At 49.8% G+C, this 121,896-nt stretch overlaps 4 protein-coding genes across 8 annotated transcripts; 1 reads left to right on the top strand and 3 right to left on the bottom strand.

The window, feature by feature from the left end:
* Nucleotides 1–4,367: 4,367 nt before the first annotated feature.
* Nucleotides 4,368–7,062, bottom strand: Myog (myogenin). The gene is made up of 3 exons (XM_075988023.1): nucleotides 6,532–7,062; nucleotides 5,890–5,971; nucleotides 4,368–5,159 (listed from the first exon to the last, which is right to left on the bottom strand). Exons 1-3 carry the CDS (start codon nucleotides 7,000–7,002, stop codon nucleotides 5,038–5,040), a joined length of 675 nt encoding a protein of 224 aa, XP_075844138.1. The 5' UTR covers nucleotides 7,003–7,062; the 3' UTR covers nucleotides 4,368–5,037.
* Nucleotides 5,677–92,528, top strand: Adora1 (adenosine A1 receptor). 5 transcript variants are annotated; one of them, XM_075988020.1, is made up of 3 exons: nucleotides 56,541–56,837; nucleotides 57,656–58,053; nucleotides 90,639–92,528. In XM_075988020.1, exons 2-3 carry the CDS (start codon nucleotides 57,713–57,715, stop codon nucleotides 91,276–91,278), a joined length of 981 nt encoding a protein of 326 aa, XP_075844135.1. In that variant the 5' UTR covers nucleotides 56,541–56,837; nucleotides 57,656–57,712; the 3' UTR covers nucleotides 91,279–92,528. The 5 variants fall into 5 exon arrangements, with proteins under 5 accessions (XP_075844137.1, XP_075844135.1, XP_075844133.1 ...); XM_075988018.1 differs by having other exon boundaries at nucleotides 56,543–56,837; nucleotides 57,596–58,053; XM_075988021.1 differs by lacking the exon at nucleotides 56,541–56,837 and adding an exon at nucleotides 56,892–57,338.
* Nucleotides 92,529–92,867: 339 nt separating this feature from the next.
* Nucleotides 92,868–100,649, bottom strand: Mybph (myosin binding protein H). The gene is made up of 11 exons (XM_075988017.1): nucleotides 100,323–100,649; nucleotides 100,101–100,235; nucleotides 99,272–99,439; nucleotides 96,918–97,006; nucleotides 96,432–96,627; nucleotides 96,116–96,255; nucleotides 95,466–95,625; nucleotides 94,286–94,422; nucleotides 93,983–94,169; nucleotides 93,678–93,727; nucleotides 92,868–93,170 (listed from the first exon to the last, which is right to left on the bottom strand). Exons 1-10 carry the CDS (start codon nucleotides 100,588–100,590, stop codon nucleotides 93,711–93,713), a joined length of 1,497 nt encoding a protein of 498 aa, XP_075844132.1. The 5' UTR covers nucleotides 100,591–100,649; the 3' UTR covers nucleotides 92,868–93,170; nucleotides 93,678–93,710.
* Nucleotides 100,650–103,934: 3,285 nt separating this feature from the next.
* Nucleotides 103,935–111,260, bottom strand: Chi3l1 (chitinase 3 like 1). Its single transcript, XM_075988016.1, has 10 exons — nucleotides 111,212–111,260; nucleotides 110,921–110,950; nucleotides 109,653–109,854; nucleotides 109,122–109,178; nucleotides 108,199–108,349; nucleotides 106,985–107,106; nucleotides 105,905–106,028; nucleotides 105,241–105,423; nucleotides 104,612–104,728; nucleotides 103,935–104,461 (listed from the first exon to the last, which is right to left on the bottom strand). The coding sequence occupies exons 1-10, from the start codon at nucleotides 111,258–111,260 to the stop codon at nucleotides 104,321–104,323; spliced, it is 1,176 nt and encodes a 391-aa protein (XP_075844131.1). The 3' UTR covers nucleotides 103,935–104,320.
* Nucleotides 111,261–121,896: the final 10,636 nt, after the last annotated feature.

The following is a 121,896-nucleotide window of genomic DNA, read 5'->3' as shown; positions in this document are numbered from 1 at the left end:
GTAACAAGGGCCAAACAGGTGCCTCTTATAAGGGCACTAAACCCCATTCATGAAGACATAGCCCTCATATCCTAACCACCTTCAGAAGGCCTATCTCATAATGCCATTGCATTAGGGATTAGGTATTTTAAAGATTAAATTTTTCTCAATCTCAGTGTGAATGTGCACGTGTGTGTGGGTGCCAGTGGAGGCCAGAAGACACGTGGGTCCCTTAGAGCTGGAGGTACAGCGTTTTTGAGCTATATGATGCAGGTGCTGGTATGCAAGCTTATGCAAAGCGGCAAGCCCTCTTAACTGCTGAGCCATTTAGCTAGCTCTGAACATGGGTTGAATGTGAATTTTGAAGAAGTTCAAACATCTAAATTGGCTGGGCGGTGGTGGCGCATGCTTTTAATCCCAGCACTTGGGAGGCAGAGGTAGGCAGATCTCTGTAAATTTGAGGCCAGCCTGGTCTACAAGAGCTAGCTCTAGGACAGGCTCCAAAGCTACAGAGAAACCCTGTCTCAATAAACCAAAAAATAAAATAAAAAACATCCAAATTATAACTTGTAGTAAACAGATTAACTTGTAGTAATCAAATTAGTTAATTAATTAATCCAGTCCTCAGAAGCCAGCAGTATGGCGTCATTGCGATTTTATAGAACAGGAAACTGTCAGGTTAAGATCACACACCTTGTGAAAGACATGGGTCTCAAGCCTAGGTCTGAGTCCAGTGCCTTGTCCTTCACTGTAATCGTGTGGTGAATTCCTGATCTAGTGCCCGGAGTGCTTGATACCTTAACTGCTTCTTCTGAGAGAGCGTCGTGATTTCTCCAGCTAGCCTGATTCTCTTTCCCTCATACGTCTGTCTGTAACTACTCAAGTGGCCCTTGGTACCTGTGAATCATCCTGGGGCCACAGTCCACTCACTTGCGTGGTTAACCATGTGGCCTGATGCACACTACGTTCTTGTGTCCCTTCCACAGCCATCGGGGCCCCAAACACTGAGGCAAGAGTGAACCTGGGCACAGATGACAGGAAGAGAGCCAGATCTAACCTAGGCAGAACCCAGGCAAGCCTCTCAGTGCCCCGCCCGCCATGGTCAAAGGTGGAACTGAGGAGCTGAGCTACAGTAGCTGACTACAGGAAAGAGGTCTGAAGGTTCCAGAAAGCCATGACTTCTCAGGGTTGTCAGCCGCTGGATTGGGGATACAGGAAGAACAGTCCGGTATGGAAATGGTTCAGGGATGCTGGGCTCCAGATAAGACCCTAGCTAGTGTCAAAATGTTTTGTCCTTCCTTCCTTCCTATCTTCCTTCCTTCCTATCTTCCTTCCTATCTTCCTTCCTTCCTTCCTTCCTTCCTTCCTTCCTTCCTTCCTTCCTTCCTTCCTTCCTTCCTTCCTATATTCCTTCCTTCCCTCCCTCCCTCCCTTCCTTCCTTCCTATATTCCTTCCTTCCTTCCCTCCCTCCCTCCCTCCCTCCCTCCCTCCCTCCCTCCCTCCCTCCCTCCTTCCTTCCTTCCTTCCTTCCTTCCTTCCCTCCTTCCTTTCTTCTGTATAGCCTTGGCTGTCCTGGAACTTTCTCTATGGAGCAGCTGGCCTCAAACTCACAGAGATCTGCCTGGGATTAAAGGCGTGCACCACCGCCCAGCTTTTTTTTCATCATGTTTCTTTAACATTTGGAGAAAACAGGGAAGAATCTTTTTAGGGAAGGGTCCTCAGAAGGTTTTCCTTTGCTGTCGCTGGAAATGTTCTAAACAGAGTGAGAGACCAGAAGTCTGGGTCTGGGTGTTCACCCATAGCTAAGGGAGTGCAGAGAGGAGGTCAACAAAGGATGGTGATATATGTTCCTCTCAGGCCTGAACTGGGCTCCTTGGCCAATCTCATGTGGCGCTCTGGCTTCCCTAGGCATCTGTGCCCCAGCTTGAACCTTCAAAACCAGGAAACTAAAGAGCATGGGGCATGACATGCTAGGGGATAGTAGGGTGGCTTTTCATCCGTGGAACAGACACCTGAGTTGAGGGGACCCTCTCTCCTACCATTGTTCTTCCACGCCAGTTGCCCCCAACCACCTAGTATACCTACAGCCACCAGTGGAAAGGTTTTCCGGGAAGTTAGACACCTGAGAATGTTTGCTGGAGGGCACAGATGGCGCTGCAAGCATCCTATAATTTATAATAATTAGCCAAACACCAGGAAGCGCCTGCATCCACACTGGCATGCCAGTTTCAAGTAATTCTTGCCTCTTCATTCTGTGTATTCCTTAAAGTCCATTATTAGGCAACATTTGATTAACCCAGTTTGATTTATCGTAGTTACTTCCCCTGATTGAGGGAATTTAAGTTAATTTCCCTAAAGAACTCTAGCTCATTATTCATTAACATGAGCGTTATCTGTAATTCTATTGTGAAGGTTGAGAATTTGTTAATTTAAGGAAACCCTTACGCTTAATAACATCTATTTTGTGAAAATATTCTGGGCTCCTGTATGGCAGGGTTAGTCATTCACATCTGGCTGTGCTGGCATGTGGTGAGTTGAGGCCTTGCAAGCCATGGTTACACCTGCCTGTGCAGGGCTCTGTTGATTCTAATGACCTGGTTATTCTTTCAAGTGTGAATATACATCTCAGTTTCCAGTTGGCGTAACTGAAAAGAATGGGCTTTAACACCATATCCAGCAACCGCAGGAGCTGAGAACTCCATGGTATTCATTGATGCCTTTGCTCTTGGCTAGCACTAGACCCTTGTAGGGGCCTGGGAGGACTAGAGATAGATGCATTACAGCTGAAGACAGTGGGGCAGTGCCCACCTAAGAACACCGGGAGGCACTGGGGCAAAGGACATAAATCTCAGGAGAGCCCTTTTTGGTTGCGCAGTCGAGTGTTGTGGTTATAAGAGAGCACACTAGACTAGAGGTAGGGGTGGCAATATGGGCACATATTTCATCCCAAGGACAGTAGATCAAGGCTAGACTTAGACATTCCTCTTCAGGCTCTCTGTGAAACTGTAATTTAGTGACACAAACTCAAAAAGAAGAAAATTCCATAAACCAGGATGGATGATTGCTTATTCGAGGCAGACAGACTTTGATGGGACCCACCTTCTCTACCTTCTCACCCTCTCCAGTTCCCCAAAGCTCTGCTGAGTCTCCCTCTACTGTCCAGGCAAGGTTGGGAAGGCAGTTGGGGAGGGGTCCATCTGAGCTCGAGCAAGTGTAGAATGACCGTCAGCGCCTGCTTTCTTAAACTGGCTGATGTCAGTTGCCAAAGGGTCCCAGAGAACTGTAGAGGGCCCGGGATGTACCATGTACCGAATCCTCTGTCCAAAATGGTTAGGAAACAATCTGCAGTCAGCCAATCAAATGGCACGACACAACTGGAATTAGTAAATTTGAAGTCAGTGTTCTTGGTCCTTTTCTTTTCTAGTTCCTTTGACCTCCTCTGTCCCCCCACCCCACCCCTCGAGACAGGGTTTCTCTGTAGCTTTGAAGCCTGTCCTGGAACCAGGTTGGCCTCGAACTCACAGAGATTCGCCTGCCTCTACCTTCCCAGTGCTGAGATTAAAGGCGTGGGCCACCACCGCCCGGCCTGACCTCTGTTAATCCGTACACTGTCTCCAGCTATGATCTTCGCCCTCACTTTTCCACCCAACCGTCTTCCCTTGGGAAGGCAGTCTTTGAAAAAGTAGCCTCCTGAACGATTAGAATCATAGCTTCGCCTGTTTGTTCTTTGTCTCTCAGCTCTCAGCACAATCACCTGTCTTTGAGCTGTAGGTGGGGACAGGAGTATCCCTGTGCTTGGAGGGAAGGGCAGAGGGCAGTAAGGGGACATGCTCTTTGTCCTATGAAGACATGACGGTGTCTGGCTCCATTTGCTCTGTGTAGCCAATCTCCTGTTTCTCTGTAGAGCTCAAGGTTATGTGGATCCAGGGGAGAGACAGGGCTGAAGGAGGAAAGTCCCACAAACCCAGCTCTGCACCCCTAACCCTACTTGTGGGCTGAGCACAAGGTGTGAGCATGCTCAGTGGACCTCTTGGGCTATAAGTTGGAACACAGCAGACTGTGAATGATGTCTGTCGTAAAGTACAATAGAGTGCTTTGTACTTCTGCCTTGGTGTGCCCAGGATTTCTGAGGAATCTGGTCTCTTCCCCAGCGGTGCAGCGCCTGGCTCTTGTGTCTGGTGACCAGTTCAGGACCACAGCTCCATTCACAGAAACCCATCCCGAGTGGTCCCCCCTCCATGCCTTGTGCATATGAACCCCTCAGTATTGTCAGTGTCTCCCCTCCTGATACATCATTGCAGACGCTTTTCTAGCAATCAGTCTTTATTCATTTTTTAAAAAAGAAATCCAAATAAGTTAGCAAAAGGATTACAAAAAAAAATTGGCAAAACCACACACAATGCTTAGTTTAACAAAAGAAGTCGCCCCAAGAGCCCCCACCCCCTTCCCTGCCTGTCCCTGGCAATATTAGCACAGGAGACCTTGGTCAGATGGCAGCTTTACAAACAACACACAAAACAAACAAAACAATACACAAACCACTGGAAGGTTCCCAATATCCACTGCAAAAGCTTGGCCCCCAGGGACTTTGGAACAGGGTAGTTCCTCTCCCTTCTCTCTCAACTCAGGGCAGGCCCAGCCTAGCCCCTGGCATCAGGGAGAGATTGGAACAGGTGTGCATGCTTGTCCAGATTGGGGCGCTGTCTCAGGCTCTCATTTGGGGGGTGGAATTTAGAAGCATATTATGATTTTTTTTAAAAAGCTCCTGAGTTTGCCCCATTGGGGAACATCCACAAGGGGGTTCTCTGGACTCCATCTTTCTTTCCTTGGAAGGGGATACTCTGTGCTCTAAGGAGTCAGCTAAAAGGGCATCCATTCCCTTGCTGGGCTGGGGGTTAGCCTTTTACGAATGGGGAGTGGGTAGTCTGGCCTGGGCAACCTGGGGCTGTTTTCTTGGCACCAGGACAGCCTCGCTTGAAAGGCCCCTGCAGCAGAAGTGGTGGCCGTTGACACCATCCTGGGGGCTCAAACGTGGACACCCAGCCTGGCAGACAAACTCAGTTGGGCATGGTTTCATCTGGGAAGGCAACAGACATATCCTCCACTGTGATGCTGTCCACGATGGAGGTGAGGGAGTGCAGGTTGTGGGCATCTGCAGGGTCGGCTGCAAGCAGATGATCTGAAAGGAGAAGACGGGAGTGTCTCCTGGGCAAGGGGCATGGGACCCTTGGGATGGCACAGGCTTTCCCAGACAGACAGGAGAGCGAGAGTCAGGAGTTCCCCCAGCCACTAGCATTCCAGCACACCCCATGCTGTGTGTGTGTGTGTGTGTGTGTGTGTGTGTGTGTGTGTGTATGTGTGTGTGTGTATGTGTGTGTGTGTATGTGTGTGTGTGTGTGTATGTGTGTGTGTGTGTGTGTGTGTGTATGTGTGTGTGTGTATGTGTGTGTGTGTATGTGTGTGTGTGTGTATGTGTGTGTGTGTGTGTGTGTGTGTGTGTGTGTGTGTGTGTGTGCTTCCTCTCTGAAATCCCCTGATGCAGTTAGGTTTTGGAAGTGGCTATCCCAAGGTGAAGAAGCCAGGATAGCGTATCCTAGGAACCGGGCCCAGTTTTGCAGCACTGACTCAGCAGTTCCCAGGGACCCCTGGGGCAGGGACAGGCTCTTCTCCCTGAGGTCAACCACCAGACACCGGCCTGAATGCTGTTGGAGGCTGTGAGTACTCCTTACTGGTCAAGGCTACAGGGAGGTACAGGGCTTCCAGCCCACCGTTTGGGGCCCTCAGGTCAGCAGTTTCCCGAGGAAGCTACAGGAAGGTGACTGGAACATGGAATAAGGTAAGGGACTAGCCCAGTCTAGTTAGGGTCTAAGCGATTTGAGCCGTGGTTACCAGGGTCAGGATTCACTTACCTCCTGGGTTGGGACCGAACTCCAGTGCACTGCCCCACTCTGGACTGCAGGAGGCGCTGTGGGAGTTGCATTCACTGTGTACCTGCGAGACAAGGCCACGATCCAAGGTCAATTCTACAATCGTCCTCAGGTACAGTTCCTGGGTAGGTTACCACCCTAGAATGTTCTCTACAGATAGCCTACTTTCTAGGTCTTTCCTGGTTTCTAGGATGGGAATTTTGCCTTCACTTTGGGGAAAAGGGCCATAAGCCACAATGCTTCATTATGATGACCTCTGAGTAGGACAAAGCAGGTTTCTTTAGCCACTTGGTCTGGCCTTTTAGATGCTGCCTCGAGCATGGGAATCAGCCCTCACCTTCACCTGGGCTCTCCTAAGCCCTTAGGGCAGACTTGTTTCTGGCCCCCTTCTGTTCTCTTGTGCTGGTCCACCCCCCGCTCCCCACTCCCCCATCTGTATTTACTATCCACTGCCTTTGTCTGGTCTGGAAGCAGTATGAGCACAGAAGGTCTCGGGAAAGCCTAGCCGACAACGAAAGGGGTCCTGGGATTCCCTAGGGCCCTGGCTTTGCACCTGTTCCAGCCCAAGCTGACCAGGCACCTCCCTCTGGCCCTATCCCTGGGACTGGTGCGCCAGCCACTTACCACGGGCTGGGGCCCGCCCCCGCCTCGGTAGCGGAGATCTCGCTCCTCCTGGTTGAGGGAACTGAGCAAGGCCTGTAGGCGCTCAATGTACTGAATGGCACTGCGCAGGATCTCCACCTTAGGCAGCCGCTGGTTGGGGTTGAGCAGGGTGCTCCTCTTCAGGGCCTCGAAGGCCTCATTCACTTTCTTGAGCCTGCGCTTCTCTCTCAGTGTGGCTGCCCTCCGCCGGTCCACAGACACCGATTTTCTCTTACACACCTTACACGCCCACGGTAGGCACTGGCCTGGACAGTGCTCAGGGGTCCCCAGTCCCTTTTCTTCCAGGGGCCCTCGGGCTTCCGGGCTCAAGCTGAGCTCAGTCCGCTCATAGCCTGGGGGCTCGAAACCCTGGAGGTGGACAGGCAGGTAGTTTTCCCCATCATAGAAGTGGGGATCCTGGTAGAAATAGGGGGATGTCTCATACAGCTCCATCGGGTCGGAAAAGACTTGTTCCTGCCACTGGCCCCCAAGCTCCTGTAGCCCCTCACGCCAACTGCTGGGTGCCATTTAAACCCTCCCTGCTGGCATGGACCCAGAGATAAATATAGCCAACGCCACCGAAACCTGAGCCCCCCTCTAAGCTGTTGCTGCACATCAAGACGTTTACAGTGGATTACAAGTGATTCCCCTTCCCTCTCCTTTCGCCCCCACCCCACCCTGCCTGCCTGCCCCTGGCCCAGGCGGCTCCTGTGCTCACACGGGTCGGGAGGCCGTCGGCTGTAATTTGATTAGTTTTCCCTTCTCCACAGCCCCTGTGGGGTAGGGAAGGTGGGGGTGGATGCATTCCCCCCTCTCATCTGCTCCTTTCAATTACTCCTCTCCGGGCTGCCTGCCTGCTCTCCTCCATGGTCCAAGGCAGCTGGTGGACAGGGCAGGAGGACACAAAAAAGAGTTTGCTTTGGGCTAGAAGTGGCCCTCAGACTCCATCTAGCCTACTCTCTGCTGCTTGGGAGCACCACAAAGCATTTTGCACCAGTCTCGTGGACCCATAAAGGCTTACCACCCACCACAGCAGGACCACTCCAAATTTGGGGCGTGTGTGTGTGTGTGTGTGTGTGTGTGAATACTTAGGGTCTATGGAGGCAGAATACAGAAACTCAGAAGGGCAAGTTGGTTCAATTGTTGGGTTTCCATAGAAATTTGGACCTTATATGTTCTCTTAGGTCTCACATAGCTGTGCATAGATTGAGGCAAGCGAACTCGAGGACTTCTTAAATAATGGGGGGGTTGGTTGTTAAGTAGTAGGGGCCAGGGGAAGTCAGTGTCTAGTGAGGATGAGCCCTCACAGCCTCTGCATTGTCATCTTTCCCCCCAGTTAATAGCGATTTGGTCTTCTGTCTCCCCCCCCCCCCCCCAGGTCACTCTTAATCATCTCTTGGTGCTTTCCCCCTTAATGATGTTCCTGCCCTGTTCTGACTCTAGGACCATCTTGACTCCTCTCTGGAGATGGGGTGGTAAGGAGAATAGTCCTTTGTATTGTTTGCGTCTCTGCTGGGCTGCCAGGCTGGCTTCTTCTATCCCTCCTGCCCGAGTCACCATCTCTGAATGCATCATACAACTCTAGAATGTCAGGCGTGGTGGGGGAGCTTGGCTTCCCATTCCATCTCCGGCTGCATCTGTGGTTACCTCAGCGGAGGGAGGCATTGGTGATCAGGGAGGACAGTTCTAAGAAGGGCTGCGGGCTGCTGGCCATCTTTCCACCCCACCTCTTGATTCCTGAGTCCTCTTCCTGAGGATGTCACACAGCAGCCTGTTCTACTGACCCGTAGCTTTAGGAATTCAAAAACTCTTAGCCATGGGTCAGGATTTTCCCCAGGATCCTGCACACTAAGTGTGAGCCATCCTGTGACTAGCAGTCAGGACAGTAAGGGGAAATCGAGGTATGTGTGGTGGGGGCTCAGGGAGGACTCACTTCCTAGTGGAGGTGAGAGCTGCGTGGGTTTTGGTTTAAAGGACTAGCTTTCTCTCCTCCCTTAAGCCACAGGGAAGAGCCAAGAAAACGCCGCTGTCCTTTGAAGGTGGGGACAAGTTGGAAGGGCACAGGCTAGACAATAAAAGAGCCCCCAGCAAATTGGGACACGGAGAGAGGCGTTAATTCCATTAATTCAGTTTGCGACTTTACTCATGGATACAAAGTGCAGCACAGTATGTGTGTTCTAAACTTGGCCAGACCATACTTTCCACCCCCTCAAAAAAAAAAAAAAAAGAAACAAAAATTTACCTTGCTTCAGTTTGCACTCCAGTCCTGTGAGTCCTGAAGAAGGAGGTGGAGGGGAGGTGCCACGGTTGCCATTGAAACCTAAAAATGCTATCTTTTGTCCTTGTGGGACCCAATCTGACCCAACCCGAAACAATGTCTTCTTCCTCAGAAGTGGGAGCAGAAGGGACTTGTTCTTAGATGGCTTGCAGGACCCTGGTGAACCTGCAGAACCTGGACCCTTAGAGAACGCTCCATTACAAAGCTGGTAATGCTGAAGCCAATGAGACGGGTGGCCGTGGTGGCATACATCTTTAACTCCATACTTGGAGAGGCCAAGGCAGGAGGACTGCCAGTTCTGGGCTAGTCTGGGCTAGTTGGGGGACTCTGTCCCAGACAAAATAAAAACAAAACCATACAAGGACAACGTGGATCACTTGCAAACAAATGGCAAAGTCACTGAAGGCTAAACCTTGTGGAGGGCTCAGGAGGGGAAAAGTGCTGGATCAGGTCTTGGGGAGCTAGCAGAATATAGACACGAAGAGGTGAGAAGATGGATTGGTTTGTGTGGATCTCGGGGTTCTGGTGAGGGGGCGTGGCTGACAACAAGTCTGTAAATATAGGAGGCCCAGCTGGGCATGGAGGGACTTGGAAACTGAGACAAGGAAATCACATTACTCCCAAACCCCATAGCAGTAATTCAGGAGTGAGACAATGAAGGACTGAACCACTGGCTTGGGCAGGAGGGTGGATTTTACTGGGAAAAAACATACATGTTTCAAGCTGTCAGTAGGTGTGTGTGTGTGATGAGTGTGTGTCCAGCACTTGAAAACACCCGGTGAATATAAGACCTACTTGGTCCTTACCATATCTCTGCTTCTGTGCCCGCTCTTGCTCTTAGTCTCGTGCTTCCCAATCAGGTATCCACTTTAGTCATATGGAGCACAGCATCAGGACTGGGGGAGGGTTCAGTGAGGAGACTGTGTTGAGCACTGGGTGCCGGGTGACATGACTAAGATGTCATCTACCTGCCACCCTGCGTCACAGTTGAGTGATATTGGTGTACCCACATTCACCTTTCCAAGACAGAAAGTGCTGGGCGACAGAAGAGAAGTCTAGAAAAGGGACAAGCAAACCCAGAGGAGAAATCTATTCTCTTTCTCTTTTCTCTGTTCAACCTACTCTGTTTTGCTCCTTGAGTGGGGATGAAGATTGTGAATGGACATAACTCCAGTCTGCAGGAAACACCACTGGATGCAAGGGCATGCTGGGAGTTGTGTCTAGGTCCCTGGGAATCCTTGTCTGTAGACATCTTTATGTATGTCTGAATAAGGTGACCCAAGCGTGCCCAGCCCCACTGTGGGACAAAGATGCTCTTGGGACTGATGTGGTAGGGTCACTTAGGTTTCTCTGATCTTTCAAAGTCCCAGTGGCTCCTTAGACACCTAGTTCTCTCACCAACCTGTGAGCCATGCCTAGTCCTTGGTGTCCCTCTCCTCCACACCCCAGCACCCCTCGAGCTGCCCTCTGATGGACGGGAACACATTGGTGCCAGGCACAGAGCAGCCTTTGTGTTCCACCATCCGTGGTGATCCATCAGCGCTGACCTGACAGCAGGGCATCCGACCTTAATCCCCGCCCCTGCTGTGTGGGCATATAGGGGGCCCCTGCCCCTGATGTAGCCTCCCCAGGCAGTCCTGCTTTCTCCAAAGGAAGCCCCATCTTCTGCTGGGGCTTCAGATCCAGCCTGTTGGCCTCTCACCCTGACCATCTCAACTTGACTTTGTCCATTTGCATGCGAGGCTGACCTCATTTGCATGGTAGCATCGGATTTCAGAAATCCCCTTCACCTGCTCGCTGTTGCTTCCCCTTCTGCTGCACACCGCCATGGCCATGGCTGTCTGGCCTCCAACTCTTTCTGGTCCCTACAGATGAGCTGACATGGGCTGCCACGTCGCTTGATTAAAATCAAGGCAAGGGTCTCATTTCGGAGTTTCACGTGCTTGGGAACAGAGCCGTGAGATGGTATAGAGAGGGCAGCCTCTGACCTCTCCAAACAGGCCCCACCTTTTGCTTTCCTAGACAAGGTCTCTGAGAATTATTTACTGGGACTATGTGGGGATTGAGTCTTGATAACATGTATATGTTTCAGTCAGCATTCATAAATACAGTGTGCACAAATCAACACTATTTGATGAGACGGTAGGTTTTTTAGTGGGGTATGAACAGATCACAGGATCATAGGCTATCGAAACTTCAAGGCGTTTGAGGATTGGCTAGTCCATTTTCCTTCTACCCAGAAGGAAACAGAGGTCTAGAAAAGGGACTTGTTCAAGAATGCTGCATACTTGAGTTGGGGGACCAATGGAGTCTCTTCTTGGAAGGCCTGATCTCAGGCTTTGGGAGCTGGTTGCAAGTGAGGAAGGGTGCTGCAGGTGGGTACCTAGCTCTTGGGGAGTACGGGACCAATGTCTGTGACTCTTGGGATAGTTCAGGGAGATCCTAGGAGAAGCCGTTGTGGAGGCAGGATGAGTATGAGAAGAGAGATTTGAGCCTCACAACAAGACATTTAGAGGCACACGAGATCAGAGTTTAGATCTGGGATGGGGAGAGGCCCTAGTCTTTGGACCACATTGTTTCCATAAGGACGAAGTGTCAGGTGACCACGGGGAAATGCCATCCCTGCCTGGAATCTGGAGCTAGAGCCAGGATCATCCTCTAAGAATCTTTGGCTTTGGGGTGGGGAAAGGGGCAAACCTGGAGGCGGAAGAGGTTGGGTCCCAGGAGAGTTGGGGTCAAGGAGAGGTGGTTGTTGGAGACAAAGCAGAGAGTTGGTGACCAAAATAACTGGAGCAGAGCTCAGCAGAGCACATGGCCATGTGAACCCAGGGCCTGGCTCCTGTGGGACCTTTGGAGATGAGGGTGAGGATTGTGAGTGTGCCACACCCTGTCACAATGGATCCTTTAGCTCCTGGTTGTGGCCGAAGCTGACAGGAACTTCAAGGAAATGGATGGATAAGGAGGATAGGAGGCAGGGCAGGATGCTGTGTTGTCCCCCCTGGTTCTCCTTAGCCCGCCTGTAAACCAAGATGCTGGACCTGGTGATCCAAACAGATGGCCTTCCCCTCCACTCAACGTGTAGGCCTGGAGGAAGTGCTGATGGATGGAAGGTAGATTACATTGACAAATTGTCTTGTGCTGTTTGTACTTGTTGAGAGCAGACTCTGGGAGGGAGGAGCACCCCACGCCATCTCGAATTCCTTGTTGATTTCATGTGTCCTTCCAGATTCCCTGTCTTAGGGCAGGCTGGCCTCCGGGATCTGAAACAAGGTGTACAGCAGACGGCTAAGGGTGTTATAAACATGGTGCCCTCGAGAACGACTGAAGGTGAACTAGTCCCAGAGGAGGAGGCTGTCCTTCATCCCACAGCAGAAACTGCCCGCCTTGGGGGTGGAGGCCGGACACATCCATGGAGAGAATGTCTGGCTTTGCCTAGAAATCTCACCTGGGAGCTTCATCGTGATTCTTTCTCCAGGGTTTCCCCAGCCACTTCTGCTGGGTCCTGTAGGTGCCCAGGCTTGTGGAGTTCTCCATGGGCTGCTTACCATCTGTTCTTTCCCTTTTGTTTGCTGCATAGCCAATAAACTCTTTCCTTCGAAAGAGGAAGTGTACTCGCACAGATCTTTCTCTGTATGGAATGTGGGGTAGAAAGGCATTACTTTGGTGGTTGTTGTTGATGTCGATGGGTTGGTCTGCTGATACTGGGCACAGAGGGCAAGGCTTTGGCATACACACTAAGCCTAAGCAAGTGCTCTACCCCTGAGAACACTCCCAGCTGAAGGAGTGAGTGCTCTGTAGGTTGGTTGAAGCAGGTCTTGCCCCAAAGGACAAACCCTGGGTTCAGATAGGCAGGTTTTTGTAGTGCATTTTGTCTTAAATTCATTTTTGTTCCTATGCTCAACCTCACTAGAACCGTGGAACATGTGTTCTTCACACTCACCTTCGGCTCAGCCTCCTTGTTTGTCCCCTTCTCTCCTGGCCACCCCTTCATGGCTTCAGAAGTCATAGCATGCCACCCCACCCCCTTCCACTCCCCAAACTGCTTCTATTTCTGCCTCTTTGACAAGTTGTGACATATTTGGGAGCAGCTGCTGCCTGGGTGGAGATGTCTTTGCTTTCTCTTGGCTCTGTCCTCTGCCCCATCCCTCTGCCGACAGCAACCCCTTCCCAGAATGCTTCTTCCATTATCTTCTTGGCAACCCAGACACTGGCTTTGTCTAGATTTCTGCAGGACTGCCTGGGGCTCCAGGGTGATCCAACGGAGCCTTCTGGTACAGGAAGTCAGTGGTGGTAGAATCTCTGTCAACTCCAGAGTTCCGTGATTTGCCGTAAATTTCCTCCACATTGGGCTTCACCCTCCTGTCTTTAAGATGGAGTGGATGACTGATGTCTTCCCTGCTGATTTGCCACTGTAGAGACTAAGAGAGGTCTTCCATTACTTGAGTCTGCTCTGAGGATGTCTTTCTCTGCTGGCCTTGCTTCTGACCTAATAAACGTGTCGGGGTCCCCTCCCTCGTAAAGATCTCTCAGCTGTGACACTGTCTCTAGTCTCCCTCATCAGCTCATTGGCTTCCACCTCCTGTGGGTCACCAAGGCTGTTCTTCCCGAGCTGAGCAGAGACCCCCAGCAGATGGCAGCTGGTCATCATCTGGTGGTATGGACCATGTCATCCCTGAACCCCTCCCTTTCTGCCACTATAACCCCCCATCTTTGGTTTTCCTTGTCTTATCTCCTGCTCTCTTCCTTCCTGCCTCTTCTGTCTTCCTCTGGCTCTTCCTTGAGCCACTCTCTAGGAGGATGCTCTAGTCCCGTTCTTCTCTACTGTGTTTCTTGGCAACCTTATCCTTTTACGAAGGTTCCAATGACCATGTAAACACTTGTGACTGCGAGTTGCTCCTAACGGTGATGAACCAGTGACTCCCACTTCTCCACTCTGCTGCCAACACTCACTTCTTAGGTCGCAGATCACAGATACATAGCTTTGGTAGGTGGCTCCACTCAGCTGTCTTACAGGCTCCTAAAGTTAATTATTTCCTCCATTCCGGTATTAATTTTGTTGATGACAGACGCCACCATCACCAATAATTTCTTGTCCTTTCTTTATCTAGTCACATTCAGTAAGTTCCATCTTAATAATTTCTTGATTCACATAGGATCAGAGTCAATTTCCACTAACCAGAATGAGGAATCTCACTGGAACCCTGAACATTTGGCAGAGATCACAGCAGGGGTGTGCTTTAGTATAAAGTAAAGACGACTCCATATCTGCCTTCTAAAAAGGTTAGAAGCAAACATGGGTGTAGCTCGTGATTGAGCCCTCACATGAATCTGACCCTGTGTTGACGCCTAACACAGAGAGGAGTTACAAAATAAGCCTCAAAGGCACCAACTTGATGTAACTGCCTGAAGAACAATGCCCAGTATTCTGTAAAGGATTGCAATAAACTCTAACCATCGGATGTGTGAAGTTCTCAATGATAGACTTTCTGTCCACACGAGTAGACAATGGGCTGGAGAGATGGCGCCATCATTAAGAGCACTTTCTGATCTAGCAAGGGACTCAGGATTGGTTCCCAGCACCCACAATCACAACTGTCTGTAACTCCAGTTCCAGGGTGTCCAACACCTGCTTCTGGTCTCTGTGGGTATTGCACGTGTGTGTGTGTGTGTGTGTGTGTGTGTGTGTGTGTGTGGTGCACCTATAGGTAAGCCAGCAACACACGCACACACGTAAAACTAGAAAATCAAAAATAGTAGACAACAAAGAAGCAAAGGAAAAATGTGACCCCTAGAAGAAAATTCAGTTCATGTAAATACATTCAGAAATGACGGGCATGGTAGATTAGTACCTAAGCCCCTTAAGAAGCCCCTGTAAATATGCTCGATATACTCAAGGATTTAAAGACAGGAATACAATGAACAGTTCTGGAGGTTGAGTTTGGAAGCAAGGTACCAGTATGATTTTTTTCCCTTGTTCTTATCAAATGGCAGCCTTCATGCTGCTGTGGTCTGTTTTGGTGTGTTCATGGAGTTTTCTCTTTCTCTTTCTCTTCTCCATCCTCACTGTCTCTAGTCCAGACTGACCTTGAATTCTTGATTCTTTTGCCTCAGGTTCTTCCAAGTGGTGGGATTATACACCACAAGTGGTGGAAAGACACCCCTGGCTGGTGTCTTTCCCTCTGAGAGTACTGGTTCCCTTAGACCAGGTGCCACCCTCATTACCTAACTATGTCTCAAAGGCCTCATCTACAAATATTATAGGGAAGTTAGGTATTCAACTTGAATTTAGGGGGGCATATAAATTATCAATTCATAATAGAGTAATATATAATTAGACACTGCACTGCAAAAAAAGTTTTATTGAATAGAAACACAAAGTAATGGAAGTTACATAAAATGAAACAGAAAAAAAGAACTAAAGAACCAAACACAAAAGAGCTTCAGTGTTCTATAGGAAACAGCGTACCAAGTAGATTTACATATATGTAACTGAGTCCCAGAAAGGGGAAGAGAAATATTAGAAGAAAATAAACTGGAATTTTCAAAGTTGATGAAAATACCCAATTTATATATCTAAAGCATTCGATTAATCCCTTAAAGAATAAACACAAAGAAAACCACACTGAGGCATAGCACAACCAAATTGCTAAAAACCAGTGACCGAGAGAAAAATGTAAACACCGGGAGAGACAAAGGTGCGTTTTATGCAGAGGAATGAAGATGAACAATGGCTGCCAGTTTCTCACTAACTGCTAGGAAGGCCAGAAGAAGCAGACCATCTTTAACAGCTGGAGAACAGAAAATGAGTCAACCAACTTCTCCACACAGTGAAGATAGCTTTCAAGAGTGATGATGGATACAGACTTTTTCAGCCAAGAGAAACTGGCAGGATTTGTCACCAACAGATCTTTACTATAAGAAATGTGACAGGGAATTTCCTGAGAAGAAGAAATTGATTAAAAAAAGAAAAGTAGAGACTTAAATGTACCTAAAGGGATAAAGAGCGCCCAAAATGGTAAATACAAGTAAATAAATATGTAAAAGGCTACTACCTTGACTTTAAAATTCACTTAAAATATAGTTACATATTTAAAGCAAAATAATAATGACACATTAAAGGTTATAACATATATATGGAGAGAAACAAACTATCTAATAACGGTAGTAAGAAGATGGAAGGTGGGAAGTCAAGGTGCACTGTGCTCGCACTCCTCCTTTATGAAGGTAACAGGTGAGGGTGACAGGTGAGGCGAGCTAAACACACACATTGCCAACACTGAAGCAGCTCTACTCAAGTGAAGCACAGAGGCTTATTGCTAATGAGCCCATACTGAAGATACGTGGGGATATTTAAAAATAGCTCACCTAGAAGAAGGGAATAGAGAGAGGAGGAGAGATGGTTCGTGAGATGTGTGAGCGCACAGATAGGAATAGAGCAAGCGCCAGCTTTGGGCTGTCCTGAAGGAACTATGGTAAGTATGTAGTCAGGTAGACAGTAAAGGGATGGGAAAACATACAATACAAACACTGTTCATAAGCATGACTACGTCAGTATCAGATAAAAGGAGCTTGGAGAAAGAGGAGTTCTGCCGGGTGTTATGGCTGACTGTGAAATGTCCTCCGTGGCTCCTGGGTTTCAATACCTGGTCCCCCATGGTGATGCTGTGAGGGAAATTATGGAGCCCTTGATGCTGTTTGTTACAGACCACTGGGGTGGGCCTTGAGGGTATAGCCTGGCTCTGTTCTGGTTCCCTGTATGCCCCCTAGTCCTTGAAGGTATGTAGAGCGCTGGGTTCGTGCTTCACTTCCACGCACTCACTGTCCCCTCCCCAGCACGGTGGACTGATGGCTCCTGACACACGAGCCAAGGTGCAGCCTTCCTCCTTTAAGCTACTTCTGTGAGCCCTTTGGCCACCGTGACAGCAAACACTATCTCTGGTACACTAGGGATAAAGAGGCACATTACATGATAAAGGGACCAGTTTATCGATGGGATGTCCTGTCTCTGATATGCCTTCAATATATCTACAAAACAAAAACTTGAAAGGAGAAATAGACAAATACAGAGGCTTACAGATTTCAGTACTCCTCTTAGTAATTGGTAGAGCAAGTAGCTGAAGCCAGTGTGGAAATAGGGGCCTTACAAAGCCCTGTTGGCTTTATCAATTGATATTTGTAGTATAAATATCACCCACCAACCAATAACAGAATACTTTTTCCCCCAAACGCACATGGAACGCAATTCAAGATCCTTTGCTGGGGAGAAAAATGGGTCTCAGTAAATTTTAAATATTTATAATGATGACCACAGTAAGATGAAACAGGAATTGTGCTAAGCTAGGTCTCATTTGATCCTTCCCGATGGCCCCCGGCAAGTGACAGACGTGGTCTACATAGGAGCAGAAGCTCAGATTCGTGTAGAGCCAAAGCCCAGCTTGGGATCACTGCAATTCCTCTGACTACTGCACTAGAGAGGATGCCCTTGGCAGCTGCAGTGAGTCTGGGATCCCGATGACTGATGCATTGGCTACCTGCTCCCCAGCAGGCCTGTACTCCAGCGGCTCCCCAAGGAGAGAAAGGCTCTTAGTGGCTGTGCCTTGTGTCCTCGCCACGGTGAGTACCTGTGCCTGCTCAACCAGCATCCTCCCGATGTCTCATTGATGTTCCCTAGGGGCTCGTCCAACTTCCTCCCTGTCATCTGGGGCTTCCTCCTCAGGGGTTTCACTTGCTGCCTTTGTTCCTGGCTGGCCATTTTTAGCTCCTCAGGTTTGCTCTTCCGGACAGGGTCCAAGGACCTTCTTGAGCTCTAAGGAAGAGCAGCTCAGGTGTCTTCCTAGCTCAGACTGCTCTGGTTACTTGGAGTCCACCAGGAGTCAGTGTCTGCCTCCTGGCTGGCACTGTCCAGTGCCTCCCTTTCTCTTTCTGTCACTTGAGAGACTCTTCAGCCAGTCTGCTTGAGCTAGAACCATAGGCATGTCTCCCTCTTCCTGGCTAGTTTCCTTCTTAGTGAATCTGAATTCTTCTGCCCTGGTCTCCATCGGAAGAGCACAAGTAGTAGCTTTCTGTCAGCCTGGGAACTTTCCGGTGAGAGGGGCTATGTTTCCCCGAAAGGATGGGTGTTCCTGATGGCTCTCTATGTCATTCCTGATGTCTCCTCAGACAGGGGCCATCTCTCATTGGACCCTAAATTGCCTGCCTTGCTTGCTGCTTGCTGGGGACCCTGCAGGAAGATAATGGGGAAGCTGTGGGAGGCACTCTGAGACTCTGCCCTGGGAGAGGAGCCATGGGATCCTAGACAGCGGTTTCTATCCAGGGCAGGCAAGTAGACCATGCCTAGCAGCTCTCAGCACCAGACATGAAGCAGTGCCGGGGGCCGTTCTCCCCCCAGGAAGGGGTGAGCTGGAGCGCTCTCCCATGACCCCTTGGATCACTCACATCCAGCTTACTCCTCTCCAGAAGACAGGGTATGCCTAGTGGCATGGGCACAGCAAACCCAGATGCCATGGAGCCCTGGCTCTGCCACTTGCTAGCTGAACCACCTTTTTTAATTTAATATCTTGGAACCTCGTTTCCTCACAGGCCAAATGCTAACCAGAGAACCTGATTCTCTGGGGTATCATGTGCTCTGTGGACGCAGCCTGAATGGAAGAATCCATATTTGTTTCCTTTCTTTGGGGGGAATTTGGGAGCGGTCTAACTAGCCTTTGATAAATCCTAGTGTCTGTGGGTGGACCAGGTCATTGACATGACATTTAGTTCATTCTCAGCCTTTAATCCATCCCAGGCACACACTTAAATAAGTTCCCAAAATGGAACCCTTGGTAATGCATTCCTGAGCTCTGGTCATGAGAAAATCCCGACCAGCGTCACCGCCACCCCCATGGTAAGTGGCAGGCGTGTCTTTCCTTTGACTCTTCTGGAGCTGGAATGGGGAATGTGGCATAACTCACTGGGTCTGGTTTCTAGATCTAGCTCTGCCGTTAACCCCCTACATGACCTTGGGAATTGGAAGCTAATATTTATTGAGTCTTCCTTCTTGCTGGCCATCGCATTCTTCATACATTACCTCACTCATGCCTTACAATGTGTGGGGCAGACACAGGCGCCCCCTTTTATGAAGGAGAAGCTTGAGGATCGGAGAGGCTTAGACACTTGCACCTAGTCATGCAGCCGGAAGGACTGTATGGAGAGCTCTCTGACACCACAGCCTCTTCCCACAGCACAGTGGAATTCTCCAGGACCCAGAGTTGCTTGGTCTGTAAAATAAAAAAAAATTGTATTGAGTTCTAGAAGGTTCTCGCACCCGCCTTATGGAAAGATCACTGTAAAGTTCTGCTCAGCTTCTTGGCTCAGCCTCCTTACACTTGCCCAATCTTCTTTTTGTCTCTCCTAGGCCCTCTCTGCCACCTTCTCCAGTGAGTTGGTGTGAGACCAAATGCTTCTCTGGAGTCTGGGCAGTCCATCTGCTGCGTTCCCTGCATAGCTGGCTGTGGGAACGCTGCGTTCCACCACCCTCCTGACCCTGAGGTCTGGAGTGTTTCCCCCAAGCCTCCTTTCTTGTCTGCATTCTCTTCCTACAGGGCTTAGGCCCCCAGTGGCGAGGCCTGCTGGTCTTTCTGCCCCTGAAAGCAGATGGTCTCCCGGTATTTGGGTGGAGTGGGGGTGGTGAGGGTGGCGGCTGTAGTTGCTTCCTAGGCTTGCAGAGGGAGTTCACACAGCCCGACATTCACTGATGCCATGTTCACACTCTCTCCCTATCTCCCCACAGCCCTGGCTTCGTCTTCTTGGCCCCGCTTTGGCACCCTTAGCCTTGTGAATCGCCGATCTTCCAACACCAGGTGTCTGGCTTTCCAATTCCTATCTGTTCGTCATGCTCCTGCACAGTAAGCAGACTGCTGGAAGGAGCCGCCTCTCTCTTGGCAAGGGAAGCACTCACACTTCCCGGTCCATGGCTGAAGAACAATGTTTTCTGCAAGTCTTAAACCCAGAATTGATTGCATTCTCCATGTAGTGTCATGTGATAGGAGCTGGGTAGCCAGGGAAAGTACCCTGGGCTCAGCATAGGAGGTGTGGAGGCAGGGGACAGTGACACTGTAAAGATGTCTTCAGCAGCAGTTATGCCCTCATTTAGGCCAGGAGTCCGGTCGCCAGGATAAATGCTTTGGACACATTGTCTAGTCCCCATAGTGAGTCAATGAGTTCAGACTGAGAGTCGTGGCTTCGATATTTGCTAATGGTGCTCACGGGATGCAGAGCCTATGCTTCAGACAAGCCTCACTTCCTCTAGGCAAGGACAGTTCTCCTTGCTAAGATATCCTTTAGGCCTTAGGCAACCTTAGTGACCATCTTCAGAGTGTATCTGCAGTAGGCACTGTGTAAGTGTGTGTCATGGCTATCCAGTACACATGGAGCTCAGCGATGGAGCCATGGTATCAGGAGAAGTCCTTTCAGTCACTCAGAGGAGCTTCAGGGCTGCTTCACAGCAGCCTCCTGCTCTGACCTTGGTGAATTCCCATTCTTTGGACCTTGGTGGTACTCACCAAGTGGAAAAATTGAAGGTGTCACTCAGAGGGGCACAGAACGGTAGACTAAGAGGGCCAGGGGCCAGTGCCTTGATCGTTAAGGCTAAATGTTGCCTCAAAGGTAGGTGAACTGATAAAGTTGCTGGGGCTTTCTTTGTTCCAGGTAGATAGCCTTATCGATTCATGAGATTCTGAACATTCCATCCTCCTATGAGAGGAGGAGCTTGGCACCAGAGCCTGCAGTTCCAGGGGTGGGTGTAGAACTGGCCGAACCTCACCCCTGCCCCGTGCTGTTGTGGAACTGGTTGAACCTCACCCCTGCCCCGTGCTGTTGTGGAACTGGCTGAACCTCACCCCTGCCCCGTGCTGTTGTGGAACTGGCCGAACCTCACCCCTGCCCCACGCTGTTGTGGAACTGGTCGAACCTCACCCCTGCCCCGTGCTGTTGTGGAACTGGCCGAACCTCACCCCTGCCCCACGCTGTTGCGAGCCTGGCCTGCAGCAGGTGGCACTCTGGCCTTCTTGTTCTTGTTTGGCTTTGCTCTTGCTGGCTGTCTCACCAAGGCTTGGCTCCTGGCCTTGGAGGTTGAGAGCCAACCTCTGGCCTTTGACACCTTGAGGCTCCCCCTCACCGCCGTTAACCATAGTGAAATCATAGATCCATAAATCACCAGAGCTGGGGAACATCATAAACCAGCGGTCTCATTTTAACAAGGAGAAAGTGAGAACTGGATAGGGAGTGTCTTGCCTAAGGCAACAGATGGCAGAGTAGAGTGAGCCATATTGGACTTCAGCAGTTGGCCGGCCTTGTCCGTAAGAGCCAGGAAATGTCTCATGCCTTCCACAATTAATTAATTACGTTACCTTTACCTGAACGATGACCACAAGTGAACTCCCCCCTTTTCTTTCTTTTCTAAGAGCCAGCGATTTGTCTCCATCCACTTCAGTTAAAGCTTATCCAATTAAAGCCCACAGGATCTTGCCTCTGTTAGGCGGCAAGAGGTGAATGGGACATGCTGAAGGATGTCTGGACCCTTGGCTGCTCCTTCTTCCTTTCCAGAGCTGGCAGAGAGCCTCTACTTACAGAGATTGGGCCCCACACTGGTTCCTCACTCCCATCAAGCCTTAGTTGTTTTTTTTCTTTCCATTTTGGAATTAAGGATAATAAGGCACTTGGCTTGGTGCCTGGTACACCATTGCTAATAGAATGTTAACTGTTATTTATTATTGGTGGAACTGTAATTATTCCTGAAAGTAGTGGGTCTCTGCAGGACTTTCCATTTAGCCTGGATGGTTGACCTCGGGCTCCATGATATTTCTGTGTGGCATCCGCCCCACACCCCTGCCACCACCCCTGCAGTCTACATAAGCAAACCCTTGCATCGTAGGGGTTTGTGGTGGTCTCAGTCCTACCCTGGCCCATACCATTGTTAGTCAAGTCTCTTGCACTTTGCAGATCTCTTCCTGTGGTGACCCATAGGTAGCCCCAGGTCATCTGTCTATGAAACCCCACTAGGCAGACCCAAGCTAACGTATCCTAGGTCCCTGCCACCATCCATCCTCGTCTTAGTCTGTTTCTGGCAGGCTTTTCTTTTCCTCTGCTGTAAAGATGGAAAGCTCTTGTTTGCGCCGCTTTCTGTGCGCAGACACTTTATCACAGCAGATGTGGAGGAAATCTCCCGGGAACGCTTCTCCGGGAAGGAAGTGCCCATTTAAAGAAATTGCACAGAAGTGATGTGCTCCCTCCTCAGCCTGTAGCTGGTAGGATGGCAGCTGCAAGGTAGGTGGGATGTACCCAGGAAGCCTGAGGGGCTGCAGGGCAAGGACCACTCGCTGCAAAGGGCTCAGAAGCTGGTTTTGTGTCTCCAAAGCCAAGTGACTCCTCTACCTGGTTGGGAGAGGAGATAAGAGTCCTAGGGCTCTTTCTTCCTCATTCCTTCTGCTAAGCAAGCATATCCCTCACCAGTGCTGTGTACCTTGGGTCCTCTCAACCTACCAAAGAGACAATTAATAGGAATGGCCGTAGGCCATGCACTGAGTGTTCAAGCTCATATGTTGAATCATCACCCCAGTGTGATGGTATCTGAGGGAAAAGCTTAAAGCAATTAGGGTTACATAAGATTATGAGGGTGAGAATTTTATGATGAGATTAGCACCCTAGTAAGTAGAGACACTAGGGAGCTTGCTCTCTCTGCATGTGCACATGGACAGAAGGCTGTGGTGAGAACAGCAAGCAGTTTCCAAACCCGGAAGTGAAATCTTGCCATGACCTCAGCACACAGGCACGACGATGTCCAATTCCAGTCTATAGCACTAGGATTTGTGTTGCCTCAGCATCCCAGGCACTGGTATTTTGTTATGGCGATCTGAGATGACCAACTATAGAAGTCAAACAGGCAGGTCACTGTGTTCTCACAGTGCTTACAGGGGCTTCCTGTACCCGATCCAGTGACAGTAGCTGTTCCATTAGTGAAGTCTAGGGCAGAGGCAGCCCTGCCTTCATTCTAGTTTGAGCCACACACACAAATCACATGTGAGTGAAAATTTAACAACAAAAAAGATATTTATAAATTGCAACAGACATAATAACAAGTCAATAATAATCATGGGTTAACTAGACCTTTTCCCGGTGATTACCAAATATCTGAGAGAAACAGCTTCGGGGAGGAAGGAGTGGTGCAGGTTCTGGTTTCCGGCTGTCATGGCAGAGAAGGTGTGGCAGGTGCCTCTCAAATGGTGGTGGCTGAGAAGCAGAAGAGAGCAGCAGGATAGAGCCAGGCAACACGTAGCCCCAAGGGTGCACCCCGTGATGAACACCCCCCAGGAGGTCCCGCTTCCCACTTCCAGCAGCATCTTCAGAATCTGAACCCATCAGTGGCCTGAACCACCTGCTAGGCCAGAGTTTTCATGATCTGATTATCTGTAGACATGTCCTCACGGACAAAGCCAGAGCTCTGGTTTACTGACCACTTAGGTGTTTCTCAGTCCAGTCGGCCAGTCGGCACTCGAGACTTCTGTCGTGCCTCCTGTTCCCTACCACTCGGTTTGAGAAAGGGTCCCTCGTCCTTGCTTTGGGATGATTCTCTCCCATTCCCGCTGTGAATGGAGGTGACTCTGTTAATTTTGCGCTTATGGTTCTTTTATAAGATTGCCTCATTTTTATTTCCAGATGGCGTATTTTTCAGTTGATGTGTCTTTAAATAATTTATTATGGAATCAGAAGAGTGTTTTCTTTCCTGACTCGCGCCCTTCATTGGTGCTACGCGTTACAATCCTTCTCTATATGATGTGATGAACTCTGTGAAGGGAATGACAGCACGGTTAATGAATTCTGTACATTTTTTCCAGTTTTAGAATATTGGACACTGCTTCAGTGAGTGCTGGGTTTCAAGCTGCCCGATTTTCTGTGCAGAAGAGTTATTTAGAATCTTTATGTAGAAGTAGAGCTGCTGAGGCCCAGAATCCATGTATTCTTAATGTGGCTAGATTGTGTAGAAATTGTTTTCCAAAGTGATGGTACCGATCCATAATGCACACTTTTTGTGTGTGCATGTGTGTGGTATAACCCAGTATGTGAGTATGCATGTACCTATACCCATGCCTGGAAGCTGGAGAGGATATAAGGTGTTTTCCTATTGGTGGAGACTGTTCGTTCTCGGCTGCTCAGACCCGAAATAATTAGACAAAACTGTATTAATTAAAACACTGCTTGGCCAATCACTTAAGCATATTGCTAGCTAGCTCTTATATCTTAATCCATTTCTATTATTTTATATCTTATCATGAGGGTCATGGCCTACGGGCAAGCTGGCAGCTTGTGTCTTTCCCCTCTGGCAGATACATGGCATCTTGCTGACTCTGCCTTCTTTCTTCCAGCATTCAGTTTAGTTTTCCCACCTAGCTCAACTCTGCCCTGTCACAGGCCAAAGCAGTTTCTTTATTCTTTAACCAATAAAAGCAACACATACAGAAGGACTTCCCACACCATTTCCCTTTACCCCTCTCTGCCTTGTTTTGGACTGACGGTTTCTCACTGCACCTGGAGGTCACCACTTTTGATCTAGGCTGGTACAGTAAGCCTCAGCTATCCTCTTCTTTCCACCCCTACCAGCTTTGGGGTTATAAGTGTGTGTGGCCATGTCTGGCTTTTTGTGGGTGTTGGGGATCCAAACTCAAATCTTTACCTTTGCACAGCAAGTGCCCTTATCTGCTGAACCATCTTCCAGCCCCAATAAATAACCCTATTGATAGTGACATCGTCAGACTTAGATTTTTGATTTGGTCTTGTTTTTTTGAGACAAGATCTCTCTATTAGCCCTGGCTACCTTTGAACTTGATGTGTAGACAATAAGGCCTCAAACTCACAGAGATATCCACTGACCTCTGCCTTAAAGGCATGCGCCATCATTCCTAGCCTCAAACTTAGATTCTTGCTATCATTATTTATCCACGGGAATAAGGTAACTGGTTAAGGAATAAGGTTAATGTCTGCATGTTCTTCTAGCAAGTTTTTGTCTCGATGCTTATTGGTCATGGATGTTTTTCTGTGAAATCCGTTTTTGTTTATTTTTATTGGGTTGAACTTTCCATCACTGTAGAAGTACCCGAGAAAATGAAACTTAGAAGGAGGGAAACTTTATTTTGGTTCCTGGTCCTAGTTTGCTTTCTATAGCTGTGACAAAACACCATGACCAAAGGCAACCCTTGGGAGGAAAGGATTTATTGGCTTAACTAACCCAATTATAGGCCATCGCTGAGGGAAGCAGGCCAAGAACAGAGAGGAAACACCACAGAGGAAGGCTGCCTTCTGCCTTGCTCCTCATAGCTTGCTCAGCTGCTCTCTCTCTCTCTCTCTCTCTCTCTCTCTCTCTCTCTCTCTCTCTCTCCTTTCTTCCTTTTTTTTTCAGAGACACGGTTTCTCTGTGTAGCCCTGACTGTCCTGGAACTCTCTCTGCAGACCAGGCTGGCCTCGAACTCATAGAGATCCACCTGCCTCCACCTCCCATGCTAGAATCAAAGGCTGGAGCCACCACCGCCTGGCTCAGTCTGCTTTCTTTTTTTTTTTTTTTAAAGATTTATTTATTTATTATGTACACAGTGTTCAGCCTCCATGTATGCCCTCAGGCCAGAAGAGGGCACCAGATCTCATTACAGATGGTTGTGAGCCACCATGTGGTTGCTGGGAATCGAACTCAGGACCTCCGGAAAAGCAGTCAGTGCTCTCAACCTCTGAGCCATTTCTCCAGCCCTCAGTCTGCTTTCTTACATCACCTAGGACCACCTGCCCAGGGGTGGCACCACACCTTATAGTCTGGGCCCTCTCACATCAGTCACTAATCAAGAAAATGCCCGACTGACTTGCCTCCAGTCAATCTGATGGAGGCAGTCCTTCAGTTAAGGTTTCCCTTTAGAAGGTGACTCTATGTGTCAGGTTGACCAAAACAACTCACCAATACATGGTGTGAGTCCATGTTTTTTTGGTTCCATTGCTTGGGTGCCTGCAGCAAGGCAGAACATCATAACCTGGTTTATTAGCTGCTTTTCTGTAGCTATGACAAAATTCGTATCAAAGAAAACTGTAGGCAGGAAGGGTTACTTTGGCTCACAGTTTGAAGGTGTGGTCTGTCATGGCAGAGGGTGAGGCAGCCAGTCACATTGCATCCGCTGTCCGGAAGCAGAGAGAGGTGAATGCCTATGCTTGGATCCTTTTCCATCTATTTGGGACCCAGGTCCACAGGGTAATGCAGCTCACATTCATGGTGGGTTTATTGCATATGCATTGAGATAAAATAGGTTTTTAATAATAATTTAATGTAAGTGCTAAATGAGCCTACAAGTTTTAATAGTTACTATATAAATTGTTTAGAAAAACTCTGCTAACAGTCGGTCCTGTTATTAGTTAATAACAGGGTTTTCCTTTGACATTTTACTCCACTTTTCTTTTTCTTTCATTTGAAAATCTTTTTCTAATTAATTAATTTGTGTGTGTGTGTGTGTGTGTGTGTGTGTGTATACACAGGGCATGGAGACACCTACATGCCCCTGCATGCTCAGAGTGCATTAGGTGTCCTCTATCACTCTGCCTATCCAGATCAGGGTCAGGGTCTCTCCCTGAATCCGAGGCTCCCATTTTCTCCTCCAGGCTGAATGTCAGCAAGTCCCAGCCCCCTCCCCCATCTCTGCCCACTTGAAGTTTTTCCTACAGGCTTGTTACAGGGCACTGCTATCTGAACTCTAGTCCTCATGATTGTACAGCAAGTGCTCTTAACTGCTGAGCCACCAAACTAGCCCTGTCTTTTACCACTCTCTCGAGACAAGGACACATTATGTAGGTCAGGCTGGCTTTGAGCTCCACAAACGTCTACCCACCCCCGGCCCCCAAAGTGTTGGGATTAAAGGCATATGCCACATTTCATTACATCTTATCCATTTTAATTTTGTGTTGCTTTATTGCAGCGCCTCTGGCTCTGGTGTAACGTTGAAGCCTCGGTAGCAGGCATTTTTATTTATACCTGATCTCAAAGGAGAAATCTTTGTATATTTTATTACTAAGCAGGATATTTGGTGTTGCTTTTATAGAGAGACTTTAAACATCAGATTAATGGAATTCTTTGCTAGCCCCACTTTGCAGTGGTTTCACTTTCTAAGTGAGATTTGGGGGAGGAATGCTGGAGAGATGGCTTTTCAGTTAAGAACACACTCAGCTCTTATAAAAGACCTGAGTTTGGGTCCTGGCACCCACATCAGGTGGCTCACATCACCCTGTAACTCCAGCTCCAGGGGACCCAAGGTCCCTGACTCTGGGCACTGCAGTAATGTGCACAAAGGCACACATGTACACATAATTAAAAATAATAAAATAGATATTTTAAAAAGATTTGGATATTATCAAAAAAGTTTTTGCGTATGTTGAGAATGTGCCCTTTTTGTTTTGTTCTTTGCTATGTATTATCATAACTGCATTGATTTTTAAATGTTGGATTATTTTCATATATAATGTTTACAATTTTTGTCTTATATATCACTGTGTTTACTTATTTGGTATTATATTTAGGGGTTCAGTTATGACCATGAGAGAGATTGCTGTGTGATTTTCCTTCCTTCCAAGGGTTCAGCACCAAGAGTATGCTACTCTCCTAATACAAATTAGGAAGTGTTCTCCATTAGCTTGAGGAATTTGTTAAGCAGATCCGTGCTCAGCCTTTCATTAAATATGCAGAAGATACCACTTAGGAGCCCTTGCAGCGAGTGCTAGAGATTTGTTGATGCTGTTTCTGTTTTTTTTGGTTTTGTTTTGGAAAGAGGATCATGTTCCCCAGACTGGTATTGAAGCCACTGCGTAGGTGAGGGTGGCCTTGAACTCTCAGTCCTCCAGAGCAAGTACTGAGACTACACCACCACCTACCATGCCTGTCTACTCTGTAGTTTTTTTTAATATTTATGTATTTATTATGTATACAATATTCTGTCTGTGTGTATGTCTGCAGCCAGAAGAGGGCACTAGACCTCATTCCAGATGGTTGTGAGCCGCCATATGGTTGCCGGAAATTGAACTCAGGACCTTTGGAAGAGCAGGCAATGCTCTTAACCACTGAGCCATCTCTCCAGCCCCCTACTCTGTAGTTTTGCTTGTGAGAACTTTTTGCTAATATTTGTGTCTTTTCTAGAAACAGAACAAATCATTTCTATTTGTGTTAGTGTTGATGTGGGCACTGGAAACCTAAGCCGAGTCCCCGGCAAGAGTGGCATGAGCTCTGCCCATTGAGCCATCTCTCCAGCTCCTCGTTAGATCACTTAGTAAAAGGGTTAGCTTGCCCCACTTCCTACCCTTCCACTGTGTTACACAGCCACAAGAAGGCCCTCACCAAGTCCAGTCCCTCTCCCCACTCCCGTCTTGGACTTCTTAGTCTCCAGACCACAGTAAATAGCTTGCTTATGATTCACCCAGTCTGTGGTTACCTGCCACAGCAGCAGAGGCCGGACTAAGGCACTCCTCACTGGTCAGAGTATGCACTGAGCTCATCAGGGTTAGGGGCTCGAGAGAGATGCTGCACAGTTAATGACCCATGTGTGTTGGAAAAGTGCACCATGCCCGGGTGAGTTTAAAGTTTGGGTCAGGATTGCTAATCATTCCATTAAAAAATTCCCTAGGCGGGGGCTAGAGAGATGACTCAGTGGTTAAGAACACTGGTTCAATTCCCAGCACCCACGTGGCAGCTCACACCTGTCTGTAACTCTGGTTCCAGGGCTCTGACACCTCACACATGCAGGCAAACACCAGTGATCATAAGATAGATAGATAAATAAGTAAATAAATTCTCTAGGCCTTGCAGTCTTTTTGACCTTTTAGTTTGCCACTGTGTAAGTTAGAGTGTGATAATGGCATGCATTTACATATTTTACGTGTATGTGAAAGTTCTAATGTACAATAGGTTTCATAATAAAACATCATGACTCAAAGCAACTAGCGGAGGAAAGGGTTTATTTTATCTTAGAGTTTACAGTCCATTGTCCAGGGAAGCTGGGGCAGGAACTCAAGAGAAAGCCTATGCAGAGGTCACTGAGGAATGCTGTGCACTGGCTTGCTTCCCTGCTGTGCTCAGCCCATTTCTTACAGGAGTGAGGACCACCCACAATGGGCTGAGCCTGCCCACATCCATCATCTAGCAAGAGAACGTGCCACAGGCTTACCCACAGGTCAGCTAGTGATGTTCCCTCTTCCCGAATCGTTCTAGCCTATGCCACATCGACAAAAATTAATCCGCAAAGTCATCTGCTGATAGAGCTACGGCGAAATTTCTAACTAATTGTGTGTTTATCTGTCCATTTGAGGGGAGGGGTATTTCAAGGCTGTATTACTGGCACACGAGCATAGATTTTTTTTAAAAATCTTTCTGTTGAATTTGTTCTATTTTTGGATTTTTGAGACAAGGTTTCTCTATATGAATTTATTCTTTTAGTTCTTGTTGGCCTCTTTATTTCTGGTCATATGTTTTAAGACTTACTTGTCTGATATTATTGCTACTCCTCTTGCCTTCTCACCTCTCTCTCTTTGACAGGCTTTTACTATGTAGCCCTGGCTGGCTTAGAATTTACTGTTTGAACCAGCCTGGTCTCGAACTCACAGAGATCTCCCTACCTCTGCCTCCAAAGTGCTCGTATTCAAACTTTGCGCCGCCATGCTTGATTTCCCAGCTTTATTATTATTATTATTTATCTTTTTTTATTGATAAAAGGAGAATAAAGAAAAAAAAAACAAATTTCCACCTCCTCCCAGCCTTCCATTTCCCTCCCCCTCCTCCCACTCTTCTCCCCCTCCTCCCACCCCTCTCCCCTTCCCCCCACTCCTCTCCCCCTCCCTCTCCAGTCCAAAGAGCAGTCAGGGTTCCCTGCCCTGTGGTAAGTCCTAGGTCCTCCCCCCTCCGTCCATATCTAGGAAGGTGAACATCCAGACTGGCTAGGCTCCCACCAAGCCAGCACATTGCGTAGGATCAAAACCGCGTGCCATTGTCCTTGGCGTCTCATCAGCCCTCATTGTTCGCCATGTTCAGAGAGTCCAGTTTTATCCTATGCTTTTTTGGTAACAGTCCAGCTGGCCTTGGTGAGCTCCCAGTAGATCAGCTCCACTGTCTCAGTGGGTGGGTGCACCCCTCGTGGTCCCGACATCCTTGCTCATGTTCTCCCTCCTTCTGCTCCTCATTGGGACCTTGGGAGCTCAGTCCATTGCTCCAGTGTGGGTCTCTGTCCCTATCTCCATCCATCGCCAGATGAAAGTTCTAGGATGATATGCAAGATATTCGTCATTATTGCTATAGGCTAGGGTCATTTCAGGTTCCCTATCCTCAGCTGCCCAAGGAACTAACTGGGGACCTCAGCTTGGGCACCTGGGAGCCCCTCTAGGGTCAAGTCTCCTGCCCACCCTAAAGTGGGTCCCTTAACTAAGAACTGTGGTTCCGTGCTCCCCTATCCAACCTTCCTTTATCCCGATCCTCCTGTTTCCCCAAGTCCCCCCTCCTTCCCTTCTACCTTTTCTCTCCCCATCTCCCCTTACCCCCATCCCACCCCACCCCCAAGATCCCACTTTTCTCCCCGGCAATTTTGTCTACTTCCCTTATCCAAGAGGATAACTATTTGTTTTTCCTTGGGTTCACCTTCTTACTTAGCTTCTTTAGATTCGCCTATTGTAGACTCCGTGACCCCTATTTATGGCTAGAAACCAATTATGAGTGAGTACATCCCATGTTCATCTTTTTGGGTCTGGGATACCTCACTCAGGATAGTGTTTTCTATTTCCATCCATTTGCATGCAAAATTCGAGAAGTCATTGTTTTTTACCGCAGTGTAGTACTCTAGTGTGTATATATTCCATACTTTCTTCATCCATTCTTCCATTGAAGGGCATCTAGGTTGTTTCTAGGTTCTGGCTATTACAAATAATACTGCTATGAACATAGTTGAACAAGTGCTTTTGACATGTGATAGAGCATCTCTTGGGTAAATTCCCAAGAGTGGTATTGCTGGGTCCAGGGGTAGGTTGATCCCGAATTTCCTGAGAAACCGAAACACTGACTTCCACAGTGGTTGCACAAGATTGCATTCCCACCAGCAATGGATGAGGGTACCCCTTCCTCCACAGCCTCTCCAGCAAAGGCTATCCTTGGTGTTTTTGACTTTAGCCATTCTGACAGGTGTAAGATGATATCTCAAAGTTGTTTTGATTTGCATTTCCCTGATTGCTAAGGAAATTGAGCAAGACCTTAAGTGTCTTTTGGCCATTTGAACTTCTTCTGTTGAGAATTCTCTGTTCAGTTCAGTGCCCCATTTTTTAATTGGGTTAATTAGCATTTTAAAGTCTAGTTTCTTGAGTTCTCTATATATTTTGGAGATCAGACCTTTGTCTGTTGTGGGGTTGGTGAAGATCTTCTCCCAGTCAGTAGGTTGCCTTTGTGTCTTAGTGACAGTGTCCTTTGCTTTACAGAAGCTTCTCAGTTTTAGTAGGTCCCATTTATTCAATGTTGCCCTTAATGTCTGTGCTTCTGGGGTTATACCTAAGAAGCGATCACCTGTGCCCATCTGTTGTAGGGTATTTCCCACTTTCTCTTCTATCAGATTCAGTGTTTTCGGGCTGATATTGAGGTCTTTAATCCATTTGGACTTGAGTTTTGTGCACGGTGATAGATATGGGTCTATTTTCATTCTTCTACAGGTTGACATCCAGTTGTGCCAGCACCATTTGTTGAAGATGCTTTCTTTCTTCCAATGTATACTTTTAGCTCCTTTATCGAAAATGAGGTGTTTATAGGTTTGTGGGATAAAGTCCGGGTCTTCTATACGATTCCATTGGTCAACTTCTCTGTTTTTATGCCAGTACCACCCTGTTTTCATTACTGTAGCTCTGTAATAGAGTTTGAAGTCAGGGATGGTAATGCCTCCAGAAGATCCTTTATTGTATAGGATTGTTTTGGCTGTCCTGGGTTTTTTGTTTTTCCATATAAAGTTGATTATTGTCCTCTCCAGATCTGTGAAGAATTTTGATGGGATCTTGATGGGGATTGCATTGAATCTATAAATTGCCTTTGGTAGAATTGCCATTTTTACTATGTTGATCCTCCCAATCCAAGAGCAAGGGATGTCCATCCATTTTTTGGTATCCTCTTCAATTTCTTTCTTCAATGCCTTAAAGTTCTTGTCAAATAGATCTTTCACTTCCTTGGTTAGATTTACCCCAAGATATTTTATGCTGTTTGTGGCTATCGTGAATGGAGAAGCTTCTCTGATTTCCCTCTCTGCTTCCATATCCTTTGTGTATAAGAGGGCGACTGATTTTTTGGAGTTGATCTTGTATCCTGCCACATTACTAAAGCTGTTTATCAGCTGTAAGAGTTCTTTGGTAGAGTTTTGGGGGTCGCTTATGTACACTATCATATCATCTGCGAATAACGAAAGTTTAACTTCTTCCTTTCCAATTCGAATCCCCTTGATCCCATTATGTTGTCTTATTGCTATTGCTAGAACTTCCAGCACTATATTGAAGAGGTATGGCGAAAGTGGACAGCCTTGTCGTGTTCCTGAGTTAAGCGGGATGGCTTTGAGTTTCTCTCCGTTTAATTTGATGTTAGCTGTCGGTTTGCTGTATGTAGCTTTTATTATATTTAGGTATGACCCTTGTATCCCTAATCTCTCCAAGACTTTTAACATAAATGGATGTTGAATTTTGTCAAATGCTTTTTCAGCGTCTAATGAAATGATCATATGGTTTTTTTCTTTCAGTTTATTTATATGCTGGATTACATTGATAGATTTTCGTATGTTGAACCAGCCCTGCATCTCAGGAATGAAGCCTACTTGATCATAATGGATAATTTTTCGGATGTGTTCTTGGATTCGGTTTGCCAGTATTTTGTTGAGGATTTTTGCGTCGATATTCATGAGTGAGATCGGCCTGTAATTCTCTTTCCTGGTTGAGTCTTTGTGTGGTTTTGGTATCAGAGTAACTGTAGCTTCATAAAAGGAATTTGGTAATGACCCTTCTGTTTCTATATTGTGGAATACATTGAGGAGTATAGGTATTAGGTCTTCTTGGAAGTTCTGGTAGAATTCCGCATTGAAACCATCTGGCCCTGGGCTTTTTTTGGTAGGGAGGTTTTTGATAACAGCTTCTAGTTCTTCGCGACTGACAGGTCTGTTTAGATTGTTCACCTGGTCCTGATTTAATTTTGGTAAATCGTATTTATCTAAAAAAGTGTCCATTTCTTTTACATTTTCCAGTTTAGTGGCATACAAGCTTTTGTAGTAAGATCTAATGACTCTCTGAATTTCCTCTGTGTTTGTGGTTATGTCCCCCTTTTCATTTCTGATCTTACTAATTTGCAAATTTTCTCTCTGCCGTTTGACTAGTTTGGATAGGGGTTTGTCAATCTTGTTGATTTTCTCCAGGAACCAGCTTCTTGATTCATTGATTCTTTGGATTGTTTTCTGTGTTTCTATTTTGTTGATTTCAGCCCTCAGTTTGATTATTTCCTGTCTTCTACTCCTCCTAGGTGAGTCTGCTTCTTTTTTTTCTAGAGCTTTCAGGTGGGCTGTTAAGTCTCCAATATGTGCTTTCTCTGTTTTCTTTAAGTGGGCACTTAGTGCTTTATTATTTTTTTTTAAATTTGTTTCACATAAAATAAAAATTTTATGTCTGTTGGTGTGAGTGTGTCAGATCTCCTGGAACTGGAGTTACAGACAGTTGTGAGCTGCCATGTGGTTGCTGGGAATTGAACCTGGGTCCTCTAGAAGAGAAGCCAGTGCTCTTAACCATTGAGCCATCGCTCCAGCCTCCCAACTTTATTTTGATTAGTGTTCTTGTGTTATAGGTTTTACAACCTTTTATGGAAGTTATGGAGTGTATCACTTGGCATTTAAAAAGTTGATTTTTGAAGTATTTGATTTATTATTATTCAAACAGTTACAGATATGAGGTTAAACACTACCATGTTACTATATGTATTTTATTTCTCCTGTATGTACAAAAAATTTCTTAATTTTCTTTTTAATCAATTTATTTCATCATCTTCTTCTCCATTCGGTGTATAGTGTTGCATTGTTGTAGTCTCTCTCTCTCTCCCTTGTTTTTCAGGACAGGGTTTTTCTATAGTTTTGGAGCCTGTTGGGGAACTCTCTGTATAGACCAGGCTGGCCTTGAACTCAGAGATCAGCCTGCCTCTGCCTTCCGAGTGCTGCGATTAAAGGTGTGCGCCACCCCTGCCTGGCGTGTTGTGTTCTCTTAAATGTGCTTGCATCGTTGACTTGCCTTCCCTTCAGTTTGTCGCTGTGGCTGTGACAGGATGCCTAACAGAAACTACTTGAACGAGGAAACATTTGTTTTGAGGCCTTGGAGGGTCAGTCCCTTTCCCTGGAGGCTCCTCACACTGTACAGCATGCTTCTACACATGCAGGCTAATCACTGGGGTCAGGGCACAGCTTCACAAGCCTGCCCAGAGAGACACACTTCCTCCAGCTAGCCCTAAGGAATCTTTATCCCCTCTCTCCATTGCCACTTACTAGAGGAAAAGTCTTTAGAATATGGACCTCCCTCCCCAGCCCACCCTCACTCCTGGCCCAGGGGGGGTGCACAGTCAGATTCAAGCATAGTGGTGTTTGGTGCTTTCCAAACAAGGCGATAAAGATTCTTGCTGCTTTAATGTATGCCTTCTTCTGGCATTATCGCGTATCTTAAGTCTACACGCACATGAAGCCACACAAGATATATCTGTTTTCAGATAGACTTTAGTGTAACACTGGGAATTTTGGCCCGAGGCAGTCATGAACTCTGGCTCCCCAATGGCAGCAGAACTGGACAGTTACTTTAAAGAACCAGTGTGCTGGGGGAACTGTGTGAGGCAACGGCTTCTCCCTGCCCCAAGAGCAGCGGGATTAATGAGCTCTGAGTGGTTCTGGCCCTGAAAGGTGCTGGGGAGAAGAAGGAGGAGAAATCACTGAGGACCAGACCCGCAGGCCCCTCGGCCAGGTCACCATGGTAACAGCTTCCAAGACATTACTTTCTCACAGGCACTTTTTGTGAGGCTGAGCTCATATTTTATTCCTCTTGGTCCTGTTCATCTTTGCCTGCTCTGATAGCTTTTATTATCAAGTATACTTTTGGTCTGCTGGTGATAAAACTTAATTTCTTTGTTTGAAGATCTTTAGACTTTTAAGGTTATTTTTGCTCTTTATTCTTTTCTACATTTATGGTCACTGGTGGTCAACATTCTAAAGATTTTATTTTATTTTATGTGCGTTTTTTTGCTTGCCTGTCTAAGTACCATACACTTGTGCAGGAGGCCCAGGAGGCAGATACCTTGGCGCCAGAGTTACAGCAGTTAGGAGCCAAACTTGAGTCTTCTGTAAGAACAAGCACTCTTAACTACTGAGCCATCTCTCCAGACCTATTTTCTCCAGGCTTGTCTTCTCCAGCCCTGTGTTATGTTCATGGTGAGCGCTTCAGAGATGCCATTTTTTTTTCTCTAGGCTTTCATTGTTTTTCTGTTGAAAACTCACCCAGCAATCTTACTCTTTCACAGGATCTGCCTTCCTGATCCTAAGAGCCCCTTCATTTGGGGGCTTCCTATTCTTGCTGTGCTGTACTCTGTACCTAGAGGTATTTAGGTGGGAGGTGGTGTCACAGATGTTCTTGAATCTGCGGTCTCATTTTGGAACATTCTAGGTATCTCCAAATTTTATCTTCTCCTCTCGTACTCCAGTTACGTGTGTGTGTGTGTGTGTATGTATGTATGTATGTATGTGTGTTGGACTTTTAACCCTATCTCTCGCATATATCTCGCTATGTATTGTATTTATTACTTTGGTGTGTGTGTGCTGCATGTGTGCTTATGTGTATGTGTGTGCATGTGGAGGTCTGAGGACAATCTGGGGTTTTGTTCCCTGGGAGGTTTCTGCCTTATTTTTCTTCTGCAGACAGTGCTTCTCATTGGCCTGGAGTGTGCTGAGCCCACTAGCTGGATAGCTTGTGAGCCCCGGGAACACTCTTCCTGCCATCTCCAGAGCACAAGGTTGCAAATGTTTGCCACGATGCTTGACATGCGTCCCTGGGCCTTGAACTCAGGTTCTCAGGTTTGAGCGGCAAGCTCTATACCAGCTGACCTGTCTCCTCAGGTTCTTCACTATGGATTCTAGTCTGAGTGTTTTCTGTGGGTTCTTATTCTAGTTTGCTAACCGTCTCTCGCATGGTGTTTAATCTGTTATGAATGTTCGAGTGAATTCTTGCATCGAGAGGCATGTGACTGACCTGGACAACCAGCTTGTGTACCAGCATGCTGTGGAGGCCCGCAGTGATGACATCATCCTAGTGATGACATCATCCTAGTGACAGAGCCTCTGGAACACACCCCATCGGAGTGAGGCATATACTCTTCTCTCTGACTGCTTTTGAGCATTTTCTCTTTTTATATTTAAAGTTTTAGGTCTCTTGAACCTTTCAGCATGGCGTCTTTAGCTACTGCTTGTTATCTTATTTACGGTGCTCACCTTGGGTTGGTAGACTCTATCACAGGTCTCTGTTTTTCAGGTCTGAGAAATTTTCAGCCATTCACTCTGCACCTGTTGCCTCTGCCCTTTTACTCTCTCCTATCTTCTGGAATTCCGATTTGATCTTTAATAATTTCATTATTCCATCCCCTTGCCTCTCTGAACTGTATTTTGGATAATTTAGAGCTGTCTTCGAGTATCAGCATGATCAATTTAGCTTTTCCCACTTTATTTTGAGAATGTTTTTAGTTGGGAAAAATGTGACACCATTCAGAAAAATATGAGATAATAAACGCCAGCTTGGCAGTTGTTTTTTGTTTAAAATATTTTTTAAAAAATTTTATGTGTCTGAGTTTTGCCTGCATGTGTGTCTTTGTACCACATGTATGAAGGAATCCATGGAGGCCAAAAGAGGGTGCTGAAGTCCCTGGAACTGGAGTTACAGAAGATTGTGAGCCAGGCCATCCAGTCTGCTCTTGGTGTTAGGAGCCAAACCCAGGTCCTCTGCAAGGGGAAGTACCTTAACCACTGAGCCATCTCTCCAAGTCCTTCCTTCCTCCCTTCCTTTATCCCTTCCTTCCTTCCTTCCTTCCTTCCTTCCTTCCTTCCTTCCTTCCTTCCTTCCTTCCTTCCTTCCTTCCTTTCTCCCTCCCTCCTTTCTTCCCTCCTTCCCTCCCTCCCTCCCTCCCTCCCTCCCTCCCTCCCTCCCTTCCTCCTTCCCTTCATCCCTCCCCCCCCTCCTTTTTCCTTCCAACCGGGTCTCACTATATAGTACTAGGCTGTCCTAGAACTTACTTTGTAGACGAAACTGGCCTTGAAATCATAGAGATCCGTCAGCTTCTGCTTTTCAAATGCTGAGATCAAAGGTGTGAACCACTATGCTTTGCTTTGCCAGTTAATTATAAAGCAAATACCCAAATCCCTACTGGAGTAATAAAAAAAATTATCAGTAGCCCCAAAGTCATGACATGGCATTTTCTCTCTTGACCCCTATTATTCCGTTCACTAAGGAAAGCCTAATATAGTGGTTTTCAGCCTCTCTAATGCTGTGTGGCCTTTTAACACAGTTCCTCGTGTAGTGCTGACCCCAACCATAAGATTATTTTCATTGTTACTTCATAACTGTAATGTTCCTACTGTTATGAATCATAATGCAGACATCTGTGGTTTCTGTGGTTTGTTTTTTTTTTATGGTTTTAGGCGACCCGTATGAATGGGTTGTGACTCACAGGTTGAGAGCCACCGCCCTAATGGTCACATACTCATGTTTTTCTTCTTTTACAGTAATCTATCATCCCATCAGCTGTTCCAACTGTGTTTACTTATATTCCACTGTCATTTTAACATTATTTTTAGAAGGCTAATCCACATGTGCACGCATGTTTCATCTTTTTTCACCGCTGTGAAGTCTTCTCCTGTTTGATTGTTAGAACTTATTGTTTGATCTTGGCGGATATTTGAGTTAATTTTCCTCCTTTCTGGAAGGGCAGTATATTCATTTGAACATTTTGTTTATCTGAATAACACGAGTTGCTCTAAGTTATATATGATAATGAATCTTAGGGCTATACATTATGTATAACCTCAGGGTTTCTCAGCCTCTGCAGGACTGTCTCAGGGCTGTTAAATTTGTAGTGGGGTTTTTCCTGTATACTGAGGGATTTTTGTTTGTTTGTTTTGTTTTTCGAGACAGAGTTTCTCTGTGTGGCCCTGGCTGTCCTACAACTCTTTGTAGACCAGGCTGACCTCGAACTCACAGAGATTCTCCTGCCTCTGCCTCCCAAGTTCTGGGATTAAAGGTGTGCACCATGACATCCGGGTACTAAGGGATGTTGGACAACAGCCCTGTCTGTCCCCACACACTGGACTCCAGCAGCACTTCCTGTCCACTCTCCAGGCGTCCCCACTAAGGTGTTCTGGCTTGTGAACTGTCATGACCCGGCTTTTCTTTTCAGTGTGCGTTTTACCCCATGATGTTTGGCTCCTTGTGTTTTGAAATATTTTAAATTTTATTGTTTTACTATTATTATTATTATTGTGTGTGTGTGTTATTCAGTAAATCAGTATGCATGTAGAAGCCAGCAGATGATCAGATATCCAGTTCTAACTCTTTCTCTACCTTATTCCCTTGAGAGAAGGTCCCTCACTGAACCTGGAGCTAGGCTGGATGTCCGCAAGCCCCCTGATGTTTGTTTATTTATTTATTGACTGTAAGCTTGTTATTGTGGTTGTAATCTTAACTATTCCCCCAGAGACTCATGTATTGAACATTTGATCCCTGGAAGGCGGTGCTTTGGGGATATTTTTGAACCTTTGCAGAGCGGGGCTTAATAGAAGGAATTAAGCCCTTGGGGGTGTGCCCCTATAGGAGAGTTGGGCAAAGATCCCGGCTCTTTTCTTCTTTGCTCCTGGGCTGCCCTGTGGTAAGCAGCTTTGCTTCACCTCACTGCTCCACAGGTCCAAAGTGAGCGGGCTGACCATACCTGGCCTCAAATCTCTGAAAGCATGAGCCAAAACAAACAGCGCCTCAGTGACAGGCGGCAAATAACGAACATTCTCATGATTCTAAGAACTGTGTCTGTTCCTGCCCCAGTGTCTTTTGTCTGATATTGTCAGGCGCCCGTGGGTGCTGCCAGCCCAGGGTCACAAGAAAATGAACTCTTACCTCACAGTTTTGGATCACCATGCACCTACATGAGGTTTGCTGGCAGTGATTTCTCAAGAGGGAGACTTTTTACAGTTCCAGGTTCTAGGCCAGCAGAAAGGGTGTTGGCTTATTTTGAAATCACTTTTATCTTGAATGGTAGCCTCTCGGTTCCAGATTCACCGGTTTGTGCTGAGGGTGGGGTCACCTGCCAGAGACCCCATCAGTGACAAACCCTTGCATCCTTGAGAGTTACTGAAAACTGAAGGCCACACATGAAGGCCATTACGTGATGCTGGTGCCACACTTGTCTTTCTGGATACCTTTCATGTGACCTTAGGATTTGGAGTTTATCTTTCAGTCTTGTTTATTGATGCATTTCAAGAGAGGTTTCAGATATGCGGTCCAGTATTTGTTGTCCCTGCTGAGAGGATTAGTCAATAAACCACTCTGCTATCCTTCAGAACTGACGTCTATAACTTTTAAAAATTAACAACCGTGTGGAGCTGCCGGAGCAAATGCCTGGGCTGTTGCCTGCAGTACAGAAGAGATGGACTTAGTAGCTGCCTGCAGACATGCATTCCTGCAGGTCTGTGTTGGATGTGGGTCGATTTAAGAGACCCATGGAGTCCACGAGGGTGTGTATGTAATAAATGGAGCCTCGGGGTATACTCAGAGCATGGTAAAGGCTTCAGATGCACTTGCCACGGTGGCTCTCAGGATGGGTCTCACTTGGAGAAAAGTGGACCCGAATACAATGGATTTCAGGTTCTGGGACTTACCCAGTGCTCTCTAAATTTCTAGGAAAGCAGGCTCCTCCTCCTTTTTTTTCTTCATCTTCTCTTCCTTCCCCCACTTCCTCCTCATCCATTTCCTGTTGTTTTGGTGTTCTCATAGCCCAGGCTGGCCTGGAACTCCTGCCTCTACCTCCTGAGTGCTGGAGTTACAGGCATGCATCATGATACCTGGACGAACTGTTTTCTGGGAGAGCACAGCTTGCTTTCACCTCATCAGGTTCCTCCATAACAGTCATGCCACGATGGCACCAAGAGGTACATCTTGCTTTGCATATTTTATATTTTGAAATTAACCTCGTTGAGTGTCTCTATGAAAGGCACAATTCCTTCCTTCCTTCTTCCCTCCCCCCTTCTCGCTCTTCCTTCCTTTCTCATTTTCTCTCTCCTTCCTTCTTTCTTTCTTTCCTTTTCTTCTTATTTATTTATTTTTTTGTGAAAGGGTCTCACTGTGTAGCTCTGGAGCTCACAGAGTTCTGCCTGCCTCTTCGACTGCTGGGGTTAAAGGTGTGCGCCCCCACTCCTGGCATGCTTTCTCATTGAATTTGAGGCCAGCTATGCAGAAAGGATTCTATACCTGGTTCTGTAAGCCTGATCGAAAGCACATAGCGAGGTGCTGGAGAGACAGCTCAGTATTAAAGAGCATTTGCTGCTCTCGAAGGGGACCCTGTTTTGGTTCCCAGTGCCTACATATTGACTCATAATCATCTGTGAGTCTAGTTCCAGAGGATCCAATGCTTTCTTCTGGCCTTTGAGGGCACCAAGCATACACACACACACACACACACACACACACACACACACACACACGTAAACACTCATATACAAAACATCTTTTTTTAAAAAAAAAAAAAGAACTAGGCAATTTAGTACATACCTTTAACCCCAGCACTTCAGAAGCAGAGGCAAAATTTTTGTGATTTGGAGGCCAACCTGGTCTACCAGATCCTTCCTTAAGAACAAGCAAATAAATACATAAGGCTACGAAATCATAGGCCCTGGGTGCCTGATGACTGTTGTTATGTTAAATGGGCATGTTATCAAACTGCTACGTTACAGCCTCAGATGAGGGCTACCTTCAGTCTTACAGCGGGCTGCAGTTAATGCAGAGACTCACAGCCTGCCAGAGTGCTAGGAACATTGACTATCAAGTATCAAGTGGGGTGTCTATATCAAGCCCCCCAAGGCCAGGGGATATCACAGAACATGATGTGGAAATAATGTAAGAACCAGAGGATCGCTGAGTGGTAGTGGCGCACGCCTTTAACCCCAGCACTTGGGAGGCAGAGACAGATGGAGCTCTGTGAGTTTGAGGCCAGCCTGGTCTACGGACTGAGTTCCAGGACAGCCAGGGAGGTTACACAGAGAAACCCTGTCTCGAAACAAAACAAAACAAAACAACAAAAGGACCAGAGGATCCAGGAGGAGTGCCCCAGGACTCTTCTGACTTGACAGGACTGCTGCACGCACGGACTTAGCAGCTGTGGCCACCTGCACAAGACCGAGTCGGTCAGCATCCCTCATCCCGGCCTTACCCTGGCTGGGAAGTGGGTGACTGCTAGGGGAGGGAGGGAGAGTCATTTTTCTTTGGGGGTGTGGCCACTGTGAGGATGCTCACACTATGTGCATACAGGCAGCACTAGCCGAATTCAGTGGCTTATTAAAAAAAAGGAAGAGGGCATGGAGGCGGGAAGGGGACATGTTGGGGAGAATCTGGGCAGTGAGGGTGGTATTGGGGGTGCGTATGTTCAAGATACATGTACAAAATGGCCAAAGAATATTTTTTTATGTTCTTAAAAATATAAGCCTGAAACAAACACATACTTGTCAAATCTGAGTCCCTTTCCTGGCATGTGACTTGGTGCCCATCAGATGGTGTTCCATTTCTCTTCAGCTGCAGATGGTCCTGCAGTGAGAAACAAGCACAGTCCCAGGGTCAGGCCTAAGGCCACACGTTCAACATGGACATCAGCGGTGGCAGTGTGTCAAACAGGCTTTGAGTGTTTACATGTCTTGAATAGCCCTAAAAGCTACAGTCTGCCGAGCTGGGTCCCTGAAAGCCTTTTAATTCCCTTGGCCCTTCTTCTGGGCTAGCAGCTCAGTAAATCTTTCTAGTAAGTTTCCATGAATTTACCAACCAACACCATCACCATAAACAGTGTTTCCACCCTCAGCCTCTGCCAAAGTACCTGCTAACTCAGAGCTGAAGCACAATGTATCAGTTGCTTTTCTGTTACTGCGACAAAACACTGGGACCAAGGCAACGAATGGGCAGAAAGAGTTTATTTTGCCTTCTTGTTCCAGAGGGTTAGAGTCCGCAATGGTGGTGACTACAGGGTGGCAGGCAGGAGGCAGTGGTGGCTGGAACTGGAAGCTGACAGCTCACATCTTCAAACCACAAGCAAAAAGCAGAGAGACAGGGAGCACTGGGACTGGCAAACCTTTGAAACCTTAAAATGACTTCCACCCCCAGGAACTTCCTCCAGCAAGGCCACACCCCCTAAGCCTTCCCAAATAGTGCTACCATCTGGGGACCAAATGTTTAAATACATGACCATAGAGGGGACATTCTCATTCAAAGCCTGCACACAAGAACAAAAACATGCACAATTTTGGTAATTTCCTCAGTAGCATCATGTGAGGATTATATTTGCCAGGCCCGTAGAACATGCTCTTCCATTTTCATGCAGCCATCTTTCCCTGGGGACGAACCACTGAGACCTCTCTGCCTCCACCCTCTCCCTCTCCCTTTCTCCTGTTCACTGCAGGCCTTCATCTTACTGCAGGGAGCTTGGCACTTGCATAGTTATAGCCATACTAGTAGGTTTTTGTTTTGTTTTGTTTTGTTTTTTGGTTTTTTGAAACAGGATTTCTTTGTGTATCCCTGGCTGTCCTGGAACTCACTCTGTAGACCAGGCTGGCCTTGAACTCAGAGATCGGCCTGAGTTCAGATGCTGGGATTAAAGGTGTGTCCCACCACTGCCCACCCTCCTAGTAGTTTTAAGGTAGACTGGGTTATAGTTTCGTCAGAAGCCTCCTCTGGAAAGCCTTTCAGGGCCGGCCAGGGGCACGTGCCATGGGGAGATGGGGAAAGGCACTGATGAAGATGAACCCTGCTGTGCTTTTCTGTGCTCTTTGTTTGAGCTGGACACTGTGCTAGGTAGTGTTCCAGAGACTTCAGTGTAAATGACTCATGGGAAGGATCACTGGGTCCTCAGGTCACACTGTGCTTTTAGAATGCTCCGAGCAAGAAGTCCAAGTAAAGATGGTCATTGCCCCCAGACAGCTCCTCATCTCTTTCTCCCACGCAGCTGGCAGCTCCCTCTGTCCCTGAGCCCCTTCCCAGTTCCCTCAAAGCGTGAGACTGCATCCTAGGGGCCGCTCTAAACTTGCCTGGATATCACCCACAGCCATCATCTCTGACTGTGGTGACCACATTGGCTTGACTCTGTTGTGTGGTTTCCAGGCTGATCTGTAAGGGTCTGTCTCTCTGTCTGTCTTACCCTGTCAGGATGTCTTTTGACTTCAGCCTCTCCAAAGGCTTTCACTGAGCGAATGGAAAATGCTTTCGTTTCTACCTGAGGGTGTTTCTGCTCCACTCCTGCTTGGGTTCTTCATTGCCTCTTTAAATTTTTAAAATTACATTGTGTGTGAGTGGGGGGGGAGGAGAGACCAGAGGACTTGCAGGAGTTAGTTCTGTCCTTCTACCATTAGATTCTGGGGATTGAACTCAGGTCATCAGGCTTGGCATCTTGTTGAGCTATCTCGCCATCCCAGGGGTTTGCCCCTACCCAACTAATCAAGGTGCTCTTGCTCTGATGTAACTCTCAGATGCTTCTCCTTCTTGTTTTGTGGATAAGTCATGACTTCCTTTCTGGCCCCTGTTCCTTCTGAACCCCGTGTCTAGTCATCTTCAATGGTAAGGTATGTGGTGCTGGTGTGTTTAGGCCCCAGTGCTCTGTATATGTGCCTTCTCCCTAGAATGTTCTGCCTAGCAATCTCCTGCCCACCCTTTAAAGGTCACATTAAATATCCTTACTCTGAGAAGCCCTCTGGGATGCTACATCTTCCACTTCCAGTTGATTACATATTATTTTAGTGCTTTCCAATAGCTGTTATAGTTCTGCATGTGTTTATATCTGTGCCTTCCACACTCCACTAGACTGCCATGTGTGGTGGCCTTAGCTCTCTGGTGGACTTCAGATAGTACTAGAAGGAATAGTCAGGGAGGATCAGATGATGGATGCCAGCTTCTGTGTGCAGTGAGAACTTTGTCAGCCTGAAGGGTCTAGAAAGAAGCATTTAAACGACACTGGCCGTTACATTGTTATATAGCTGAACCTTCTAAACACAATCTCCCAATCTCATTTTCCTCCCCACTCAGCTCTTCTTCCCCCCTCGTCCTAGTTAGGGTTACTACTGCTGTGATGAAGCACCAGGGGCAACTGGAGGAGGAAAGGGGTTTATTTGACTTAGGCTTCCACATCACTGCTCATCATCAAAAGGAGGCAGGACAGGAACTCACATAGGACAGGAACCAGGAGGCAGGAGCTGATACAGAGGCCATGGAGGGGTGCTGCTTACTGGCTTGCTCCCCATGGCTTGCTCAGCCTTTCTGATAGAATCCAGGTTCACCAGCCCAGGGATAGCACCACCCACAGTGGGCGGGGCCCCCTCCCATCAATCCCTGATTAAGAAAATGCCCTACAGGTTTGCCCACAGTCCAATCTTATGGAAACATTTTCTCAGTTAGGCTCCCTCCTCTGAGGACTATACTTTGTGTCAAGTTAACATAAAACTAGCCAGCCCCCATCCCCACTCACCTTCCTTCCCATCCCTGTCTTCTTTCCATTGCTGCTTCACTTAAACATCAGCCATCTGTTACACAGACAGTACTGTAGCAGCTGACCGGCTGTAGTAAGCAACAGTATCAGCGCACAGGGGCTTCTACCATGGTGTCCAACCCGGCTGGCTGGATTGGTCTATATTCCCTCCTACCTTTGTGTGCCTTCTTCCCACTGCATACTTGTAACCATAACAGAGTTTTAATTTTGTAGTCTGCTTTTAAATTTAATATAGAAGTATTTTCCATGCTCCTCCTCAGTCTTCACAATTACCACTTTAATGATCTCATAATATTCCACCAAGTGGACGCACCATGTTTCCTTTAACTGTTTCCTTTCTGGCAAATGGCCGCGGTGCTATAGCAGACAGTGCTGGGATAAGGAAGCACATTTTCCACTCCTCCTCCTCCTCCTCCTCCTCCTCCTCCTCCTCCTCCTCCTCCTCCTCCTCTTCTTTTTCCTTTTTACTCCTTCACTCCCATCCCCTTTTCTTCTTCCAAATCTTTTCATCCCTTCTCTGTGGAAAGAGGAATCACCTGACTAGGCTACAAGATCTTGGAAAAAGGTGACTAAAATTTTATCTTTAAAATGATATAAGGGCATTGTGCTTTTGAAACAGTGTAAATGGTAGCACTTTTTATTCTCACGCAGTAGGGACCCAGGGCCAAGTAGGACCAGGAAGAGCTAGGTTGGAGAAGGCTCAGACTTGTTACAAGGACATCTTGCTTATGATGGGAGGAAAACAGGGGTGGAGGAGATGGCTGTCATAGGAAATGCTGACAAAATGACGCCAGACACACGCCCATGCTGGGACAGGAAGTGGCAGTAGAAGGGACCGCAGGGCTGTGTGTGCTGATGGAGACAGGTAGGCCTTTGAAATTCTGTTTCTACACCTATTTGTTTGGTGTGTGTGTGTGTGTGTGTGTGTGTGTGTGTGTGTGTGTGCGCTTTGGGGAGGTCAGAGGATGACTCTCATGAGTCAGTTCTCTTTCCCCCGCGTGGGGCACTAGAACTGAACTCAGGCTGGCAGGCTTGGCAGCTTGTGGTTTTGTCCACCGAATCTTTTTCCTGGCCCAGGTAGAGGTTTTTATAACAAACTCATTTGCAGACTATTTGTAGGTTACTACTTACATAAAGGCAATGCAAACTCAAACCTGCATAGTAATGTGAGTGCTATAACATATGCGCATATATAACACATGCAGGCAGGTTATTCAAATATATAGTAAATGCTTGGAAATACCCCGAAGTGGTCATAGTGGTTGCTTCTGCTCTGAAAGATCTGGAGAGGGTATTGGTCTGAACTGAACTGTACTGGGTTCACTTTTTTTTTATTAAGAAAAGTATATTTAGCCTAGGCCTGGTGGTCCACACCTGTAACCCCAGCACTTGTGAGGCAGAGGCAAGAGAATAGGGAGCTAAAGGCCAGCCTGGGCAATGTAAGTCCCTGTCTAGAAAAACATAATAAAGTGAATGAAAGAAAAGTACATCCCATAACACTTGCAGAACAAAGAATTGTAACGTGTTCTTGGCTGGGAAATGCCTCAATCACTATGGCACACACCCCCCCACACAAACACAATCATGCTCGTGTACACACGTGGTTTCCCACTATCTTGTTTTTCTATTTGCCAGTGTACATTGATAAAGGGCCTGGCCATGAGGAAATGAAATTAGAATGTGTTTAAATATGCAAAGGTCCTTCTGGAGAAAGTGGGCGCTTAGCTTTCTTCAGGTGGAAGGACAGGTTGTAAGTTGTTTGGGACAGCCTTGATGGCCTGGGGAAGAAAGAAGATGAAGCCCTCCCGATTGGAACCCGTCTCTCGGTCAGGCCTTCCTGCCCACTGTAGGCAGGTGGAAGTGGGGAATTTTGAAGTGGAGTCTTTGCCCCGAGTCCTAGATGGAGGACAACAGATGGGGCCACACAGCCCTGCTGCCCAGACCGAGGGGAACAGGTGGAGGCTGAGGGTCAGAGTGTGAATGGTGGCGATTCATGAGTACTGCAGGCGGGCTGAGTGCCCAGCACAGGGGCAGGGACAGCTGGGCAGCATGTGGGCGACAGAGGGAACGCGGTGGGGGTGGAGGCCCTAGAGAGCAAAAGACGGGGAGAGAACGAGGACAGCCCCTCCCCCGTCCCCCACAGCTGTGGCAAGAGTGAGGTCAGAGGTCCCCGGCTGCTAGGAAAGGGATAAGAAGCTGCAGGAGAGGGAAGACACTCAGTGGGCAGGGAGCCCATCTTCATCCCTTCTCCTCCTTCTCCAGCCCCAGCTGTCCTTTGTGGAGCCCTAAACCTGAGGCATTCGGGCCGCTCCAGCAGCTGTGCCCGGCCTTTGGCTGGGTCAGGGATTGGGCCGCCCAGGAAAGCAGCTGCCACTCCTCCCCCTGGAGACAGAGTGGAAGAGCAAGGAGGTGGCATGGCTGGGGAAATCTCAAACACGTGGCAGGGCCGTGCCGTACTTGTCTGTGGAGAACTCGCTCTTGCCTACTGTACTTAACCCGTTTCTCCCCTGTTAAGTGTTAGGGGAAGGAGGGGCTGGGGAGCTGCAAATGTCAATACATGTGAATACGTGTTCGGTGCTCAAGTGCTACCAGCCACAATACCACGGAACTTTCCCAGCTGCTCATTCAGAAAATTCTGTAGTTTCTACTTTACAGGCAGGAAAACTGAGGCTTCTTGGTCCCGTTCTCAGACAGGACGTTTGAGCAGATTTACTAGGCCCTAGAGACCGAGCTCACAGCCTTTGAGGTGAATTGGCAGACCAAGGGTTCTGGGCCCTGATGAAGGTTCCCAGAAGTACTGGAGGTGGAAGGTCAGCATTGAGAGCAGATTCCTGAGGCAGGCTGGCGGGAAGCAGAGGGTGCTGGGAATCCTCTCTTTGGAGATCTTCCCAGGGCGCCCTGGGAAGGGGGGAGGGGCGGGGGTTAGGGGCTTCCAGAACATGCGCTTTGGGCACTTTCAGGAGATTTTGCCTAAAAACACGAGGTAGCAGGGTGGGAGCAAAGGATTTTGGGCTGGGCATCCGGAGGCCAGAGTCACCATCGGGGTGGCATGCTTGCTGGGCATTCCTAGGACTGGCCCCTTGGCCCTTCAGCTGAGTTCCAGCAACTGTATTCTATCTAGATGGTCTTCTTAGATGTCACCTGAGGGGTTCCCCCTCCCGGCTCAACGACCCGCCCAAGCTCCAATCCCTCCAGCAGAGGGACCCAGAGCTCCAGCCAAGGGCGCAGAACGGCCGCGGCGCTCCGCAGTTTCTCTGTTGGGGGAAACGGAAAATCAAATCGTTGTCCTGTCATTCTCGAAGCCGCGAGGGGCAAAAGAGCCCCCCAAAGAAAACGTGGTCACACTGTCCTGCAGCACTTCATTCTGGACCATCGGCCGTATGCTACTGTGCCCCAGACACCGGTTCTGTGTGATGAGATCGTTCAACTTGGGGTCAGCGAAATAGCCCAGTGGTAGAGGGCTTGCCTAGCACGGGCGGGCGACGCCCTGAGTATCAGGGAAGGGGAAATGAAGAAGCCTAGTCTTCGGAAGGCTCCTCTGTGTCACCAGCATGAGCAACCAGATCGAATGAGTGGCATTTAGGAATAGGAATTAATTTCTGATCTGTGGGTCCATAGAGGGGCAGATGATTGGACCACAGGCTTCCTCTCTTCTTCCCTGGCATTAAGCAAGTGACCCTGCTCCGGGTGCGAGTTCCTTCTGGATCTGAAGGGAGTGTCTGTAGAAAGGCATTTAGAGTTGTGCTTAAGATCAGGAAACCAGGGCCAGAAAAAGACAGGCAGAGGGAATAAGCCTGTGTGACCGGTTTGGAGGAGTGAGGAATGAGTGAACGTTCACTGTCTGCATGCCTCACTTCCATGCCTGCTGGATTGGAACACAGCCTATGAAAATGTGTGTGTCGTAGGCTTTCTGACATGCTCACTGCCCTGGGGCCTCAGCTGAACAAATGGTGCTCCACCCCAGCTGGCGCTCTGCTTGGCAGGGAGAAAGCTTTTCTGGCTTCCGCGTCAGCCTTCATGCCTCAGATTGGTACACATGGCACCACACTGGAGGGCCATTGTAAGGCCGCTGTGCTCCTAACTACTGTTGCTTCTCAGTCCCCGCTGTTGTCCCCTGAGCTGTGTGTGTTCATGTACACATTTATGCCTGAACTTCCGTAGTAGCCTTGTTTACAATAGCCCCAAAGTGAAACCAGTCCAAAATGCCCAATCAACTGAAGACTGGATAGTCAAAATGTGGACTGTCCATGAAATGAAATCTTATTCAACCATTGAAACTGAGTACTGAGCTGGTGAGATGTCTCAGTGGGTAAAAGAGCTGATGAGCAAGCCTGCTGACCTGAGCTAGATCCCTAGAGCCCAGGGGGGAAGGAGAGAACCGGCTCCCATGTTATACCTCTGATTTCTGCAAAAGAAGAAGAAGAAGAAGAAGAAGAAGAAGAAGAAGAAGAAGAAGAAGAAGAAGAAGAAGAGAAGGAGGAGGAGGAGGAAGAGGAGGAGGAAGATGAGGAGGAGGAAGTTGTTGAGTATAAGGTATTTGAGTATCAGGAAGCTAGTCACAAAGGACCACAGGCGAGTATCTGGAGCAGGCAAATCCATGGAAGGAGCAGTTTGTTGCAAGCATGGTGTTCAGACCTTTAATCCTAGCAAGTCATGAAAGCCGAAGCAGGAGGATTACAAATTTGAGGCTAGCCTGGGTTACATAGTGGGACTCTGTCTCAGCCTTTCCCACCAGAGATTTGTGTGATCTGGGGCTAGGGAGGGAGGGAGCGTAGTTGCTAATGGGCACAGGGATTTTTGGAGGGAGATGATAAAAGTGTTCTAAAATGAGATGGTGGTGGTGATTACACAAGTCTGTAAATCTCGTCTCAGAACCACTGCCCGCACACTTTAGATGGGTGAACTTTATGATACTTAGACTGTTTCTCAATAAAGCTGCTAACATTTTTTTTAACTGGGTGTCCTGAATGTATTCTGGTAACTCTAGTTGGTGAGCATTTGGCTTGTTTCTGCTCTTAAGCTATTCCGAGTAACACTGCTGTGAAAATCCATCTTGCCTTCCTCCTGGCACATCTCGAGAGCTGGTTCTCCATGATGAAGCACACAGAATGTGCCAGGGCTGCTTCTCTTCATTGAAGGGCAGCGATGGCTGGCTGGCGAGGAATGGGGGCGGCAAAGAGAATTTGGAAGCCAGCCGGCCTAAGCTCTAACATGATATCCTCCTGCCTTGATTTCCACTTCTGCCCAGTGAAGGGGAGGGGAAGCAGATGGTCACTTTCCCTTGTCTTCTTAGAGGTCGTGTTGACGAGTCCAGGAAGGATGCTACTCAGGGCAAAGTGGGCTGCCCAGGGTGGCATAGGTTCTGCCAAGTCTGTTGAGTGGCAGATCAAGTCTGTGTCCTTTGGAAGGCAAAGAGTGGCAATTAGATCATCCAGGGGGTCCTCTTTAGCTACAGACAGGGTCAGGGAAGCCAAGAGGTCCATGACGGGTGCCTGCTGAGCTGGGTTGGGGTGTGGACTGGGCTATGGCCACCAGAGGGTGGAGCTGGTGCAGGGCAAGGACAAGTCATTATTGATGTGAAAGGTTAGTGAACTGTTGGCTGTGCATCAACAGAGATGGGATCCCTGCAAAGGCCTGGGAGCATTCCTGAAACACTTAACAAAGGACCCGCAGCATTGGGGATGGGAGGAAGCAGGGGTTTCCAGGTCTGCGGGCAGAGTGCCGAGTCCGGTCAGCGGTGGATATCTGCTTCTGTCCCCATGGGCACGCAGAGGCCGTGTGGAGAGTTTGGCCTGTGCTCAGCATCTCTTCCTCTGATTCATCTCGTTATGCCGTCTTCACTGAAGCTGGGAGCATGCTCAGATCTCCCCGCTGCTAAAACCAACCTCTTTTTGACCTCCTTCTCCTGCAGCTAACCATCCATCTTTTGTTCTTTTCCCTGCCAAGCTCTTTCAAAGACTAGTCTGCACCCACGACTTCCACCGTGAACTAACTGCAGCAGCTTTAACCCCTCAGAGGCCCTCACACACCCATGAGGTGTCTTCCAGGTCTCCATTCCCTTCCTGTCACCCAAGTATGACTGCTTCCCTCTCAGGCTGCTCGACATCTCTCTTCCCGAAATGCCTCCACTCCCCTCTGGCAGCTTTCCCTCCCGGTTCTGGGAGCTACAGCCCAGCTTCCTTGCACCATTCCTTCAGCAATCTTACCCCCCACACTCCCGGGGGAATCTTGTTCCCCAAAGTCTTTATTCCTAGTTGGACAGAGATGACCAGATTCCTGTTCACACTCTTGGTCTTTCCAGAATCCCACAGGAACCCTGTAAGGTCACATCTCACCTGACCTCCCCCGTGTTTGCACTGCCAGTGTCTTTCATTCGCCATCAGTGTTTCCCCTGGACCATCTTTACCTTTTTGCCTTCCCTTGGATGCTGTGCTTGGGCAGCCACTGAGCCCAGGCCTCTCATGCAACATCTGTTTATCTTCTCTGTTCCCACGGTCTCCTCTCCTGTTCAATTTCACACTGTCTTTGACCAAGGCTGCTGACACATGTCCAGCCTCTTCCTCCTTCCTCCAGGCCCCTTTGGATTGTCTCTCTAAGTTAGATTGGGTTAGGCTGAAGTTCAGTAGTACAGTAACAATCACAGGCCCTGCTTCAATCCCTAGAACCGTAAGAAACAAAGTAGCAGCTTCTAGGTCCTTCCATCCCCTGTTCAAAATCCTTGAGAGCTTTCAAATACCAACAAAATAGGTTATGATTGGTTGATTATTTTACATTCTGAGATGTACTTTCATTTTAACAAGAGAGACAGGGCTGCTATTTCTCCTACAGAATTAGAGAATTGGAGTCAGGGAATGTGGGGGAACTTTTGCTCTTGCCCATGCTAAAGGTAAAGCTGAGACCTCCGGCACTATTGGTGCCCCACCCTGGAAGTTTAGTCACTCTCACTATGCTGCCCAGACCCCATCAAGCCCCTCATCTTCCCCAAGATATAGCAAACACTGCACCTTCAAGCTGTTTGTTTTGTCTACCCACAAGGTCCTTCCCATGCCACCTGTCTTTCTCCACAAACACAGACCATTCTGCCCCTCCTCAGGCCCAGGCTCAACTTGCTTTCTCTGGAAACCGTCCAGCCAGTGCCTGCTCAGGAAGTGCCCTGCCTAGTCTGTGGCACCTGGAACACACAACCGTGAGCTCTGGCAGACTCTGAGCAGGTGGTACCACACCCCCCCCCTTCACAGTGGGTTTCAGGCAGTACAGCCGAGTAAATGAAGTAGGCTGCCGAGGTTCTCCTTCAGGGAGATCTCATCCCTTGCTGAACCTAGGATACCAGTTCCAGTCTCAGCCATGCACATGGCTTCATTTGAGCCTTGCTAAGCTTGACTTGTCTGTGATTTGGAGCTAAGAGCTTCAGTTTTGCTACCTCCTAGGTGTGTAGTGAGCAGTTCAGAGATGCTGTCTGTGGGAAAATCTTTCCTGAGGGCCAACGGCTATACATTTGTGTAAGGCCTTTCTTGTGCTATCGGCATGGGTTCCTGGCTCCCACAGGATGTGTTTGCATCCTGTCCCCCTTCCTGGTGAGATGGAGAGAGCTGCAAGCTGAGGACTGTTGGAGAAAGATTGCTTGTTGGTTCCCGGCTGCCCAGCTAGCTTAGCCCCGAAATAATCACACAGAAACTGTATTAATTAAATCACTGCTTGGCCCATTAGCTCTAGCTTCTTATTGGCTAACTCTTATATTAATTTAACCCATTTTTATTAATCTATATATCACTATGTGGCAGTGGCTTACTGGGTAAATTTCCCAGCATCTGTCTCCGGTAGCTCCATGGCTTCTCTCTCACTCCACCCTTCTTTCTCCCAGCATACAGCCTAGCTTTCTCCTAGTTCTGTTCTTCCCTGCCAGAGGATCAAAGCAGTTCTTTATTCATTAACCAATAAAAGCCAGAGGACTCTCTCTGCCCCCTGAGACCTTGGCAGATACGGCCCCGAGCTCTTCACCTCCTGGCTCCTCCCCAGGTCTCAGTTGTGCCCTGACTTACAGGGAGGTTTGGGTAAATTTATTCCATTTCTGGATTTCACTTCTCTGGTCTGTCCATGGAAGCACTGGGTTAAAGCTCAAATGTTCATTTTTTTTCTCACATGGCTTATAAAATCCATGTTCAAACCGAGTCATACAACAAACAAACACATGAAAACAATGACACATATGTAAAATGGAATTCTGCCTAAAGCAGAAACGGTTCCCCCAAGACCCCAAGGAACCCTGATCCTTCTCCCTCACCTTGGGGCCCTTCTGCCAAGTTCCTGGGTGTCTTTAGTGTGTCAAGATCCCCACAAGATGGGGACTGGAGAGATGGCTCAGTGGTTGGGAGCAATGCCTGCTCTTCTGGAGGTCCTGAGTTCAGTTCCCCGCAACCACATGGTGGCTCACGGCCATCTGTAGTGAGGTCTGGCGCCCTCTTCTGGCCTGCAGACATACACGCAGACAGAATGTTGTACACATAATAAATAAATATTTAGAAAAAAAGAAAAAAAGATCCCCACAAGAGAGGGCATGGCCTTCCTTCCCTCCACTGCCTTTGCTGTTCCACCCTGCAGAAGCTGGGGGTGGGAAAACCTGAGGTCGGAAGTCAGAGGTCAGAGGCTTGCCGTCATCCTCCCAGAGAGAACTATACATGGGGGGCATTGTGCTTATGTCTGCGACCTTTTTCTGGAGGCTCCTGCCTATCCCAGCCTACCCTCTGATATGTGGAACAAGGTGATGAATGGTGGCAACGTGGGCTGAAAAGAAATGACCTCAGCCCCCTTCTCAGGCAGCGGAAGGGGAGAGAGGGAGGAAGAGACCTGCAGGTCTTGTTTTCAAAGGCAGAGCAGTGTGGGGCTGGAAAAGGAGGGAGATTCAGGGGAATCACCACCAGGATGGCTAGAACTGGAGTTCTATCCTGCAGTCTTTCTGTCCTGACTTCCGTTCTTATCCAGGGCTTCTTATGCATGCAGTGCCCAGAGCAACGCTGAAAACCATGGCATAGGAACCAGAATAATCTGCCTGCTGGAGGAGAATAGAGGAATATATATTTCTCCTTCCCTTTTCTATTTCTTTTATTTAATGGCACAGAGAATGAAACAGAGGACTTCCTGTATTCCAAGCTGCACCCTACAATTGAACTTTACTCCCAGCCTTAGAAGTCTTTGGTTTTTTGAGACAGAGTCTCACTAGGTAACCCAGGCTGGCCAGAAGCTCACTATATAACCCAGGCTAATCTTGAACCCCTGATCCTCCAGCCTAAGCCGTCTTAGAGCTGAGGAAACAGATATGTGCTGTCATGCCTAGCTTTAGAGGAGACTCCTAAGACCTCATGCATTCTCCAGGCTCTTCCAAGAGTCAACCCAAACTTGACACCTACCTGTTCTCTCCTTGTTGGTGTCCCCAAGGGTGGGTAGGCTTTGGGAAATTTGGGGGGACAATGTGAAGGACTCCAGAAAGAAGGTTCAGGGCTGCTGAAGAGGGTTGCCCCAGTAGCTTTTCCACCTCTGCCCTCTCTTCCACGCTTACCAAGACCACTGTGGAGAGACCAGGGCCAGGGAGGCCTGGAAGAAAAAAAATAGGACTGAGAAGAAATTGGGTGAAGACTGGGCCCCAGAACCTTTCCACTTCCTGTGACATCATCTTGCCCCAATGTCTCATGCTTAGTAAAAGTTTTCACTTGGGTACTTTTAAGGGCACTCAAGCCTGGTACCTGTGGGATTTGGTCCCAACATAGCTCCACTATCAGCACAGGGCAGATTTCAGTATTTTGAACTTTGGACTCTTCTTCCCTCCCCTTCTCCCCATTGGTCTGGCACTGCCTGCTTTTTTTTTTTTTAAAGATTATATCACATTTTATTTATTTAGTGCATGTGTGTGTGCTACACTGCACATGTAGAGGTCAGAAGACAACCTTTGGTGAACAGTTCTCTCCATATTGTGGGTCCCTGGCAGCAAGTGCGTTTACCCACTGAGCCATCTTGTTGGCCTTCTGCTTGCCTTTTTAATACACAGTCTGTGCGCAGCTCTCCTTAAGCCTGCTTATGCAGTTCTCATAGCCTTCTAGGAGGTGCTATTCCTGGTCAAGCCATCCTACAGATGAGGAAATCAGGGCTCTGATGGAGGCGTGGAAAATCAGGAAGGGTCATCTAGTCAGGGATTTGGGGCATGTGTGAAAAACAGCATCACATTTTTTGGCACGGCGTCCATTCCAGCCAGTCACTTGGCTCCTTCTGTTCTGCCTCTGTCCTTCCACAGTGTCCTCCTCTCCCTCAGACCTCTGCCTGCCCCACACTGGGTTTGCCATATGGCTGACTAACAAGAGGCAAATCAAAACTTAAGACAGGATCACAGGTATAACTCAGTCGTAGCGTAGTTCGCTAGTGTGCATGACGCTCTGAGTTCCATTCCTCAGCACCAAACAAACAGACAAGCAACCAAAACAAGACAAAATAAAACAAAACCAACCAACCAGACCACAACAAAACCCACTCTCTTTGCCCAGCATGGTACTGGATTGTATCTATAATTCCAACATTGGGCAAGCAGAGCTAAAATGACTGAGATCAAGGTCAGCCTGGGCTATATAGAAAGTCCTTGCTTAAAATTTTTAAATAAATTAAAAGAGGAAGACTTTGTGCCTTAAAGGCTTTGAGGCAAGGAAAGAAAGAGCCAAGAGGCAGAGATGCCACACAGACCTCAACCTCTTGCTGACAGGGTGTGGGCAGTGGTAGAATGTCAGTTTACTCTTAGAAGCAGGGAGAAATGGAAGATAGGCAGGGAGGGTACCTGTGAGCTGGCCTTTGCGGAAAGACTGCCCTTTAGTGATCAGACGCAGATTTCTGGTTCTCTGATGGTGGCAGATGCTGTCTTTCCCACACTGGGCTTCCTCCTCTGAAGACAACTGAATTGCCCTCACCCTCCCTCCCAAACACAGGTCTGGAGCCTGTTTCCTACTGTGATCTTGCAGCAAATCTCAGCAGAAGCTTTCCCTCCTTATCCCGAGATCCAGCAAGGGAGCAGTAGGGTCTGGGGTTCCCCCAGCCTCATTGAACCAGCTACTGTGGAGTCCAGGCCCTTCCCCAACACGCAAACAGGATTTCTCAGGGTGGGATCTCTATAAGGCACTGCGAGGGAAGGCTTGGGGCTGGATGTGAGCCAGTGCCTACTGACTGGAAGCAAGTGAGGGAGAGCTAGGGGCAGCGTGGGGAGGGCACTGTGCAGTGGCTTGGTTGACTAAGGAGCCTGTAGTCTTTGGCAAGTTCTTTTCCTCTCCCAGCCTGCTTCTTTTTCTGGAACACAAGGGACTGGACTAGATTCTGTGTGGTCTTAGGTGCTAGGGTAAAAGGGAGGAGGAGGAAGAAGAGGGGAAGAAAGGAGCGCCGCAGTGTGACACTGACGGTGGTGATAAGGAGAAGCGGGGGTCACTTCTCTGAGCCTCAGGATCCTCATCTGCAAAATGGAAATGCTGAGAGCCTGACAAGCCTTCTGAAAGATGGACGAGAAAGGGATATAATGACTCAGGAGACCGCCTGCAAAGTAGCGTGTGAGCTGGAAGCCTCTACCTTCCTGACAGTGCAGGCACGGCTTTCCTGAAGAGAGTAGGTTTTGGGATTAGGGGAGGGGCCGTGCCGACAACCTTTGGTGCTTGTGGGAGACCGGGGCCTTCTAGAGTCCCGCAGGTGATCAGGGCTTTGCCACCCGCCCTCCTGCAGCATTGAGAAGAGAAGGAGAGAACACGGGAGGCTACACCTCCGTACTGTCCCGAGGCCGGATTCATACATCACACCATTGGAAAAGCTCACGTTTTCTCAGCTTTTCTCACACAGAATCACTTCCTTTGTTTAGAGGAGGGGGTAGGGGAGGAGACGGAGGGCGACGAGGGAGGGGCCCGCGGGTGCCGCCGCCCCCGCCCCCTCCCCCTCCCGGTGTGCGGAGCCCGATTGTCACTCAGCTCCCGCTCCGGGGGCGACGAAGGCGCTGGCGCCAGAGTGGAGTCTCGGCTGGCTACCATCCCCTTGGACCTAACAGGCTAGCTCTGGGTTCTCCTGGCATCTTCTGAGGGAGCGACTGCCCAAGGTTTAGAGATTTGGGGATACTTGACTAAACAGTTCAGGTGGCCAGAAGCTCTGACAGCTTTGGTGTGACCTTGGGTAAGTCTGTGTCTCAGTTCGTGCACCATGAATGTGCAGGAAAGGGGTCGATGAAACGACTGGAATGCCCCCCCCCCCATGGGACAGTAGATTGGGCAAGGATTCTGAGCTGGAGCGGGACCAGGGACTGTTAAGAGTCGGGCTCCAGCGGCGTCCCTGGTGGGTGGGCACCAGGCAGGCAGGCGTGCGCTCAGGCGGGGAATAAGAGCCTATGGACCCGTCAGGTCCTGGGCTTAGTCCCTCAGATTCATGCCTGCCATCCAGTCCCAGGTACGGAAACAGGACACTACCTCTTTAAAAGCGTCCGGGGCTGAGCCTCTGCCGCACCATGTGATTGCTTGAAAGGCCGGGCTGGGAGCGCAGCGGCGGGAGCCTGGAGAACGATGAGCCGGTGCGCGCACGGTGCCCAGAGCCCAGCCCTGCCCGGCGAGGCTCCGGAAAGCCGCCCAGGGAACTTAGGGCAACGCCTTTGGGACCCCCTGCTGGTTGGCAGTCAGGATGGTGAGCGCCCTGCCTCTGGGTCGGCGGACACCTGTGGGCATTGCGGATGCATAGGGGTTCCTTATGGAGTGAGTGTCCTGGGAGCCACCTCACACCTGATACAAAAGCCAGTGGTGGAGTGAGTGTTGCTATTTTAAGTTGCTGAATGGAACCTCTGAGGACAAGGGGAGGGGACCGAGGTTAAGCAGATAGTGAGGCTGAGTGCCTGGCCAGCCTGGGCAGGCACTGCATCTGCTAACTGGGGCACATCTTCGCAGGGCTGCCTATGTCCCCTCCTTCCCAGGCTGGCATCCCCACTGCAGGCTTCCTGACCACAGGTGCTGGCCTCGTGCCCCAGGGCGCCTGTCTGCTGATGTGCCCAGCGCCTGTCCACCATGCCGCCCTACATCTCAGCCTTCCAGGCTGCCTACATTGGCATCGAGGTGCTCATTGCCTTGGTCTCTGTGCCTGGAAACGTGCTGGTGATTTGGGCTGTGAAGGTGAACCAGGCACTTCGCGATGCCACCTTCTATTTCATCGTATCGCTGGCGGTAGCTGATGTGGCCGTTGGCGCTCTGGTTATCCCACTGGCCATCCTTATCAACATTGGGCCACAGACCTACTTCCACACCTGCCTCATGGTGGCCTGCCCTGTCCTCATCCTCACCCAGAGCTCCATCCTGGCTCTACTGGCTATTGCTGTGGATCGTTACCTCCGAGTCAAGATCCCTCTCCGGTGAGTTCACAGCAGCCCAAGGTACCCTGTGAAACCCGATGTTGGGTGGCCGGGGGTTGAAGGAGCTAGCGAAGATAAAAGTGCCTAAGCCCCCTCCCTAGTCAGCCAGGTGTTCTCTGGCTGTGGGATCCAGCCCACACTTTGCCTTCCAGGGCTCCGTGTAGGGATGCTTCTCTGAGCGCTGTTAAGAGAAGCAGGAGGGGGCTGGGTGACTGGAGAATTACCATGCTGACAGCACCCATGACCTCAGTGCTGTAGCCTCTGCCGCCAGGGATCCTGAGGCTGCAGGTGGGGTCTGGAGTGGGGTTAGAGCATTTGGAGGGGTCATTAAGACAGGGGACAATGCAACGAATGGTCTGGATTCCACAAGTCCCAGGGAGGAGGAGAGCGGGGCGCTGGGGGAGGGTTGAGGGCAGTTAAGGGTGGCACACCAGGGCCAACGGTGCTGCTGCTTCTTGGATCATAGCAGGCTGGCTTCCGGAAGACACTCTTTAGCTCCCTTGTTCTGCAGCCTGTACCAGCCAGCTCCACCCTCCTGCTGTCCCGCTGAGCCCAGAGGGCTAGTTGCCTCTGCCCAGCTCCACTCAGGGGATCTCTTTTGCACACTAGAGGTGCTTTTGCTGATTCTAGGCAGCTTAGGGCGGGTGACAGTCCTCATCGTGGGGGTTGGGGCTCCATTTACCTTGAGGTTCCCTGCCCAGGCCCACCAGGCCATAATCTTGGCACCAGGCAGTGCCTGGGTCACCAAGTGCCAGCAAGAACCTGGGCACACTGCCAGGAATGGCTCTGCTGGGACACTCTTTTGGGTGTGCTTCCCCCTCTTTGAATTCTTGTCACTAGTAGGTCCTCTAACGGTGAGCTTTAGCCGTCTCCAGCACCTGCCACCCTGTGCAGCTTCCTAGCTCCCATATCTGGGACATGGGGCCGCTGGTCTCGCTTGGCAGTTTGCCCGAGGAGGCCTAGGTACCCAGAGTTCTCTATTTGGTCACATTTATGCACGTTTAACTTTTTCCAACCTCTTTTCACATCACGTGTTCCTTGTGGCCAGCGAGGGAGGTGGAGCGGGAACTGGAAGAGAGGAAGCAAGCTCAGAGGATCTCCTGGAGCCAGGTGTGGAGAACTTGATTCAACGGAGTTCTCCCTCTGATTCCTGCGCCTAGAACCTTGGTGTCAGCCTCTCGCTCCCACCTCCAACCTCCCTCCCTCACAGTCGCCAAGTTTCCCAGGGAAGGTGGGGTGCAGGCTGCTGCTTGTCAGAGAGGAAGGAAACACAGACCAGAAGCCACACAGGCTCAGCTTCCGAGGGCCTTTCCTGCTGCCATTAAACCAGGGTTGTTGCCGGCCCGCACCAGTCAAGCTAGTCTCAGTCCATTAGATGGGCTGGGCCTCAGAGCCCGACCATTATGACAGCGTGGCCGCATTAGGAATGCACAGAGATGGGCAGACAGAGGGAGGCTGCTTGAGAAAGTCTGCCTGAGTGGGTGCCAAAGCCTGTCCTCGTGCCGCAGAGGTCACAGACTTCGGAATGTGTCCTCCTTACCCTGTGGGCCTGGGGAATGGAGGTGCCCATTCCCCCCAGAGGCAGATGCTGTTGCTTTGAAGCTGGGGCAGTTGGAGCACAGTCCTCTGAGAATTGAGGGTGGGCCCAAGGGGGATGTAATCCAGGCTTGGGGGATTTGACAAATGCCTAGCTGTGCTACCTATTTAACCTCTTGAAGCTTTAATTTCTTCATCTATAAACGGGGACAGAAATAATAGTATGACTGCCTGGAGTTCCTGGAAGAATATATAGCAATTAGTATTATACCTGATATATTGTGTGCAGGCTGTAAATGAGAAATTCAGCTTCATTATAATATATGGCTTGACTGGGGCTGGACAGGCAAGCTCTAGTTGCCCAGTCCAAACACGTGCCCTCTTAAATGGACACATGCACAGCACTTTCCAAGGAGGTGTCAGAGAACTGTTAAGTTATATCTGCACATGATTTCCCTCCCCAGTGGACTGCCAGTGCCTGAAAGGCACTAGCCTGGCAGCGATCACATCTTGTCTGTCTCTGTGAGTTAGCCAGAGTGCCCAGCAACAATGTGTAGCCCTTGGCACTCCATAAATGTTGATTAAAACTACTGGATTTCCTGATCACGTGGGTGAGTTCCAAGCAGGCTTTTCAGGGGTCTAGCCTTTATATCTCTTGCTGTAGACTACTGTCCCCATTCTGCTTTGGGGCCCTACCCAGAGCTGTCCCCACTTGCTTGGCAGCACACCTGGGAGTGTCCTGCCCTGTGAAGAAGAACCTTCTCTCAAGTTAAGGGCTAGCTTCTAAACAAGGCTCTGGCCACAACGTCGACTACTCTAAGTCCAGGCCTGTCATTGCCCAGGTACCCTGCAGGAGGTACAGAATGCTCTGTGTCCTTCCGTGTGACTGGAGTCAGTAAAAATGCCAGACTTTAGAACCTGCAGGCGCCTGGCTCCTTGCCTTGTTATGCTAGGCAAAGGTTAATGTGGCCCTGGGCCCCAAAAATAATGTCACTGAGTGTCGAAGAGGTGTATCTAGACATCTGGATATAGGAGTCAATCAGGCCTTCGTAGAGCAAGATTAGGTTGGTCCGTAAACCACAGGTTTTATTTCTTTCCACATAGCTGCAAGTTGAGAGAGAAAAGAGATTCGCCTCGTATAATGTGACCCATTTGCGTTTCGAAGTTGAGACAGTTGATTGTCAGTCATTGCGGTCTTTTACATGCTGCACGCCACACACCCACACTTGTAATTGAGAAGCCAGCCCCCTTACTCCTAGGTCCAGGGACTCTTCAATATCCATCCTCCCGCCTCCTCACCCAGGACTGTCCTGGTACTCTGCAATAATTCGGAGGCTGCTCCAGGGTGCTCCCTTTTTCTGTGAGTAGGTTGTCCTCAGCTAGATGGGTTGCAGTGAGTGGCAGGGATTTGGGGGTTAGACCTGAGTTTGAGCCTTGCTGTGTTACCAGGAAACTGTGCAGCCTTGGAAGTGATTCAGCCTTCCCAAACTTTTCTCTCTGCCGTAAGCATGCTTGGATCCAAGGTCACCAAGGTTCCTTTTGGCTCTATCTCTCTGTGGTTCTTCCTCCTCCTGGTTCCTGCCAATGCTGCCTTGGGATCCCCGGCGGGTTTTGTGTTGGCTTTTTCCACTCCTAGTGATTGATCATGTGGTAAAACTATGTTTTGTTTTGTGTGTATTTTATCCCATTGACCACGTGTAGCCTCTCAGTAGTGGAGGTTACTGCCAGCTTCATTCTACAGTGCTTCAGATAAACTGGGATCGGGAGCCTGAAAGAGTCAATAATTCTTCTAGACAAATCACTGGTCAGGAGCAGAATCCAGGCCCACTATCAGATACTTTTTACCTGTAAGCCCAGCGCACATGAATGGACCTAAACGGTGGATTTGTTGGATGTAGGCCCTGGTTTCCCCAAAGCTTTCATCAAGTTCTTTGCCCCTTCTTACTTTTGCCAGTGTTCGTGCACTCTGCTTGACTCACACTCAGCGCCTTCCTCTCCCCTCCCCTCTAGTGGGCAGTTGAGTCCCTGGGAAGCCCTACTGCACCACGGCTGGAGACTTGTCTGGAAGGCTAAGGATGCTGGGTTGAGCTTGGGGGAAGAGAAATCTGTTAGATTGAGATGTGTTTGCTTTCGACTGCTGGCTCACCAGCCCCCATCTGGCCAGGGTTTTGTTTATATATTTATTTGACAACTAAAATGACTCTTGCACTACCAACACCCCAGCTGCCATCTGTGACCTCTGTGTCCCAGGACAGGTGCTCTGGGGCTCCATCTGCTTTCAGAAGAAGCGGGGTGTCTTCAGATGCACAGCCCAAGGAGGTGTTAGTCATAGGCTGGAGTGCACAAGGCACAAAAGCAGTCAGAGGATGGGTGGAGAGAAAATCAAGGGCCAGGGAAGCGCGGGCTTGTTCAGGGTCACCGGGCTGGGAACTCGATGCTCTTCCCAAATCAGACTCTTCTCAGCCTGGAAAAGAGAATGCAGCTTCAGTGGACTGGGTCATTGGAAGAGTGTAGGCTGTGGGGTCTGATGGAGGTGGCTTTGTGTTTGTGTTGGGGGCAGCCTGTAGGTGCTTACAGGTTCGGCTAGAGGGAGCTGAACCAAGACATGTGGCTTTCCTGGCGGAAGAGTCTGGGTTTGTTTCAGGGGTGAAAGCACCCCTTGTCCCACATTGGGATGGCCTCCAAAAAGCCGTGTGTGTGTGGGGGGGGCAGCTTGCTCAGGTGTCAGCTCTGACTAAGGCGGCTTGTAGAGAAAGTCACCCACCCTGGGGCCCTGAGTGGAGCCTTAGGGGCTACCCCCTGACCTTTGTTGTTTATTTGAGAGCCCCAGAGCACCATGCTGATTGCGAGGAATGTGGCGAAGAATAAAGATGCCAAAGCTACCAGTGCCTCTTCCACCTACAGAGGACGACTGTTAACATTTGGTGTTCCAGAAAATTTTTCCACACACGTGTATATATTTAGCTACATTATTTTTGCATATGGCAAGTATCTATCTATATATGGTTTAAAACCCTATTTTTTCACTTAACATTACATTACAAACATTTCCACATATCAGCTAAAATGATTTTGTGGGGGCTTTTTTATGACAGTAGAAGGTTGTATTATTCTTCATCTTTTAGGTTTCAGCTAAAATAGCCTGACCTCGGGGAATCCACCGCCTGCCAGCCAGGTTTCCGTTGTCCATTAGATTCTCAGCCTGGATGTGAGCCTTCTTCCATTTTACTTCAGGCTCAGGGAGTTTTCTATTTAAAACCTCTCTCTGGGGTCTGGGTAAGCCCCAGAGTTCCCGGACATTCTGCTTGCGCACTCAGGTGCCGTCCATGTCGGCATGGAGCAGATATGCTGTAATTTCTTTGAGATAAATTTAACATTTGGGTAGCACATTTTATTTATTTACTTTTAAGTAGGTGTCTAATTAGAGTACTACATTATTATTATTTAAAAAACTACCCCAGGGGCTGGGGAGATGGATGACTCAGCTGGTAAGGGCCCTTGCTGGCAAGCCTGGCGGCCTAAATTCAATCCTCAAGGCGTCCGTAGTGGAAGGAAAGAATAAACTCCTGGAAGGTGGTTTGTAATCTGACCTCCACACAGGTACCATGAGTACTCCAACATACACTCACACACACACACACACACACGCACGCACACACACACACACACACACACACACACACACACACACGCACGCACGCATGGTGCGGGGAGATAATGAATGAATAACAAATGTAAATAAATGAAGATATCAGACAAACAGAAGCCAAAACACCTCACTGATTCACACTGTTTCAAGGGTCAGAGCTAAGGCCTAGGACCCTGGACTGAACCTCCTAGTACCAGCTTGCCTCTGTCCGGAAGTGTTTTCATATGAGGCTAAATATCTCCCAACTCCCTTCATCCTTCCTCCTCCACCCCTTTCCCATTTCACCCACACTGCAGCTTCTCAGGAGGCTTCTGGTGTTCCTCATCCCGTGTGTTCTTCTGGGCTGGCGGGGCAGGACTGTACAGACTCAGGAGCTAGTCCTCAATATCCAGTCTCCATTTCTTGATGCTTGGCCGTGCTGTTTCTTTGCCTTTCTGAGAAGAGCAATTCATCCCCAGAATGAAGGGCTTGGCGTGTGGTCTTTCTTGTTGGCCCTGTTGGGCAGGAGGGTTTAGATACAAGCGACAACACGGAGAGGAAGGAGGCTGAGACACACACAGCTCCTTGGGCTGGGAATCCGCTCCTTTAACTTGAGGAAGGAGGCTGAGACACACACAGCTCCTTGGGCTGGGAATCCGCTCCTTTAACTTGAGGAAGGAGGCTGAGACACACACAGCTCCTTGGGCTGGGAATCTGCTCCTTTAACTTGAGGAAGGAGGCTGAGACACACACAGCTCCTTGGGCTGGGAATCCGCTCCTTTAACTTGAGGAAGGAGGCTGAGACACACACAGCTCCTTGGGCTGGGAATCCGCTCCTTTAACTTGAGCCTCTTTGCTAGAGCCCAGAAGGGTTTGCCAGTTGTTACAGAGGAAAGGTGGTAGGAGAGGGAGAGGAAGAGGTGGCAGGGGTGTGGGACCTGCCATCCCATCCCTCCTTGCAAACCCTGGCTTGAAGGTGGACAAGGAGCTGGGACAGCTAGAGAATACCCTTGACCTCAAGGAATAGATTGCAGTAACTTCTCTTGCCTGCCTGTCTTTATGACAAGATCACAGGGATGTGAGGCTGGGGAGGGGGCAGTGCTAGGCACTTCACTGGGCTGCAGGCATGGATAGGTATGCAACCTGGTCCACTCTGCCTGGAAACTCCCAGCCATCATTGAGAGCATGGCTTCCAGCAGACCGAGCTTACCTTGGAGAGATCCCTGACCTCCTCTGTCAGGAGTTGGGATGGCAGGTATCTGATGCCCAGCAAGTGTCAGTACTTGATCTGGAAGCCCGTCCATATTCCACAGTCACTTCTGCAGGCCCAGTCATGTGGGAAGTTACCCTTGGAACTTCTTCCTGGTGCTTGCTCTCAGAACGTGTCTGACTTCCGAGAAAGAAGGATGACTGGTCATTCTCACTTGTCCTTATCCAGAACCCTAGTATACATATATAGATCTAGTCCAGTCATTCTCAACCCTCCTGATGACCCTTTAATACAGTCCTCATATTGTGATGACTCCCAGCCATAAAATTACTTTTTTTTTACAGTTTATAACTGTAATTTTGCTACTTTCATGAATCATAATGTAAATATCCGTGTTTTCTGATGGTCTTAGGTGACCCCTGTGAAAGGGTCATTCCGCCCCCAGAGGGGTTGTGACCCCACAGATTGAAAACCACTGATCTGGTGACCCATTCATCTATCTAGTCACTCAGCAAACGCTCCTCGAGTGCCACGTGTGTACCAGGTGATGCTACAGATACCCAGGATACAGGCCCTTGCGGAGACTGCTTCCTTAAGGACTGGTGGGCAGATGGCAAATCACAAGCGGGAGGGCTTCAATTACATAGAGTGTTAAAAGGTAAACTGTGTTATAGAAACAACCCAGGATGAATGAGATTGGGGTAGCCAGGCTGGGGTAGGAGAAAGGGTTTCAAGGTAGACGAGATGGCTTCCTTGAGAAGGTGTCTTGGAGCAAAGCTCTGGTGAGAGGACGCACCACACAGACACCAGGAAGACACACGGTGCAAGGGGAACGACCAGAACAAGGCCTGGGGGTAGGAATGTACTTGAATGAGTTTAGGCCTGTGTATTAAGATGTTGTGATAAAGGGAAGCGTGGAAAAGATAAGGAGGGCAGGCTGGCAAATGGCTTGCACCCCTCTGGAGGACTTTTATTTTGAAGGCCACTGGAGCCATTTCACATCTCCTAGTAGAGAAGGGGCATCATCTGGTTCTGAGGTGCTCCCTCGTGTTGAAACACGTGTGTTTTGGGGCTAGGGTTGCAAAGCAGAAGCTGTCACATTGGCTCAGGTGTGAGGGACAGAGGAGGCTAGATTCTGCACGGGGTAGAGGAAGTGATAGCAAGGGGGGTTGATTCTGAATGTGCGCTCCTAGATTTACTGAAGTAGGACTTTCCTACAGTCAGGACATATGTTACAAGGATGTAGCTCGGTTAAGTTTGTTATTTGTACTTTCTTAAATACCACTCAGATCAAAATTTAGAACATCCTCAGCATTCTAGAAGGGTTCCTGTGACTCTCCCAGTCAGTACTCTCCCCAAATAACCACCCCTCTGACTTTGTCCCTTAGACTTGTTTTGCTTGCTCTTACGTTTCTATAATCAGAAGCGAGCAGCGCATACCCTTCTGTGTCTGGCTTCCGAAGCCCAGGATGATGGCTGAGCTTCAGGTCTGCTTCTGGGTGAACTCATAGGTCCCCCCTCCTGTTAGAATGCCACTTTATCGATGCACTACAGTCTGCTGAGGTTCTGCATAGGGTAAGAAAGCCAATGGATTTGTATGGATTTGATGACTCCTTATCTTCCCCATTTCCGTTTTTCACCTCCACTCAGAACACAGGCCTCCCTGTGGTGTCCAGACTCAAGTACAGCCCTACCCTAGGGTCTTTATTCTAGCTGCCTTCCTTGCATGATGTGTCTTCCTGAAGTTTGTGTGTTGTGTCTGCTCATCTCGAGAGCTTTGCTCCAAGACACCTTCTCAAGGAAGCCGTCTTGTCTACCTTGTAACCCTTTCTCCCTAGCCCCAACCTAGCCACCTCAATCTCATTTATCCTGGCTTGTTTCTACAGCACATTTTACCTTTACCACTATACATAAGTGAAGACTCCTGTTTGTGGATTTAGTTATAGATTTAATGTGAGGAGGAGTCAAAACAACCGCTTTTCATCCTAAGCCACTGGGAAGATGGAGTTGGTACCATCCAAGAGTGAATCAGGTTTTAGAAGCAATAGGAGTTCAATCTTAAACACATTGGATGTGGTATGCCTGAACACTGAGAAGTTGGGGAAAAGAGGACACATCAAATAAGGAGATCAAGAAGAGCCTAAATGCAAGAAGAAAACATAGAGCTGAAAGCGGGGGTCCTGGAAGCCAGGTGCAGAGCGTATATCAAAGAAAAGCAGGTCAGCTCTCCCAAACAACGATGTGAGAGGAGCTGAGCATCACCACAGGGCAGCTAGTTCAGCATGGACGACCGGGACAAGGGCAGTGCCAGTGGAGGGAATGGATAGAGAGCCTGGTTGCAGAAAGTTTCACAAAGAAAGAAGTGGAGTTGAAGGCTACCGCTGGTACAGATTTCTATCTGAGAGACTTTGTTGCAAAGAAAGCCATGGGGGCAGCAACAGTCAGAAGTGGCAACAGGGCGCTTTGTGCTGTGTCATTTCTGGGAGATGGGGAGGCCAGCATCTCTGTGTGCTGGCTATCATGGTGCAGTAGTGAGTGACCTGTTAAGGGTGGAGTCATGTGAGGGTTGGAACTAGGGCAGTACTGAGGAGATAGGCTGTGGGCAGGCTGCTGGAGGCCCTTGAGCGGCTCATGCAGTCTGGGTGTGGATGCTGGCAGCTGACTGCTGTGCCATCTTCTCGTGCAGTGGGAAGCAAAGAAATCAGTCAGGAGCAGGGATGCAGGAGGAGGTGTTAGAGAGTGTTGCAGATGGGAAGCAATTCTCTAGGAAATGGGCGAGGACTAGACTCCAGAAGTCTATTCTCTGGGGGCGGCGTGAGGGACTGCCTGAAGCTCGTGGAGATGAGTTTGACGTTTCCTCAGCTTTGTGGTTCTGAGTGTAACACCAGCCATGTTCATCTACGCAGGCACAGGCGAGGAGGAGGCAGAGAGCCCATTCTTCAGCAGCTCAAAATACCAGATTTATGATAAGATGGGGGATCTTATCATGGTCAGAGGTTGGTTCATGGTCAAGAGCTTGGATTTTATTCTAAGTGCTTTATGAAGCCTCTGAGTGATTTAGGCAGGGAATGGCATAATTCAAATTACATTTTTAAAGGGCAAAAAGTCCTTAACAGAATATTAGCAAATCCAATCTCATGATAAGAGAAGAGTCATATATCATCAGTGAAATGTTTTTTATGTATGCGAAGAGTTCCGCATGTAAAATCCCCCATCACGACCATTATGCGTTCACGTAAGGTCAGCCTGCCTGCTGTGTGTGGAGGGCTGAGTGGGGTGGTGACTGGGAACAAACTGGGAGACTGATTATGGCAGGGCTTGGGCAGAGGAGAGGAGACCATGGAATAGGATGGAACAGGATGGTCACAGGCATGGTAGGTTAGAATCATCTGGAAGACTCTCAAAGGGATCAAAGGCCCCCCCTTTGGTTTATGGCTACAAGCTAGAGTGTGGCAGGGCCGTTGCTAAGGATAAGGAGGAAATGGGGGGGGGGTGATTTTAATTCTTGAGTGTTTTTCCCATTTGTTCCTCTCCCTCTTGCTTTGGGGATAGGGTCCTTCCATCCCCAACCAGCTTCCTGGGCACCTCCAGCTGCTTTAACTGCCTCGCCCCACCTCATTTCTCAGGAGGCCACTGGCTTCCTCAGGCTGAGACTGGAGGAAGAACAATATGGACACATGGCTTTGACCTTCCCAAAGCATCTAGGAGATTGCAGAGTACAGGGTTCTGCTCTTTGATAGGCTCCACTCAGCATGGGCATAGTGTCTTCTGGGGTACTGCTTCCTGCCCCAAATGTGTCCCCATTCTTAGGATCCTGTCTGAGACAGTGCGTCTCCAGAGATTTCTTTCTCTCCTGCGATGCTGGCATGTACCCTGTGTTTAGGGTCGTGTTAACTGTCTGCACAATGGTTGTTCCCTAACAATCACAGTCCCCTCAGAGTTGCTGTGGGACACTGAGTGGCCAAGGGGCAGCCACTGCAGCAGAAGATGGTCAACCGTAAGCAGAAAGCCCTATGCCAGGGGCAGAGAAGGTGCATGATGGAGTGCCAGCACCGGCACAGGGACTCACTGTGTCCCAGCCAGCCACTGTGGCCTGTGGTTGCAGCCCTTCCACACGGAAACCATCTCTTTTGCCTCCTTTTGCGGAGTGGGATTTGCAGAGTGGCTGGCAGGATTGGTGTGGGTACTGCCTGCTCTTGAAGACAGCTGGTTTCCCATCCGCAGCTTCTCGCCCTCAGGGAGGAGGACAGGAACTACAGCAGGGTAGGAACTGCTTCTCAGGTCCTGTCTATCCCCACGGAGCCACAGGCTCTGATGAACACCCCTTCCCTAGGCAGGCAGGGGCCACGGCTCACCAGGCATTCTCCTGACCCTGGATACAGGATAGGGAAAGTCTAAGACAGCGCTCTCTCCTCCCCACGCCTTTTTCCGAGTCTGGGTCTCAGTATCCCAGGCTGCTCTGAAACTCACTGTGTAACTGAGAATGACCTTGAAGGCCTGATCCTCCCGTCCCCACTTCTCAGCAGCTGAGATTACAGACCTGTTTTCAATGACCCTTTCAGAGGCGGCTTCCTCCCCCGGCTTTACAGAGATGCATTAGTGTCATGAGGGGTAGATGGCAGTCTCTGTGGGCAGATAGACGTGTGTGTGAAGCAAGCCTCAGGCTCTCAGAGATGCCTTGGGTAGAGGAGAGGAGGCCATGGAATAGGATGGAACTGGAAGGTCCATCCTTCCAGTTGGTAGAGTCCTGCCTTCCATTTCCTCTTCTGTACCACAGGCTCCACATGCTTCCTTTCTAGGGCTGTGAGGGGTAGGGATGATGCCTATGAAGGGGCTCATGTTTAGTAGGCGCTCTGCAGCATGCATAGTAGACACTCTGCAATGTGTGTAGTAGGCGCTCTACAACATGCATAGTAGGCGCTTTGCAATGTGCGTAGTAGGCACTCTCAATGTGCCTAGTAGGCGCTCTCAATGTGCATAGTAGGCGCTCTACAATGTGCGTAGTAGGTGCTCTGCAACATGTGTAGTAGGTGCTCTGCAATGTGTGTAGTAGGCGGTCTACAATGAGGATTGTTACTCTTATTAATAGTACAGAAGTTATTATTTTTTCTTTCTTTCCTTCTTTTTTTCAATCAATATTTTGAGACAGGGTCTCATATAGTCTCATTTAAGGTTTCCTTAACTCTTAATCCTCCTGCCTCAGCCTCCCATGTACTGGGAGTCTTTCCCTTGGCCATGTAATGTTACTACTGCGACACACTCTGGGCTCAGTGATGTCAGGAAGAGCTGCCTAGACTAGAGGCAGGGTGTGGGTCCTACTGCCCTGCTCATGATACCTGGCTGGCACTTGGTAGGTAATTTAATTCTTGTCTATGGGACATGGGCGTGAGAGAAGGCTCATTGGTAGGAAACCAGGAAGAAAAGTTTATTGGGGAGTGAGCAGCCAAGGCAGGAGGAAGCAGGACAGATAAAGAGACAGTCCATGCTCACCTACACAGGTCAGAGGTTACCTAAGAAAAATGCTCCTAAGAGTGGAGAACCAGGGTACAGAGAAGCGAGGGGGCCCCCCATGCTTCCCCTGTAGTTGGGAGGATGGGGACCCTGATCCCCACCTGTGTGTGAAACCAAGTGTGGTGGCATCTTCTGCTTCTAGAATGTGTACATTCCTTCCGGCACCATCCTCCCCAGGGCTTTTTCCTCCTGTGGGGAGCTAACTTCTGAGGAGCTCTAGCAAGGGTCACCCTGGGGATTGGTAGCTCTGTGAATCATGTCTGGGCCAGAAACCACTCACTGTGTTTAGGGACTCACCGTGTTCAGCAGGCACCTGCCAGCATGCCCTGTCCTCAGTAGAGGACACACAAACAGCCACCCCCACAGGACGGGCTGGGATGGAGAGCTCCCTGGTGACATCATGCAGATGGCTTACAGAGCAGCTGCATGGGTCCCAAGGGCTGATGACTGTCTAGGATTGAGGGGTGTGAAGGCATGAAACCCCTCCATTACCTTCACCAGCTGCGTAAATCGGAGAATGATGTTCTAAGTATCCAGATCGTTCGCTTAAGTCCACTTCCTCGTTTCTGGGTTCACTCTGCACCTCAGTTCCCTATTCTCCAGGGTCCAGCAAGAGTCCATGTGGGCCTTCCCATTTTTCCCCCTTCTCCCTATTGTGGGGACATCATTCACTTATCGAGTCATCAAGTGTCTTGTGACATCATTAGTCCTCAAGGACACAGACTAGTGGTCTAGTGAGGATGCTGGCAGGTGCCAGCTGGCACACAGCCAGGAGGCCAGAGTAGCTTAGATCACACCAGCACAGGCCCGGCCACTCCCCGGCTCTCTTACCTGTGCCCTGGCTCACCGTCTTTGCCCCTCAGCCAGCAAATTTTTATTTTACTTTTTAAAGATTTGTCTTATTTTAATCTATATGAATATGCTAGACTATTTTCTCTATGTTTGCTGCATGTATGCCTGTGTACCATGTGTGCGCCTGGTGACCACCGAGGCCAGAAAAGGACATTGGTTCCCTGGAAACCAGAGTTACAGAGGCTGTGAGCCACCGTGTGCATGCTGAGAACGAAACCGCGCCTCCACAAGAGGACTTTAACTGCCGAGCCCTCACTCCATCCCCACGTTTTGTATTGTCTCCTTCTTACATTGATAGAACTTTTAAGAAATTATTGATTAAGCTGGGTTATGTAAGGCATTTTCATGCAAGTGCATCACGTGCCTTGAGCACCTTCCTCCATTCCGCACTTCCGTCCCGTCCCTTCCTCCCCTTCCCCTCTCCCATTCACTCCCTTTATTCTCCTGTACACTTTGTGGCTATTTTCATGTCAGCGGTGCATATATGATTTTACGTCTATAAAATCCAAGAAGCACTAATGAGAGAAAACACGTGGTTTGTTTTTCTGGGGCTGACTTCATTCGCTAAATATGATTATTTCCAGTTGTTCCCGTTTTCCTGAGAATGTTGTAACTTCATTCTTCTTCTTCATGACTGTGTGTGTCGCGTCTTGCTCTGTCCTTCCGCTAACTCCTGCGCTGGTCCCATGACTTAGCAGTTGTGAACAGCAGGAAAGAAACTGTTGGAAATGGCTGGCCGTCAAAGAAATGCACGTTAGGACTGCATTGAGAGCCCAGCCCCTCTCGGTCTGCATGACATTGGCTGGAAGAAGACAATTACAACAAACGGGAACGCTTCTACTTTGTTCCTGGGTGTATAAGCTCCTTATATTTCCATAGTGGGTTTATCAGCCACCATGGAAATCAGCATGGAGGTTCCTTTAAAAACTAAAAATAGAGCTACAATACAACCCAGCTATACCACTCCTGGGTTATTTACCCAAAGGACTCCAGGCAAGTGTCACAGAGATGTTTGCATATCCATGTTTATTGCAGAACAAGTCACAAGAGCCAATCATTTCTTATCCAGACTGGAGTTGAGGGAATAAAGGAAGGGAAGGGGGTTTGATCTCAAGATCACCGACAACTTACACATTTACATGTATGAACATCGTACACTTACCCTACCTTTTTGTTTTTTTATTTTATTATTTTCTACATTTTTTGAGGGGGTAAAGTGGGCCATGCCATGGTATGCCTGTGAAGATCAGAGGAGAATTTGAGGGATTTGGTTCTCTCCTTCCACCATGTGGGTTCCATGATTAAACTCATCAAGTTTGGTGGCCAGCATCTATATCCACTCCGTTCTCTCTCTCTTCTTCCTACCCATTCCTGAACTCCTGACATTGCTTAGATGGCCCCTCTCCACAAAGCTCCCTTTCTTCTGTTTCTGTGTTCCCAAGCTCTCCGTGCTCCCCCTTCACACAGCCCCTCTGAGATGGGCTGGCCTGAGAGTCACTGCTGGTGTGTGAGGGGGTGGCAAGCGCATTCATCTATATGCGCAGCACAGAGCCTAGTGCCTGTCTGGTTTTTGTTTGTTTTTTCCAATGATTCACCGAATGCGTGGCACCTGGGAGATTCCCGAGACCCAGGATGGCCAGACCTTGTGTCAAACACCGTACATGGGTTGTCTTGTTTAAGAGCGTGTGTAGAGAGTATTTTATCCAGATAGCATTGCGTGTCCCCATTTTTCCACGTGGAAGCTGAGGCTCCTCAATTCAGCAAAGCTAAGGCCCACAGCTGCTCCTGGAAGAATAAATGGACAAGTGAAAAGCCTTGAACTGAGCCTTGACTTCAACACTTACTCGTGGGTGCTCTTGGGGAAATCAGCCCTTCTTTGGGTGTCAGTGCCCATGTTTACAGAATGGGCATCATTCCCACCCCTATGGCAAAGAGCCTAGGGACTGGAAGGAAGAATGGCTTTATTGTAATGGTGGTGAGCTGGCTCTGGTGTGGAGGGGGTTGGTGTTTCCATTCCCCTGGCTGATCTCTGGCGGATCCCTGGCCTGCATGGCTTGGTGGTCTGGTAGTGAGGGACTAGATGAGGCCGATGCCTGGCAGGGGAACGCGTGAGTGGAGCAGAGGCCTGGATTCAGGGAGGGGTGGCCGGAAGTGCTTGGTAGACTGCTGCTGCCGGGAGCACCTCTCTCTAGGGTGTTGTGTCCTCTGCTATGCTCCCTGCGGTGTGCTCCCTGCTGGAGCTGTGGACAGCTCCAGGCTCTGACTCCATCTCAACCAGCAGGCAGGCTGGACACTCCCACAAACTGTAGGAGATAGAGACTCACTTGGGTGGAAGGCCCACCGAGGTTGCATGAGCAGGCTGGCACTGAGCCTTAACCCCTGAAGGACCTCACAGCTCTCGGCCTCTGTACAAGGTGTAAGTGTGAGTCCACACACACAGGGAGCAGACTCTGTTACCTTGTGACTGGGGTCTGACCCTAATCTGCAATCGTGACTCCAAGAGATGAATGTTCAAGGGACGCACCAGGGACAGTTAAGAACAGGGACACCCCTGTTAGCTGGGGAGAGACCAGGAATGGGTGGTTTCCCCAGTACGCCTGACACAGAGGAAGCTGTGGGTCTGGATCCAGGAGGCATGAACTCTGGGCCTAGGCTGCCATTTGCCCACATGGACCTCACTCTTTTGGACCTACATCCTTTGCAAGAAATAGGACTTACTGAACCTGAATCCTTCCTGACTCTTAAGGACCGCAGCAGCAAGGACCAGTGCCGGGGGGGGGGGGGTACAGGGTCTGGTGGAGTAATAGAGTACATTTGAGTGTCAGGCAGCAAAGGCTTTGCCCCAGCTGGCTAAGCTGGTCTCCTGGTCTGCCGCTATGTGACCATTTCTCACAGCCTCACTTTCCATATCTGTCAACTGGAAATGCTACATACTCCATGGAACTGTGGGGAGGAACATACATGAAAACAGCGGTGTGATCTGACGCCATCCTACCTCCTGCTGTTTGGTGACAGAGAGGAGGCTGGGTGGATGGGGTATGCGTGTGTGTGTGTATGTGTGCCCTTGTGCATGCGTGCATGTGTGTGTGTGTGTGCCCTGTGCGTGTGCCCTATGTGTGTGTGTGCACGCGTGTGGGCACGTGCGCGTGCATGCAACTGTGTGTGGACAGTGTGGCTGGAGGAGTTCCTTTACAAGCATGTCAACACCTCAAATTGACAAGCTGGTCTTGGGGAAGTGGTTGTGGCAGAGCCAGGAGGCACAACAAGCCCTGGGCACAGATGAGGATGTGTTCTGCCACTGTTCTGAGGGCAGTACCCGGGGCTCTTGCCCTGAGACTTCAGCGGTCACATACCTCCCTTAAGTAATTGTTTCCTTCAGGCAGATTGCTGCTTCGAGTCACTGAGGAGCTCCGGGTCTGTCTGGCACAGGAAGGAAGACTTAGAGTCTAGCGGGGAGGGGCACCTATGTGTTGATTATTTCCTCAATGCCAGGGTCGGTTCTGTGGTTTCTTTGCTAGCTTGTTTGATTCCACTCAGTCCTTCAGAGCTAATATTGCCATTTTTTTCACAAAGGGATATAAAGCAACTTGAAAATTGTTAGCTATCTTGCAAGTAGCAAACTGGGATTTGATCATATCTGTGATAGGCCACTATCCTCAGGGCTTTTCAGACTCTGGGGAACCATAGCCCCATCCTTGAGGGCTTTTAGGCGGAGAAGGCAGTAGAGTACAGGATCTGCCAGATAGTAAGAGAAATCAGCCTCGCTGCAGGCGCTGAAATTCTGAGCTGGAGGCTGCTGCTGGATATGCGTGTGCACGGGCAGGGCCTGCCCAGCTGCCTGGTTTCCTGCAGACCAGCAGATTTCAGCCTGTGGGTAGCGACCCTTTGGGGTCGGATAACCCTTTCACAGGGGTCACATAAGACCATCAGAAAACACAGATATTTACTTTACGATTCATAGCAGTAGCAAAATTACAGTTATGAAGTAGCAATGAAAATAATTTTATGGTTGGGGGTCACCACACCATGAGGAGCTGTATTAAAGGACCACAGCATTAGGAAAGTTGAGAACCACTGCTTTAGACCCTGGGTGCTTCCTCTACAGCCCTAAAGCCTGAATGGACTAATTTGCATGGCTCCTTCAAGTCACAAGTACAAGGATGCTAAATCAGGAGGTGTTGCTAGCACTATGCAGCAGAAGCAATCCCATCAGGTCCCTGGGGGTGGAGAAGGGTGATGGTGAACTGGAGATGCAGCCCAGCAGGATCTGGCTGGGTTCTGGGCTTGGATGTTGTGGGGACCCAGGGACACGCTCTTTCCATCAGTCCCTGGGGAGAAGCAGGACTTTGCCTAAGCTCCGGTAAGAAGCAACTAAATCCTAGCCTTGGACCTTCCACATCTTTCTGAGCCTCAGTTATTCTGCCTGTGAGATGATAACACTCCAGTAACACTAGATACTCAGGAGGCTGAGAAAGACCGATTGCAAACTCAAAGCTTGCCTAGGCTATAGAGTTAAGTTCAAGACCAGCTAGGGCAATTTAGTGAGATTCTGTTGCCTTCCCCCATCCCCCCCAAAAAGTTGAGGGTATAACTCAGTGATAGGGTCCTTGCCTAGCATGTGAAGCCCCAAATTTAGTCTCTAATAAAAAAAAAAGGAAAACGAAACAAAAGGTAGTAACAGAACTGCTCTGCCCACCCTGCAAGCTGACTTAGGCATCCATGCACTGTGGTGTGTGTGTGTGTGTGTGTAGCAGAGGATGACCTTGAACTCCTGACCCTTCCCAAGGCTGGGAGTGTAGGTGTGCAGCACACCTGGCTCTCCACTTCCTGTGGGGCTCTACTGGGTGCCTATTTCCTGCGTGATCCAAAAGAGTACCTTGCTTTTTCTGACCTTCCTTCCCAGACCGGAGTGGGAAGAGCTACTTCTGCGTCAGATATTGGGCCGAGTGCCATTGGGCCTCGCTAAGCTAAGCCAGGTCAGGGACCAGCGGTCTTGGCACTTCCTGGGAGCTTATTGGGAACGCGGGACCCAATGCACCCCAGGCTCGCTGATTCATAATCTGATTTTAAAAGTTCCAGGTGATTCATATCCATGGCCCAGCTTGGAGAGCTCAGACTATCTGGACACTGGGGAATGCAAGAACAGAGTCCTGCCCTCATAGCCCTCCCAGCCTCCTGGGAATGTCAGCCTGTGAAACACTAATGGGCAGTTTCGAAAGCAGAGATTTTCTCACCACAGAAGGAGTTCATATGCTAAAGCATTACTGCATACCCCATAAACGTGCACAATAATTACTTGTTGATAAAAATAAATAATATTTAGAATAATCTTAAAACAAAGAAAAAACAGACAAAAACAGCAGCCACAGCCAGTGGTGGCACACGCCTTTAATCCCAGCACTTGGGAGGCAGAGGCAGGCGGATCTTTGTGAGTTTGAGGCCAGCCTGATCTACAGGAGCTAGTTCCAGGACAGGCTTCAAAGCTACAGAGAAACCCTGTCTTGAAAAACCAAAACACACACACACACACACACACACACACACACACACACACACACACAACCAAAGCAAAACAAACAAACAAAAAAACACAGCAGCAACAGCAAAAACCGTATTTTGGTTTCAGAGGTGCCTGATTTGAGCTGCAGTTCCAGTTCCAGCCAGTAGGCACATGACCTTGGGCAGGGCATCTGGGCTCTTCCACAGAGATGGTCCCTGCCTCCTGGTGCAGCCTAGGAAAGAGCAGCACTTGTTGTATACTTCAGTGCCAGTGGCAACTGCAGCCACCGGGAGGCAGGAGACCAAGGTTCTAAGAAGTGATGTCATCCACTAAGATGCTGACATAGCAGGTGTGACTGCACCCCAGGCCTTCCCATGGCAGAGTCCTGATGTTTTGACCTTTTTTTGATGTTAGAGACAGCGAGTACCAGCTACAAAATTCTGGTCTGTGAGGCTGGGGGACTATGGAGAGGTTGCCCATCTTCTGTGAGACTTGGGATCTGGGGGCTTTTGAATGGACATTGCCTGGGAAAGGAAGCCCCCCACACGTGCCTGCTGCCACTGCTCTGATACCACCCCATCCATCTGTCCAGAGGCTGGAATGCCGTTCTGCCAGACTCTTGCCTCGTGAGTTCCCCAAGGCCTCTTACTGCTGGCTCTCAGTGTTTTCTTTTTCCAGCCCTGAGCAAGGCATTTCGAAATTTTCGTGAATGGTGGATGGAAAAGGAAAGGCTTTGATCTAATAAGCCCCTCCTCCCACACCTCGTACCCAAGATTCCCTCACCCAGGGTCAGGCAGACTCCTGTGATTCATGAGGCTGCGCAGAAGTGGAAGCAACAACTGAAAGTGGATTTATTGATCAACCCCCAGAGAAGCTGCTTGGCCAGGCTGTTGCTCTGGTTCCCGGCCAGCAGCTCGCTCTGTGCAGCTTTGTCCCCTGGATGCAAATGAGAGGGCACCCTGAAGGGCAGGCCAGAAGACTGTTCACCTTTTCTCCTCAGGCCTGGCAGTGAAGAGAGGGTCTGGTATTGCAGAAGGAGGACCTGTGTTTAGACTCTTCATGGAACCAGCTAACTTAGTGGAGCTAGGGAGGGAGGCCCTTCAAATGGAAATCTGGAGACATCTAGAGAGGTGACCCTCTGGTATGGAAGCTGGGCACAGCATGCCTCTGCCTGCCAAGAAGGAAGTTGATCCTGAGAAAGGAGGAGAAGTCTCAGGCTGGCTTCTTCTTACTGCCCCCTCCACTTTAGTCACATGTAAAGTGATTTTGTTGGCTTAATATATGCCATATTTTTGAAGTCATTGTATGTGTCTCCTCTTTCTGCCTCTCTTTTTTTTAAGCACCTTATATTTATTCTTTGACATTTTTACACATGTATAAATGTGTCTTGATCATATCCACCCCAATTTGCCCCTCCCATTCCCCTGGACATATGTTCCAACACATGCCCAGCATGTCCCCTTTCACCTTCGTGCCTTCTCCCACTTTGACTTTGTAGCCCCCCTGGTATCCATTAGCGCTGCCTGCTGGGATGCTAGCCGACCTCGTTGGCTTGACCTTGTGCAGGCAACCTTAGCTGCTATGGCTCCATGAGCGCAGCAGCTGGGTCATGCCCAGACAGCATTTCACAACACACCCTTCACCACTGGCTCTTACCTTCTTTTGCCCCCTCTTCCACATGTCTCCCGAGCCTTAGAGTTTTTGATGTCCCATTTAGTACTAAGAATTCAGTCACAGACACTTTTTCTCAGCCCTTTTGCCAGTAATGAGTTTCTAAATTAATTGCTGCTGCAGAAAGAGGCTTCCCTGGTCAAGGTTGACAGTTTACACTAACCTAGGGATGTAGATATGACTATTTAGAAGGTAGTTTGACAACACACTTATTATTAACAAAACCACAACAGTAGGATTCTCCCGAGGGTCCATGGACCTCCTGAGCCATGGACTTTTGAACTAGGTTAACAGTGGCACCTCTTTTACTTTAACTGAGCATTTTTTAAAAAAAACATTCCATTTTCGGGGATTTCTGGGTGCCTACTGTGTGCAGGTTCCGTGGTCTAGGGAGTAGCCACTGAACAGTCTCATGGGAGGAGCAGGGAGTTAACTTCTACTAGGCCCAAGGCTCTGCTGGCCCACTTGCTTCTGTGTATACTTGGGAAAGAGGCCTTTGCCTGGGAGCCTCCACCTTCTATGGTGTCTGTGTACCTGGACCTCCCTTCACCCGGAGCACAGGCAGCAGGGTAAAGAGCCCAGGGCAGCAGCTCTTGCTGGTGGCTCCTGACTAGAAAAGACTGATTTCTGAAAGCTTGGCTAACGGGGCCGCATGCCTACAAAGAAAGCTTCAGGGAAACACATTGTAGGGACAGCGGGGATGGGGGGGAATGTCTAGGTGCTAGGGTTCCTACTGCTGGCATTCTGGGTTCTAGCCTCTAGACTAGGATGCAAGATAGAGGAAATACAGAGGCCACAGAATACTGGGAGTCTCCTTCCAGGCTCTAGGAGTCTCGTCTTCTGATTCGCGGGTGGGACTGAGCTTAACTCTGGAGATCTGAGGGTGCATTGAAGATTCTTTCTTTGGGTTGTTTTCCCAGGTGGAGAGATTGCCCTGTCTCACTCCCACAGTCTTCCATCTGTCAGATCTTTTCCAGAAACCAGAGCTGGATTCTGAGAGCTTTAGGGAGTAGCTGCCTCCTCTGAGCAGAGTGTCCCTAACTCCCTGGCCGTGGAAGGTCTGTGAGGGCCTCAACTCTCGTGACTCTAGGTTCATTGGTGTTGCCTCCCTGGTCTTAACCTTGACCTTTGGGATGGTCTAGAGTCTTCAAAGCTATCTCCATCAGGAGCAGTTACAGTCCTATAGTAGAAACAGATCAAATGTTCCTCTGATGGGAGTTGGGAAAAGGGGCCCGGCTCACCTACATTGGCCTCCCTCACCTTTAGTCTGCACGCTGGGTACTACCGAAATGAACTTTCCAGAGGACACAGCTCCAGGATCTGGGGTGTCTAATGTTGGGCTAAGCAAACTCCCAAGCCCCTCCCACTCTCCTTGCTGCTCAGATGGAGCAGGAACACACCGATTTCCCAGCATTGGGAGGAGGGCTGAGAGAACTGGCTGTGGAACAGAAACGGAATCCCCACGCTCATCCTTCTGAAGCCGAACAGTGTCTTTTTGTTCATCTCTGTCCCCGCACCCTGTTTTGTATCTCTGCAGAAGCTGACTGTGTTTCCCACAGATTTAGTGGGGAGCTTCTTTGTTACGCTGGGCCTGATAACACTGTAGCCAGAGCTGCTGGCTGATAAACTCAACAGGCCCCACCTCCTCACCTTCTGAAGTCTAGAGAACCTTACTTCTCAAGGCCACAAGCTGTTAACGGGGAGAAACCACAGCTTGGTTTGGATTTCATGCATGCGTCCATTTCTTCCCCCAGCAGACACCTTTTCTCTCCTTTCTATCTAGTCCTCCATCTGTAGGACAATTTGAAGCAGGGAAAACCCTGGGGGAGGGACAGCCTCTGGGGAGCATTCAGAACATGCTAACCAGGGGAAAGTGTATTTCAGAGTGCCTTGACCCTGCTGCTAGTGTTGTGGTTGGCTCTCCTGGTGGAGAGGCTGACACATTCTAGAAGGGAGCTGTGATCTGCCAGAATTTTGGTCACATCTCACCCATTCCTTGTTCTCCAGATGAGTACACAGATGTCTCAGATGGGAGGGTCTCACCCAAGCCCCGCTCACTTGTGGCAGAGCCTGGGCCACTGCTGGGATCTCGGGACCTTGCCACAGGTTAACTATTCCAAGGAGTTTATAGCCTGCTTTTGGGATTTCTCACATCAGCAGTGTGTGAACCTCTACTTTTCTAGTCTGAACAACCTGCATCTTGCCAGCCCCATCCAGTTCCACCGGTCCTGTGCACTAGCCGGGTTGGAAAACCCTTGCTGCCCCTTTAAGTGGCCAGTCTACAGAGCAGGAAAGATCTGTGCAAAGTCTCCCCTCGTCCCCCCCCCCAAAAAAAAACTTGACTACAGACCTCTTGTTAGCTTTGGAAAAGGAATTGTGCCCCTCTTACCAGCTCAGTCCTGGCAGCAAGGACAGTCCTGCCAGGAAACCACACACAGGCCATTACATCTGTGCACATCCCCCATCCCACCAGACGAGCCAGCTACCCACAGCAGGTGAAGCCATTGTCGTTGGTCTTTTCTTCAGCCTGACTTCACCCCAAGGGCTGAAGAGACCAACCTAAGAGCAGCACTCACTGGCAGCACTAAGTCTTGCATCCAGTTCTTTGAGTGTACCCTCGTTTTCAGGAATGCCTTTCACTGGGATGTGGGCACTGGATCTGGCCTTCAGAGAGAGAAGGTGGCTGCATCTCATGGTCACCCAGGCGGTTTTAGGGATCATCGGCTGGACTTCCCATTTTCAAGGGAATATCCTGTTACACCTCTGACCAGAGAGAAAGGAAAGGGTACCAGAGGCGATTCTACTTTGGGATTCTACCTTCCCCAAATTTGAGACCCTCTCTCCACACCTCATTCCTGCAGCCTGCTGTGAATCAGAGCCATTGGGCACACCCTAGCCCCTTTGTAAGGATGACAAAACATCCAGAGAGATGCTCACTTCATCTCAAAGTGTGTGGGTTAGTGGCAGACTGGGAAGGCAGGAATCCGTGTGACGTAGGAATCGGGGAATTGGCTGCACAGGGGCACAGGGTCTTCTGTCTTGAGCACTGCAGCACGCACGGTTCTTCTCTGATCATCGAGGACTGGGCCTCCCTCATCAGACCCACTGTTCCTTTTGCACAGTGACTGTGCCTCTTCCTTCATCCTCTGCACCCAGAGAGGGGCTCCGAATCTGAGGGAGAAAAGGGACGGTAGCTCAGAATAGCGGCCGTTTCTGACTCACACATGGGACTTAATTGTCTTCCCCACTAGGCTGTGGACTTGTTTGTCCTCAGCAAGTGACCAGGAGCTATTTGCAAGGTCCATTAGGCTAATGACCTAATCAGCTTATCCAGCTCCTTTCTTTCTGGAAGTTTGGAGAGCCTTCTGCCTCTGAACTGCCCTGAGATTGGCCTTGGGGTTCTAGTTCACCTCTCTTTTGGGGGTTAGTTGATACTCATGTTTGGGTGGTGGGTGATGTCACAGGGATCAAGAAAGCAGGATTCGTAAGCGACCAACATCTGGCCCTCTCCCTGGGCCCCTGAGCCAGACTCCTCTGGGAAATGTTACTATTAAATATTTGGCCCCTGGAGTGTGCTGCGTGCCTTTGATTGTATCCGGTTTCCTGTTCTCCTTTGGGAGGAAGAATTTCTCTGCAGGAAGTAGTTTAATATGTCTGAAAGCCTTACTTCCCCCGTCTTGAAATCCAAGTTTCCAGTTTCAAGTGCCTGAGATTGTCCTTAAGAGGAGAGGCAGGAAGAAGGGGACCGGAGCTGTGAAATATGGCTCCATCTCCGCCAAGGCTGTGGAAGGAAAGATGGAGAACATCCCAGGGAGGACGTCCCTGACGGTGGGGACTGCATGGATGCACAAAGGCTTAAGCTCACCCCACCCAACCCTCATTTCCCTGTTCTAACGCCCAGTGCTGCCTGGCTGAGGAGCAGGAGATTGGAAATAGGTGTCCAGGCCTGAGGACACTGCCTCGCTCTCAACAGCTACCAGGCACGCTAACAAACTACACTCAACAGCTACCAGGCACGCTAACAAACTACACTCAACAGCTACCAGGCACGCTAACAAACTACACTCAACCCTTTTCGGTCCCACTAGGCAGCAGCTTTCTCTCTCTTCTGAGTCAGTGCCTACCTGAGAGTCTGGCTCGCTCGCTCATAGTCAGCGCCCACTTCTTGCAGCCATGAGACAGCTCAGTTCTTCCCCTCCTAAGCTCCAGGGTTGAACCAGGCAACATCTCAAGTGTTCCCAGTATCAGGAATTGCTTACAAAATAAAACAGTAGCTGAGACACCAACTAGATGGTGCAGTAGCCCAGGGATTAGCAATGACTGGAAGAGACCCCTAGGCTGGAGGCTAAAGGGAAGCTAGGCTGTGGTGGGCCTGGATGGCAGGGGGAGGCGGGCAGTGGCAGGGATGAAGCCACAGCCTGAGGTCCCTAGGCTGGGATGAACAAAGAGCCCGACTCCCTGCTCCCTCCTGGGCTCTCTAGCGTGCCAGTGTTTCTGAGACCCAGCTTGCCCAGGACCAGGGGTCAGCCACTCTGTAGAGCAGGGCAAAGCCAGGAGGGAAAGCCCAGGACAGCTGAAGGACCAGTGTGTGCCAGTCTTCCTGAGGTGACAGCAAGATTCCTCTAGCCTTTCTGCCTGGCCGTTCTCAGCCATTCAAAGAGAATTCTCCACAGCCCTAGACTCCCTTCTTTCCCGCTTTCTGTCTCTTCTCCCTGTCACCATCTTTGTCTACCTAGGACTCATGCTGGGCTCTTCATCTGATGGCATTGTGAGCTTTTCTTGCCCAGAGGGTACTTATTGTTCATGTTCTCAGAGTCAGCCTAAAATTTATTCCTAAAGGCGTCCAGACAGAACCCTCTGATGCCACGGCTGGGGGAGGCCACCTGCTGCTCAGACAGCTTCTAAGGGGAAGTGATCTCATCCATGAAAGAGAACATTCAAGAGGCAAAGGACCCATGAGGAGCTGGCCGCTGGAGGACTCCTGCTGGGTCTTAGCAGGTCGCTGCTGCACTGGGCCGCAGACGGGAGGACCCAAGAACTTGCTGGTCTCAGTGTGCAGGGCAGTGCTGGACTCCAAGCTACTGGATGTGTTGGTGACAAACTGGTAGCACTTGATTATCCCTCTTCCCAGAGGCCCTGGTAACTCTGGCTTTATGTCACTGGACCCAAGTAGGAGGTCAGTGATTGTCTGACTGGGCCCCAAGTCCCTGGGCTTTCAGTGCAGCAGGGAACAAAGCAGGGCATGTAGCTCCATGGTCCTTCTCTGGTCTGCCTTTCCAGCTGACTTTCTTATTTTTCGTTTGTTTGTTTTTTTTCCTAGAAAGGGTCTCACTATGTATTTCTTGCTACTGTGGAACTCGCTATGTAGACCAGGCGGGCCTCAAACTCACAGAGCCTGCCTCTGTCTCCCGAGTTCTGGAATTAAAGGTGTGTGCTGCTACGCCCGGCTTCCCATTGCTTTTCTAGCTGAGCACCTGACATTGTGTCCTCATTTCTGGCTCCCTAGGTTGTGTCACAAGGTGGCTTCTCAGTCAGTCATTCTGAATTAAATGAAGCGTGGATTCACCAGATCATTTCCCCATGGACTTATTTGTTCATTCAGTGCATGGTTACTGAGCGCTGTTCTAGATACTGGGGGTGCAGTGTGAACATGTCTCATTTCATGGTTACTGAGCGCTATTCTAGATACTGGGGGTGCAGTGTGAACATGTCTCATTGCATGGTTACTGAGCGCTGTTCTAGATACTGGGGGTGCAGTGTGAACATGTCTCATTGCATGGTTACTGAGCGCTATTCTAGATACTGGGGGTGCAGTGTGAACATGTCTCATTGCATGGTTATTGAGCGCTGTTTTAGATACTGGGGGTGCAGTGTGAACATGTCTCATTGCATGGTTACTGAGCGCTGTTCTAGATACTGGGGGTGCAGTGTGAACATGTCTCATTGCATGGTTACTGAGCGCTATTCTAGATACTGGGGGTGCAGTGTGAACATGTCTCATTGCATGGTTATTGAGCGCTGTTTTAGATACTGGGGGTGCAGTGTGAACATGTCTCATTGCATGGTTACTGAGCGCTGTTCTAGATACTGGGGGTGCAGTGTGAACATGTCTCATTGCATGGTTACTGAGCGCTATTCTAGATACTGGGGGTGCAGTGTGAACATGTCTCATTGCATGGTTATTGAGCGCTGTTCTAGATACTGGGGGTGCAGTGTGAACATGTCTCATTTGCATGGTTATTGAGTGCTGTTCTAGGTGCTGGGGGTGCAGTGTGAACATGTCTCATTGCATGGTTACTGAGCGCTGTTCTAGATACTGGGAGTGCAGTGTGAACAATGTCTCATTGCATGGTTACTGAGTGCTGTTCTAGTTGCTGGGGTGCAGTGTGAACATGTTTTATTGCATGGTTACTGAGAGCTGGTCTAGGTGCTGGGGGTGTGGTGTGAGCTTGCTGGGGAAGGCTCTATCCTAAAGGACTCTTTCATAGTACTAGAGAGGAACACATATACTACCAGTGCTAAGATAGAGCAAAATTTTCTTTGTCCAGAAAATTAAATATAGTAAGAGCTTCCAGGGTGATGGGGGGGCTGTTTCTGTTTTCAGGATGAGTCTAGAATACTATCTGAGGAGCTGACATCAAAACTGAGATCTAAATAGGGTGAGAGAGAACCTCCCAGACCTCCCAGATGAGCAGGGAGTACAAAAGCCCTGGAGTGATGGGGTGCTTCAGATGCGCAAACAATGACTGTTGCCCGCGGTGGGGTCCAGTTCTCAGGTGAGCAGTGTGAGGTTCAGTGCAAGGTAAGAGAGGGTAGGGATGCTTGAGGCATGGTGGCCCTGCTGCTCATTTTTATCAGGATAAAATTCAGAGTCATCTTGATTCTTCCTCCACCCAGACTTTTACACTTAGTAGTAGGGTCTTGTCTTCCCTCTTCCTAAAGACATTCCAAAGCCATACCCTTTGTCCCACTTCCGCTGTGTCTGCAGATACATCCAGACTTGTCACCTGCCTGTGTGGCTGAACTACCTGTGTCAGTTCCCGTGGTCCCCGCCACTACACACTTTCACTCAGCACTGTGCATCAGCTCCCAAAACCAGAAATGGGTGGTCACTCCTTTGTAGAACAGCATCACTGCACTTAGAATAACCCTGAGAACCTTTTCTGTGGCCTTAGGTGACAGTCACTGGCCAGATCTCTGCTGAACTAGTCAGCTCCTCCTCTCCCGTGGCTCATCCATACAGCATTTTCTCTGTTCCTTCAGTTGTCCTGGCCTCTTCAGTTGTTCACAGTGCCTTCTGTCTGGGAGGTACAGCCCAGATTTCTGCCTGGCTAGCTTGCTGGTGGTCGCTTAGCTTTCAGCTCAGGTCTTGTCTCAGTCAGGGACTCTGCCTGCCCAGCCCCAGCTCTCAGGTCTCCTTTCTGGGCTCCTGGGTTCTGTGCTACAAACTTCCTCAGCTTCTGTCTCCCAAACTGTCCCTTTGACAAAGCACAGGCTTTAGATATAGACACATCTCAGAAATTCTCCGCTTCTCCCAGGCTGAGAGGCCTTGGATGTGTGTCCTAGTCTTGGTCAGTCTCAGTGACTACAGTCATGAAATGGGGATAATAATAGAGAGTGGTGGAATGCTGTCAGCAAAGCCCGTGTTCTGCACGGAGAAGACAGCAGTGGATGTTAGCTCTCGGCAGCAATGGAGCTATTATTATCCTCTGGCTACCTGTTTTTTTTCTGGGCACCCCTCTCTCAGCTTCCTCTCCTGTGGCAGCCCTGATGACTGTCCTGTATTTGGACACAGATGTGTAAACCTCTCTAGCTCACACTGAGAGGTCAACAGCAGCCTTCTACTTCTTTCCCGAGTCCTCCCTTCATCTCAGGGTTGTTACCACTCCATTACTCCAGGGTTCCAGCATTTTCATGATATTGTCATTGACAAGGAGATGCCCACTAACACGCTATACTGTTAGTGACTTTTAAAGATACTGTGCTGAGTACCCGTGAGATGGCTCTTGATGCCAAGCCCAATGATCTGAGTTCGATTCCCAGAACCTGCACGGTGGAAAAAGAGAACCATGGTATACACGTGCTTGTACTCGCGTATGCATGGACACACACGCATGCGCACACACATACACAGACATATGCGCACACACATGTGCGTGTGCATCAAGACAAAATACTCGAGGAACTGTTTAAGAGTAATGAGAATCTCTGCATAGTGAGAGAGACTCTTGAGGTGGTAGGCTTACCCTTGTTTCTCTGGTTCCTTGAGTTGCATTTGGGAGGGGTAGTGAAGCAGGATCTCATTACATAGCCTAGGCTAGCCACGAACTCATGATCTTTCTGCCTCTATTTCCAAGGGTCAGATGGATAGGTGTGAGTTACCATGCCAACCTCAAAGCCTTCTGCTAAATCTTGTTTAAAAGAATTTTTTTTGAGACGGGGTCTCATGTAGATTGTTTCGCTCATGCTTACTATGTAGCTGAGCATGATCTTGAACTTCTCATCTTTCTGCTTTGGCTTCTGGTCCCAAGTGCTGGGATCGTAGGCAAGGGCCTGTCTCCTCCATTAACTCTTTAAGTTGTCCTGCTGTTTTTACATTCTGCCTGGGACTGAGAACTCCCACCTGCCCCTGGAGGTGGTGAGGACTTAGGTCTGGATTTAAGAGAGACTTCCTCAAGAATGAGAGACATTTTCCACGGCCCCACCCCATGCATCAGTTTCCTATTTTCAGGCATAGGGAGAGATCGGTGTCTCCCCTGGCCCCAGAGAGCTGCCCCACCTCAGCCAAGGTCTTGGGTCTAGTTTTTCCCACCGAGGAAAAAATAGCAAGAAAAACAGATGAGAACTGATACCCCGTCCTGCAGGGTCGGCTGGGACCTGGTGCTGGAGGAGCCCCAGGAAAGCTTTAACCCCCCGGGACCCTCGGGCAGTCAGGAAGGGGAGGGGGAGAAGGCCCCTTTCTCGGCGCCCCTCTCTTCCATCTTGGATGGTTTCTATCTCTTCTGTCATCAGGGTTCATGTGTGGGCTTGGGATAGACCCCATTCTCAGCACGTGAGATCACCTGCTTCACCTCCATCTTTGGGTGGCGCCCTTCCTGAACAGGTCCAGTTTTATCCATGCTAAAGCAAAGGATATTTGGAATCTGCCACTATCTGCATCTAAATGACCCAGGTAGTCTGGGTCCTGAAGGAGGTTTGGGCTTAGAAGTAGGAGATCTGGGCAAGTAGACATTTGAATCTATATAACTGCCATTCTGTTACGTGCTGCACGCCCACACAGTGTGGTTCTGAAGTTCCCATGAGGCCTGGCTGTGAAATGGCTTCATATAAAAATGATATAAAAGAAAGATTTAATGCACAGTGATATGAACAGAAGCCTTGACCCACCCTTCCTACACCCATTTTGTTCTGGAGCTCATTTTAGTCTACCCACCTCCCACCAGAAGAAGGTCAAAGCAGTACCCCATAAGGTGATCTGCCTTTCTGTTCTTTCCCTGTAAATTCTTGCCCGGAACTTGCTTCCCTGTGTCTGGAAGGCCATGATGGGGAGGCTTGGAGATGCCCATGAGCCAGACCTGTTTGAGTAGCACCCAGGCTATGTTTGCTGAGCTCCTAGAGGCACTGGGATGTTGCAGGTGTGTTTGTCTAGGAGCTTGGTGGGGTGAGAGCTCAGGCTAGGGAGTATTAAGAGGGTATTTGCAGAGTATTTGAGCATTATCTCATTTTTATATCATCCTAACCCTCTGAAGGAGGAATTGAGTTAGCAACCTGCAGACTCGGTGCCCACATTCAGCTCTTCTGCCTACAAAGGATCCAGCAGCCTGGCTGCTCGGCTGCGGATGTGAAGGAGGAGAACATGGCTTCTGCTGCAGTGCCAGAGTGAGGCACCAGGGAGTGAGCCAGCATTAGGGCTGCTCGACAGTTTGGGAGCACAAGAATCCTGCTCTTGTAGAGTAGGGGGCAGCCAGGACTTTAGAGGCGCTAGAGTCGGAATGAAGGAATTAGATGTGAGGTTCCAAAGCCCCCGCTAGTGCTGGCCTTTCAGAGGGGTGTCTGCTTTCTCCCTGTTACCTCCTCATCTCCATGGTCTGCAGGAGCAGGTGGGTGTCAGTGGGTCCTTATGGGCCCAGAAGATCTGTGTCTAAGAAAGAGAGAGCAGAGGATTCTTCTGGCACAGGGCAGAAGAAAACAGTTGGAGCCCTTCCTGTACAGCCCAGTGCTCACGAGGCCACCCCAGCCCTCTCAGGAACTGCACTGGAAAATAACAATTGGGCAAGCTGCAGCCACTCTGCCAGCTCTTGGCATGGAGTTGTGCAGGCCCCAGCCTTTGGCATTCTCTCCAACACTAGAGTGTAGGTGGAGGACACTATGGCTGGCCTCTGAGCAGTGTCATCTTAAGAGACGTGGGAAGCCCCCAGCGGCAAGAGAGGCTGTCACCTCTGGCTGATAGGCAGCCTCGTCTCCTGTGAGTCATTCCAGATGTGTCTGCAGACCTGGGAAAGGTTGAAACTCTACTGTGTGGCATCGCTCAGCCTTGAAGGGCACATCGTGATGGAGAGCCCTTGTCTCCTGGCTTTAGTGCTATCGTAACTTGATCCAAAATATGAGCTACACAGGGCCAGCGAGATGGCTCAGTGGGTAAAGAAAGACACTTGCTCTCATGTCTGACAACACTCTCCAAGACCCACAAATTCAAAGGAGAGAGAGAACCGGTTCCCCCAAGTTTTTCCTCTAACTTCCACAGGAGCATTGGGGTGCGTGTTCACGTGCACGCGCGCGCGCACACACACACACATACACACACACACACACACACTCTATAATAAAAAATTTAAAAATACATGCCTGGGGCTGGAGAGATGGATTGGCTGATAAGAGCGCTGGTTGTTCTTGCAGAGAACCTAGACTCGGTTCCCAGCACCAACATTTTAGCTCACAGCCAATTGTAACTCTATTTCCAGGGGTTCAGATGTCCCCTTCTCACCCCCTCAGTTACTGGGTACAGAGACACAGTGCACATACATGTAGACAGAACACTTAAACACATAAAATAAATCTTTAAAAATAAAAACTGATAAACAGGGCCTGTAGAGACGGCTCAGCAGTTAAGAGCACTAGTTGTTCTTCCAGAGGACCGGGATTCCATTCCCAGCACGCACACGGCAGCTCAGAACTGTCTGTAACTCCAGTTCCAGGAGATCCGACATATAGATATACATGCAGGCAAAACACCAGTGCATGTCAAATAAAAATAAATAAATCATGTTTTTTTAAAAAAGATAAACAAATAAGAGCTATGGAGTGGCAGAAATTTTTATCTTGTCCCCAGCACAGAGATGATGATTGCCTGTTGAGAACTGCAGCCATGCATTGCCCTAGGCAGAAGGCCTCTGATGATTGCCTGTTGAGAACTGCAGCCATGCATTGCCCCAGGCAGAAGGCCTCTGATGATTGTCTGTTGAGAACTGCAGCCATGCATTGCCCCAGGCAGAAGGCCTCTGATGATTGCCTGTTGAGAACTGCAGCCATGCATTGCCCCAGGCAGAAGGCTTCTGATGATTGCCTGTTGAGAACTGCAGCCATGCATTGCCCCAGGCAGAAGGCCTCTGATGATTGCAGCCAAGCAAGTTCCACTGAGAGAATGAGAGGAAGCAGGAAGTGCTAGCAGATGCTCAGCAAACACCGCTTTCTTCCCCAAGAATCAGTCCCAATTAGTTGAGCAGTGCTGAGCTTATCCTTGAGACTAACCTGTAAAATGAAAAAGGGGAATGGGAAGCCAAGTAGGCAGGAGATGCTTACAGCCAAGCAGAACAGAACCAAAAGGAGTGGCCCGGGGTGGAAAGGACTGTTGGGATGCTCTTGGTGTGTTCAACACCTGGCTCTTTGGGAGAACGGAGACTTGTTAGGTAGCATAGGATGGTGCTGGTAGCTTCTGTGTGGCCTTGGGAAGGCTTCTCAACCATTTTCAACCTCGGTCTAGTGGGCTGTACCTGTACTGCCACCCCTAGGACTGCTATAGTCCAACGGTGAGAAACCAGTGAGGTCAAGGTGTGTACAAGTGAGCTGTACTTAGGCCATTTGCTTGTAACTCTTAAAAAGGGTCCTTTGTTATTTCTTTCCTTCCTTCCTTCCTTCTTCCTTCCTTTCTTCTCTCCTTCCTTCCTTCCTTCCTTCCTTCCTTCCTTCCTTCCTTCCTTCCTTCCTTCTCTCCTTCCTTCCTTCCTTCCTTCCTTCCTTCCTTCCTTCCTTTCTTCCTTCCTTCCTTTTTCAGTACAGGGCTTATCTGTTTAGTCTTATCTGACCTGGAACTCACTCTGTAGACCAGGCTGGCCTCGAACTCAGAGATTCATCTGCCTCTGGCTCCCCAGAACGGGATTAAAGATGTGCACTACCACTGCCCAGCTTCTGTTATTATTTTTATGACTCCTCAGAATTTCTTTCCTCTGCTGGAAGAGAAATGAGGCTGGAGATTACAAACTCTGGGCTAACCTTAGATTCTAGCAGTTAGGCCCCTGAGCTAAAGACATACACGTGTGTGTGTGTGCGTGCACACACACACTAGATCTTCAATGTGGAGAAGCCTCCTCTTAGAGCCCCTAGCGGCAGGTGAGCCTCAGGGAAGGGGTCCACACAGAGTCACGGGGCTACTTCTCATACCCTGTTCTCCTTCCCTCCAGGTACAAGACAGTGGTGACCCAGCGGCGGGCGGCAGTGGCCATAGCAGGCTGCTGGATTCTCTCCCTTGTGGTAGGCCTAACACCCATGTTCGGCTGGAACAATCTGAGTGAGGTGGAGCAAGCCTGGGCAGCTAACGGGAGTGTGGGGGAGCCCGTGATCAAGTGTGAGTTCGAGAAGGTTATCAGCATGGAGTATATGGTCTACTTCAACTTCTTTGTATGGGTGCTGCCGCCGCTGCTCCTCATGGTCCTCATCTACCTGGAGGTCTTCTACCTGATCCGCAAGCAGCTCAACAAAAAAGTATCTGCCTCCTCCGGTGACCCACAGAAGTACTACGGGAAGGAGCTGAAGATCGCCAAGTCATTGGCGCTCATCCTCTTCCTCTTTGCCCTCAGCTGGCTGCCACTGCACATCCTGAACTGTATCACCCTCTTCTGCCCCACCTGCCAGAAGCCCAGCATCCTCATCTACATTGCCATCTTCCTCACGCACGGCAACTCGGCCATGAACCCCATCGTCTACGCCTTCCGCATCCACAAGTTTCGGGTCACCTTTCTGAAGATTTGGAATGATTATTTCCGATGCCAGCCCAAGCCCCCCATTGACGATGACCTCCCAGAGGAGAAGGCTGACGACTAGCCTCCACCTTACTCCCTCCAGCCCACAACCAGTGTCCCAACTGTCCCATTGCTCCTCCTTAGCTGCCCCGGCTGGGGTGTGAGCTGTAGGCACCAGGGAGGCTCCGAAGAGATGCCACAGAGCAGGGCCCCTCCCCGAGGATCCAGCTGCCCTGTACCTGGGAGAGCTGGAGGAGGCTTGGAGGTGGGTCAGGCTATGGCAGGGAACTGGGTGCCCTGAGGTGCTGAGTGCCCATACCTGGCTGTTCTACAAGGCATTCAGAGATCTAGGGCTAGAATATTCTGGCTCCTACAGTCAAACAGGGGGCCTGCTATTAAGACCAACTTCAAGGTGAGGATAAGACTCCCTCAGAGGATGGATAGAGAGAAGTGGGTATGTCCTGGCTTTGCTTTCTCTCCTATTCTGTAGGAAAAAATAGCAAAGTTCAGGAAAGGAGACCTTATCCCCACCTCTAAGGATTTTGTGTTTCTGGTCATACAGGTCCTGCAATGCCCGCAGTCCTTACCCCGACAAGCCTGAAGTTATATATAGACGAGGCAGAAAGAATGGGACTAGGGATCCACTCTTGGATTTTGTTTATTCACAGTCCTGGAATTCCAGTGGGCCTCTAAGCACTGGGACATAAGCACGGTCCAGTAGGTGCTGGCCTCAAGTAGCCAGCAGAGGGCAGCACTGAGCACTTTTGCCCTGAACTTCGGGTGTTCCCAATGTAACTTTCTGTCTTCTGGGCCACCAAGCGTCACCAACTCTCAGAAGCAGGCCTGGACTCTCCTGGATGACACTATCTCTGCTTCTGGGCTCCAGGAGAAGAAAGCCCCAGAAAGGACAACTCTTGGGAACACTCTGCCTGAGTGGGGAGGAAGATGAGGGAAGCCTCCAAGAGGCTCCCGGGTGACATGGGCACTCCTGGTGTGGGGTATGGCAGGCCAGACCAGACCAGAGACCACTCTCTTGAGAGTGTGAAGGATTGCCTTGCTGGCATTCAAATATCCAAAATGCTCCTGGGGGGGGTTAAGTTCAGTATTTAGGGGTTTCAGAAGCTGTGTTACGAGTATAGTGCAAGCCTTTGTGGGTCTCAGGACCAATCCATACCCTACTGAACCTGACTTTCTTCCTTGTGTGGACAGCAGCAGGGGAGGGTGACAGGTTCTGAGTGTGAGTATTGACTCCAGGCTCTTCCCTCAGTGGGAGGTAAGGTGTCCCTGACGCCCAAGGAGGTCCCTGTGTCTAATAAAAGACTGTGAACCCTTGTGGAGAGTGTGTTGCCGGTACCACCCCAGCGCTGTCAGAGGACAGTTAGATCACCTTAGCAGAGAAAGCAATGGTGGCGATGGTGGGAAAGCTGGGAGAGGGGTGTGGGAGCAGATGGAACAAGGAAGGTTCCAAGATGGTGTTTCTGTTGCTATAGTTACACATTTAGGGTAGCACATTGTGAATCAGGAAGCAAGATCCGGAACGTTCACATGTCTGAAAACTGTCCTGTGCTATCGGGAGACCCTTCCTGTTGGTACTTTCCTTGTGGTGACAGTGTCTCCCTGCATAGCAACATAGTATCTTCCCACGACACTCACTGCCACAGAAGCCCCTGCTGTAACACCACACACGTTTATTTGACTGCTTCCTACCCAGCATACAACTCTCCAGGGGGCAGCAGTCTGGGGCACTCTCGTACCCAGGAGGCCTGACCTGAGGCCTGCCAAGCCCACTCCTGGGTCTGGCTGGACGCCAGCTTCTGGGGGAGGGAGGCCTGCAGGTACCACAGGCCTCTCCATGTTCCTATGGTGTCTTGGTCTTGGGTATCCATGGAGAGATATTTTGGTCCTGAGGGCCCGATCCTCAGGCCTGCAGGACCTGGCAGACAATGTCCTTCTGAGCCCTGGTATGTGACCAAGCTGCCAGAAGAGAAGTAGGGGGGTCAGATGGAGAGTCACCTCCACCCTTCTCTGTTCTTCCTTAGGCTCAGTTCTCAAGGCTGAACTCTGCCTAGTGTAGCCCTAGAACTTCCTAGTTCTTCCAGAACCTCAGAGCCACTAAATAAAGAAGTAAGGACAAGGGCTGCGTCCCTACTTTTCTGATGAGGAAAAAATTGCAAAGAAGATATCTATGTTTATAGTCACTCAAATTCGAGACTAGATCCTGTCCTGTGACCACCCACGCTGTACCTTTTTCCCTTCCAGACCTCACCAGCATGGCCCAGCCCTACCCTGTCTTTACCAAATTGAACATGCGTGCTAGTTGACTTTAGCTGCAAAACTGTACCCAGATCTGTCTACTGCCTTCCCTTCCTGCCTAGCTCTTCCTCAGTGATGCTTTGGGCCTGGGAAGTGGGTTCTCCCTTCCCAGTGTCCTCGACCATGTGCTCACTGGAGTTAGCTGAAGGAGTGGGTCCATCTGCTCACCTGTCTCCTTGTCCCAGTCTGCCATGTTGCTCTTCAGTGTGTGGCAGAGGCTGAAAGAGATCCTACAGGTTAGCCCTTGGGGGAAGACAGGAGGGAACTGGGAGGTTTGAGGTTTGATCCCCAGTGCCCCGATCCCCAACTAGAACATCTTCCCACCTGGAAAGTCACACAACCTGTGCTTAACGCTCCCCTACTCCTGCCTCCTGCTCCAGTTTTCACTCTTGAGTTGGATCTAGTCCCTCTCCAAAGAGGAGACTACCTGTCCCCCATGGCCAGGAACTAAGGGAACCTTCAGACTCTCTCACCTTTGACCTCTAATCGGCAGTCCACAGAGGCCTCCCCTAGCACGTTGATGGCCTTGCATGTGTAGACCCCAGAGTCAAAAGGGCTGGGCTTCCTAATCTCCAGGGTGCAGACTCCTTGCTCAGAAACTGCACGGTACTTTGGGTCACCCTGGATATCCATCTTGTTTTTCATCCAGATGATCTTGGGCTGAAAGCAAGGTCAGATGAAGGACAATGAAGTGAGAACATGGGTTGCAACCGACTCTCAGGAGACAGTTTCAACCCTGCTGCCCTTGCCCGCCCCACCAGCCCAGGGCTCCTCACCTTGGGTGAAGCTCGGACGCTGCAGAAGAGTTGTGTGCTGTAGCCGGGAGTGGAGGTGTGGTCAGCCAGGGGCTGGGTGAAAGACGGGGCTTCTGAGAAGTCTCGCTCAATAAACCCCTTAGGTTTGGCAGTGATATCTGAGTTCAGGCGAGAATTTGAGGTCATAGGCATTAAGGGGGCTTCAGAAGACTGGCCTCAACCCCTAAGCTTTGGGAAGCTCAACCCGGTCAACACATGGAAACTGTCAGGCACCAGAGAAAGCCTAGCTGAGTGGAGCTGAGGCAGGTCAGAGGTAAACAGAGAGGAGTGGGTGGGGAAACCGAGCCACAGGGCAGTGAGGCAGAAACCGAACATCACATTCCATTTCTGTCTGTCTTTGAGGCCCGGTGGCTTTCCTTTCTTTTCAACACAAAACTTATGGCTGTGCTGCTTGGGCTGCTGTTCAGAAGTGTGGCTTCCAGGGTGACTGAGATAGCTCAGGGGGTAAGGATGCTTGCCACCAACCTTGCCACCCTGTGTTCAATCCTGGAGCCCGGAAGGTAGAAGAAGAGACCTGATAAGCTGTCCTTAGAGTCCACATGCGTGCGTGCATGTGAACACACACGTACACACAAATAAATGGAATTAAAATGAACAATAATTAAAAGTGTGGCTTCTAGGGTCACTGATGTGTATGTTGTGGGGAGGATCTGGGACAGGCAGGGGTCAAGGTGGGGTCCCGAAGTTTCCGATTGCCCGCACTGATCAGATACCTGATGGGGACAGTAAATACCACAGCAGTCTTGGGTGGGGAGGTGTGTGTCCTTACAGGTTGCCAGTCTGCCTACCATGTACATGTCACCTTTCAGAATGTGCCCCTGGGGACACTGGGCAGGAGACCCAGTGACTTCTGTGATGTTAGCAGCCACAGGCATCTTATAACAAGCACACAGCCTCCTGAGGGGCCGCTCATTTGCATGGCTTTGCTTTGGTGTTTGCTAAAATCTGTCCGTCCCCACCCATTATTTATGGTCACTCCACGCCAGTGTGTGTACAAAATCACACATACATTCATATCACAGAGAACTATTGAGTGGGGGGAAGGGCAGCAAATGTTCCAAGGAGCAGGGACCGAGGAGAAGCCTAGAGGGGTGTGGGTAAGTCCTGCTTAGGTTTCCTGCCCAGGTTCAGAACCGCTTACCTGCCTTCTGGATGTGAGCCAGCTCCTTGGTGGTGGTGGCCGCATCGCTGAGGCCACACAGGTTTTCCGAGAAGACCCGGAAGGAGTAGGAGTTCCCAATGATGAGGTCTGAGATGGTGCAGGTGGTGGGGTGGTAACGCTCCAACACTGTGAACCATTGCTGCGGGGACAACGGCTGGGTGACCTCCAGCTCGTACCCAGTTCTTGTCTTTCCTGCTTCCCCGAATTCACCTCAGAGGGGCTCATCCCATGTCCCAGCTTTGGGAGGCTGAACCATCCAATACTGGGCCTGAGGGGCTTGAAAGTGGGATAAGGACTCCTGGGTCCCTCATAGGAGCTCAGGAGCCTCGCTACTCACAGTGTGGCTAACAGGCTTGCAGCCTCATGACCTGGGCACTGTTTAAATGTGGGGGTTGCCAGCCCCCAGCCCCAACTGCCTGCCTCAGAGTCTATGTTTAGCAGATTCCTAGGTGATTGATATACATAATAAGATAGTTCCATTGCGGCCCAGTAGAAGCTCGCCTAGGACCATGGAGGGAGTCGGTCAGCGGTAGTTGGTCTAGTCTTCCATCCAGAGCCCCTTAGTGGGATGAGCCTTTTCAGTCAGAACCACTTCTTTCCCACCCTTGTTAAGGCCCAGCCAGCCTCACCCCTGTCTTCTTGTCTGCCTTCTGCACCGTGTAGCCCAGGAGCTCTGTGTTGCCTGTGTCCTGGGGGGGAGTCCACTCAAGGGCGGCATTGCAACCCCAGACATCCAGTAGCCTGATGCTACTCGGGGGCCCAGGCTTCTCTGCAGGACCAGATCATGAAGGGAAGTGAGGGGAAGCAGGCCCGCTACGAAGTCTTCACACCCCCGATTTGGCACTTGCCACGATACGCTTAGCCTCCCTTCCCCTACCATGCGCTCTGGGATGCAAGGTGGGGGACGAGGGTTTTGAGACAGCCCTTTCCCTTCTGCCCTTTTACCAATCACGAGTATGTCAATGTTGGCCTTGGCTTCCAAGCCTTCCAGACGCACAGTGAGCTCGTAGCGGCCTGAGTCTGAGCGCTGAGCGGAGCGAATGAAGAGGATGGAGTCCTGGTCCCCCGTGCGCACGTTCACCCGCTGGCTGTCCAGGGCGTGGCCATTGTGAGTCCAGGAGGCCTGTGGTTTGGGCTTCCCCTGACAAAGATGGGCTTGGGGTGAGTGCAGATCGGTATGAGCACCCCACTGCTACCCCACCATAGCTGTGCCTGGGAAACCTGTCCTACTGATCCCACAGTTGCTGCCCAGAACCTTTTCTTCGAGTGTGTGGCCTGCCCTGGGGCTGCTATCTGTTCACTCACAGTTGAGTTATGTGCAAAACTGGGAAGGCAGCCATCTTTGTGGGTCCCAGGCAGACTCTAGTGAGAATCCTGACATTCCCAGGTCTCTCATGATGCATCAGGATCTTACCAGCGAGGCAGGCTTACCTGGAAGGGGATTTGCAGGTTGACAGACTCTCCCACCCTGCGGATGTAGGTCTGCCGAAGGTGTCGGGGAACACGGATCTTGGGGGCTTCTGCAGGAAAACAGATGTCTGGGCTTAGCCCAGTTGAGTGAGGACTTCTGAGGCAGGAGGAGGGGAAAGCAAGTGTGGGTGCCGGCTAGACAGTACAGCTCCCACTTAGTATGTCCCCACGAGTCTGGGCAGCCGCCTCACTGGGAGGGCAAAGCCTTCAATGCCGAGATTGAGGGACCCAAATCCCTTAAGGGTTGCTGAGAACTGAGAGGCTCCCAAGAGGTCAGGGGCTCTACAGTGTGAACTGGTTGGTATCTCCGGCACTCCCTTGGCGCTTCAGCCTTGCCAGGCTGGGATTTACCCTGAGGTGTAGGCATTCTCAACCTCCAGATGGACCTGGCTGGCTCTCTGTCTCCCCCTGGAGGGAGGCGGGTTCCACATCTGTCTCCTAGAGGGACTGAGTGCGCAGGCTTCCTGTTGATTCGGTACGTGCACCCCAGGGACCCAGGACTTTTCTGAGAACATGGAACCTCACTGGTTCAAGCCTCTGCCTCCAGGCCTGCTGGGAGGCTCAGGCTCTTTGCACAGGCGCTAGAGCAGGTGCCCAGCTTCTTCCCCTACCAGCCTTCTCGGTCTCCTTCCCGAAGTCTTGGGTCAGCCTCCTACTTTGGTAGGAACTACTTTCCTGACTGTGGCCTAGTCAGGTATCCCTGGGCATTCCGAGGCAAGCTGCAGCAGCTGCCATCCCTGTCCCTGGGGGACGGTGTGGGGACTGAGCCTGAGCCTCCTAAGCAGTAAACAGGTGGCAACAGTTGGCCAGTGGCATGTAGGAGGGCACAGGAAGAAGGAACACTGTGTCTCCACGGATTAGCTGAGCAGGCACTTGGCTTGGGAGCCTCATGGTTTGGAGTGCTCCAGGGACCTCTCCAGGAGGTCAGGCATGCCTGGCAGCTCCAGGTGGCCCAGAGGGGGGACAGCTGAGCAGCTGAGGATCCTGGAGAAGGCCCCCACCCTGCCCTGCCCAGGCCATGAGAGGTCCGGCTGTTCCTGGCTTGTTCATCGCCTCCTCCCCAAGTTTCTCTCCAGGAAATCCCCTTCTCTTCGGCCAGAGGAATTTTGGTGGAGAGGTGGGTGCTGAGTTTGGCTTGCTCCTTCAACACCAGGTCTCAGAGGCATCTCAGAGTCTGAGCTTCCTGGGGCCTCCGGGGAAGGGCTGGGACTCTGCCAACCAGGAGGACTTCCTAGCACCTCCTCACTGGAGTCAGCTCAGGCATCCTGCTGCCGATTTGGCGGTGGGAGGTGTGTGCTATCTCACCCAGATAATGTCCTGGCTTTTGAAAGCCGCTGAAGCAGATGCTGCTCAGCTCGTTGGCTGTGAACGGTCCTGTGTGGGCACCAGGACTCGAGACTTCTGAAAGACTGGGTCACTCTGTGGGCGTCTCCGGGCCCTTTGGATCTGCCTGGTTTGACTCAGCTATGACAGTCTGGGTTCTGGTCGTCTATGTCTTTAGACCTTAAAGCAGTGTATTTCCTTGAATCTACATTTGGGCCCTCCTATGGCTGAGACACCTCTCTTCCCAGATACTTTGTCTGGAAATGTAGGCTCTGTCTCCAGCCTCCATCCATCCCTCAAGGAACGAGAAGGAAGATGGAGAAGGTCTCAGACCACCTGTTTGCCCGTGTCTCTCTTCACCCTGGGGCCCTGCACTGTCCCCAGAGACCTGAGATCAGACCAAATGACTCACCGTCATTAACAGTCTGAAACTTGAGCAGCTTTGGGAGGGGAGTCAGAGGACTAAGGCTAACGCACCCCGCAAATAGAAATATTAGCAACAGGGACAGCAGCTGGCCTCGAGGTCCTCACAGCGACACTGCCCTTTGGGGATGAAAAAGCCTTCACAGACCCTTTTCACAGATTCCTCTTCCTGATGAGGGTCAGGGAACATGGAGGGCCTTCCCTGTGTTCCAGAATCCAGGTTTGAGGAACTAGAAAGGCAGCTTCTATGACGTCAGGGATTAAGATTAGGTAAAAGTAAGAATGGGTGGCTTCTAGTGCTGGGAGCCCAAGCTTCATCTCTGGGCACAAGGAGCTGCTCCCTGGTGGCAGTGGTGGTGGAGGGGTGCTGGACCACTCGGGGAAGTGACTTCTTGGACTTCCTTCTTGCTGCTGAAGAACCTGAATCTTTCACAAGGCAAGACACGTTAGCATGTGACTTGAGCATGTGTGTGTAGGGTGCGGGAAGTGGCTGTCTGGGTCCCATTGACCTTGGCCTCAGTTTCCCCATTGCATCCAGTCTGTGAGCAAGAAGCAAGAAGGGGCTTTACCAATGATCTCTTGGATGTGGACAGGGTGGTCCAGTACAGCTGCAGGGCCCGCCCCTGCGGAGCTAACTGCAGTCACACGCAGGAAGAACTTGTCTCCCAGGGCCAGGTTTCGAACCGTCTGCTGGGTCACCATCGCAGGCCGGGGATTCACAGGCACCCATTCTGAGGCTGAGGGCAGTGGAGAAAGTCTGGGTCTTAGTGACGTGGCAGAGGCATCCTTCTCATGGGGCTTTTTTTCTCAAGGGTGATCACGGACAGAAGCTGACCTTACTCGGGCTATAGTCTCCCCCCGCCCTCCGCTTTTGTAGCATCAAGTAACATCAAAGCCAGGTGGTGTTAGAGCTCTGGGATGCTGGCCAGAGGTGGGGATGCAGAAGGCCAGAGAAGGTTGGGCGTGTTCACCAAGTCACAGAAAGCAAAGTAGGAGTAGAGGCAGAAGCCGGGCTGAACATGGCTGCCAGGGACCTACTTTCCCTAGCTCTCCTCATACCTCTCATTTTAAGGTCCCCTCTTCTGTATCCCCCCACTTTCTGTCTCCTGGGTTAACCCCCCCCAAAGTCCTCTGAGATGTAGTACCTCCTTCCCGTCTCATTAGATCTATGCCCCACCCTTCTGTTCCTCAGAGGCTCCTTGGAGCTGGAGGACGGAAGGTCTCCTGAGGTCACTGAGCACCTCTTCCTGCAGAGGTCCCTCTGGAGCAGGAGGTGGTAGCCAGGTAGTTAAGACCACTGCTCACACCTTCTTCCTTTCTAGTTCCCTGGACTGGGCTTGTCCCTGCTGTCCTAGCCCTGCTCAGCTGAACAGAAGCAGGACTAAGCCAGGTGCTCACCTCCCTCTCGACAGAGCTCCAATACATAGCCTTGAAGCCCCAGCTTCCCCAGCTTCTCGGGGGGCTCCCAGCTCACAGTCAGGGAGCTCTGGCTCACATCCTCCAAGGTCAGCTGAAGTGGGGCACTGGGGACATCTGAGAGAGGGGGAAATGAGGGTGAGATGAGGAGCCCCTCCCTGCATACCTGCCTCCCTTCTCCACCTGCCCCCGCCTTCTAGTCACCTTCACTTGGAGGTTCAGGCTTAGCGGTTGCGGGTATGGCAGAAGCTTCAGGGGCTTCGGGGTCCAGTGCCTGAGAGTCAGGCTTCTGTGGCTCTGGAGCCTGCTCTTGCCCCGTGGACTCTGATGCTACCACCTCTCCAGAAGACTCCATGATGGGCACCTGGGCAGGCTCAGGCGCTGTCTCGCCTGGATTCGAGACAGAAGCCTCAGAGGTGGCTGTCTCGCTTGGACTGGAGACAGAAGCCTCAGAGCTGTTTTTTCCTGTCATTTCTGAGCTGGTTGGGGAGGGGGTCACGCTGGAGTGTTTGGTGGGTCAGCTGCAGGTCTGAGCTTCCAGAGTGCCCGAGAGACCTAGGTCCAGGCTTATATAGGCAGGGTCTGCCCCACCCCTAGCACACCATTCCCAGCTGTGGGGTCAGGTCAGGCAGGGGGACAGGGGGGCAGGGAGCTCCCAGGCCAGGAATAGCTCTGGGGGAGGAACCACAAGGGCCCCTTGAGGAACATACTACCTCGCCATCACCCCAGCTAGACCTCACAGCCAGGGTGCCAGTGCCCAGACAGAGAGGGCATAGATAGGTAAACTGGGACATCGCTGGGCTTGGGTAATGAGACTGGCCATCTGGAAAAGGAGATCAAGTCAGTTCCATGAGTCTGGTTTCCTCAGGGCCCCCTTCGGCCCGCGTGTCCATGGAGCGGAGCCTGGAATTAAAAACACTTGAACCAGCCCTCCTTGTGAGCCCTCCTGCTTTTACCTATTCACTCTGCCTTGGTCCCCCAGTCTCTGGGGACTCTCATGGGGACTGTGTGACGCTAAGACCCCACCCACCTATGGACTCTGGAGAGGCAAGAACTGAGATGCCCAAGGTGAGGCTGGCCAGAGACAGGTGCTCCAGTGTGATTCCTAGAAAAGGGGCTCTCTCGGTTGGTCTCACTGCAGCACCAAACCATGAGCGCTGTGAACTATAAACAACAGAGGGGGCCTTTCCTCATGGCCCCAGAGGCCGAGGAGTCTAAAAACATGCTGCTCCGCATCCAGTGAGGAGTTTTGTGCTGAGCCGGAACACAGAGAATGGGTAAGCCAGACAGGAAAACAGACTAAATCACGCCTTTCATCTAGTTCCCACTCTGGAGATAAATAACCCACTCCTTAATAATGACATTAATTTACTTACGAGGGAACTGTCCCATGGCCTAATCACTTCTTTAAAGGCCCAATGTCTTAACACCATTGGTGACCATTAGAGGCATGTTAGAGGGAGCGTTCAAACCATAGCAGGGACCAAGTAAGCCTCTTCCTGTTTCTGTGGCAAGCTGGGAAGCCCCTGTTTTCACTAATCCCCAGGCCTACTGAGAACCCCCACCCTTGAGGATAAGACAGACAGACTTGAATTTCCCAGACTCTTCAAAAAGGGACAGAGGTTTGGACTCTCCCAGGGTGGAAAATGGAGCAGGTTCAGCCTAATTCCCAGTCCCTGATTCATTTATTCAAGAAGATGTTAGGACTGGTAATAATTTGAAATCCAGAAAATAAATACCGTGTGTCGGGAAGGAGGGGAACAGCCAAAATTTTCACTGTGGGTGGGAGTGTGGATCAGAGCAAAGACTGGAAAATGAGGCAGGGCATTGGTGGCAACGACCATGTGCCTAGTGGGTGACTCTGGGCATCCACCTCTGGGCTCCCAGGAGACGTGGATGAGACTCCACCTCTGGGCTCCCAGGAGACGTGGATGAGACTCTCTGTGGTCTTTGAACAGGGGGTGGATGAGCCACTGGCGCGGTTACACAGTTCTGAAGCAGGAGTCTGCTTGATGATGATGGGGTACCCCAGCCGATCTCACACACCAAAGGGTGAATCACAGAAACACGGGGATCACTTTGTCCTTGAAATCCAAACCCAGAGCCCCGTGAAGCCTCAATTTTCAAAATGCATCCATAGTTGGTATGCCAAATAAAAAAAGGAAGGCAAGGTCAAGGTTAGCCTAAAATGACAGCCTCTGGGTGAGGGGACAAGGACGCCCATGACGGTAGAGGCTTCAAAGTGTCGCTGAGGTTTCCCCTTTGATACATAGAAGCTCTTTAAATTAGATGACTCTCTCTCACTCTTAAGCAGGCATGGTGTATCCCGCAATTTAGGAATAAATGGACGTGTAATTTATTTAGGGCTGTCAACAGCATCCTGGCTGTCCCTCTTCATGAGGACAGGGCAGAGCAGTATGGCTGCCTCTCAGCCCCAACTGTCCTCGTATGGAGTGTCCGCGGAGAGCCTGAGGAGCCTAAGGGTCCAACTCTGCCTGGGCGTCCATGGCCTCTGGGAGGTGACTCAGTGTTGTGCTGGATAGGGAGACCCGATCTCCACTTTGGCTTCTGACTCTGCAGCTATAAGCGAATGTGACTAACTCGGCAGGACCCTGAGTCAGCCCTGAGAACCTGTCCCAAACTGGGAGGAGGGGGGGCCTCAGGAGACAGGGTAGCTCACAGCCCTGAGGTTCCAGAGGCCTTGTGTGGTAAGGTGGACTGTGGGCAGGAGTTAGGGACTGCTTGGCCCACTAGCCAGCATGAACTGCCGGGTTTGCTCTGCCCCTAAGATCCTGGCCCAGCACCTTGCCTTTAGCAGAGTGGTAACCTTGGAAATAGTTGCATGTGCCCCGTTCCAGCTGGTTCAGATTTCAGGGCCACAGATTGGTGTTGGCTTTTTTACACCTCAATACTGAGTCACCAACATCAGCCATCTAATGATTATCCCAGGTCAGATGATCCCCCAAAAGTCAAAGAACCCGCAGATGGAATTCAGCAGGTTTAGAATACATCCTATCCAGGTTCCCTGAATAAAGTCGCATCCGGGCTCCTGGCAGTTCCTGAGACCCTGGTCGGAGCGTCCCCTCCTCACAAAGGCTTGTCTTCTGAGCCAATGCTATTCCATCTTCCTCACCTGCTGTCTCAGGTCAGCTGGGGCAAAGAAGATCTGATCTCCTCACGAGCCGAGGGAGTGGTGTGCAGGGGGAGTGAGCCAAGGACTGAGCTGGGGACAAGGACAGCACTGGACGGTTGACAGCCTCAGTCCAGCAGCTGGGTGGACTGCCTTTAAGATAATGAACTGTGGGGCACTTAGGAGTGGGAGGCTAGAAGGCCAGCTCTCAAGGGTCTGGAGAGACCCAGCCCTGGACAGCAGGAGGGGTGCGTGAAAGGGTACCGTCCTTGCTGGCCTTAACGTTCTGGGTTCCTGCGCATTCTAACCATAGTCTGTGGTTGTCTCTCAACACCTTTAGAGGATCAGAAGACATGTGCTAGGTAAAAGGTCTTCTGTTCAAAGCCCTGCAACAGTCTCTATCCATAAGGAACTTAGTTTGGAAGTCTGCAGGACAAGGGCTTTAGTATCTGGATTGCTGTCAGCCATGCTTGAGGGAAAGTCTGAATTTCCACCCCGCCTGAGGAAAGCACCTCCTGTTGAGGCTCCTTAGGGCCCAGCACAGGGCATCAAGACCTCACTTCTGCCAGCTCTGATATCCAAGCCTCAGAAAAAAAGGAATCCAGAAAAGACAGGGGAGGTGGGTGCCACGGTCCCATGTACCCATGGAGATGACCAAAATGAGAGACACACACTGTTAAGCTCTTGTGCTTTATTGAGCAGCTGGGGAATTAGGAAAGGGAAGTGGGATAGAGATGTGATTATGTTCCTAGCTGAAGTTTCAAGTTGGGCTTTGCAGAAGGTATAATTAGCATGGCCACTGTATCATGTAAGATGTTTGCCTACTTGATGGTATAATGTGCCAAAATGGTGTCCTTTGGTCAGGAGCGCTGAAGGAAAGGGAGTTGGAGAAAATCCTTTGTGCTGGGCTTAGCATCTGAGAATTTCCATTCCTCAACCGAGATGTGCTGAACCTGGCCTCACACGGTGACGCTGACGACCTCACTGTCCCATCCTGCTTCTCTGTTCACCCCGGCTGAGCCCAAACCTCAATGTAGTGGCTCGTGTGGGGTACCGTGTGAGAAAGAGAGAGCTAAGCCTTAGCAAGTGCCTCCTTGATGGCGTTGGTGAGCGGGAAGCGTAGGTTCTGCCCACAGAAGGAGCCCCGGAAGTCGTCCAAATCCAGCGCCCACACCATGGCTCCTGCCAGCTGCTTGCTCTTCAGGTACTGCACCTGGTGGAAGAGGTCCAGAGCAGGCAGGGTTGGTTCTCTGGGTGAGGCGTGGGGGAACTGTGCTCTGGGACCCTTCCCCAAAGGACCTGCACACACCCAGGCTCAGCTCTGGCCTTCTAGGTTCTGGGGTGTGGCTTCTGGGAAACCTACCTTGTTTCTGACACTCTCCTGGTCGTCATACCCCACCCACTGGTTGCCCTTGGTAGCATAGGGAACCTGCTGGCCAAGGATTCTGTGCACATCAGCTCCTTTGAGGAAATCACAGATCTGTGTAGAGAATAGGGCAGGGGGTGGTGTGGGTGGCTTGTCAGGTCGCTAGCAGTCACCCTTCAGTCTGTAGCCTTCCTCTCCTGAGGCTACAGGCTTCAGGCTTCATGCAAATTTATGAAAAACAGATGCAAATGCCCCAGAGTTCAGCTGCTGTAGCCTGAGGGCTTTAGAGATCTGATGGCTTCCTTGCTCCTTAAACAGAGCTGTGAGGAAAGTGAGCTGCTCCAGGGCAGGCCCCAGACCACATAGCGCTTCAGAGGCCTACACCCACAGAGACCATTGCTTTTTCTGGAGTGGAATGAAGACCCCAGGTCTGAGGCCAGAGGAATATTCCAGGAGCTTGGTGCCTGCTGGAGGCTTTCAGAAATATCAAAGACTTAAGCTCTCCCGTGTCTTCCTAGGGAATGCTAGGGCAAACAAGCATGTTTTTATTCCTAAAGGAAAAAGTGCATGTGGTGAGGGAGGTCCCTCTTCCCTGAGCCAGCCTGTGAAGCAACACCATTACCTACCTCATAGTAGGCGAGGACCCCTTTCTCCTTGGTGAACCGGCCTGGTAATCCTGGTCCTGAGATTGGAGCTCCTACCCCCATCTCAGAAGATGCCAGAGTGAAGCTCCTCCCAAAGGTGGGGATTCCCATCACTAGCTTGCTGGCTGGGGCTCCCAGCCTCAGCATGTACCCCACAGCATAGTCCTGGGGTGAGGCAGAGGCACGGGAATGATTAGCTGGGCTGGGTGGTGTGCAGATCGGGCTGTGCAGTTAATACCGCTGCCTTGACAGGTGCGGTGACAGTTACACGGTGCCCCCGGGAATCCCTGTCCCTCTGGGAACTGATAATGCTGGTTTTAAAAAAAACGATTTTTAAAGGTTTGTTCTTGAAAAGCTCCTTGTAGGCATAAGAAGGGATTATTAATGTGTGACAGGCACAGAAATTGGCTGGCTGGCTCAGGGTGCACGCTGGGTAAACGACAGACTGAAGCTAGACTCCAGCCTCTAAGTCCCCAACCCCTCTTTGTTCTGCCTTCATTCAGTCTACCCAGCAAGGCTTTCCTCAGTTTCCCCATCTGTGAAATGACTTTCATAACCTATTTTGCAAGAGAAAAAGGCAGCTGTATGCGCTCAGGCAAGGGCCAGGGCTTTGTGACTCCCTCCCACATTCCTTCCAGGAACCCACCACATTGCTGAATCTGTCCGAACTAATGTCCTTTTGGCCTCGGAAGAGAGGGCTGTGGTGTCCTGTGGTTTGGCGCCAGGCTCCATGGAAATCATAGGTCATGAGACTCATAAAATCCAGGTGTCTAAGGGAAAAGAGTCAGAGGTGAGGTGGGAAATGTTCTTGACTTCACAGCCAAGGCCCAGTAGGATGTGGGAAGCAAGCATCTGAGAAGCAGGCATTGACCCAAAGCCAGTAACTCCAGAGACTGCCGTTCTGCCCACTGGCCCACTTCTCCGGAGCCACTCCCGGGTGTGGGCTCTGGTCCTGGTGGCGCCCTGCTGGTGAGAACATGCACACGCATGGGAGCTGTTCTCTGCTGCACCTCAGCCTCCACTCCTAGCATGCTCATCTTGGCAAAAGCAGCTGAAAGTGCCGTGGAAGGAGCGGTATCAAAGGATGGCTCAGCCTACATTTACTCAATAACCCTACGGAGAAGAGACTGTAGGCAGAAGGCAGCAGTATGAGCTTTGGAGATTTGGAACAAATGGGTGCACCCCTTCTTTCCCATGGGACATTTAAAGCAGTGGACTAAAACTATATCCCCAAGATTCTAAAGAAGATCGAAGATCCTTGCTTCTTTCTGCTGGGTTTCCCGTGACTTGCCTGAGCCTTTGGGAGAGTTGACTGTTGGCAGCTCAAACTCCTGTGTAAGGAGAACGATCTGGGTGATAGGAAAGGGAGCTGCCTCCCTCTGCGTTCTGACACACAATGTTCTCTTGCTGTCGGTTGCCCCTCCTGGATCTAGCGCTCTGCTGGGCTTAGCAGGGAGAGAGCACCCTGGAGTGTCAGGTACACAGTACAATTCACTACCACTTTCAAAATTCACCCATAGCTGTGCCCTCAATTGGCCAACAGCATTCCAAGTGGAAAAGGAAGTATAGGGCTCATTGCGGGGAAACCGAGTCATGGAGAGGGGAGAGACTTGCTAACGTCTATGGATCGTTTTGGAACTCCTGAGTCTCATGGGATGCTAGGGCAGGTTGAGGAAAAGTGTTGCCAGCAGAGGCTTCCGAGGTGCTGCCAGGGCAGGAGACTCACTGGGATATCCGGGCGATGTCATAGCCACTGTCAAGGGCCACCTTCCCTGCTGACATAGCTGCGCTGAGCAGGAGTTTCTCTGTCCCTGGTTGGACTTCTTTTGTGAATTCGGCCTTCAGTTCCTGGGTGGGAGGCAAGCAGGGAAGCAAAAGGGAGCAGGCACATGAGAGAGAGGCTGATGTGGGGAGACCAAGGCCCTGGGTGGGAGGGTGTCTTGCTGACCTCCCCCACAGCTGTGTGTGTTCAGGCAGAATGAGGAGCTGCCCCAGTCCCTTCTTCAGGACATCCGTGCTTTTGCTAGAATATGATCTGAGGGCTGGGGAAATAGCTTTGTCTATAAGGTATGAGGTCCTGAGTTTAACTCCCAGAACCCACATGAAAAGAGTAAAAAGCTAGGCATAGCGTGCATACTTGTAACCCCAGCACCGAGGAAACAGAGGCAGGCCGGTCCCCAGGGTTTGCTGGCCAGCCAGCGTACTCTACTTGTAAGTTCCAGGCCAATGAGAGCCCTTATTTCAGAAGAGTAAAACAAGGTGGAGAGAGCTTGAATGACACCTGAGTTTGACCTCCACATATCTTTTGCATATGTGTGTATGCACCCCTGAACATGCATGTTTACCTCCCTACACACAGAGACACACACATACACACACACACACACACACACTCAAACTTGCGCATATATATACATATATGTGTGTGTGTGTATGTGTGTGTGTATTTGTATATAAACCCACAATATGGTTTGGACTAATATCATCCTCAAAACCTATGCACACCTGTCCTGGGGGCACCACATTGTGGGTGATGATCTTGGAAGATAAGTGTCTCTCAGTCTGCATTTTGTTTTACACGAAGTTACAAGGTCACAGGGATCCACCCTGGTCCTGCAGGCGGTTTGTTGACAGCTTTTCTCTGTCTCTGAAAACTGCAGGGACTTGACCATCAGATTGACCCGTGTGCACAGTGCATGTTGGTTAGCTGGTGGCATCAGTTTGGGACTGGACAATCGACAATGGACACCTCACTTCGTGGGCAGTAGGTCATGTAGAGTGGGCACCCTGCTCAGCCACTGGTTTTGGCCTCTTAGGACTCTGCCCCCACCACCCACAGTGGTTCGAACGTGTCTTCCTTGCTGAAGCCCTTCTGCGCATCCCTGGGAGGTTCGTCCCCATGCTGATGCTCCCCCCACACCTCTGCCCTATGCCAAGCACCTTGATGAGGGTGGTGAGATGCTGCTTGTCTTTTGGACCAGGGTAGAGCCAGGCAAGATCCAGCCCATCAAAGCCATGGGCCCGCAGGAATGGGGCAACCGACTTGATGAAAGTCCTGCGTCTCTGAGAGTTGGAGGCAATCCTGGAAAATCTAGAACAAAACCACCACAAAATGAGCTTGGCACTCACATGCCAGATACCCTGTCCATACATTGGGATTTCCAGAACTTGGGAGCAGGGGCCTGAACTGCCAGATCTAGGAGAACATTCTGGGGAGAGCACCAGGCTGGGAACTTAGAACGGGCCAGACATTCCTAGTGTCCCAGACTGGCCTGCCATTTTGAGCAGGTTGCAACCTGAGTTACACCTGCCTGTCTGTAAAATGGGGTAACCATAACACCTGATACAGTGGGTGGTATAACAGCAGGGAAGCGTCCTGGTGGCCTTCCAGCCCCCTCGCTGCCTGGCTCTGCTCTGATGACTCCAAGGCCCCTTTAACAGTCTCAATCCTCTCCATCCCCATTGCTTCCTTCCCACCCCACCCAGCCTTCATGGCAGTAACTTGGAAGTTGTTTTCATGCCCAAGATATAGTAATAAGAGCTTTGCAAGAGCTAGGCACACTGGCACATGCCCACGATCCCAGTATTTGGGGATTGAGGCAGGAGAATTGTCCAAAGTTTGAGGCTAGCCTGGACTATGTAGGAAGTTTGAGGCAAACCTGGCAACTTATCAACAAAAATTGCAGAAAACAAATAAGCATTTTGTGTGTTTTTTTTTCTTTTTGCTAAGTACCTAAGTCCCTCTCCCTCTCTGGCCCTGTTTTTTTCATCACTGAGGCATCAGTGCCCTGCTAGACTCAAGCAACCGTAACCCTCACCTTAGAGCCTTGACTCTACTCCATTGCCCCAGCAATGAGTCCTACCTTTGAGAGCCAAAGTTCCATCCTCCAACAGACAGGAGGGTCTTCAGGTTGGGGTTTCTGTGGAGCAGGATAGTGGGGAGAGAAGGGGTGGAGAGGAGCTGTCATGATGTCGCAGACCCTATATCTGCAGCCCATAGAAGAGTTCTGGCTTGCAGGGGGCTGGGTTAGGTGCCTGCCTCTGACATTGGTGTTCTAGGCTCACACAGGCTTCATGGTGGTGACCCAGAGGTTCCCACAATGGGCAATGAGAGGTAAAGGGGGCTCACAGGTGGCACCATGCTCCACAGAGCTGTTGTGGGGGTGAGAGGCCCCTTCCCTGAGCCTCGGTGCTGTTCCCTGTCACCTTGTGACCATCCCAGCATCACCCGCCCAGGGTACCCTCCCCCTGAAGCCAAGCCCCCCCCCCACCCACCGCAATCCTGCCCCAGGAGGGTCCTTGGGTCACTGTCCTCCTGTACCAAGATGTCCTGCTCTAAGACCAGCCGAGCTACCTGCCCTTCCTCCCCTCTCCTGGCCAGCTTGCGACCCCACCTGGTTTTAAGCGCATTCAGCGTGCCATAGAGTGTCACATCATTCCACTCCCATGTGTCAATCTCATTGTTGCTGATGTTGGCAAAGCTGTAGATGATGTGGGTGCATAGGAGGTGATCGATGGCATCTGGGAAGCAGCTTCCATCGCCTTCCCGGTACTGGGACCAGCTGGTGTAGTAGCAGACCAGCTTGTAGGCAGAGCCTGAAGGAGAAATCTGGGTGGGACTGAGCACCGATGTGGTGTGGAGGTGTGGGCTGGGGGTGGGGACAGAGTGTTGAGCAAAATGAAAAATCTTTAAAGGAAAGGAGCGGGCCCAGCCTCCCTGCCTGATGCAAGCTGATGCTGGGGAATGGTGTGACTCAGCCCAAGGACTGAGGACTTCCTGGAGGCAGTGCCTTCCAAAAGAGACAGAGGCCTGACTGTGCCATCCAGGGTCAAAAGATGCCCTGCCTGCATCCCAACCTGTCAAGTTGGGAGCATAGGCCCCAGACCCTTGCATCTATCCCAGCCCCCAGGCCTGGTCTGGACTCCAAATCCCAGCAGGTCACTCCCCAGGGTATTTAAATGAACCCCCAAAAGAGGAACACGTGGTCCCTTTTTCTTCCTCCCGGTGGTCGGATTCATGTACTTTGGTGGCTTCCCGGTTCCCCCTTGGGGCCACCCGAGAGCACAGAACTCCCATTAAACCTGGATATTTCTTAATTTGGCTCGCTTTGATTTGGCTTGATTGGGAGTTTTGCATCGGCAGGGAGCTTGTGTTAGGAAATGTTCCTAACACAACCCTACAGTGGGGTCTTTGATTAGAGAGTGACTTTGTGGGTCTCTTCTCTGTCTCTAGGTGGGAGTGACCAGAAAGGCAGTCCCCAAACTAGGGCGCCTTATCACAGGGGCTGGGTAGGTCTTCCTTTGTTCTAACTCGAATTCCTCTTACTCTAGATGAAATTCCTCTTAGCCACTTAGTCATGGAAGGAAACAGTGGGCCTCACTCATCCCTGTGGAAACAGTGGGCCTCACTCATCCCTGTGGCTCCTGGTAGCTGTTCCCTAGGGCAGTTTGAAGCAGTCTTCATGGAATCTGAGTCTTTTTAAATTTGTTGTTTTGAAAAAGTTCAAATAAATGGAAGAGTGGAGACAAAACATACATATACATATACCACCACCTTGGTTCAACAAGTATTCCCAAGCCCTGTGAGCTATAGAAGAAACCCGGAGGAGTATTCTTTTGTGCTAAGACCTCCTCCAAGAGGGGTTGGGGGGCGGGTACTCACAGCACTGGAGCAGCATCAGGACCGCAAAACCTGGGGGGAAATCCAGGGTCAGATCTGGTGACAGGGGAGAGGCGACTGCTCTTCCTCCTGCCCCCTCCCCAGGCAAGGGGATGCGTTACCACCAGGTGCCCTTCTTTTCCTTCCTCTCTTTCAAGTTTTGCTCTCTCCACCTGCCCCCGGCTACCCCCTCCCGCCGGCAGCAGGTAGAAGGCCGGGCCCCTGTGCAGGAGCTGAGCAGTCTGACCCCTTCGGACTGAAAATCTCCAGTCCCACCTGACCCAGCCCAGAGACCTGTCAGCGCCACCCTCACACCCATCCCGGCTTCAGCAGAGCTGGACATGGTGGCCTCTCCTGGTACCCAGCTTCCTAGACAGGGTCTCTTCCCCAGGCTTCACACTTCCTTCTTATACCCATCCCACTCCACTCCCCACACCCCCAAACAATCCTCCTTACAGGAACTGAGCTGTGTGTAAACCCCATTGCTGGCCAGTGGAGGCGGGAGCCAGTAGAGGAGATTGGGAAACCCTGGAGTTTTGAAAGCCTTGGGCCAGGTCTTGCCATACCTGCCAGCTGAAGGACCATGTGGATGATGATCAAGGGCCTCCCTGGGCATGACAGTCACATCTCCAAAGCCTTCTCCCTGCCACTTGCTTCTTGCCAGTATTCCCCCACCTTTCCTGGCGGCTCCTGTCTATGGTTCCGGTCTTCCATCCAGGCCCTCCATCAGGCTGAAGCAGGCACAGTTGGGTTATGTAAGTCATGGCACCCAAACAAGGCCACCATTATATTGCCTGGCCTCCCCTCAGATTTTCTCTGCTTCCTGGCTGTTTGCATACTTGGCCGGAGTCTAGGTAAGGACCAGAGAACCTTGGGGACTGGGGAAGGGTCCCAATCCCCCTCCCCCTTAGCAATTGCTGATTATTGAATATAGGAAAATGGGAGAGGAGAGAGAAATTCCTGAGAAGGCCCTGAGCCCTAAGGCTGCTGCCCCCTCTTTTGAATGCAGTACAGACGAGTGTGTGTGTGTGTGTGTGTGTATGTGTGTGTGTGTGTGTGTGAGAGAGAGAGAGAGAGAGAGAGAGAGAGAGAGAGAGAGAGAGAGAGAGACTGACTCCCATGTAAGCCCAAGACTGTGGTGAAGAGACACAGGGTAAACATGGGGCAATAATGGCCAGTGGTGGAGTGGATTCTCTTGGGAGCAGCAGCAGCAGGCTCTCAGATGAGTTACCTCTCCTCTCAGTGGTGCTTTTGAAACCCAAACGCAGTGAGGCACCCCCACCTCTAAATGCTACAGTGGCTCCCAGGGGCTTAGCAGCTTAGGTGCAGAAAGGAAAGCTTAGGTGCTCTGCTCTGCCCAGCCCTCGGCCCTCACAAAAGGCATTTCATTTTCCAAGGTTATTTTTCCAAGACAAGCATCAAGATGTAGCTCAGGCTGGACACAAGCGTACCAACCACATTAGTGCCGGGGTTGCTGGTGTATCCTGCCATGTTCACCTAAACAACAGCAGCAACAACAAACAAACAAACGAACAAAGGAAAACCCCTCACAAAACCCGAAAGACCTAATGGTTGCAACAACAACAAAAACAGACAAAGATGCTTCTCAGGCCACTCTGTGAGCTGTTTAAGAGCACCTTTTTTTTCCCCCTTGAGATGGGGACAAAGATCCAGAATAATTCCATCCTTTACAGACCAGATATAATGTACAGTTAGTAGACAGTGAGTGAAAAAGTCGGAACTCAGGGCCAGGATGGATTAGAGAGAGGGCTTCTCATTCACATCCTCTGGTGTCTATGTCCCACTACGTAGGGGTGATGCCATGGTCAGCTCTCTCAGATCCCCGCACTCTGCCTGCATAGAAACCCTTGGTAGGCAAGCGCTTCTTCCAGTGCTGGCCTTTCGCCAGAGAAGCCATGGTGTCAGCAATCAGGACCTTCTAAACACCACAGCTCTCCTCAGGACTCCAGGACAGGGGCTCTCAGCTCTCCAGGTGTTACAGCCCTTGTGCCAACCCAGGGAGTATGGGCTCCTCAGACTCGACAGCAGCAGCCAGCGCCACACCTTCCTGGCGGACCTGGGCATCAAGATTCCTCAGCTGTTGGCAGCAGTTGTTTCGCATCCTGGTCGTGACTATGAGAGCCGTGGCTCTACAGGCTTACCCGCTCTTTGGAACTCTTCCAGGGACCAGGCTTGCAGTGTCTTTCCTCTGGTTCTCCACAGCTTCAGCCTCCCAGCTCCCCATCTCTTCATTCCCACCACCCTGCTTTGCTGCACTGGTCGCTGTCTCTCTCAGTTTTACCTCAGCTCTCAGGCAGCAGGCCACTTGCTGCTCAGCCCCACCTCGTCTTCTGCTAAGCAGCTAGTTCTTGGGCTTGGCTGCTGCTGCTGCCCCTCGGCTGCCCCATTTCTGCTGCTGATGTCTTTGCTGCTTTTTTCTTGTGCCTCCAGCTCAGCCCAGACCACTAAGGGTAGATTAAAAAAGAACACTCAAGAGAAGCCTTTGTTGGGCCTAAAGTCGCAGCAATGAGAGACAGAACAACAAGGTGTCTCCTCGCCGACTCCTGAACAGCCACATATAGGCAGGGCCTATGTTTGGACCAATCATAGCACACCTCACAGGCAATGGGAGTTTGAGGTTTCATGAAAAAATAATCCTTCAGCTAGGCCAGGAGGGGAAGTGTTCCTTTGTTGATGAGGTGGAGATGGTTGTTGGGTCATCTAGAGGCAAAAAATGTCTGATACAAATTGTTTGAAACAGCTCTGACTGACACTGGGCCTCCAGGAGTCAAAACAGTCAACTACAAACACTGTGAACTCTTATGAGGGTGTCTGTGAAGGCTTCAGAATGGCCGGGGCGGGCATAAGGGTAGACTAGCTTTCTTATTTGTTTATATAGAATTTCACTGTCTGGCCCTGGCTGTCCTGGTACTTACTACATGGACCAGGATGGCCTGGAACTCACAGAGATCCTCCCGTCTTTGTCTCGGGAGAGCAGGGATTAAAGGCGGGTATTACCACACCCCTCCTTTCTGTCTGGCTTTTAGCCTGGCAGTCTTTTTGCTCAAGGCAGATAGGACAGCAAGGAGAAAGCCAACAGCTGCTAATTAGGGAGTCCAATGTCAAGGTCCCCTAATATCTTGGCTTCTTTACAGGAGAATTAGCGTTAGGTGGAGGACTTGCAATAAGGAATTAATCGCTAACACAAAAAGTGGCGTTAAGATTATTAAAGGTGCTTTAACAGTGCTTAACCTTTGCCCAGCACCCTAGGGAAAGGTAGCCCCCACCATCTATCTATCTTAGATGTTATCCAGGACAGATTCTTAGCCTTCCCTTGAGGACTCTCTCCATGCCCCCCCCGACCTCACCCCAAACCTTCTAGCCCTATGCTGTAAATAACCACGCAAGAAGGTCCTGAATTAGACTCTGAGCGGCAAACCTCACCAAAGGTTTATTTAAGGTGACAGGCTTCTTTTGAAACAAAGGTTTCTTTAAGGTTGCAGGCTTCTTTTGAATCTAAGGTGATTGACAGCAATGGTAGCCACTGAGATGTGTCTCCTGTTTGAGGCACTGTGAGGAAGACTCTCTTGTATTTCTGATGAGGATAGTACAGAATGTGGCCCAGGATATGAAGACAATGCTGCCTGGCTTCATCTTTCCCTTTGTTAGAAGCTCTCTCGTGGGTTCGGATTGCTGTAAGTCTTCTGGTCCTGTGAGCCTTAAGCTCAGTTTATTAACTCCATATATCCTATGTGAAGGCGACATTATCAGTAGCACTCACTCACTAAGGGGCCCGCGGCTTGCAGCCCCCATCTCATCTCACACCACGCTCCAGTCAGTAAACTACGCCCAGCTCCTTCTTTCCGGGCTTTGTGTGTATCTCCTCCCCACCACAGGGCCGTTGCATATGCCACATAGAATAGCCGTGGAAGGCTGGAGGTTTTCCGATGTGCTCAGCAGCTACGGTCCCATGGGCTCTAGGCAGGGTTGTGCTAGCTTCCTCTTTATTGCTATAACAAACACTGTGACTGAAGCAATTTAGAGGAGGAAGCAATTTCAGCTTCCACCACTGAGGGAGGTTGGATAGGAATTCCAGCAGGGACCAGAAGCACAGTGGTGGCAATGGAGGAATGCTGTCTGTTGGCTCACTGACCTGTGCTTGCTGGCTCTCGGACTATAGACCAGAACCATCTTCCCAGAATTGGTGCTGCCCACAGAGGGCCAAGCCTGCCTGGATCAATTTACAGTTGCGATAATCCCCTACAGTCACACCCACGGGCCAAACTGATCTGGGGAAACCCTCGATGAGACTCTCTTCTCAGGTAGGCTGTGTCAAGGTGGTGTTTAAAACTAATTAGGACAAAGATAAAGTATAGCAAGCAGCATGAACTCGATGTTTGGGCGACTTCCGCTGGGACCCCAAGCCTGATGCGGCAGCAGCCTGAGGGATGGGTGCTGTGTATGCCATGGATTGCATCACAGCAGAAGAAACCCTCATTTAAGGAACTTAGATCTTTTAGCAAGAGCCCAGAGGGAGACATTTTCCCCTCTGCCGTGTGCTATAGCAGCATCAGTGAAAGGATGCTGGAAACCACTGTTGAGAACACGGGCACAGAGCAGAGTGCACCAGAAATGCTGCCCAATACTGCCTGCCCACCTTTGGCCAGTCTGTCCTCCTCGTCCTTCTTACTTCTGTGTGTTTCTTGTCTCCAGGAAAGGCAGAGATGGAGGGAGGATGGAGTTCACTCTGTGTCATTCCCCAAGCCCTGATCTGGCTATAACTGCAGGGCATGTGTGTGAGACTTTATGGATGCCCAAGTCCTGAGATGGACTGTGAATCAATAAGCACAGGGCCACGGCCGCTCATCCTCCTGTGTACCCACCTGGGTGCCCATGCCCAGTGACAGCTTAGTGAAGCTTGGGTAGAAGAGGCAGAGCAGCAAATGTGTGATCCCAAAAGGACACGGCACTCCAAAAGCTATTTTAAGTTTGGAACCCAGTGTTCTCAAATTTTCATGCCGCTCATCAGACTGGACACCTGTGGACGGCTGACTCAGGAGGGACCACAAAACCCATGCTCTGACTTATTTCCCCATCAGGCCTCCCTGGCCTCCCATGTCAATCATTGGCTCATCCAATCCGTGCTTACACAGAAATCAGACTGTGCTGGATAGCTGGCTGTGTCACGGTTGGTGGCAGAGTCAGGAAAGTGAACGGGAGCAGTCAGTGTTCTTGTGAAGCAGAGTCCAGCAAAAGTGATGGACGGCAAAGGAAGAAAACAAATCACTTGCATTGCAGTTGTGGCAGCTTGGATGAGACAGTCCTCCCTCCGCAGGAGTGGGAGACTTTATTAAGAGGGAATAGTGGTCAGGGTTCCTGAGCAGACGGCATGTACACTGAAGAGTGAAGGGGCCAGGCAAAGGTATTGCCCTGACAAAAGGAAAAACCTACCAGCAAGTCTAGAAGCCTAGGCCTGTGATCACAGCTTCTCAGGAGCTCAAGGCTAGCCTTGGATTAAACCACAAGTTCTGAGTGACTTAGAGAGAGCCTGTCTCAAAATAAGAAGTTTAAAAAGGGCTGGGAATATAGCTTAGAAGTAGTCATGTGCCCAGCACACAGAAGGCCAAATGAGAAGGAAGAAAAGGAGGAGGGGTAATAGGTGGTAGAAGAAATGCCAGAAACCTAGGCAGGAGCAGGCTGTTAAGAGATAATAAGATGGGGAGCATATAGGGCAGGGCTGGAGGCAGGCGTGAGAAAAGTGAGAAAAGGCGTGAGGGTAGACATGGGCATCTCTCAAAGGACAAGTTCCTGTAAACCCTGGGTGGCCAGTCAGGGATAATTGCTTGGATCCTTCTTGCCTGGGATGGTCATGGTGAATGGCTGAGAAGGGAGGGAGTCATTTTTCTCACAGGCAGGCCTTGTCCTTCAGGCGAACCTCTACGGGCATGAGTGGAATCTGATTCCTGGCTGGGAACGGCACACACGGGTATACATGGCCAAAGGCTCCGGCAGAAACACGGCACCGAGGAAACAATTACTACTACTACTACTACTACTAAATATAATAATAAATAACAACAACAACAACAATAATAATAATAAAAGGGCTCAAACTCCAGAAAGACTGAGTGGTTAACTGCAAAGCCAGGCAGAGGAAGGGAGGGAGGACCCCATTGTCTCCCTGCTGGACCAGAGTGCTCACGTAGGCTCTGCACAGTGAAGTGTGGCTTCACTTGGCAGCCTAGGGAAAACAGTGGTAAAGTTGGTTTGGCCAGAAAGGCACATTTAAGGGAAATAGTGAAAGCTTAATATTTTGGAGTCTGGAAGCATCAGCTTTGGGGTTGTTTAGGGTTTTTCCTCAGCTGAGATTCTCTCTGCCCACCAACAGTGGTATTTACTGAATGAAACAAAGCTGGGGGTTTTCCTTCTCTGGGGTTACTTTTTGCCCCTGGGATATGAACTGGGTTCTAAAATTCTTCACGGTTTTCTGATTTACAATCATTTAGTTAATATTGTTTATTGGGTTCTAACATATCTCCATTGGCATAAGGGAGCTGAGTGTGGACACAAACTTTCTATAGTACTAGGAAAGCCAGACCCCAGCACTGAAGCTTCTCAATCAGCGTTTTCCTGAGGCGCTGTTGTGCCCCGGAGCCTTGAATTGCCTTCGTGGGCAAAGTAATTATGAGGTATCTTTATTGGCAAATTTTCTCTAAGATCCACATATTTGTTAATATTCTTGGCCTGCTGGGAAATGAAATTATTTATAACCCGTAAAGCTGGGAATTTCTAAGTCATAAAGGCAATGGAGCATTTTCTAGAAACCCTCCCGGGCGTCATTTCCACAGTCAGCTGTAGCCTTCTTCCCTCTTCCTCCCTCCCCTTTTCTCTTCCCCTTCTGCAGCGCTGGGGTTGACCCCAGGGCCGTGAAGCACCATGCTACTGAACTACCCTCTGACCCCACACCAGCCTTTTTCAGTGAGAGTTTATTCTGTGGCCAACCTCCTTTATTGACCAAACTTTAGCCACATTTCAGAACCTTTTTCGGAAGCCCCATTTGTTTCTGTAGATGTCAGTGCAGAATCTAGTTGTAGTGAAGCAAAGAGCCGTGGGGTTAGAAAAAACTCCGCCCTCCACCTCTGATCACTCTTGAGAGCTGATTTCTTTCCCGATCCTTCAACATCACCAGATGGTGTCTGGTCACCCTGTTGGTCTAGAGCCCACCCCCATCCCCTATTTCTTCTTAGTAATTTCCATCCACGGATCCTGCCCTGTCATCTGCTATGGTGAAGGATCATCTTCATTGTCAATTGGACTGACTTTGGAATCCCCCGGGAGGCACACCTCTGGGCGTGTGCATGATGGGGTTCCCCCAGGACCTTGACTGAAGGGAGAAGACTCACTCTGAACATGGGGAGCACCGTGGTATGGACTGGGATCCCAAAACTACATAAAAAGGAGGGAAAAGAGTCTTAGCCACCCTACCCTGAATCCTCTTACGTTCATTTGATCTCAGAAGCAAAGCAGGGCTGGGCCTGGGTAAGCTGTGTGCTACAAACTTTTTTTTTTTGGAAAGTGTATGTAGGGGTTGAGTGCCAGCACTCCCTGCTCTCTGCTTCTTGGTCAGCCAAGACTGGGAGTCCTGCCCATCAGCAACTCTGCTGTGTCTTCACCATGTTGGCCAGCACCCTCCTAAACCCTGCACCAAAATAAAGCCCTTCTACCCTCAGCCGCTTTCTGCCAGGTGCATAGTCACACCAGTCCACAGAGCTGTCAGCTGCCACTTGCCCATATGATAGGGCATTGAGCCCAGTCTTTCTGACCACAAGACCCTGTTGCCATGGTCCCTGTACCTGTAACGATGGTCCCAAATAAAGCCGGCTTTGCTGTGCTTTAACAAATGCCATTAGATTGTTTTTTCTTTAACACACTTTTAATTAGATGGAATTTTTGGCATAGTCAATATCCAATTACATTCCATAAGAAGTAATGTCAGACTCTTACTGAACTTATATAAATAACCTACATAACCATAAACATCAATTCCATTTAGACATCCATAATGATTAATTTGGTTACATTTTCCCCCTTGGATTTATAAGAATATTTGACCATAAAAAGTAAGCGAACCTCCAAAGGCTTACTTTTTGGTCATTGTTATTGTTTCACAGCCAGAACCAATCAGTTAATGCCATTTCATTTACAGAACTGTTCTTTTTCAATTGTCTTGATGACATATTATCTTAGATTCTGTATTAATAGCACTTCAAAAGCTGAGGCAGGAGCATCCTGAGTGCAGGGAAGGTCTGAGGTTCATGGAGAGTTCAAGGACCATCTGGCAAAAAACAAACAAAAAAAAAAAACAAAAAAAACCCCGTGTATGTTAAGATCTTTCGCGGAATTATTGTTTCCTTTTGAAAATTTAAAGTTCAGTTGGGACAAAATGTAAAGATTGCTTCAGTGTGTTGCAAGTATAAAAAAATAAATACTGTTGAAGACAGAACAAAAAGATAAAATATTAATATTTTTTAGATAGTCATGTCAGTCTTGTGAATAGATTGCATTAAGCAAAATATATTATTTTAAAAGAAGAATGCTGCATCTCAATTTGTGTAGGCATAACCTGATAAATGAAGGCAAAAGTGGATTAAACAGGAAGGAATCCACTTGTATTGACTAAAATAAAATATTAAGCTGGGCACAGTGGTGCACACTTTTAGTCCCAGTGTTTGGGAGGCAGAGGCAGGCAGAGCTCTGGGAGTCCCAGGCCAACCTGGCCTGCAGAGTGAGACCCATCTCAGACACAAATACCGATCATAATAAAGTCAGTTCATTCATCCACTCAGTCCCGGGCGGTTCCTTTTCTCCTGACTTTGGGCCAGCTGCGCAGCTCCTCCAATGCTGGGTGCTTTTTAATCTGTTTTCTGCTCGATTTTGTCCTTATAGCAAGAAAGTGGCTGTAGGTTATAGAAGCACCCAGAAACATGGATGTGTTCCAGTCAAGCTTTGTGGATAGCTACTCACGGCAGGGCTGTCCTGAGAACCGTGGCCTGCTGACCTCTGTCCCAGAATCTAGACCAACGTGACTCTAGAGGTTCTGGTTGGTCACGTTTCAATCTGGTGGGTCCAGGGCCAGAGTTTGGGGAGAAGCCTGTCTTCATAGGCATGTGACTGGTCCTGCAGAGTCAACAGCCAAGACTCCAGGTTTGATTTGGTTTTCCGGTTTTGTTTCGTTGACAAAGAGTTTCTTTATGTAGCTCTGCTCCAACTCAAACTCACCATTCTCCTGCCTCAGTCTCCTCAGTGATGGGGTTACAAACAAATGCTCACTACCATGCCCAGCCAACGTCGGGTCTTTACTGATGCTCTGGTTATTTCTTCCTCCCTTAGTTTGTGGCTGAGACCTCTAGACATGTAATGAAAAGAGGCTGGCACCATGAGTAGAGGAGAAAGATCCTCAGTGGGGTTTACTATGCAGCCCGTGCACGTCGGAGTGACGGCAGCAACAACCATCCCGGCCACAAAGTCAGAACCGGAGGTCAGTGTTTCTTAAACCTTGAGACAGATTTTTTTAAAATAACACTTAAAGATATCTGTTTGGTGCGTGGGGGCATGAGGTATACCACAGAGTGCCTGTGGGGACAGAGGACACCTTGCAAGTTAGTTCTCACTTTCTTCCGCGTAGGCTCTGGGGATCAAGCGCAGGTCGTCAGCAAGCTTTAGCCCCTGAGCAATCTCTCCGGCTCCCATATTTTAAACTAATTGAATTCTGTCCATCTTTATATCTGAATGTCAGAATGTTTCATTTCAAAGAAAAATGTATGGCTATTTACAGGAGAATCGTTGAATTATTTAAATTAATACATTGTATTTATGAAAACTTAATAAAACCAATGCTTCTTCTTGACAAGTAGGAATAACTAAGATTGATCTCATAATTACACTGCTGTAACCAATCATTTGACAAATACCAAGCATAACTATTTTTTTTTTTTTCAAGCATAACTATTTTTAAAAGATTTTTATTGATATCTTATTTTACGCATATACCTTTGCAAGTATTATGTGTACTATGTATGTGCCTGGTGCCCACTGAGGCCAGCAAAGGGCGCTGGATTCCCTGGAACTGGTTGTACCACATGGGTACTAGGAACAGAACCTGGGGCCTCTGCAAGAGTATCAAATATTCTTAACCTCAGAGCCATTTCTCCAGACCCAGAATAATGACTTTTAATATTTCCTCTTTTGTAAGGGAAAAACAATACCTTTATGCTACCCCTGGTGATCTGAAAAATATACAGGGGCTTGGAGTATAGCCCATCAACAGAATGTTGATACCCTAGCCTGGCCTGGGTTCCAGTCCCAGGACACCAAAATAAAATGGCACTAAAATTATCTATATGTAGCTTTCTGTTGGTTTTGTTTTTGGCAAAAGACATCTTATGGTTTGGTCATTCTGGATAGGGAGAATGAATAAGGGCATGGGAAAAAATCTGAACTGTCAGAAGATAAAGCAAGATACGAATCCATAAGTGTTTAAAGACCATGAATCACTATTTAAAAAAAGCTTAAAAATATGCATGGGGCTGAGGAGCTGGCTCAGTCTGCGAAGGGCTTGCTGCACAGACATGAGAACTGGAGTTCAGTAGCCAGAACCCATGTGAAAAAGCTGGATACAGTGGGCCTGGCCTGTAGCTCAGCACTGGGGAGGTGGAGACAGGGATCCCTAGTGTTCAGTCAAGCAGGAACGATGAGACTAAGGCCAATCAAAGATTCTGTCTCAAAACACAAAGGTGGACTGGCAAGATAGCCCAGCCAGGAGAGAAATGCTGGCTATATACAGTCAGTGACCCCAGCTTGCTGTGCTTTGATAGAAAGGGGAAAGCCCTACACGCCCATTCAGCTCTGCCATCTGATGACTTAGGGACCTCACTCAGCCTCTTTGAGCTTCACTTGCCCCAGGATTAATGCAAGGATAA

This window comes from Microtus pennsylvanicus, chromosome 10, assembly GCF_037038515.1.
Source record: "Microtus pennsylvanicus isolate mMicPen1 chromosome 10, mMicPen1.hap1, whole genome shotgun sequence".
Classification (NCBI taxonomy): domain Eukaryota; kingdom Metazoa; phylum Chordata; class Mammalia; order Rodentia; family Cricetidae; genus Microtus; species Microtus pennsylvanicus.
This window is presented reverse-complemented; position numbering and strand designations above follow the sequence as displayed.

What these genes read in the sequence shown, in the direction of transcription:
- Myog (XM_075988023.1), bottom strand. Translation starts at nt 7,002, where the DNA reads ATGGAGCTGTATGAGACATCCCCCTATTTCTACCAGGATCCCCACTTC. An exon ending in GGGGCGGGCCCCAGCCCGTG is followed by an intron (nt 5,972 to 6,531) that starts GTAAGTGGCTGG and finishes CTTGTCTCGCAG; the next exon opens with GTACACAGTGAATGCAACTC. An exon ending in GTTCGGTCCCAACCCAGGAG is followed by an intron (nt 5,160 to 5,889) that starts GTAAGTGAATCC and finishes TTCTCCTTTCAG; the next exon opens with ATCATCTGCTTGCAGCCGAC.
- Adora1 (XM_075988020.1), top strand. Translation starts at nt 57,713, where the DNA reads ATGCCGCCCTACATCTCAGCCTTCCAGGCTGCCTACATTGGCATCGAG. An exon ending in CGAGTCAAGATCCCTCTCCG is followed by an intron (nt 58,054 to 90,638) that starts GTGAGTTCACAG and finishes CCTTCCCTCCAG; the next exon opens with GTACAAGACAGTGGTGACCC.
- Mybph (XM_075988017.1), bottom strand. Translation starts at nt 100,590, where the DNA reads ATGACAGGAAAAAACAGCTCTGAGGCTTCTGTCTCCAGTCCAAGCGAG. An exon ending in GGAGCTCTGTCGAGAGGGAG is followed by an intron (nt 99,440 to 100,100) that starts GTGAGCACCTGG and finishes CACTGCCCTCAG; the next exon opens with CCTCAGAATGGGTGCCTGTG. An exon ending in GCGTCCGAGCTTCACCCAAG is followed by an intron (nt 94,170 to 94,285) that starts GTGAGGAGCCCT and finishes CCTTGCTTTCAG; the next exon opens with CCCAAGATCATCTGGATGAA.
- Chi3l1 (XM_075988016.1), bottom strand. Translation starts at nt 111,260, where the DNA reads ATGTCCAGCTCTGCTGAAGCCGGGATGGGTGTGAGGGTGGCGCTGACA. An exon ending in CTGAATGCGCTTAAAACCAG is followed by an intron (nt 109,179 to 109,652) that starts GTGGGGTCGCAA and finishes CCTGCTCCACAG; the next exon opens with AAACCCCAACCTGAAGACCC. An exon ending in GACATCGCCCGGATATCCCA is followed by an intron (nt 106,029 to 106,984) that starts GTGAGTCTCCTG and finishes CTTTTCCCTTAG; the next exon opens with ACACCTGGATTTTATGAGTC.